Source organism: Diprion similis, chromosome 2 (genome assembly GCF_021155765.1).
Source record: "Diprion similis isolate iyDipSimi1 chromosome 2, iyDipSimi1.1, whole genome shotgun sequence".
NCBI lineage: Eukaryota > Metazoa > Arthropoda > Insecta > Hymenoptera > Diprionidae > Diprion > Diprion similis.
Window position 1 is genome coordinate 8,125,167 of NC_060106.1, and position 122,598 is coordinate 8,247,764.

General features: G+C 40.4%; 15 protein-coding genes across 16 annotated transcripts; 2 read left to right on the forward strand and 13 right to left on the reverse strand.

The window, feature by feature from the left end:
* Window positions 1-31,658: 31,658 nt before the first annotated feature.
* Window positions 31,659-38,216, reverse strand: LOC124416235. The gene is made up of 9 exons (XM_046897163.1): window positions 37,918-38,216; window positions 37,296-37,844; window positions 36,634-36,648; window positions 36,469-36,531; window positions 34,104-34,176; window positions 33,678-33,824; window positions 33,490-33,556; window positions 32,816-33,438; window positions 31,659-32,535 (listed from the first exon to the last, which is right to left on the reverse strand). Exons 1-9 carry the CDS (start codon window positions 38,119-38,121, stop codon window positions 32,285-32,287), a joined length of 1,992 nt encoding a protein of 663 aa, XP_046753119.1. The 5' UTR covers window positions 38,122-38,216; the 3' UTR covers window positions 31,659-32,284.
* Window positions 38,217-40,680: 2,464 nt separating this feature from the next.
* On the reverse strand, window positions 40,681-41,844 carry LOC124412649. The gene is made up of 3 exons (XM_046892705.1): window positions 41,698-41,844; window positions 41,240-41,598; window positions 40,681-41,113 (listed from the first exon to the last, which is right to left on the reverse strand). Exons 1-3 carry the CDS (start codon window positions 41,802-41,804, stop codon window positions 40,833-40,835), a joined length of 747 nt encoding a protein of 248 aa, XP_046748661.1. The 5' UTR covers window positions 41,805-41,844; the 3' UTR covers window positions 40,681-40,832.
* Window positions 41,845-45,570: 3,726 nt separating this feature from the next.
* On the reverse strand, window positions 45,571-50,349 carry LOC124416054. Its single transcript, XM_046896887.1, has 4 exons — window positions 48,960-50,349; window positions 48,619-48,848; window positions 47,297-48,438; window positions 45,571-46,310 (listed from the first exon to the last, which is right to left on the reverse strand). Exons 1-4 carry the CDS (start codon window positions 49,606-49,608, stop codon window positions 46,172-46,174), a joined length of 2,160 nt encoding a protein of 719 aa, XP_046752843.1. The 5' UTR covers window positions 49,609-50,349; the 3' UTR covers window positions 45,571-46,171.
* A 5,232-nt stretch (window positions 50,350-55,581) lies between these two features.
* Window positions 55,582-58,172, reverse strand: LOC124416025. The gene is made up of 4 exons (XM_046896845.1): window positions 57,530-58,172; window positions 57,228-57,323; window positions 56,987-57,154; window positions 55,582-56,504 (listed from the first exon to the last, which is right to left on the reverse strand). The coding sequence occupies exons 1-4, from the start codon at window positions 58,089-58,091 to the stop codon at window positions 55,768-55,770; spliced, it is 1,563 nt and encodes a 520-aa protein (XP_046752801.1). The 5' UTR covers window positions 58,092-58,172; the 3' UTR covers window positions 55,582-55,767.
* A 349-nt stretch (window positions 58,173-58,521) lies between these two features.
* LOC124416026 lies at window positions 58,522-59,753 on the reverse strand. The gene is made up of 2 exons (XM_046896846.1): window positions 59,185-59,753; window positions 58,522-59,100 (listed from the first exon to the last, which is right to left on the reverse strand). The coding sequence occupies exons 1-2, from the start codon at window positions 59,660-59,662 to the stop codon at window positions 58,724-58,726; spliced, it is 855 nt and encodes a 284-aa protein (XP_046752802.1). The 5' UTR covers window positions 59,663-59,753; the 3' UTR covers window positions 58,522-58,723.
* A 7,278-nt stretch (window positions 59,754-67,031) lies between these two features.
* LOC124416129 lies at window positions 67,032-69,508 on the reverse strand. The gene is made up of 2 exons (XM_046897021.1): window positions 69,048-69,508; window positions 67,032-67,523 (listed from the first exon to the last, which is right to left on the reverse strand). The coding sequence occupies exons 1-2, from the start codon at window positions 69,415-69,417 to the stop codon at window positions 67,180-67,182; spliced, it is 714 nt and encodes a 237-aa protein (XP_046752977.1). The 5' UTR covers window positions 69,418-69,508; the 3' UTR covers window positions 67,032-67,179.
* A 1,155-nt stretch (window positions 69,509-70,663) lies between these two features.
* Window positions 70,664-72,467, reverse strand: LOC124412546. Of its 2 annotated transcripts, none has more exons than XM_046892519.1 (3): window positions 72,178-72,467; window positions 71,749-71,931; window positions 70,664-71,080 (listed from the first exon to the last, which is right to left on the reverse strand). In XM_046892519.1, the coding sequence occupies exons 1-3, from the start codon at window positions 72,380-72,382 to the stop codon at window positions 70,713-70,715; spliced, it is 756 nt and encodes a 251-aa protein (XP_046748475.1). In that variant the 5' UTR covers window positions 72,383-72,467; the 3' UTR covers window positions 70,664-70,712. The 2 variants fall into 2 exon arrangements, with proteins under 2 accessions (XP_046748475.1, XP_046748467.1); XM_046892511.1 differs by having other exon boundaries at window positions 71,749-71,949.
* Window positions 72,468-74,295: 1,828 nt separating this feature from the next.
* Window positions 74,296-77,304, reverse strand: LOC124413106. Its single transcript, XM_046893476.1, has 2 exons — window positions 76,997-77,304; window positions 74,296-75,907 (listed from the first exon to the last, which is right to left on the reverse strand). The coding sequence occupies exons 1-2, from the start codon at window positions 77,172-77,174 to the stop codon at window positions 75,597-75,599; spliced, it is 489 nt and encodes a 162-aa protein (XP_046749432.1). The 5' UTR covers window positions 77,175-77,304; the 3' UTR covers window positions 74,296-75,596.
* A 1,882-nt stretch (window positions 77,305-79,186) lies between these two features.
* Window positions 79,187-80,888, forward strand: LOC124416045. Its single transcript, XM_046896877.1, has 2 exons — window positions 79,187-79,928; window positions 80,002-80,888. Exons 1-2 carry the CDS (start codon window positions 79,562-79,564, stop codon window positions 80,223-80,225), a joined length of 591 nt encoding a protein of 196 aa, XP_046752833.1. The 5' UTR covers window positions 79,187-79,561; the 3' UTR covers window positions 80,226-80,888.
* Window positions 80,889-81,394: 506 nt separating this feature from the next.
* Window positions 81,395-82,530, reverse strand: LOC124416044. The gene has a single exon (XM_046896876.1). It carries the CDS (start codon window positions 82,216-82,218, stop codon window positions 81,400-81,402), a length of 819 nt encoding a protein of 272 aa, XP_046752832.1. The 5' UTR covers window positions 82,219-82,530; the 3' UTR covers window positions 81,395-81,399.
* Window positions 82,531-87,373: 4,843 nt separating this feature from the next.
* Window positions 87,374-89,207, forward strand: LOC124416236. Its single transcript, XM_046897164.1, has 3 exons — window positions 87,374-87,752; window positions 87,816-87,989; window positions 88,696-89,207. Exons 1-3 carry the CDS (start codon window positions 87,374-87,376, stop codon window positions 89,205-89,207), a joined length of 1,065 nt encoding a protein of 354 aa, XP_046753120.1.
* A 4,113-nt stretch (window positions 89,208-93,320) lies between these two features.
* Window positions 93,321-94,877, reverse strand: LOC124416499. The gene is made up of 3 exons (XM_046897627.1): window positions 94,324-94,877; window positions 94,164-94,223; window positions 93,321-94,044 (listed from the first exon to the last, which is right to left on the reverse strand). The coding sequence occupies exons 1-3, from the start codon at window positions 94,679-94,681 to the stop codon at window positions 93,719-93,721; spliced, it is 744 nt and encodes a 247-aa protein (XP_046753583.1). The 5' UTR covers window positions 94,682-94,877; the 3' UTR covers window positions 93,321-93,718.
* A 1,532-nt stretch (window positions 94,878-96,409) lies between these two features.
* On the reverse strand, window positions 96,410-99,685 carry LOC124416496. Its single transcript, XM_046897623.1, has 2 exons — window positions 99,003-99,685; window positions 96,410-96,886 (listed from the first exon to the last, which is right to left on the reverse strand). The coding sequence occupies exons 1-2, from the start codon at window positions 99,472-99,474 to the stop codon at window positions 96,495-96,497; spliced, it is 864 nt and encodes a 287-aa protein (XP_046753579.1). The 5' UTR covers window positions 99,475-99,685; the 3' UTR covers window positions 96,410-96,494.
* A 1,730-nt stretch (window positions 99,686-101,415) lies between these two features.
* Window positions 101,416-109,354, reverse strand: LOC124416237. The gene is made up of 14 exons (XM_046897165.1): window positions 108,872-109,354; window positions 108,162-108,449; window positions 107,449-107,500; window positions 107,092-107,176; window positions 106,745-106,844; window positions 106,459-106,678; window positions 106,102-106,217; window positions 105,793-106,026; window positions 105,094-105,161; window positions 104,874-105,011; window positions 104,049-104,187; window positions 103,433-103,901; window positions 102,737-102,909; window positions 101,416-102,270 (listed from the first exon to the last, which is right to left on the reverse strand). The coding sequence occupies exons 1-14, from the start codon at window positions 109,332-109,334 to the stop codon at window positions 101,948-101,950; spliced, it is 2,868 nt and encodes a 955-aa protein (XP_046753121.1). The 5' UTR covers window positions 109,335-109,354; the 3' UTR covers window positions 101,416-101,947.
* Window positions 109,355-115,086: 5,732 nt separating this feature from the next.
* Window positions 115,087-118,493, reverse strand: LOC124416494. The gene is made up of 4 exons (XM_046897621.1): window positions 118,120-118,493; window positions 117,676-117,851; window positions 116,106-116,559; window positions 115,087-115,838 (listed from the first exon to the last, which is right to left on the reverse strand). Exons 1-3 carry the CDS (start codon window positions 118,491-118,493, stop codon window positions 116,144-116,146), a joined length of 966 nt encoding a protein of 321 aa, XP_046753577.1. The 3' UTR covers window positions 115,087-115,838; window positions 116,106-116,143.
* Between the last annotated feature and the right edge of the window lie 4,105 nt (window positions 118,494-122,598).

Here is a 122,598-nt window from a genome sequence, read left to right on the forward strand (position 1 = left end):
CGAATTTACTTCCAACGGCTATAATTCGTCGTGCGGACTGAGCCAAAGACTGCATAAGAGTAAGAGACCGCGTGAAATGGCTCGTCAATTGGACCCGACAGGACTCTACTGAAGAAGCTATCGCACCTTGAACGCCGCCAGTGTTGTTTTACCGAGTCACGATACTTCCTCATACTTGCGAAAGAGATCTGCCTCTGCGATTGACGAGTGTTTGTTTTTATCTTCAAGAGAGATTCTACCTTTCCCGCACAGAAACCTTACCTCACGATATGGCTCGCGGACTCGACCCGACCGGCTTGTACTAGAGGCGGTGAAAAGGTACTGTTGTCTGTTGTGCAGGAATCGATAGACCTGAACGAAGCTGTACAATTGAGAAGAAGAAGCAAACGGAGTAGGAGCAGACGGAGAACTCCAAGAGTGTAAATTCAGAGGCTTAGATAACTACTATCGAAATGGCTGGACTAGATCCTACCGGTCAGTACTAGCTGAGGAGAGTTGGACAGATCGGTCTTGACCGAGCTAGTTAAGAAGGCAGGCTGGAGAGCGATAGGCAGTCGTAACCAACGCAAGTCCCCGACTAGCAGCGATGGCTGGGCTAGATCCGACCGGACAGTATTGAGGGGAATCCCCGTAGATGGGCCGTTTGGTGGGGCGGGCGACAGTCGACTGTAAAAAATGCCCGCGACTTCGACGGAGGAGAAGCAGACCCGCGTCAGGAGGATGAGGCACGTCAGAGGACGCGAGGAGACGTCTTCCACCAACCTGAGAAGATGCAGGGGGTGGACGGTTCATATTCGCAAGGGAAGACACCCTCAGTCTGGTCACTAACGAGCCGGGAGTCCGGCTCGCTGCACTGCCATTTAATTAGGAGGTAAGTCCCGAGTGTTACTTTTAATGTCTATGGAACATGCTTCCTTCGCTCGGAGAAAGAGATAAAGAGGTTCCAATTCCGCACGCTATTATACCGATATAATTGAGCGCGCTAACGAAGACGTCGTCGTCGTGGTTCCGGAGGCGGGCAGCGGGCGTGACGCCCGCGGAAGCGTCAAGCGTCTCCGCGTCGACGTGAGAAACGGCGCCGAGTCCATTGACGACGACCTCACTGTCGAATCACTTTCCCTGCCGGTCACGGCTCTCTCTCTCTCTCTTTCTCCTTCTCTCATCTCTTTCTCTCTTCTCTCTTTCCGTCTTCGCGACCGTGACACGCACCAAAGCGTCGCACTTTCTTCAGACACAGCTCGATACCGATTCTCCCGAAAGGCGGAAAACTTTCTTCCGTTTTTTGGCCTCTTCTCGTGGACTTCCGCGTCTCCCACTCGGCGTCACACGTGGTTACGTTTCGCGTTCAAACCGATTTGTCCTTTCACCGTCTTCCTTTTTCTTTATCCCGCATCTCTTCGTACTTTCTTCTTCGCACTTCGCCTTATATTTACCCGTCTAAGGGCTACCAGAAATCCACTACTTTACTCACTGTGCTCGTAGGTCACGAGCGCGCGTGCGCGCGACGCCCGAGTAATTTGAAAAGGGAATCCGATTTCTCAAAGTTACGTCACCGCGGCACGCGGTCGCCGTTCGTTATTTTCGTTCCCTCAGCCCCCCGCCATCCTCAATCTCCTCTCATTGTCAACCTCTGCTTCGCTGCAGGTCTTTCAACTCATGCTCTTCGCACTCGTAGCTGCACGCCACGGTTTATTTTTCTTCGCAACCACGTGGTTCCGCCTTATCGATTCGCTGGCCGGTAAGAGTGGGGATAAGTACACTTGCATCGGGAGTACATTTATGTTGTGGATAAAATATCGCGGGTGCTCCGTCGAATAGGTTCGTGAACTTAAAGGGTTGGACTCCCTTGGCCTTTTCCATTAGCGCCGTTCGCGGACCTTTTCCATTTCTCGTCCATATACTTTTCTTTTTCACCTTCCACCGTGGGTCGTAAAGGAAGAAAATTGGTCTCGGTTTCATGGGAAAGACAAGACCCCGAAGGTGCCGCGGCAGAGGATCGACTCACATGGCCGAGTTCATTGACACTACCTGAGTTTTGGGCACTCTACCGTCCCTCTCGCGCCCGCGGTTGGCACGGCTGACTTCGTCTTCGTCCCACTCCCACTACCAATTGGTTGGTATATACCACCGCATGCGCTCAGCCGCCGAATGAGCCCGCGCGCACGGTGCGCCCGGTGGGGCTCTCGCTTTAACCTCACCGAAGATCTTCGAAACTCGTAGAAAAAAAGAGAACGAAAACGAATACGCGCGTATGCATGTGTGTCGAGGATGAAAAAAATACGACAAAATTAAAAGACAAAATAAAGAATAAGAAACAAAATTCAAAAGAATAAAACAAAATTAAAAAAAAAGATGAAAATAAATAATTAAAGAAAAAAAATATCGTCTCCTATCGGAGCCTCGTCTCGGGAGAGATACAACATCTACGTCGATTCGTTCCTTCGGTCACTACGGCTACGCGCGACTGCGACTAACAATATACGAGCGTGTGTCTGTCGCTTCGACGTATCATCGCCGAGCAGCGAGTCGACGACACAACTGCAGGAACGTCGATAACGAAGTAAACCGGGTACACTGATATAGCGACGGAGGAACGATACTCCCGTTCCTCTTTGCCTCGCCTCGCCTCGCCTCGCACGAATCGGTATAATAATTTAGTTAAACGAAGCGACCACGCGTGTGTATAAAAGGTATAATACCCACGAAATTCTTTTTTTTTCTCTCTCCTCTCCTCCTCCGCCTCAAGTTTATCTTTTTTCATTTTTCTTTTTTTCCTCTTTTCTTTCGTTGTCGTTTTTCCTCTCTATAAACCTTCGTCCCTGGTCTATGTGCTATACATATACACTACACATACCTTGATTCCCCATGAGCGTATATAAATACCGATTGTGAGTTGTCCTTTTTTCTTCATTTTCAAAGACAATCATTGTCTAGACCTACAAAAGTAAGTCGATTCTCTAATTAATTAGGGTTCCACGAATACGAAGGTAATGAAAGTTTGGCTATGGAAAAGTGGTGAATGGAATGGGGGGGGGGGGGGGGGGGGGCAAGTCGCGCAACTCTCCTTGGAGTGTAAGGAGCGGCAGAGGGGTGGAGGGGGGAGGGAGGCGGAGTAGAGAGGGGAAATCAACGATCCTCGCTACGTCGCCGATGTGGAGATAAAGACATACACGCGTGACCTAGGACAACCAAGCATACACACGCTAGTCGCATACCGATCTACGGCGCCGAGTCATAATATAATTACCAGATACGCTTAGTGTTACTTCGAGTATTATATGATCGTTCGCGAGCTTTCAGTCGAGTCGAGTTATGCCGCTGCACAGTGAGCTGTGTGGTTATACATACATGTACCATACCTGTTTATATATATATATATATATATATATAATACATATATGTGAAATACATGAAGCGCATGTACAGCGGAAACCCGCCGCTGTAAATGTCAAGCTTTAAACAGCTATCGGACTGTGAAGTTTTGGCCCCATCGCGACAACAGCGACGCGGCCACGACGAGTTGCTGCTGCTGCTGCTGTTGCTTCTGCTGCTTCGGGCTACTCGTCGTACTGTCGGCCCGTATTGCATACCAATAATTTTAAATCAGATTTAAATTTTGGACGTGATTCCGCGCTCGGCGATTCGCCCCGGCTATATAATATACCAACAAGTCTTGGCTACGGTTATGGCTTTGTACGGGGACCGATGGTCGAGGCACGAAAAACTAAGTCGGACTTTATTTGGCGCGCTCAGGTATACATGGATGGCATATACGTATGGAGAGGCATGGTATTGGCACCTGCAATGACGCTGATTCTGCAACGCTCACTCGAGACGCGAGAATCCTCTTTCCTTTCACCCGTCATGCGCGGAGAAATTTTCTGACGATCCTTGCGGCTGATCGCTGATCAAACTCTCGTTTAAACGCGATTTAAAATCACTATTTCCTTTTATCATTGTCACGATTTTGTGAAACTGACGTTCGTATTGGTCCGTGAATGTGGCTCAGATGATTTTCGTTTTTCGCGCATTTTGCTTTGAAGTTTCATTCCAATTTTATCATTTCTTCAATCAGAGTTGACGCATTTGAGAAATGAATTAAAACACGCGAAAAATGTTTTCACTCGTCATAGTTAACAGTTGATAACTAAATCTTACTGCATTTGAATTATTGTAATTATCTATTCCGATTACTGATTCTTTCGTGTGTTGGTAATCTTATTAACACCTTCGTTTGCATCCAAGACACCGAAGATGTGCAGGATATTCCGAATTATAGTTTCTCCAGAACTTTTGCTAATTATCCTTCGCCTAATTACTTTCTTAGTCTTCCGTTCCTAGATTAATCATTTATGAGATTTTCGAACAAGCTCACAGTAATAAGTCATATGAAATGCCGAAGTAAACGAGGAACGTAATTAAAATCGAATTTCATGAAATTCTTCGAAATTACTCGGTTACTAAATGAGCATTCAGCTCGAATACTTTTCGGTAATCAGATACGTATTTATCGTCAAAAAGACTGTCAGAATCAAGAAAAATTTTCTAACTAAATTTCAATAATCTATTTCATCATCGGATTGATCTCGTTCTACCCGTGCTGGAAATCCTGAAGGATCTCGCGCCCGACTAAAGACAAGGAGAAAAAAGATCGGAGCGGTAATAATAGAGACAAAAAAGAGAAAAACCAGATGAAGCGGTAAAAAAAGCAGAAAAGTAGGAATAAAAATGAAAAAACAAACGCGATTTGGGTGGGAGCCAAAGGTATATTCACCCACACGCCGGTAGACTACACGTTCTGGATCGCGCAACGAACCCGTGAACGACTCGTCGAGTCCTCTGTCTCTTCGAGCTGGGAATTTCTGTAATAAAAGTATCAAGTTTTCGACTAAGTAGTTGGCGTAGGCCCGCGGTGAAGCTCCTCGGAACAATTGGGCGTCTAGAGGACCTGAGTTCTCCGTGGATCTCCACCACCTCCGCCTCCTCCTTCTCCTCATCGCGTTCGCCTCCTCCTTGCCTCCTCCGTCACTTCTCTTCCTCCTCTTCGCCGCCTCCTCCTCCGCCGTCCTTTTTTTCGGCGCTTGTCTTTTTTCTCGGCTGAGAGGTGGTTCGGGGTTCGTTAACCTCCGAGAGCCTAGCCTGATCCTAGGATCGGGAGAGGTGCTATCCTGTCCTGGAGCGAGCTGGATGCGGACCAAGCTGGACCACACCGGCTGGACAGACCAGAATTTAATTTAACATTCCTAAAATTTTTCATCGGCATCTATCCTTCTTCAACATCTCCTACGGGGTAATTGATCCCCAGTTTCCACCACCGCTTACGGCTGTACGTTTATCCTTGTCTGCCGCAAATTCCCGCGCATAAAAAGCCGCGTTTCCTGTAATGTGCGTCCTCAGCGCGCCTATAAATATTTTCGTTATGTACGCTCACGCATTTGTACAACACGAGCAAACGCGCTACATGTTCGTGTCTCATATACCCACTTCGAATCGTAAAAGGAGAGTCTCTAAAAATTCTGTACGCGCGGGATAGAAGGAAGCGTCGAACCGCCGAAATTTTTATTTCATCAGGTGTAGCACTGGCCAGGTTGTCTGTCCGGGCTGCGCCCACCTGCAGAAACTCGCCCATCGCTCTCACGTTCTATCAATCATAATATTCACTTGTGTGCTTCGCATGTAGGTGGACTCAAAGTATATGCAGAGAGACAGACTCCGGCTCCCCAGCATCCTCGCTATTTTATACCTATACACCACTAATATCTTGAACCCAAACTACGCTCTCGTCTTTTTCCACGATTACGTAACACTCGCACCCACCAGAATTCGTCAGATAATTGTGTATACGCTCAGATCGCGGGGCACGTACACCACGGTGACTTGTTTGATAGCACTCATCGGCTCGGGGAAAGCCCAAAATTTTCGGGAATATCATTGGTCGGCTGAGATATACTTTTCCCTTGAATATCAACCACTCCCAGATCTCATATTATGATGGCAAGTCTTGGTGGTGACGGAAGTATTGTCGTTTCTGATCACATTCATTTGTTTGTTGACTCTGGTCAGGGAAAACCGGATTTTATTGCAGTCAGGCATGTCGGGGAATTTTCACCTAGATCACCTATACACTACTTGTTTTTCGTTCATCAGCAGTTGTGCTGCGACCCGTTTCACGGACAGCTGTTATTACTTCGATCACGTGATATCACGAATTTTCTGTTCCCACGATCAGAAGTAGAGAAAATAAATCAAATTGAGTATGAATTAAAATACTTTCATGCCTGATCATTAAAAAATTATCGATCGTATCAGTTTTATCAATTCCAACACGGCTTTTGCACTGTAGAATCACGTGTGTCTCTTGATGATTATCTTTCTTAATCAAGAATTGCTGATGTATAAAAATCTCGAATTCAAGGAACTATAATTGATGACAGGAGTAGTGAAAACATCAATATGCAAAAAATTAAATCACTATATAATCGCGACAAGATACCCTCTATGTCGCCATTAGGTCGATCGCGGCTGTTGCGAGACACTCCGTCGGCGGTTAACGAGTAAGATGTACTCGACTTGCCACCGAAGGTCTCCAGCCGCGCTAATGCCAACAAGTGGCATTTACCGCGGGACAAGCCATTTGCCTTTTCTTCAGAATCTGATGGAAATCAGCTCAGCATCTTCCTAGATCAGTTTTAGCACAATGCCTCCATTGACTATTGGATATCCAATCTACGCTCCGTTGGTTCTTAATCTGGGTAGCGGTTGGCGGGATCGAGGAGATAATTAGAAACGGATTAAGTATTTAGTAGTTAGTATGTAGTAAGAGTACTTGTGTTAGAATGAAATTTTTTTTCGGTAAACGACGGCTGCTTGAACGAAAACAATTTGAAATCTATCGAAATTTTTTTTTGTCTAAAACGGACGTCTGTGCTTAATTCATTACTCATGTATTTGCTAATCCGAATCTTTGATTTTCATGTAATATTTCTAAATTTACGAACATGTTTTAGATGTAAAAAATAGATAAACAGAAGTTAGCACGATGCGACGTCGTCTAATTAATTTAGCTTTGAAATCTCTTTTGGTTGGTGGACGTGTCGGTTCGATAACCGGTTTTCAATTTGGAATATAAATACATGAATGTTGCATCTGAGAAGCATCAAGAGCTGAAATACTCGATGGGAGAATTATTTTCACATACAACTGAAAACATCTCAACAATATATAAAGTATCAAATCTGCGTCGTAGAATTTGCAATACTCGATCAACATCTTTAACATTACAATGTAGAAGCTTTTGATAACAAGTTTTCAGACAACGATAAGAAAGAAAAAACCACTTGGTAGGTGACTTAATCAATTCTCACACATGTCGATAATTTTCGTATTGAAATCCGATGGTACTCTTGATTAGTCGGGTGAAATTTGCATCAAAATCAAAAGTGGCTAACACAACTCGTATGAATAGTTACTTCTAGTATCGATTCCGAGTACAAGCCGTGCTCTCATCGCTAGGATAAATAAGTATACGGTAAAACGGTCCTTTACCATATTTTATTCCAAATATTTTCGAAAAGACGTAATAATTTTGCCAGTAAAAATAGTGGAAAAAGAGCATAATGACTTGAATGACTGATCTTGAGTGACTTGTTACGTAGTAACAACAGTGTAAAAACGAAGGAATTGTACATCCGCAGCGAAGTTTCAAAGTTGGTTATCCTTTGACGGAGAAACTTTCAAACCCAGATGCCTAGGACACTCCATCCGAGGTGCACCATAGATATATGCGTTCTACAACGAGTGACTGGCTTGCCTTGGTTCCAGGATCACGTGGTAGCGGGAAATGACTCGTTATATAAACTAATAATTATCTAGTCGGTGTCCCGAGCGCTATGCGCGTTCTTCGTATCCATAACGACGATCGGATCGGCGCTGCGCTCCATTGTGCATTATCGCAAACGCTCGGCCATGGATCCTCGACTCGGGGTTTCCAAGCGAAGGCAGAATGTACGACGATAAGTACAATCTATAGACGTCTAAGCCGCCCCGGTATTTCCGAAGGAATTTTCAATATGCTCCTCTTCTCACGTGACTAACAAGTGCGTGACTAAGCCGGAAGGATTCCTCCTCCTCCTCCCCCTCCTCCTCCACTTGTTTGATAAAGAAAAATTCAACTGGTCCGGCTGAAAAGCTCTGGCGCGCTTCCTCGAGGCCGCCCTGCTCGCCAAGTAGGTCAACGGCAACGGGGCAACAAGACTCCGAGAGTCAAGACTTCAAGTTCAGAGGCACGACTGGCCTAACGGTCTCAGGCTGTCTATTTTTATTATACCACACCGGGGGCCCTCCTCGCTCACCGACTCGCACGCAGACGCACTAACCGTGGGCGATCTCGGATCTTGGCCTAGGCGCGGACTCGCCGCCGTCTGCTTTCGACCGGAAGAAAGTTCTTGCGTGTACCGTTTTCGGTTGAACTTGGCCCAGAAACCCGCGAGAAAAACGGGGAAAGAAAGTACAAGTGCCTCTCTCGATCGCGCTAGACTGGTCGGTTGCCCCTGGGTAACACTTTCGCGGTCGGTAACGATCGGTCAATCGATCGCTGACAGAGCCGTTGCCCTCCCTCCCCTCCTCTCCTCTCCTCTCCTCCCCCTCCTGACCACTCCCTCCTTCCCCCTCTCGCGATATCCCTTGCGTGTTATTTACGTTGCGTCACCGGAACTAATTGTAAGCTCAATCGGCTTGAGCATGTAATGAGAATATATAAATCAATCTGTCGCGACGTCCCACCCTTGACGAAATTGCACCAAGGCTGTAGACCAGTTTTGCTATTCACTGTATTGTGATAGTTTCAAATATCGATTTATATTTTCTTTGTTCAAGTATGTCGGTAAATTCTTAAGACAATGGGATATTGAAATGGAATTCTTTGATATTTGGACTCGGTATGATAAGGGCTTTTGAATCGTGTTTACTACGTCGCAATTCCTTATTCACGGTGGATAATTTGGCGCTCATCGTATAATGTGAAACAGCGATGAAGAGCTGTTGGGTGCTGAACGAATTTAGTTGCGATTAGTTGTATGGCAGTATCGGGATTTGTATCAAATTTATATGTATACCTAAGCAACGGTCCCTTTGATATCATTCCCTGAGTGTCAAATTTCACATTAACTTTCATTTTTCATATTGTAACAGTGATTCCCGAGTGAACCGAATGCTTTGGACTCTGTAACGTTATGTAACATGGCACAGAGATCATGTTAACGATTCCTGACCTAACGCAGCACAGACCGACTTAAGAATTCGAATTCATTTCAGTCAATTATTCTGTACACCGCCATTGCAGCCACGATTGAAGCGTTGTTCAAAATGCGCATGCGTTACCTGTTTACCGATTATGCGAAATTGATCGATTACCCGAAACGATAGTCAGAGATAGAAAAGAATGATCTCTTCGCGTATGACACAATCCTTTGAAAAATTTAACTATCATGTTCCGGATTTTCAACACATTGTTCAATCGGACGTAATCGAGCGATTGGAGGAAATGGCACCGCAAGGTACCTTAATGAGTTACAAACCGTCGTCGAGCAGCAATGATCGCTGGTATGGCCAAGCGGCGAGGTTGTGTCCCTGAAGCAGTATCGGCAGTACTTAACAACAACAGTAGCAGCAACAACGTCGGTAGTTGCGTTGAGCAGGCAGGGCGTGGCTTCCTAGTGCGGTTTTTTGCCCGCCTAGAATGCACCTTGGCGACCTTCGCCGAGATCAGGATACCCTACGAGGCTGATCGTCTCACCGATCAATCCAAATTCGTGAACAAATATCACCCATAATATCGGCCATCTGTTATTAGAAGATCGAGATAATAGATCCTGGATAAAATATGGATACTCGGGTTATTGTCTTAAAATAAAATATATATGTAACATGTATTTCTATGACCATTTTAAAATTATAAATATAAATAAATTCACTTGAATAGGATTTATCAAAAGTCAGTTTGTCCAACACTAAATACCATTTAACATCTCAAGAGTATCCAGTTTCGACAGATAATATCGGAATCGTTAAGTTGTTGTAAAATAATGTAGGATTAAAAAAAAATTGAGAATTCACCGTGCATTTCAGAATTTGTCGAAACTTTAGCCTCGACTCATCAAAATTCGGCACACAGTGACGTCTAACTTGTCTGAAAGTTATTCCATCTTGCGAGACAAAACAAATTACATTCTTTTTCTTTGCATTCCTCATGAATGCGACTTTTTCTGAATTCGGAATTGATGTGCGAAGGTCATAAATTTTGTCTGGATAACCTCGCATTACCATGAAATTTGTCTCATACATTCGAAACTGGATATGTCGATCATGTGCGGCTGATCTGGAGATGGGATATTAAGAAATGAGTCGGTCGGCAGTATAAGATAGTCTAACGTTTCCTTTTTATTCTTTTTTTTCCAGAACCCAATCGCCCATTCGAAGCTGCGGGCGGAATGGGAGACGTTGTCAGTCTTCGTCACCTCCGAGGATAAAGACTAAAAATTCACTGCCGAAACCTAGCCTGTACTTAAAAAGGCTGGGGACGACTCTCGGATGACGAACAACTCGAAGTCTGCGAGGAACTGATAATTAACAAACTGCCACCGATATGGGTTCACTCTACGCTGATTCGGCTCCGTCCCGGAAGCCAAAATGTTACTATTAATTTTTACTACCATACATACACCTACGACAGCTATTATTCTATCATCAAACTCGTCTCTTTGCTCTTGCTATCATATTATTTCTCATTACTTTTACTATTATTATTACTATTATTATTATTAATATTATTATTATCATCATCATCGTGATTTTGATCCTGGCTACCTTTACGGTAGTATCGCAACAAAAATTCGGATATTTTAATATTATCTATAACATATCTGCATGTAGCTAGTTCTTAAGGCAATAGTTTGAGAAACTGATTTGCCCTAACCATCGCTCATATACGTCTATATACTTGCATATTGGGATCCGATAGTATGTATTAAAAACTGCCAAGAGAGAGATATCCAATTGCTGAATTTGCATAATTTAAAATAGAAAGTTGAGGCTGCAGTACAGTTCGTAAGAACTCTTTTCTGTGCCTTGATATTCGTAATTGTTCGCCATATTCCTGGGCAATGTCGGATCCCAATATTTCCGATTTGAAATTCCGATCATGTTACACACCCACCGCTTATGTAGTGATCCCCGTATGTACTTTGTTACTCTATCCGTTTCCGCAAACATGTACCGATACCTTTATTTTATGTACGATGTACGTTTATGTGTATAGACGAGTTACCAACGTTGAATTATTACCCTATATGTGTACAGGTATAACGTTCACTTGATGTATAAGTTATTAATCGATAATATTAGAGTAATTAACTTCGTTGCATATTATAATCATTATTTTCATTACCATCATGCCTAGAAGCTCCATTTTCAAAAGCATATATATGATCGGATTTTCACGATTCGCTCTGATCTCGACATTTGACTATGTATAGAGAGATATATATTTTTTTACTTATATTTGAAATCAAAGTGAATCGCTTGGAATTCAGTAAGCAGGTTTGTTAACAACGAATGAATGAAAGAAGAAAAAAAAAACGGAAGAAAGTATAGAAGTTGACAATCGTCAACTTATCAGCAGAACTGACTTCTATGCTGTAGATATAATATTTTTTAAACATAATTCTCATCGATACATTACATTAGTTACATATGATTGGGCGAATCATTTTGACGTTACTTGAGGTCACGTTCGGAAAATTTGTGGAAGGAATATTTATTTATTTTCACTTTTTTGTAAAATTCTTGAACAAAAAAGCACTCACACATACACACAGACACACACGCATATATACAAAAATGTGCATAAGTCTGAATGTCACCCCGACTAAAGCAAAGAGATTCTCAACATTGTTTGTTTGTTTTATTACTATTATGTTTATTATCATTATTACTATAACTATTATTATTAATATTATAATTATAATTACTATAACTGTTATTATTAATAATCTTACTTTTTACTCTCTATTTGCACAATTAAATTATTCGTGAAGCCTAGGGTACATATACATAAATATAAATGAATATACGCAATAAGTATATTTGTTTGTTTTTTTTTTTTTTTTGTTTGTTTTTTTTCTTTTAATAATAGTGATTATTATCATTAAACAATAAACACAACAAGTTAAATACTGACACCGTATGTCTTTGACGCTTTCTTATATCGTCCCAACGGAGTGCGATGCCTCCTCGAGATTCCGAATCGTATGAGTTCTTCTCAGGCTGTAATGGCCCTGCAGAATGAGGGGTCGCGATACGTGGAGGTACGCTGGAGACTGCTACTGTGGTTAAGTTACGTTTATTTCCTCCGTCGCGTCGGCGCCGCTGCAGGACCCTCGCAAACCGGCGTCGTAATTCGTGCGAAAAACAAATAAGAACAATCGACGATCGGCACGTGGCACGCGCGGCTCTTTTGTTTTTGCAGATCCCCGAGCGCCTGTTATGTCCAGAGACTGGGTCACTGGGTCCCAACTCCCACTCTTTTGCCCCACCCCCTCGGACGCCGACACTCGACTTGCCTGCAGGTGTTGGGAACCACCTTTACACATAGGCCTGAGAGGCCGTCCGCCGCCCTGAAGACGACACGCATTCTACGTTACCGTTCTACGCCTGTGAATCACACTTAACTGCAACGCTGGCGACATGGTGGAGGAGAACGAAAAGAAAATTAAAAGATATTAGAGTAGGGTAGAAAATAGTTTATTCCCTTGGGACAAGTTCCTCGGGGTGAAGGATATGAATGAAGTTTTTTTTTTATTTCGAATGTATTCCGTGCTGTCTGATTTGCGAGCTGTGCGGATTGTTAACTTTTTTTTTTCCCGACACCTGCTCGGATAGTTTGATTTTCGAAGCCTGTTGAGCGTGCGCGAAATGCAACATTTCTGAACTACGCGGTGGACAGACGTTGGAGTGCTCGGTTTTACACACTGGAGACTTCTTTGGCGCATGCGCACTTCCGGATACCGTAGTTTTGCGCACTCTGTCATGGAGAGTAAATTACTTAACCCCAATTTCACGCGTTGTTTGAACTCAGGATTGCAACGCTCACCTTGGCTCATGTCGCGTTGATACTAGTACTCGAGCGATTGCAGTACTCGTATTCGCGTTAACGCAACACTTGCCTTCGGCTCACGCTACAAGTTTCTCATTCGTCGGATATTGCCCAGTCTACACTTGTAATGCGATATATCTACTATTCCACGGCTTACTCTACAACCTGATAACGTGTTAATCATGAGGTTGGTTGAATAGAAATCGATACTTTAATGATTCTCATTACGAGATATTCATGCATCGACTACTTGTAAAATTATCATATTGAGCGGGTAGTCATATATACACAAAATAAAATTCGAACATATGAAATACTGTAATATTAAACAGAAGCCCAGATGTTGATACTTCGTCTCAAAACGTTTCAAAATGGGTGGAAGTTTAATGAATATATTTATTCGATTTCAATTCACCATCGCTTATTTTATCTACCTACAAGCACATAATTGGTTTCTACGAAATGATTCTGTTTTTTCCAGTAGACAATTCAATACTTTCGTTTCTTGATCATGATCAATGTCAGCGCAATGTTGCAAAGCTACATATTCAACGATATCAACGTGACAAAAAATGTATCTCAGTTAATACGTAAAAAATATAGTCTGCTCAATGAAATGTGCCACCGTAAAGTCGAATGAATCTACAAAGATTTTTAAATATTTTGAAGCAATTTAAAAAAAATTATAGTTATTAAAGCTTTTATTTATAATGCCGGGATTCTCCATTCGTACATTTTGGAGATTTTTGTAGCTTACCAAAATGATAATTAAATAAATCTCGTAAAACGTACGCGTGCCTGCATACATATATATATATATTAATAAATCGTATGAATTTTTGACCAACCAACCTCTCTAAATATTTTTCAACTCGATTGCAACATCGTGGTGGCGCCATAATGCATGTAGCTTCTAATCGTGCGTATATCTCTCTACCGATGACAAATTCGTCCTTCAGATTTTTTTTTCGTCTGCTGCAGGTATATATTATATGGGCTACCGGTCACTCTTTATTTTTTGATCGTGTTTTGTTTCCCTCTTTTCTTTATTTTTTCGATCGTTTCGTGTTTTTTCTTTTGTGTGTGTGTTTTTTAACATTTTTCTAAAGCTTCTTTTTTGCTCGTATTTTCTTTTTTCATTTTTTATTTTTTTTCGACACTGCCAAGGCTTCGGTCTATCTTATTGCATATCCTGATCGTTATCGACGATTACATCTTCGCTGGTGGCCGGTAGGTCAGAGGTACGCTTTTCACAGACCCTGCATGGCTACACGGTTTCCGGGTCCTTCTCTGCCGCTCTCCTTTTTTATTCATCTATTGTATTGTATTTCATAAGTTGGGCTGATTTTCTTTCTGCTAAACTTCTCGGCAGATGACACGATCAGGGATGACAATTGTTTTTCAAAGCTTCGTTTTGGGCAGGTTACAATATTGACGAGACCTCCATAAATCTGAGTGTGAATATTTTCTTTCGGTGAATCATCCAGGGAAAATCATTTTTTTGAGATCACTTTCTGTACATAATTCATGAAACGCTTCATTAATATGCAGCTTCCTTGTTTTAAACAATTCGAAAGGAGGAAACGACTCTGCTCAAAGTTCCGTGACATAAGATTTCTCTCCGGAAAAAAAGAACATATTCGGATATGAACTTAGTACAGAAGTTATGTGCTCGGAAATAAAATTTCATCAGTATAGTTTGATTTTTTTCAATTTTGAATCGTTTGGTTACTACGAAAATAAAACACAATGAAATAAATCATCTGCAGATAGTTCTGTAATCTAATGAAATCATTCGACCAATGAAGTTCAATCAAATTGTGAACTTATTGTGCTAATAATAATGAAATGTATCGTTCGATGTATAATTATATATCTTCTGAAATATCATATCAATATATAAAAATGTAAAAGCCATCGAGTCCGTTGAAAAAATTAATCAAAACGAAAAAATCTTAAGCCATTGAGTAAACTGATTAACAAAGCGAATCAATCTCATCAATTAATGCAATTATACTTGTACTGCAAACGTAATTTCTGAATGCTCCTGAAAGTAATTATAGACAAATTTTCATTTACATGACGCATCTATATTCTCTAATGCATTTCAGCATTAAATTATACTTGCAATACTGGAGAGCTGAAAGTTCACCTCGACAGAATCATAGTTTCCTTCTCGCCGATTGCCTTGACATTATCAATAACTGATGGTAGATTATAAATCAAACTCTGAGGTGTAGGAATAGCAACGAATATTATTACAATAATGTTATTACTCGTCGTCACGTCGTTCATTTTGGAACACATTTCTGATTGTCATCCTTTCATTTTTTTTCTGCCATGTAAAATGACTGCCTCTAATTTTTACCACCGGCTTTTTGTCTACTTGTACAAGAACATAAAGCATACCAGTAAGCGTGGCAAAAACATTTTTATAGTGAATGGAAATAGTCTACAGAAAAAGGACGTAAAAAAAAAAAACTCTACAAAAATTTTTCGCATTTTCGTCCTTGAGTAATTGACGGTATGTCGTCTTTTTACTACATTTTTTAAGCAATACTTCCGATGTTGCTCAAAGACGAATAATCTATTCTTTGATCGCTGGCATAACGCAGAAAACATTTTAAACTAATTATATCTAGTTTGAAAAAAATTTAAGTACCTGAAAACTAATAGATCAAGCTAGACAAAACTCAGCCTTACACTTGGTTTGATTTTATGTTCAATTCGAACGTGTGTGAATGCAACCGATATTCAACTAAAATCAGATCTCTTGATAAATATTACATATCGCATTGCTGCTGGAAATTCTTATTCAAAGTTTCTGGCAGTCAGTATCGAATAAGAGCTAATCCATGCCAAGGTAATTAGCGGCGGTAAAATTCTAATTATAGTGTTTAGATCTACATTCACATGCAGTCTCAAGTCAGTGCAGCTTCAGTATAAAAATGAAAGGAACGAGCAGTGCCAACAGTCTACAGGTATGATGTACCTTATACTTGTCGAGAAAAAAAGTTTGCTAAAGAAAACTGTTGACTACGAGGCCTACAAGAAACGTTCCAATTTTCTGCTCCGTGATACGATGTGTAAAAAAAAACTAAAATTTATGACATTTGTCGGGTGCTCGAGGTGATCCATTACCAAGACGGTCGATCCCAATGCATTTTGCACTACGCGTGGGGCACCATTGTCGATCTTATATCTCCGCCACATTTCTCTAGGATGTTCATTCCCGTTTCTGTGTTCTTCAGCAGCATCACGGTACGTCGGGTCGGTCCATTTCGTCACGGCAATCCAAGCCGATCGAAGTGGACTCGGAGACGGCGGAACACATTACACGACACGACGATGTGAACGTGTGGCTGTGTGCTAGTAGATGGAACCGTGACATCGCGCCAAAAGAATGAAGAAAGAAGAGGAAGGGAAGAGAGAAAAAAAGTATCGCCAGGAGGTCGATGGACCGATTTTTGTACAGGGGGTAAACCCAACAAGAGATTGGGTTTGAAAAAGACAATGTTAGTATTTCGTGGATAAAAAAATTTGCCACTGTGTTTGAAGTGGAAAGTTCAATTGCAAGTGTGAAATGCAATTAAAAAAATTTTCTCTTGAATTTATTTATATGTATTCAGATGCACACGTGTTAAGATCTGATTCCAATAATTTGTGACACTGAACCAAGTGATATACTTACAATTATCAAGTCTATGTCAAAGTACGCCTGTCTAAAAATATTTGTTTATTAATTTAAACGCCTTTTTTTTATTTATTATTATCATTTTAATACGTCTGTATTAAAAATATTTTTATATACACATTGCTTGGGAAAATTAACGTGCCATTAGTTCTTCTCGAAAAATCGTGTTTTCTTTTTTTGCGTTTCAAAGTTCTGTTGCCGAAGAAAATAGTGGTAAGACGTAGGTTTATATTCGCTTCTCAAAGCGCGTTTTCAAAATTAGTACTACGATTTTTACTCGCCGGGATATTCAGTTTCAAAACCAACGATCGTCTGTCAAATCATCTCCTGCAGCAGCATTATCGAAGGGGCACCTAATATTGCATCAGGTTTCTTTGCGGGTTGGTATGACTGTTAAAATGAAACATAATCTGCGTGCCTCATATTTTTTAGCGTCCTAAAATCACTTTTGACCGAATTAATTCGTTTTCTTCACAAATTCGAATATTCCTACACAGGAAAACGTGAAATAAAAACTTGTAACATCATTGAAACAAATATAAGAGATAATTCTATTTTTTCGCAATGTACAATCTAATCTCAGACCTTGAAGTAAGGCGGTTTCAAGGACTTGTATGTCCGAAATGATTTTTTTTTCACTGCCTAAACTCATTATGGTAGTTTACTGTTCCTTTGAAGCATAATCAGATAAAACGTCAGGTTCATCAGTGAGACATCGCCTCTCACAGCAGGGGCTGTACTCGAGGTTAAAGTGGGTGTAGAAAAATACGGACCACCTCGTTTGTCGAAGATCTTACAGATTTGGTGGAAATATTCTCATAATAGTTATGCAATTCGGATCCAAGTGCCAACAATATTTAGACTTTGGTTACTCTTTTACCACACAAATCGAGAGTACGTTTGACTCGTGAAATTTTTTTTATCTCTAATATGAGTTTTGTTTAGGAGTGCGAAAATTTTTTTCATACATTTATTCCTTAACTTGGCAGGGAAAAAGATCACTTGTCAATATCAGTTACAGAATTTCAAAGGCTCTCAACGAACATGTACTATATGCACGTTACAACAGTTGCTCTTACCTTGAATGTACCTACGTTATTCATGAGTAGCGATGTCTCATGAATCTGGTCTTTTCATTGATTGCACTTAAGAAAAAAAACATGTATACTGTGGGCGTTTAATGGCGTTGGTAACGTATTGATTGGAGGCAAAACAGACCTTCGGGGGTACTCCATTTTAGGAAATCAGTGTACTATGAAAGCCCTTGGATTCACTTTAAGAAGAATAAAAACTTGAACACAAAGTGCCAGAGGCTCACTAGTAGTGAAAGTGAGAAACGCACAGTTGAAATCTAAACGTTTAAGCGGCGAGTTACTCGTGTACCAACATAATGAGTGTAAGGGATGATAATGAAGCAGCGCGACGGCAAAGCATCCCAACCTCTGGTCCATACTTCAGGTATTTGTGATTAATGCCACAACATCCCTGGACGTTATTTTATTAAGACAATTATTTAGCAATGGACCTCGTAGAATCAGTTCGAACTCAAAAATACGAAGCAATTCGGTTACCTCAAGTGCGATTCTGCACAGCTAACTCGACCATACAATAACCCTAGTGCGTAGCGCTATTAGAAGAGAAGCTGACTGATCTTTGTGCGAAGCAATCATCACTGTGTAACGAATTGTATCGGTAGATTCGTAGTTCATTACTTGTGTGACTTGACAAGCAGGTATTTGATCGTTGTTATGAGAGTCAGTCGTGACCATCTCTTTGGCAATTACAACCAATCTTTCACTCTTCAAACGTAAACCTCGCGAAAAGAGTAACGTGATTGAAAGACAGGAAGAATAGAGAAATCGGTGCGCGTGCAGAAATGCAGGAATGCAAATGCCTTCCGTTTCAACGTATCCTCTGATGCAGGTTTAGAGCAGGTAACACGAGGGAATCTACGGTGATGTACCGTTAGAGAGGAAGATTCGTAACAATTCGATGACCTCGAAAAGTTTTCCGGAACGGGAAGATATACAGTGTGTACCTCTATAAAGTCATAAATATATCCTACGCTTTGCGAAAAAAGGTCGCTAAAAATTGGCAAACTGTTATTACGGTTCACGACCTTGGTGGATATTTTTTGAGACCAAGCATATCAGCAAGTGCTGTGAATAAATTGGATCTACTTTTCCTGGAACTCCATGGCTCCCCGCTGATGCCTCCTCTAGCTTCTCGAGGTGACTCGTCGTGACCGTCTCTCTGTTCTCGGCATTTTACTGACGGCTCATTCCTGTCGCATCTGCTTTGTTCAACGTACGGAGATAGAGAAAAAGAACTAAGAAGGATCGCGCCGATACCATCTAGCCATGTAAATCGATGGTGCAGTTTTCCCAGTCAGTAGAATTGCCGAACGAACGGTAAAAAATTTTGAAATAAAATATGTCTGCAATTTGATCGATATTTCGATGTTGCCTGTGCATATTCAGATGATTAAGCAACGGAGTAGAAAACTTTTGAAAAGCGTAAGTAAATTGATCGATATTTCGATGTTGCCTGTGCATATTGAGATGATTAAGCAACGGAGTAGAAAATTTTTGAAAAGCGTAAGTAATTCTAGTAGAGGAATGTATGTGATGCTTTGATACCTGGAAGCGTATAGTGTGCGAAATTTGACAGTGAGTTATTAAGAACGTACTGGTATTCAATCAACAAGTATTTACTGTAAAAAATAAACTATTCGCGGGTAAAAATAAGAGATTAAATTTTCTTGACATCAAGTGCAGGTACATTTGTGAGAACGATAGAGTGTGAATTGTAAAAATTTGTCTGCATCATTCATGAAAGTGGATAAGTGGAAAGTAATTTAAATGAATTGATTCATTTGACAGGCAGGCGGAGAATTTATTCATTTGACATTTTCTTGTCCGTTACGATGGTTATAATTTGGCAATCGCAAAACCGTGACAAAAACCGACATTGCGTAATATGGATACATCAGAGTAAATCCTGTGAAATTCAAGCCACATTCCTACTTATAGCATCACTTATCAAACGGTTCGCGGTGATCATGAGAGACAAATGACACTGAGAGTTGTGAATGATTCAATAAACTATGCTGATTCTATAGCGTTACATCGAATAACATAAAATTACTGGGTATGTATTATTCATGAGTAAAGAACCAGTATTCCCTTGTATCACTGCCTACCAAGGTTTAAAAATCGGAAATCATTGACGCCGTGTTTAGCATTTCCCAAGTAGTAGTTATAGCGATATAGTACGTAGAACAGAAATTGTCTAAGTACGTAAGGAATCACTTCGATGTACTTTAGATGATGTACTAAGATTCACTCACCAGAGTAATTCCGATACACGAAACTTAGTGTAGTATAATTAGGTGTTATAGAAGGTAATTGTGTCAGAATGACCATTTGGTAGAAATGCAATACTAGCAGAAATACGTTCTTCGTGTTTACTAAAGAGCTCAATTTCGTCGATTATAAATTCAGAAGTAGTGCCTGCAAGAACATTTTCACAAAAATTTTGCTATCAAAATCTGCAGACGTAGATCCCAGGTGAGAAACTCGACCGATGAGGTAAAGCTTGCCACCTTTTTGAAGATTACTCGCTACCCGGGTGTACGCAGGTAATAAAGTTAACAATGAGCGAAAACGTCCGCGACATAATTACTTTACGACAGGCGCACATAGGGTCGAGGTCTGAGGTTCCGACGGCGTCCCTTGCACGAGTATAACTCACTAATTGTTGCCAATATTTGGGCTCACAAAGGACTCTCAATAGTCACAAGGAAAAAACCTAATTCGATTTGGCTAATATGGACGAGGATAGTCGCCCGCGTTTCTCATTATTGGCGGGCAATCGAGACGCACAACCTCAATAAAACAGAATTCGGGTTTACGATGTGCATTTTTTCAATTTTCTGAACCGTACTCCAATTCTTTGAAAATAACTATTTCCTTTTCCACCTCTCGGCTGGACTTCATCGTAAATTCACGCTCCTGGTCGACCCTTGATTGCAGATGACTTGTTGAGTCGATGCCAAAGAGCGCGCTCGATTTTCGAAACCGCACCTGCCGACTGTTCGACGGAAGCTTTCAGCAGTGAAAAGTAATTCAGGATCTTCCAAATCATAATTACTGCGACCAACAATTTTGCAGATTCAAAAATAGAATATAACCATGAGAAGAAAAATTATGGCTTATTTGAATTACATTGTTTAAAAAAAAATTCTACAGGTTATCAATTTCAACAACCAGAATTTTATTTATATTTACATCACAGCTTTAGTTTCAAAAGACAAATTCTTGAGCCAATTTTAAAATTGATCTTTCGAGGTGAAGAAAAATTTAAAAATTAAATGATTATGAATGATCATCAGACCAAGTAGAGTATACATTATACAGGAGTATTTACACAAGTTTTGCGCTGTTAGTAATAACTGAAAATAACTAATTCATCTTTCCACGAACTTGTTAAATCTAGAACACAGAAAAAAAAGAAAAATTCAAATGACGTGAATTAAACTATCGCTGAAAATTTCAACTCGTTGACAAGTGGTCAAAATAAAAAAATTAAGATGCGAATTAATAAAAGAAACTAAGGTCTTTGATTAAAAGTAGAAGACAGACATATTGATTTTACTGAAGAATAGAACTTGATAACGCGTAATCATTTAATAATGATAACCGCATGCATTTCTATTCAGTTTTCCCCTTTTCTTCTCGGATTTGATCACCGACAGCCAAGTATAATTCAAAACCGCAGGTTGCCCAGGGAACCTCGCTAATGGGTTTTCCCTTTCGGGTTACGAGGTGAGGCTAATGAAAATAAAAATTGAGTATCTTAGATCGGGCCGATCTCAAACGCGGAAGTTGTTGGCTCAGCTATATGGGGGCCACAGTTAGAAAGGGGGCTGAAAAAATTCGTGTACACAAGAAAAAAAACGTCGGAAAAAAGGAAGATGAAGAAGAAGAAGACAAAAGAAAAGCAGCTTGCCGATGCGCGCGGAGCCGGTCCTAACGGGACCTTAAAAACCACCACCACCAGTGCCCCTGCATCAGCAGGGTATAAAAAATGGGATGAAAAAAACTATACCGAAAAAAGAAAAGCGCCAAGAATACCTTCAACCCTTCCGCATGCCAGCGATGGCCATTTGGAGAAAGGCCACCTCTAATTCAACCCGTCTGTTGCCACTCCCGCTAGAGATCCTTGGACCCGAGGATCCAGGTTCCCAGGCCTTCCCGGGAGACTGAAAATCAGAATTCGCCTTCCCACCCGACTACTCGCTTCCTGTATCCCCCTCTGAACCCGCTCTCCCTCTCATTTCTCGCCACGTCACACGCCTCGTCCCGCCCGTCGATCCTTGAAAAATGTTAAAAATTTCCTGCACACAAGCAGAGAGGGGAGACGAGATAAGAGCGAGTTCCAGCCTCGTTATCGGGGCGGTGGATTCGTGTTTGGAAAACCCGCGTCTACACTGGTTTGTAACGTCTTTTGAATACTGGAAGGTTGCACCGTGCCGTTGGAATGACTCCTGGAAGCGTAACGACCCATCAATCTTTCCACAGGACATCATTTCCTGCTTTCAAAAGAGCCAGGACACAACTTTGCGGGGCTAATTCTTATACGATTTAATATTATCAAATTATAACATTATCATACTTCATTCATAACATCAGTTTGGCAAGATCTTTACCTACGACCAATCACAAAAACTGATACAGTCACGCTAATATTCCATTTGTACATGGATTTGTTGTACCTGACACAATCGAATTTCTCACATCATTTTAGTCTCTGGTATAACAATTCCTTAGTAATACTAACGATGTTAGTCTACCTGTCAAAACAGTCACCAGTAATCATAGTAGACGATAATACCATTAGAATTTCTTTGACCAGAATAATTTTGTCTCTGTAGACCATTATTATGTACGATCCGTCACGTTATCTATTCACGGAATCCATGGACCATGTTTATAGCCCTATTTTTCCTCTCTTTATCTGCATAGAAATTGTCCCATCGCGTCACGGCCCGTCGATGACTCTGGTTACTCAGAGAAACTGTTGAAAGCCGCTCGTTTGACCATCCGACGATCGGTTCTTGAAACAATGTATCTACGGTTTACACGCGACAAAGGAAACCAAGGGTCAGAAATGACCGGGGGGAATGCGGGACGGAAACCTTGCGAGGCAAAGTGCTTTTCCCAAACCATCAATCAATGTCATTTGAGCGGTTGAACCTGTCACAGGCAGCGCTAACACGTCCTGACCGATCGACGGATATCACCGCGCTATTGGTGGTCCAAGAGCTTCATTTCACTAATACGCAACCCATTAATTATTAACGTTCCTGCTAATCGTGCGTATGGCATAAAGTGCTGTGTCTAGACGTCCCCAATGGATACACTCGAAGACCTTGTCGGATTCGTTCATCATTCGTCCCCGCAGATCCACACACCTCCACTGCAAACAAATGGTTGCAACTTTCAAAATAAAGATCTGATGAAAAAACTACAAGGATGTGCACCTTGTGATCGACCGTAGTAACGTATCCTGGAAAAAGCTGGAACTGGAATTGTCGCATTTCAATTGCGGCTATTAACTATTTCAACAGGCTGTTATCGCGACTCGATTTATTTTCACGCAGTTATTATGATAAGAGACGGAACGATATTCTTGAGCACGTGAAGGTGCGTTTTGCACGGGGCTTTAGGTTTGCCAATAAATCGAATGGCCTGCGGCGCAGTGGCTGGGAAGCCGGGCGACAGAGTCGGCGATGATAATCGCGAGAGAAAGGTCGAGGCGGTCCCAGAACAATACGCTACTTGTTAAATGCTACAACAAATTCCTTCGGAGATGCTGTAGATACACGACGTGATAACATTCAGAGAAATGGTCTCCATTTCTCTTTCATCCCTGCTTCGGGCGGCGTGGCGGCCTGGACATCTCAATAATTCCTTTTCGCTTGCGCTAGTTTATTGTCGGTCTTGATTTTTCGTAACGCGAAACGTGGTGCTTTACGAGGAACCCTTCGACGAAGGGCCGCGTGTAGCTTTCTTCGGACCTTTCTCAGTTTCTCCCCATTCAATGTGCCACTCATGCTTTACGTCTTGGTGTGAAAGAATTTCCTTTACCGTAAAGTTTATACTGAATATACAACTTTTTTAATATCTCTAAACAGTCCTTTCCAACAATGCTTACAAATTCAAAGACTTAGAGATTCGAATTATTCTTCAAGTCATCATGATATTGTTTTTTTTTTTTAATTAGGATATCATTCTCTTTCACATCTAGACTATCGGCTATTCTGTTTCCTACTTTGTATGACCTGTTCACCTCACCCCAAAACACCGAGCCTTAGATCGTGGCGCACCAAATTCCTTACGCACGATTTATCCCCTGACTCGGGATATTATACGATAAATATATGAGGAAAAGGTGGCAGGTCCTGGACAGTGGTATGCTACCAAACATTAGGATTAAAAATACATAAAGTTCAATGGTCCGTGTACGATTGCTGCATAGTAGGTGAATGCCTCGATCACAAATATACCGACAATGCTTTCTTCAGATTTTATGCGTTCCTAATCTCTACTGTTTGTTACATACCGCTGTTCAGTATTTAAAATGCCAGTTATTTCTGATTCCTCAGATTTTTCGTAGCTGCGGCACTTGCTAAAAACAAAAAGATAAGAGCGTCGTGTACATAAAAAGTATAGTCAAGGATTGTCGACGATAAGAATAAAATTTTTTCTTTCAAATCATGTCTAACAAGTTAACATTTCGAAATAAAGTCCCGCATTGCAGACGTACGTTTTATTCATTTGCATGATATCCTTCGGCTGAACTGTTGCGCGTATAATATACTTCACGTTCTCGGTCATGCTAGTTTTTACGGATCCGAAATTCCTACCTGCGAAGCTTTCTTCTATGCGGGACAGTGCACCAGGCGATTATATAAAAGATCGAGACAATGTGAACCGCGGACTGCTCCGATTCTTCCTGGCTTCTCTGTGTGTATACACGAGCGTTTTTATACGTATATACGCTTTTTTCACTATGGGACTTTTCTTTTCCTCGTACACGTATAATATATAATATCCTCCTAGTTCCATGCAGCTTTCAATCCACCTCCTCCTTCTCCTCCTCCTCGTCCTCTCTTTCCCTATCCTTGCACTCTGCAGCAGCAGCACCATTTCAACGTTTCTTCGCTATATACATTTTTTCACGCACGAAACCGGATCATATGTTAGAATTAAATTGCATTCAGTCGAGCAGAGCTTAGAGCTTGGGGTGCAAGAAGAGGAGAGAAGGAGATAGAAGAGCGCTGAAAAAATATTTACTTGGGACCATCTGCAGCACTATTCGCCGTCCGAATTTCTCCCGGATCTCTTCACCGCCTTCCATCTCGTCACCCGCGTTTTCATACATACAAGCCCGGCTATATCTCTGAGACTCGAGTCGGCGATCTTCGACCAAATCTTGATTCGATCATCGGATCGAAGGTCCGTCAAAAACGCAGAGGAAAACCTCGGACCTTGAGAGTATATATTTTTAAATCAAATTTTTCGATTCATCACGCAAACGGTGATTGATCAAACATGAAACGGCACACAAAACGCAGGCGATACGTTGCTGAAAAACTGATCCTGCGGTTTTTTTCCTCTTATTCTGTTTTTATTTTCTTTTTTTTCCTACGATCCTTTTCTCCGCGTTGTCATACTTCTCTCTCCTTCTTTTTTTACGCGAGCAAAGATCTGCACTATACACGGAAGGGATGAAAAGACGAAAGGGAGGCAGTGAATCCGGCCTTATGTAAGTGCGATCCACCCTCTTCGAGATACCTTCGAAGATGCTGCACGTAACTGCGGAGGAAAAAAAAAAACGTAAGCCAAAAAACAGCATAAATATGTATTAGAAATAGGATCCTGGCGCACCGAGTGCGGCAGTCTATTCTTTGATATCGAAAGCATCCGTGCGACGAGGGGGGCCAAAGTGCACGGTGGAAAGAGAAGAAAGAGAAAGAAGGAAGGAAAAAAAATTCCCCATCGCAGGATCGCTTCCGGACATGTGACGGGGCAGCTCGAGCGTGCGCTTCCGGGTTTCCCTCTTTTTTTGCACCGGTTATAATTTTTTCCACCATTTTTCCCTGCACCGTATCCTTCTTTTTTGACTTATTATTAACGGGATTTCTACTTTTCCGTAAAACGCGTTTAATAGCTTTGTGCGGTCGGTAAAATAAGGATCGGGGAAAAAGAAAAAAAAAGGGAAAAGGAAAAGGAAGAAAACAAAATACGTAAAGATACTCAGCTTGTGGCTAAACAAATATCGGGATTGTTTTTGTGCAATATAAATAGACGAAGGCCAATTGCAGATGATGGGGAGTCGTGCGTGCGGCATGCTCTTAATGTTGCTGCAGTTCCACGAACATCTGAGTAAAGCGTTCGTATGCTGTTTAAAATTTCTGTACGGAATTTCCTACGCTGTGTTGGAAGTTTTTTTCGAATATGGAACAGTGGATTCATCACACAATTAGCGTTCGTTCAATTTACGAGTAAAATAAATTTATTACACAATTTAGAAAATTAACATTTTTTTTGGGCCTTTTTCCTATAATCTTTAATCGAGTCAGACATTTTCATTCGACATTCAAGACAAATACGTAGTAATTTACGTTGCTGTATCGAATTTTGTAATTTTGCAACTTCAATTCGTAAATTGACAATTCTTTTGTACGCTATATGTGTACGAAATTCAAAATCATTTTTAACAGTGATTTTTGATTTATTTATCGATCAAAAAATATCCAATTCATAAGCTGAAAGTGCTGGATCTCACACAAAGAAAAAAGTACCATACATCTATAGAATTTCGTATTAAGGAAAATTTTTTGACAAAGGAAAACAATGAAAAAAAATTTGTGTTATCAAGATGATGATTCATTGTTGACCTTTCCTTTCAAACCAAATCTTGTGTTCGTATGCTGAAGTTTATTATTGCCTGCGCGACATTTAATCTACTGAAACTACTAATTTGCTTATTGACATTCTCGATAAACGACCATAACATAACTTGCGAATTTTCAAAATTTAATTCCTCAATTAAATATCAAAGAAAACCCATAGAAGCGGGGTTGCGCACTCGGGGATGGTCTGATGCAATTAATCGTATCTTAAAAACTATTTGACGGTCCTCTCTGAAATTTTTATGAGATATTCTACGGACTATGATGAAAATTTCAATCCTTGAATTCTTAAAACGATTTTAGAGCCGTCCCTCTTTTGTGAATACTAATTGTTTCAAATAATTGCATATTTGTTGTATAAATGAATTGCCTTTCTCTGACAATTTCTTTTTTTTCTATGAAATTGTTTACGAACTAAAAGCTTTTAAAAAATTTTGATTTTTCTTTACGATTAGACAATCTGTGGAGAATTCATTGACAAATAAAATTAGCTATTGCTCAGATGAATAAAAAAAACAAAATGAATTTTTTAATAAAGAAAAGTAGTATGACGAGATTTCTATGACGTAGGTAAAATAATCAGGTGTTCACAGTTGAATTTCAGTATCTTAACGTTTTCTCCTCCATCGGAAGAACTTTTACAGTCGAATGTAACTACCTAGATTAGCTTGAGTGACACTATTCGAATCTCTGTTTCATCACGTTCTTGCTTCAACAATTTTTCAACCTGACCGTAAACTTTATGCATCCTTAAAATGCAATAATATTTTCGAAATTCGATTTCACCTTCCTGATCTGACAGCTAGGCTTGAATGCATGCGTGCGAACTGTTATGTGGTATAAGTTAATGACGGATACTCGTGGAAGGTGGGCGACTAATCTGTTCTTCTTGGTCGAAACTCGTTGGGATCGTAATAAGGTGATTTTTTGTGTCTGATTTTTCACGTAAGATCGGCAGGACCGAAGTCCGCGCCGTGAGAACGTGGTGATTATGTAAGAATAGGGGAGGAGAGGCTGCGGTGGGAGAAGATCAGGAATAAGCGGTTCCCGGGGGATGATGGGTGCCGGAGCTGGAAGGGTTGCGGAATATATTCGGGACCGCAGGTAACGTAGTTATAGAAGATCCCGACGAGAAGATATTAGGCAATAGCAGTTCCCTCGCACGAATCTGCCATGACGTCACCTCCCCTTCCGCTTCCTCCTCGCTCGGGTCCGAATCGGCTACGATCTTTCCAAACTAGACGGACGAGTCTCGATCCTCATTTTTTAGCCACGGCCACACAGTGAATTGTGGATCGTGGATTTTCACTTGTTGCGTGAAAGGGTTCCGAGAGGAGGAAGAAAGATATTCTCATTTCTGCTTTATAGAGTTGGGGATGAATATTTTCTGTAAATATGCATTATGTTAGCAACTTTTTATGCGGATAGATTCCACACGATGTTTTATGCATGCGACTCAGGCACTGCAATTTGTTTCGTTTAGTGAAGAATTGTTTCACTAGTGCCAATAAAAATAGTACTCACTTGGGCTCTTGAAAAATTGATACGTTTCTGAGAAAAATAAGGTTAGATGTATGTGTAATGAATAAACCGTCAAGGTTGTATGCAAATTTAATGAATAATTTATTGACAGTATATTATAAAGTGCAGTTTGTTCTCACCTTGACGAAAATTCGATTGTGGAGAATGGTTGTATGATGATACTTTGATGAGATTATATCTTGACTTGACTTGATAGATCATTTAAATGGCCAAGTGAATTAATTAGTTCTTCGGATATGCTATTCTAATCAAACGAGAGTATAAAATAATGAGAGAAGTTAACCTGATCTGCTTTTGATTGAATTGTTTCAACTGAGTCTTTAAATTTTTTCGACATTTGGACAGATGTTTAAACCTTGGGCGAAACAAAAGCTTCCATTTCGTATAAGAGAATATCGTATTTTTATTGATCTTACTCAATTACTGGCAATTTTTATTAAAATTTGCATTGTAATTTTTATTATTTGTAAATGGTATTTTTTTCAAATTTTCACAAATTGTATTGACTCACTCACAATTTTCCACTTGTATTTATTTATAATTTAAGAACTGTAGGAATCAAACTACAAACATATCGAAGTAGTTATTCTATGTGATTAGAAAAGTATCACGAAATTTCGGAACCGAATATTTCCCCACTTTTCAAATTTTTTCAGCGTTCTCAATATTCAAAACCCTAGAATTGGAGAGTGAAGATCTCAAAATACCTGAATGTGTAACATTTTGAGCTGGCCAAATTCCAACTAAAAATCAGGTATCCAAAATTTCTAAATTCAAAGGTTGACTAAATATATTCTACCGAAGTATATCATACTAATTTTCTCTTTATACATATCAATTAAACAATAAAATTTGAATAATTATTCACCGAAAATCGAGATTCAACTGACACGATTGAATCGTTATAGAAACATGATTGAAAAGACATCGATTACTCGTATACTTGGGTGTGTGAAAGTTGGAAAACTCGTTGCAGGATTTCATGCTTGAAAACCTTTAAAATTTAAGGTAAACAACTTCTCTGCATTCCCGCAACGTGAACAAAGCGATGTATTTTTGTTCTCCTCGCTAATTACAATTGCAGAGGCACGTACATTACAACAGTAATTAGGTGCATCGACTTAGCTTGGCGCCAGTAATTACCATATTAATTATCGACGTGATTATCAATAATTGTGGAATTCACTGCAGTGGAACTGTCCAACTATTCCTCGTTGCCTGCGTCGCAGGTTAACGGAAATTTTTTGGCTCCTGTATGATCACTGCAAACCTAAAAGACCATAAGCGCATTCCTCGGATAATTTATAAGCGTAGTATTTCTGCATTCGTCGATGACCTCGGCTTTTCTCTCCCTTCCATCTCCCCTCTCTCTCTCTCTCTCTCTTTTCCTTTCTCTCTTGTTCCTCATTCCCTCTCAATATCAAGGCGAGACAACAGTAATCGACACACGTCCTCACGCAATATTTTGGCAAAACATCAACCGCGTCACATGTTCGCTCCTGCATTGTAGCTAGTTGTCCGAGAAATTCGTAATTTTTTTTTTCTCCAATCTTCTTTGAAATCGTCGAATATCCGGTTGCGTGGAAAATTTTCCCCTCGAGACTATCAAGTTTGTTGCAAATGTGGCAAAGCGTCGCAAGACAGACAGCAGATGATCTAGTCGGCAATCGAATTCGTGCGAGCTGCAATAAACAGCATTGCAAGTCTTTACGCCCTAGGGGCGTAAAACAACTATCTGCGAAAGGTGCGGAGAGTCGACGACAAAGCAATAGGCTTTATCCTAAGCGGCTTACGTCAGGTCGCCGGGTCTTACGTGGCGTTGACCATAGACCAACCGACAGCTTAACCCTTTCCGCGCGATCTGCCTGTGCGGCAGTATAACGCAGTGTATACATCCGAATATTATGCACAATTTCCCAATTGTCTACGGGTCGTAAAGTTTTACTTACCGCTTTCTACGCTGCGGTTTTTTGCCGCCTTTCAAACGAAGAAAGGTGAAATTGCGAGCAGTAAATAGAAAGGGTTAAAGTTTTCTCAAATATAGCTGGGTCGTAGCCATATAACATTTCCGGCTCTCCATTGGGAATGGTGGATTTTGTATGGGGGAGGGGATTACTTTGGGTTGGAAAATGCGCGTACCGCGATGGTTCACTGACCAAAAAACGGACTGGCACCTCGCCAAGGCTGCGGAGTTGCGGGGGCCGAGTTAAGGACGTTTATTTTAGAAAATACCATAAAGCGTACTCACCTTATATAAACGCCGGTCACCGACGTAAATAACACGACTTATTTTGTTATAAAGTCTCGAGCAACGCGTAAGCTTGCAATCCCGATGCAGTTACATCCGCTGCAGGTGCAGTTGCCCAAAACTCCATACGACGCTGAATACAAGTTGCCGGTTAATAAGACCTGATTAAACTTTTACTGCCGCCTTATCTGCGCCTGTTCCAATCACGTTTTTTGTAGGGAGAATATCTCGCGTGTGCAATTTTTTTTTATCGGAAACAAGTTTTACTTTTTTGCCTAATTCAGGCGGTGGAATCGAGCGGCAGGAATCCTGGCGAGCATTAACGATTTTCAACGTGAGTCGCTATCGTGCCTTGATCCCCGAACGTTGATCCCTGACATCGTTTATTTGGAACAAAGTTTCATCTCGATATCGGCCAATAGCGCTGACCGTGACGTTGTGATAGTAGCGTAGGTAAGTGTACTTATCGCGTGATGACAGCGCTTTTACTTTGGGGCCCAGCGGAGCGTCGTGAGCGCCCTATACTAAGCCAGGAGTGGTTAGCCTAGGAATTTCATAGTGAAGTATAAAAATGGAATAAGACTTCTCGAACCCGTACTCTGATTGGTCCCCTTTTTCAAACGCGTGGGTCGTTACCCTCAGCTACGAGAGTACCTTGGATAACTTCTATTTGCTTAACAGTCTGTAAGGTGGATATATGTAATTAAGGATCACACAGAGCTATTATACCCATCCACGCGGGCCGCACAGTCTCGTCACATAAGGCCCACATACTTCTAGTCAAACTTAGTGCAAGCAGCCGAAAGAACGGTGAGACCCAGACATAATAAGCTTTGGAAGGAATAATTCATCCGTTTTGATCAACGATCCTTTAAACAATCAAATAAATATATATTTTTTTAAAAAAGAATAAATACACGTATATAACTTACACACAAGATCAGAGGGAGAACAGTGATAGATCGCTGAATATTTACAATTTGTTGCTAGTTTTCCTATGTTTTTTACTTTCTTATTCTTCTTTATTTCTCTTTTTTTGGTGCGACTCTTCATTACGAACCAGTTATTTCAATGACCGCAGGATACCGACGCCGATTGTGTCCCACTGATCCTCATCGGTACCCTAACTCATTGGATAATAAATCTCTGCAAGGTCTACCGCCGCTCTGTGTTCTTTCTTATCGATGGTCAAGGTCCTCGCTAGGCCCCTTTCTACAGGTCACCGGCAGCCGTCGGTACAACAGTGAGCGATCTGATACCGATCTACCTGCAGAACGAATAGGCCCCTCAATGCCTTGGTCGGTAAGGGAATCGGCATCTCTACTTGTCGCGGTTGATAGAAATATTTCGTACGAAAAGTCCGACCTTTCGAATAGTTTTGACTTGATATTTTTTGGTTCGAATGAAAATCGGGATCGTGCCTAGCGTGTCTCTAAGAGTAAATATTTTTGGTAACTTTTTATGTGAGAAAATCAATTGACCTGAACCCTCTGCAATGTGTGACCGGTATCTTTGGTGATATCCGCGTTTCTCAGCGGCTATCCTATTCTTTTGAAGGATTTCGTTTGAGCAATAATTGTATAATCGGAGGAATCGTTTGTCGATAATAATCAATTTTCAAGACACCGTTTACCGGTTCGAAACAAACGCCGATTTGCTGACAGTTCCTTAATAGTTAGTCGAGCTTGACGACGAGCTGGAGGAGCTTGACGGTGATCCGTAGGACGATTGTGCACTTGACGAACCACTTCCGGAGTAGTAGTTGTACGCCAGATTCTGTGCTTCTACTCCACTGGTTGGGGTCCACACTCGGGAATAGGGCCCGTTTCCGTCCCACGTGTTCGCGGGGTCGTAACTTGAGGTCGTTGATGGGGTAGCGGGTGCTCCATACAAGACTGAAGCTGGATCCATTGACATACCTGCAAAAGTCAATAGTAAGTTTTTTGTACAACTAACTCAGTGACGCGTCAAGTTTTAACATGCATTTAGTGATCGAATGTTTCACATGTTATGGATACCTCTTTGCTAATCTCAATTAAGTTTTTAATCTTGTAGTTTCATCGTTGGTATCAAACAGTGTACGACGTACATCGGTCAGTTAATTGTAGGTATAATAATTGTGCTTTAGATGAGGCGGGTTTAAATAAAGACTTTGTGGCTTCTTAGTTAGGAAATTGAGACTCATTTTTTGACACTTACCCATCGGCATAGCCATGCCTCCCTTTTTGAAGAATTGTACGGCGATGAATCCAACGACCAACAAGATGGCCAATTTCGATAGTACCAGAGCCTTGAGAGCCTTGAGACCGATGATGGCGACGAAGATTGGCATCAAAGCCTTCAGTTTCAATTTAAGAAGCAGGAGGAATGGGAAAAGAAGTTTCTTCTTGAGGAGACCACGAGCTTGGCTTGTAGCTACAGCATTGTCCTTGAATTCGATGTCAAGGTCAGCGAGGCTCCTGCTGGGTCGGTACTTGAGACTGGCATCGGCAAAGGGAATGTCGATTCCGTAGTCGAAGCTCTTAAGGTACTTGAAGGTCCTCGCCACCACAGCTTCGTCAACGGTGTCCAAGGATCTGGCCTCAGTCGTGGTGCCCAATTTTTCGTCCATGTATCCAAGGACCTCGCTTTTGAAACAAGAACTCCATGATTCCGCGTTGATGCAGTGGTTCAAGGAGGTCGATAGGAAGTCCTGCGACGCCGCGGCACTTGCCACTAAGGCTACGAATGTGAGTAAACGCATTTTTCCTGCTGTTGAAAAGTGACTTGTCGTAATCCTGAGGAGTGTATTCTTGCGGGTCACCGTGTCTTTAGCCAGAGAACTTCACAGTACGAATTATTACAAACGGTATGGTTAAGGGACGGGTGATTACGGTCGATCGATCGACCGTTGAGCACAATCGACGATTGAACTGCGACTGACGGAGGAGTGGCCCGCCCCTTTTATTTAATTTGCTCCCACAAATCTATGTTATTCGGTCGCGCATGCCGCGAATCAGTGATTGAATGAAAATTATTCAAATTTCGCCTCGCATAGAGCCGCGTCCCTCATGGCATGCACCATGGCGTACGACGGGAAGCGGAACCTCGCTCCATGTTGGTATGTCGGTGACAACCAACGCTGCGCGTTTTCCATTTGTAAAGCACGTGTCGGACCTTGCGGGCCTTCTGGGCCTCACGAACCTCTCGGCAGGCGTGGGGCTGACTCCTGCACGACTGCATTTGTAACTACTTGCAGGTATGCTTTGTCGCTCACCCTCATCTCAGCTCTTCATCGCGTAGATGGAGCGCTGTGTCTTCGCGAAAAACTGTTGGAATACCGTTTCGGTTATTGATTATTCGGAAAGGGAAATTGCTATACCTGTGTATGAATACCGGATATCGTATTTACGAGGTGTCGACTCACGCGGTGCCGGTGAAAACTTCACGCTGTTTTAATTACGAGAAGCGAATGACAATGGATTCGGACTTGAAATTGAAATTTTACTTGAGTCTCGATTATGGTAAGCAGGTACGTCTAGAGAAAACATCCCGGAGCTGGTGGTTGCGCGTTTGTCATACTTAAATCATGGGATTCTATAATTAAATGCAGGGAAGTATGTTCGATTAACGACCATTGAAGAGCTATATTGATTGCTATCCCCGAAGAAAGTTAAGACGCTGATCAAGATTTAAGAATCCTTAATAAACACTATTGCACTTTCTGTAAAAGTAATGGACCATGTACAAAATTGTTTGCTTTCATTGCTTCATACCTCGCATAGAAATGTTTGCAGTATACAAAGTTCAGAACGCAGTTCCTTAGCGATAATGACTACACGTGATGTGACTATTTAATGACTTCAACAGACATGAAAGTAAATCTATTATACCACTGAATTGTGCTTCCGCAAAGATTATATTTCAAATAATTAAACCCACCTCTAAGTCCGCGATGGCTTGAATTTCTACGAAATTTAAACGAATATTGTACGTACCAATTTTCCTGAATTGCCGATAATACAGATCCAAAACTGTAATCGTAAATGAAGATGATCTACCTACCGCCAATAATATTCCTATTTTTTGAATTAACATTTTTCTGATTGGATGACAGTCTTGAGTATCGAGTGATGCTTAATTTATTGCAATGAATTATCAGACCCGTTATTGTTTTACGACGGACTGAAATGTTTTGAATTTCATTTCAAGCCAAATCACATTCTACCTTCATTATGACATTCGGTAAGACAGTGCTACACGGAAGTATTTAGGCTAGTGGGTGAGTTTGTCATGCAAAATTCTAACAACGGTTTTGGCTCATGCTTGATTCTTTTATGCAAAGGTATGTGTATCATGAATCGTTAAGTTGATCGGTTACGGTATTATGGAATAATATCTTGATTGTCGCAAAGATTTTTAAAGTTACTATATTTTATACAACTTCGGAGGATTGTAACGCTAATAAAACTCAAAGTATGCATGACTTAGATAAGTTCACTTTTTTCAGAGATAAAATAAAATATACCCAATTTGATGAATACCTTTCCAGTTATCATTCACTCCATTTTTTAAACTTGAAAGTGAATCGAAACAAAAAAGATCACTTTGTCGTAGAGTAAAATTAAGGGATGACACAATGTCTCGATTTTTGCAATTAGGGCGCGTTCACTTCACAGAGGCTTAATTAAAAACGTATTTCAAGGAGTACATTTCTATTTTGAAAGTAATAGCATTGAATTTGCCCGAAATCGATGCGCCGTTTATTGATCAAAATCTGAGTGGTTTTAGATTTTTTCTCCACCATATTGGATTCGCAATTTTAAATTTCGCAAATCTATCCTCAGATCAGTAACTCAAAAAACCCCCCGCCAATAATTTTCATTTTAATCCGCTTATCCATTCTCAAGATATGATCAATTTCTGTTTTATTTTAAAAAATTTTGTTATTTCAGTAATTCAAAAAGTGTTGAACCGATCTAAGCTAAAATCAAATCTGTTCTAAGTTTGACAAAGCAGCGTCGATTGAGACCAATATCACTGATATCTGAAAACCAGTTTTCAAGATATCGCGGGACAAAAATACTGATCTGATACGTTGTTGATTCTGCTGAAGAAAAGATACTTTTTGTGTATGTCAAGAGGGTCCCAAGAACGTACAATAACGTACAATGAAAAATGCAATCAAGGTGTATTTGTTGATAAGTTATCTGTACATCTTAACTGAATTTAAGGGTGCTTATCTAACCCTCAACATTGGCGATTTCATTTATTTTTATGGCGTATGCCGTAGAGTATACAACAAAATAATCTTTCACGGAGATTTAAATTTTCTCAATCACGGGTTTGATTTTTACTGCTTCCAAACCCTAATTTTCGAGTGAACAGCCCTAATCGATTGGCTTTGAATTTCGCTCGTCAATCCTTCCTAAAAAAAACGAAAATTTTGAGACCAAGATCAAAGTGGGCAAACTTTTAGTTTTCAAGCGACAGGCGGAACAAGCAATTAAGAGGTTAAAAAAATGAGATTAAAATTTATGTCGTATACGTTTTATCTCACTTTGCATTACTTTTTTCGCCTGTAGCTTCTTAACCAAAGGCGCAAAAAAATTTTTACACGTAATTAGTACAAGGTAATGATGTAAAGAATATTCGCATTCGCATTCGAAGTCACATTCGCATCAAATGTGATTGTCATAATTAGTTTATATTTTGCTTATAAACAATGTGAAAGTAATATTAATTAAGACAAAGAAACATTAATTTGATAACGAACTTTCATTATAAAAGTTTGTCTTCATGTTTGAATCACACTCTAATCTCAAAATTAATTTGTTTCTGTTATCAATTTGCAGCTAAATAATCAAACAAACAACGGGCTTAGTTTGGATCAGCTGGGCAAGTTCCGGAATATGATACAACTGGCGTGCGTGCGACTTACGTGGTCAGTCAATGAATTGTCAACTTTTAGCAGTTGAAAAATTGCGCAATATTCAAAAATGTATATTTGCATTCGCATTCGCATTAGTATTACAAACCCTTATGTCACTGCCCTAATATGTAAATTATTGCAGACTAGAAGTATAATTAAAGCATTTCCTTTCGAAATACTGCAAATTTTCATTTTTAAACGGAGAATCTATGTCATTTTCTATAAAATGTGTAAACATGACTATAAACTATTCATCAATACTAGAATTTTTCAATTCTTTGGCATCTCGAATACTTGTTAATCGCGTATAGTCACCAATTTATGTATCAGGGCTTCAAATAGATCAAAAAATATTGAAAATACTAAATTGGTAATAGCTATGAGCGAAGCTAGATATGAAATAAAAATACAGAAGTCTCGAAGGAAAAAGTTTCAAAGCAAAAAACGTGGTTACGCTGGATTATACATATATCTTGATATTCAGAAAGTTTGTCACGAGCTTCATCAATTTCGCATTGTAGTAACAGCCGCTTGTGTCGGAAACAAATGAACAATATACTCCAAATCATATAAAATGGGATACGAAGGTATTGTATGATATAACAGTGAAGGGTGAATACAATGATATTTGCAAGAATAATTTATTAAATAAAAGTATCATAAATAGAAAGATATTTTACAAAAGCTTTTTGGTCTTTGGGTACTAGTACGTTTGTTTGGTACAAAATGGAGAGCATTGTGGTGATTTTGTTCGATGAGATCGATTTAATTCTGGACGTATCCAGCATAAGCGAGGTCCTGAGCGGTCTCCTGGGGGACGGCCTGGGTCTCGTCGAAGGCACGGTACTGGGCAGCCTGGTACTCCCAGGGTCCATGAGCAGCGAGAGGAGCGGCGTGACTGTCAGCAGCGATCTTTTTGCACAGCTGGAAGATAGCCAAGCCAACAGAAACGACGAAGCTGAAGAACGAGAGCTGAAGTGCGTTCCAGGCTTTCAGTCCGAGGACACCGATGGCCAAAGGAATGAGGGTCATCGCCTTCAACAGGACGAATACGAGAATGGGGATAATGACTTTCTTCAGTTTCGATTTACGGGCTTCCTGGACGGCGCGACCTTCGCCGAACTTGACGTTGAATGAAAGCTCGTCATCGTCAATGTTGCGGGGGCTGACTTTAACTGAAGACTCGAAGGGAAGCTTGAAAGTAACGTCGTGGGAAGCCAAGTAGGACTGGATGGTCTCGAGGAATGAGCCTTCACTGCGGGCAGACACTTCCTCGACGGGGTAGGAGTTGCGTGTCACCTCGACGGTCTCTGATACCTGGAAGATCATAAATTCTAGAGTTATCAACAGTGATATGTGACGAGGCTCGAATGCCGGAGAAATATTTCACCTTAAAGCTGTCCTTGCGAAAGATCTGATCCAAAAGATTGAGGACCTTGAACTTCATGCAAGAAATCTCGTCGTTTTTCTGGGCACAGTCACTTTTCATCTGGTCCACCATCGTATCCATGCTGGTGCCTTTCCAAAAGTCGGTTTTGGCTGGCTGGGCTGAGGCGAAGGCCACAAGGGCGCACAGAACGTAGAACTTCATCATGATGAAGTTGGTAAAGAGACACCTCAAAGGTTGAGACTAAACGAAGGAAGATTCGAGGATTTAATCAAGCGCCGACGACTGCACTTGACCAGAGACGGTTGTATCACTGATGCTTTTGGGCTGGGCCAGTGCCTCTTTATACGTTGCCACCAACCCCTGTCCCCACTGTTGAAATTTTCTTTTCGTTCAGTATGGTATTCGATTATCGGGGTCTCGGACATGGTACGACTGACTAATGAACCCTGCGACTCCATCCTAGCTTAAACTCCACGCCGTGGCCAACTTCAGTTATACTCGAAGGTGCGATTGGCCGCGGAATATTATGTGGAGTACATCAATGGTCAGTTAGACCGTTCTGATTAGGATACGCGAATACGTGTCGGAAATACGGTGAGCTTACCGAAAAAACTGGTCCAATTAAAGCCCGACGTGATTTGTACCAAAGATATTAGATATACTTTGTCGCCATATGATTATCCCCTATTTCAGAATAATTTATCCAATTGTAAAACATGTTTAATTACAAAAAATTACGCTCTGCTGTCTGATGTGTTTCATTGGAAGTTTTATTATTGAAAGAACTTGTGGGAGCCAACGAATTCCGTTTCTGACCTTTCACGACAAAGTCCAGCTTTGCCAATAGTATGCAGATTCCACGTATTGAGGCTACATTCCTGGTGCTCTCATTCATGAAATTTCTTCAAGATAAACATTCCTGCAGAATTGCCACGTTCTGCACGTGCAGCGCAGTGCATCACGTGCTCTGCGAACACGTCTACGTGAATCTCATTCACCTTCTAACTGATATCCGTGGCGAAAAGCACAACGAAAATCAGATGAACTGTGGAAATTGAGTCTACACGAAATAACTAATTGACTGAGAAGTCTAGGTGAGTTTTAAATATCTTCGTCACCAACGGACCGTTAGTCATTGCTCATGGAACCATCGTTCACACTGCACGTGGCTCCATGGACGAATCATTCAACCAAGTAGGTACACTTAGCGTCAATGGTCATCGATCTCTCACTTAGGTATGAACAAACAAATTATTTTCTGGGGAGATGCTAGTTCGACTAAACCCCGATCATGACTAAATCTGTGGATTGAAAATCTATGTTTCAAGCGAGCAGCTACTCGCATGTACAGAAATCAGTTTCCTGGAAAGTTCTAAATGGTCGTATTCGTTATAAAAATCTCTGCATCATGGTGGTTATAAGCTTTATACCCTCCTCGTGCCTATCAATTCGATTTTGCCACATTTCACTTTCCACGTATTCAGTCTTGCCTGATTAAAATTTCTGATCACGTTCCTCCAGAGACTGAGTAAATCAAACTTGTCTGGGGATCGGTTTGATCGTGTGGTGAAGAACTCGCGTTACCCTTAGCGAAGAGAATATGGTGTAGAATCTAATCGTTCATTCACAACACGCTTGTTTTGCACACTTTCCATGCGGATAGATGGCTGTGACCCACAAGACCTTCTTCTGGGTTAATTTCTCCCCTGGTCAATAATAATTAGCGCCGTTGATAGCGACGCCTCTCTATTTGAGACGCATGTCACCCGGATCTTTCTTGTAGTTTGGCTCAGTCGTTTAGTCGTTTAGTATGCGCTTCTTGTATTACATGTGAGAATATGTAGGGTGACACCTTTCAACGTGGTGCACATGACTTTTCGAGACAATAGCTGCTGGTAATTGGGCTTTTAGGTCAATATTTTCATAAATATTTGGGCCAATAAAAAATAACGAGTGCATGAATTATCAACCACCTCCTCCGTCTTGTCGGCAGTTCTTATCCGGGAACCGAAGTGATATTTCTTTCGAGCACTGCAGCCGGTTGTTTCATCGTGAGGTTGAGTACATGCTCGGTCAATAGCAAATAAGCCAAAGCGAATTAGCATTTTCGACTAAAATAATTTTAAGATATTGGTCTCTACCCAATCATTCGAAGACTTTTTTCGTAACAATCGTAGCATGAAATTATATTGATTACGGCAAACAGAATCTAGAATCGTGTTTATTGACTCTTATGAGTATACACTGCGCTGTTTATTCATTCACTTGGTAAAAAAGTACTTTCACGGGCGCTTTTTCTCATTCCGATTTCGTCGTGGTGTTGATGAAAGAAGTGAGTGATCTTATCTCACGTTGCTGTAATTTATCCAACACCAGTTCGTTGATATTCTGAATGAATAGAAATAACTTGACGGCTTTCAAGATCAAATTGAACACCTTGCCATTGGCTTGTGTATCTGGATATGATGCACAGAGGTAATAGCCAGTTATTTTTTACAGTTACGCAGCCACGTACAGCAGACGTTTTCTTCGAACCAAATACTCTCCATGCATGTAGAGGTATGAGTGTCGGGGCCCAAATTATTGCGATCATTTCAAATTTATTGGCGATTTTTATTCCAAAGTTGCGTTCTACATCTCATTGATGTGGATCTATGAAGCACGATAAAACTTCATCTTGAGATAAAAATTCTTGAGCTCTTAAATCTTAAGCACGGGATTCTGGGAAAATGCGGTAATTGGAACTTAAGAGGCATTGTCAGGTTTATAGTAAAAATAGAAGTTTTTATTTTACATAAATAGTGAAAGTACATATATATGTATGAGAGAGCGTCTCAAAAAGGCGCTAATAAATATCTTAAATAAAGTATCTATAGTCGTTGGTTCTAGGCATGTTGGACTGACGGGCTCCGGATTTACTTCCGGTAAGCACGGTAGGGTCCGTGCGCTCCAGCGTCCCAATGAGGAGCGTGTTCCACGGGTGGGTGTCCGTAGTGGACAACCTCGTAGGCGACCTTGGGCTTTGTGAGCTTGAAGATAAGCATGGCGCCGCTGAGCACAAGAGAAAGGAGTCCTAAGGTGAGGGCTTTCCAGGTCTTCAGCGCAATCAGAGCAAGTGCCAGAGGCACCAAAGCGGTAGCCTTGAACTTCAGTCCCAAAAGAAAGGGAATCATCACCTTCTTCACGAACCCACGACCTGTGAAAATGGAACAATAACAGTTTTAAACAAATTTCAGCCACCACCATTTCGCTATTCCACAATATTATTAACACTTTGAACGGTATGAATTCAGCGCTCTTCGAATAAAAGTTAGATTCTCACCCTGTCCTGCCTCAGTGTCAGCTAGGGGCACAGACAGGCTCGACGGCACAGATTCAACCAAAGCTCTGGGGACGATGTTGGATCCGGAAATGGCCTCAGGCAGCTTAGCCTCTAGCTGATGACTGGATAAGTAGGCATCCAGTTTCTCGAGCATCATGGAACGCAGGAGTTCCCTCCTGGCTGGGTCAGCGGCATCGTATTGCTGGTAGTATTCTTCGGCGTTATCCTCAGGCGCGTCGCGTGACTTAACTATGACCAGATCTTCCGTGATCCTTATCTTGTCTTGTTTAACAGCCTCGCTCACGTAAGCCAGCAGCTTCGGCTTAACGCAAGATAGCAGAGATTCACTATCCATGCACCTGAAACGTAAGTAGTTATGGGCGATGAAAAGTAAATATCTGATCTGAAGAGTTTAAGTTATTCTTCGCTCGAATGAATGCCTTAAATTAACAACTAACCTGTAGTAAATGTTTCTTAGAGCCTCCGTCGTCGTGGAGGCATCCGGGACTTGGGCTGTGGCCAGAGAGCCCAGAAGGGACAACGAAATGATAAGGAAAACCTGCATGGCGTTTCCAGACGACGGTCGATTCCTGAGGCTTAACACCGAATGACTTCCTGAACGTCGCCACGCGGTTTTATACTCGCTGGACGCGCTGGACGACTGCTGAATTTTTATGAGAACGTGCTGTCAAACGCAAGAAGAAAGCCATGGTGTAGGGTGCTGTGATTGGTTTTGGTGCTTCGGCCACTTGCTCTACTGTGGCAAATTCAAGCTGGCTCTAGGTCAAAAAGTGAGAATTGAATCAGCTGAAGACGATGATTAGTGCACTATCCGTGCCTAGTAAAGGCATAGCTTCGTACATTGAACCAATTATTTTTTGTTGAAAACGAGAATCAAGATTTTTCCTCGAATGCATTTTTAATATACACAAAATGTCACTTCAGTGTCGAGCCTGAGATTTGTTACTCCTAAAATCGATTCAGTTTTTTCTCACCCTTTGGAACAGTGTTTTAAGTTTCACGCTATTGCATTTCATACGTGAATAAAATATGTCTTAACGTGGATTCGTCAAACGTTTGATAAATTAAAACAGGACAGTGAATATGATAAACTGTTTCGAATTAGAGCGGCGTTTTTTCTGCAGTCATAAAGTCCAAACATTAGTTTCTGGAGAAATAAAAATGATCTTGAAGGTAAAGGATTTTATGCCATAGTCTGTAAGAGACGCCGTAGACTTTTTAACTTCTTGCCATTTGAATGATCTATGAATACTGCAATATGATCAATAAATGTATATAAGAATATAAGTTTATTCAGAGCAGTTTCTTCGCGGCATTTTCCTAATAAGTAAACGTATAATATGGTTTGACCGTTAAACATCATTTTAATGAAAATAATAACATATTTGATTTTTCAGATATTGAAATCTTTGCTTTTAGTGAGCCATTTTGATCAAAGTATATAGAAAGTTTTTATTCTGCTAATATTTGGTTTCTGGTCGCTCCAAAGTGAAAAAAGCGAGTATCAGTATCAAAGATAATTGAATTATCTCCACTATTTTGTTGATTTAAGATCATTTTCACGATCATTTCAGAAAAGTCGCCGAAGAAATAGGAATAGGTATATTTTTTAGACCTTATTCAAACGTGAAAGGTCACATGCTGTAAGGTTTTTTTGAGACTTGAGCTGAAAATCTTATTCAATTCATTAGAATTTTCTGGACAAAAATACTAATGTTTGAAAACTGTTTTCCCAATTTAAAATTCAAGTGCAATTAACATCGGACCATATTCAGCTGTGTTTCGTGTGATGTACTCTAATGTTTGTCGAATCAATTTTGAAATGCCTCATTATCTGACACTAATGATGAACAGGATTGCATTAGATTGAATCCGAAAGGAATCACAGTTGACACTGCATTCTCAATAGTCAAAATACCTAGACATGTCCCACACATATTAGCATGCTCTGTAATGTCGATAATCAATAATCAATCGTATATATAATGCGAGTTGCTACGGTGAAAATTACTATATAGCCCCGTTAAACTCCTAGCTGTCGTGAGTATGAATTGAGGTAGTACATAGCTACTGAACCTTTCATGGAAGGCAAATCGATGTAGACTTTCGAACACTTCTTTTCATTCTGGACTTTGATACTCTTTGAAATCTTATATTTTCCTGCTAAAAGCTTTTTCGTATTATAAAAAATTCCCTCCTTATTTGCAATAAAATATGTTCAAAAATCGTACCTATTTCTGCCATCACAAAAATCGGCATTTTCCCGAATAATTTCTAACGAGATTTCAGAAACTTGACCAACATAAACAATATTCACTGCGGAGTCATAATAAAAACTTTGTGCCTGATTGACACGCTGGTCTTCTATTAACAGAAAAATAAGTTGCATTTTATACTTAATATATATATAATATTTCCCAGACCTTCCCTTTCCGGCCTCCCAGAGGGGAACATGTTTTGAAAAAAATGCTTATACATAAAAAAATTAATACGCAAATAGTCTTTATTATTTTAAGACATCCGAAACGACATATGGTCATCATTATTAACAGAAAAAGAATTCTTCTCAGGTTTTTCGTAATAATCAAGCTGAATCTCAAGTTTACGTATAACAAAAGCACGTCATTGAAACTCGTAACTGCAAAAGAGTAATATTGCGCGCTGAAAAATGAATTAGAAAGCATCAATCATAAAATAACGTACCACAGATAGAGGACCCCCCCTCGATACAGCCGAGCATACCAAACTCCCCCCCCCCCCCCCCTCTCATGACCTCTAACCATATACGCGGCTTATGTACAGCCCTTAATGGAATGATATTTAACATAATTTGACAGATATATCAATTTTAAGTAGGTTTACTACTAGGAATATCCAGCTACAAGTCCTCATATTTTGTTAAAAATTTAATCACTGGAAGGAAATTTGAATATCATTTCGCCACGATAATAAATACCACTTTAGTAAAACGTTGCAATTATTGTTTTTCAAAGTTCAAATACGCTAACCTTACGCTCATTACAACGAATGGTCAACGAGACAATACAATCCGAAGTTCACGAAATCCCCGCGAGAGCAGGCCAGTCGGAAATTTGGAGAAGAATCCAAAACCGAGGGGTAGTACCAATCGAAACTCGGTGGGAACAACACGTGGATCCTGTCGAAAGTAGTTCGTTATGTGTGCGAGAGTGATACAGTGAACTATGTAAGCATGAGGCTATCAACTCGACGAATCGAGGCTCATAACGATTGATTTGATTATTAAATGATGCTCGGGTCGTGTTTCAAATGTACTTGACATAACGCGAGAGCAGAACTGATGCAGATTCTCGTGCTGAGACCTGTAGCTAATTCTCAAGGCAATTTGACTACTTGGTCACGAGGTTTGTCACTAACAGGTCTGTAAATGATAACAATAATAATCACTGTATATTGATTGACAGTTATATTCCTATTTAATCTTGTAAAACGATATTATTAATATAATATCTTAATGACAATGAGTGCGAACCATTTGTCCACGTAGAAAAAAACAAGAGCCATTTTGCCTCTCCTAGAAATCTGATGATAAAATTTCCAATCATGTTGAGCAGATTAATACGACTCGTTAAACACTGCAATCGTAGTAGTTTACTTATGAGGCTAATGTGTAATGACGGCATACCTTGATGTTGGATTTATATAGCTTGGTAGTAAACCCTGTTAATTCAGGAGCTGTGGGTTATGTTAGAAATACGACATACTTACGTGCATCGTTGCGTATCGGATCTCAACCTGCTATTAAACATATACCAAACCCGTAATCCAACAATGGAAAGTGCTGAATGATCGTTATATCTAACGAATTAAAAACGAGAAACGCTTTTGCTGATTGACAGATGACTTGTAGAGTATTTATGTAAATAACCTGTACAGGAGGATGAATTACACAACCTACTGACCGTGCTTATGACATGACTAATTCTAACTAACGAGTGAATCTTGATTGAATGCTCTTACGTTATTTTTCTTAGATATTATTAGAACGAGACGAGCTCATCGAACTCACTGCTTATGGAACTGGCTCTTCAGGTAGGATGATAAAATCAGCTTTATCTAATTTCACGATTATATATTACCACGATAATTTGATTATGGTAATCTTGATTCGAAATTCCGTCATTTTTGGGTTGCATAACGTAAGATATTAAGGATTCTCATAAACGAGTATCGTAGAAGCTGATACGCGAGATTTCTAGCACAGTTAAGACTGCAAAAAGATTTAATATTTGGGATAGTGAGTTAATTGCATCAAAGTAAGAATTCTTCTTTTGAAATTGATTTATTATACATAATTTACAAATTATATTCTATTGAGCACACACAATATAGACAATTTCACAAATAAATACAAACATTACACGAATGATTGTTAACGGTTCTCTACAATCTAAGTGGCATGAAATGAATCCATACCAGTGGATGGCAATGGCACCCTGTTTAATGAGAATGAATTTGACTATGACTACGAACTATATAATTCAAGATAATAGTTCTTAGATGAAATAAATAAAACACAACGCCAGTGTTAAAGCAGTCCAGATATGCGAATTATATCTCAGGAACAAACGGAGAGTCGGGCTTAAATTTTCACTTCTGAGGTTTCTGGTTAGCAATGCAATTAGACTAAATTTACCATACGTCCGGAATTAAAATCCATGCACTAATGACGCCGTGAGTTATGGCCCGTAAATCTCAGTGCAATCTGAACGCACGTTGTTCAGTAATTCTAATTTCGTATTTTTCGTATTTCTACATGAAAATAAATATAAATATACTTATAGGATAAGACTATACAAAGATTGCAACTACATTTTGAGTCTACGATGCAACAGACTCTCGAAGTTCTACCTCGGAACTTCTGGTACTTTTTTATTCCGTGCTTATGTGACAGGAATACAACCGGTGGCAATCACCGCGGTCTTGTCCAGCCCTTGCAGCATTCATGTAACGTTGAAATCGTCGCCCTGATGCACTTTCGCGGTTACCTTGTCGAAGTTCATCAGCTTCCCTGGAATGAGATAAAACAAAGTTAAATACATCGCGATCTAGTTCTCAGCTTTTGTTTTGAACGTACTTTCACCATGCAATTATATTAAGGGTACAGATGTAATTAAATTCGCAAGGCAATGATCTTAGATATCGAATGATGATATTCAATATATTCAATGTCATTCCAACAAATCTGCCATAGTTAGTGAAATGAAAATAACCGTACTTATCAAGTACAAATAAAAAAATTACATGTCACATAAAAAATGGGACGTAAGGATTAGATTCAGATCAATTTTTGCTCAAATTTCGCTGTTCAAAAAAAAAAAAAAAACTACTTAGGAAATGAAGTGTAAGAAGGCTTGCTTCCGAAAGTTGAAAAAATCGGTCATTCACGTGGCGCCTGCTTCACGGCCTTGCCGATTTCAGCTCACCAGTGTACTTCCGGCTTCCATTGAATAGTATAATTATTCGTACCACGTGTTTCTGAGTAAACTTCATCGACCACCGCCTTTAGTTATTTCCGCAGCGTGGCAGACCGTGGCTACTATGTAGGCGTGACCGTAATTCGACAAGGATCCTCGGTTCTTTCACCGGTTTGATCTACAACGACCTAGTTGTGCTGGTTGCTATCTGTCTAAACGCGAACGCGGGGAAAGGCGTGGAAATGCGGCGAAATATTACAAATATTTTATCCCGCCCATGTTTACCAAAGGTGCGTGTTATCACGTGGCGCATCATCGATATGCATGCTCAGGTGTACCGTCAACATTTCACAATCGTGACCCAAAAACCTTAAAAAATATAACCCAGTGGACGGTGCCCGGTAAAAGGCCACTGTCAGTGACCCGATTGGCTCAATTTGACTCGTCTTATTAGCGCGCCTTTCGCCCGACGTTAATTGATTCAAAGTTCTTCGTTGACAATTCCGGACCATAATGCATAAACTCTACACCAATGAGCACAGTCAGTGTGTGTGTTTCCGCTGACAATGACTTCACATACCTCGACAACTCGTTCGATACAAGATTGCTGTGGGGTGTATACACCGTGGGATTTTTATACATGCTGCAAATCAACCGCTCGCGACAATCCTCTTCCAGAAACCTGAGCTGTTTGAAGATTTCGTCTAATCTCCCAACAATGGGACCGTAAAATTCGTCGTCATATGTTCTGAGTTGATTCCTGGATGCATCGGATTGAGTATTCTTTGCATTGTCTTGCTGAGCAATTCTCTGCTGGGACGACTGCAGATTATAGGTTGACTTTTGTGCCGTTGTCACAGGATTCAAGGCGAGGGCATGTTGAAAATTCTGCGGGACTTGCGAGAGCTGCTGGTAAGGCTTGGCCACGTTTTGGGCTGGTTGATTTCCCAGCTGACTACTTTGCGTGTAAATTGGAGACTTTACCGTCGGCTGCACGGAGTGAGGAATACGCTTAACGATGTCAACAGCCGGCGAACTGTTCAACCAGGCATCAGCGCCATCCGACTTTGAGGTGAATCCAGAATTCTTCGAAAATGTTGTTCCGGGTCTTATCTGCGAGCTGAACAAGTGGTTTTGCTGCTGGTGTTGCTGCTGCGGATGGTAAGGGACCTTTCCCATACTCGGTTCAGTCACGGGTGCGGCTGCCCGAGTAAATCTGACGTCATCAAAGTACCCGTTGTAGGCCAAACCTTGAGCGTGATTCCCGATTGGGCCTAAGTTTGAAACGGGCCCCTTTGGTCCAACATTTTTGTTGAACTGGGTCATGCCTAGGTTGCTCAAAGTGTGACGTATGTTTGGATGGGGATTCTCATAGGGCCCAACCGGCTTGTCGTACTTGATCTGAGGCGTGTACTTCTCGTATAAACCTGGCTGATTGGGAACCACCGTAACCGGTCTGGCGTTAGCCGCATATTGAGGCACCCCGTATGGGCCGAGTGCCGGCTGTACGCCGACGTAAGGTTCTGGAGTCAAGACACCTGGATCCTCGTAAGAAGCGATTCCCCATTCCCTCAATTCTTCCATGTCTTTTCTGTACTGAATGTGTGGCTGCGTGTAGTCGTAGCCATCAAACTCCTCCTCTTCGTGATGGTGTGGATGGTGCTCGTGGTGGAAGGTCGGAACTGGTACCGGAACCGGCACGTGATGATGGTGGTGGGCAATCTAGAAAATATTGAGAACGAGGTGTTTAATTGGCCGGGAAATTTTTTGGCTAGTTTACAAAACAGGCGTAATATGCCAAAACGAATGCGCAATTTTATGCGTACGATTTGAAGAAATTAACAACACGTCTGCTGTGATATCCAAATACCATTTCGGGTTGTAATCGACACTAAATTCTACCTGATGGTGATGATGATGATATTTGGTTCCGCCACTGTAATAGCTCGAACATAATTTGAAGACGTGGGCAAACGCCGGTACCAGGAAGAGCAGGACTTTAAGGAACAATTTCTTTGCAGTTCCCACACCAAATAAGAATGGAATAATGAAGAAGAACTTGATTTTGATGAGCTTGATGATCAGAAGTAGGGCCAGGAAGCTTGTGAGCAATTTGTTCTTGATGAATTTCTCTGAAAAATTAATAATATCGTAAGACCAAGTAAGAACACATTATAAGAAGGACTCTAATAAAATCCTTTTGATAAACATGAGATAAGATAAGAAAAGGTATCTATGCTCACTTATTTTATGAAAGAGTCGTCCTTGCTCAGATATTGCTCTTTGGTTGAAGTCTACTCTTATTAGAGCTCCATCCTCATCGACCTCTTTAGGGCTGATCTTTATTGATGTACCCTCGAAAAAGAAGTTCGGAAGTTGAAGCTCATAATCCTTCGTTGCTAAGAACTTGATTGTTTTGTCGTGGAGGGCGTTGGTGACTTCTTCGAGTGGAGACACAGGTTCAGTGTAATAATTTTCACTTGACTTTCTGGAACTCTGTTTGTCAGTGAATGACTTCCCATCAGCCTCGTCAACATTATTGTGTTCTTCGTCAGGGTTTTTTTCGTTGTATTCGGCTGAATATTTATGATAATCCAAGTTATTTTTTGTCAAAGTAAAACCATCGAACACCGTGATATTGTCCTGGTCTGCAAATGTATTGTCCAGATAGGTATAGACATTTTTTTGAATGCAAGAAAATGACGCTTTTTTAGAGCAGTCTTTGAGGAGCCCTTGCCACAGGATATTTCCTGTTTCATTGGGGTATAACCCCTTGATGTTGAATATATTCACGTACGATTTCAATTTGGTGAAGTTGAATAACTGGCAGTAAGTCGAAGACACGAGAAGTAGTAACAAGATCGTTCTTTGGCACATTTTAAACCCGTACATTTTGGCAACGTTTTATAGTTTTCTTTTATTCAGTCTCGAAGTGTACAATGCTGCAAACAAGTTTCAATAACCGCGGCAACAATCCTACATTTTAAATATCTAAAGCCGAAAAGTTACCAATTATAGTGTTTAAACGATCGCACTTACAGTTTAATTCATACTTTGTAACTCAAGTATATTTTACGCTTTAAACATTCACATAGCCTCAATCGAAGAAGGAGAAAGTTGAAGAACGGTATTATTGACTAATAAACACCAGTAAATAGATCCTAAGCGGTAACGTGGTTTGAGATTACTGTCATCACTAGTTTGCACACTCGAGTCGTGCATTAATGGTGTCAGAAATGAAAACGAACGAAAATCGTAAGCACACACGTTTCTAACCAACACTCCTTTTCAATCGAGATGCACGTGGGCTCGCGTGATCGGTGTACCGATTGCAGCTCCCGTCTCTCACCGGTGGAGAGATGTGCATCGAGCAATCTCTCGTATCGAACTAAGCTCGGACTTCTGCCGTCTGTGGTTACTATTCACCTCTTCGTCAAGTGTGTCAGAAGCCCTCCTACTCCTCCAGACACCGGGGAAGGTCATTATCTTCGTCAGCGTTGTGTATGCTCGGCCGATGTCGAGATTCCGTCTTCATTGGAATAGTGTAATCGAGACTTTGTTTCTCGCTTTGACCTACGTGGGCCTTGAAGGTGGCTACTCCACTTTTCGATTACGTTTGCGCAGCACAGCATCAGTTCAAATCGATTCGTGATAATTGGTCCAGCTTGGGGCTATTGAAATATGCTCCAAATACTTTTTTAAATATAGCCAGCAATCCAATTAGGCTGCAAACAGTTCCTTGGGTTGAGTCGAGAAGTTTGGTGTTGAAGTTTTAATCCGTCATACCAGATGCTGCTTGGAGGCCATTTCTTTTCGAATACATCGGTGAAAAAAATATACCACGCGTCACCTGGCTATGAACACATTCTCGGCGATTCAGATGCGTGGCACGTGATGTTAAGAGGATTTATATCTTCACGCTCTTTCATTTATCCTCGTTGTTTCACGAACGATGAGAACAGTAATAAGCATATAATTCCGGTGAGAATTGTACAAGCTTGTGTTTAGACGTGCATTGTTTAACGTAGCTACAATTTTTATGAAACATATTTAAGATGCTAACCGATTACTTCTTTTGAAACACTTATTACTGCATTCAGTTTCCAAATGCAGTTGAAGAACTGACTGTTCACAAATGCAACCGTCGCTCCGGTATTCACAATGTGGTGCGAGGAATTGCACGGCACTCGAGAACTTGACTATAGAACATTTACACGCGTGACACAGCAGGTGCAAACGGTATTAGCAGTTGACACTGTATCACGAAACGTCTGACCATACCGGATGCGTAGCCATGGTCAAGAAATGAGTAATCGTTCCTCGAGGAAATAGCTGTAGAGATGAAATGGGATTGGAGTAAATGGAATTTGGAGAAATTAAATGCAAAAAAAAATTGCAATATTGACCATGAAGTGCATTTCCAGCAGTCCATTAGACTCGTGAAAACGAAGCTCAAAGCACAAAGCACAAAGCTAATCGATTCGGACTCAGAGTCGCTTTACAGCGTGACCGCGATTGTCGAAAACCGTGGCCAATATTTCCGTTTCATATGTAAATTTTGAACCGGTTTTGCTCACATGTACATCACATACAGGTAGGTAAGTATCCGCAGCCTTACGTGGCATAGATCCCGTCCGACGCAACTGTTGCAAACGCAAACATATTGTTCCCCTCCTGCAGAAAATGTCTACTCGCTAAACGGTGCGTGAATTATTCATGCGTTAATTCAATTTCTATTTGACCTACCCTCAATCAGCGAGGACTTATACAAATTTATCATGTCATATTACTTATCTTTATACATAAACCGCGCAATTTATCAAACGCGACACTTAAATTAGGGATTCCTAATGTCAATATACATTCGTGACGGATCAACGTGACACGACTGAGCGAATGTCATTGGCCCACAATCCACTGCATGTGACCCCAGAGCAGAGATCCTCACTCGTTAATTCCGGAGATACCATCAGCGAAAGAGTCACACGAAAACTTCCGGTGGGATCGCGGTTCGCCCGGACCACTTAAGAACCCAGCTCACATTGCCCGGCCGAAAGTAATATGCTGACAAGCTAATTACGTTAATTTTCAAGAATATCCATGTACCGACTAATCCAGTCTAACTAGTCCTAGAACTAGACTCGACGACGATGCGCACGTATCTTCGTGTCTATTCCCTGAGCGACGTGATGCATGCAATGATTATTCGTCCAACTGCCGAAGAAAGTGATCCAATTAAACTTCGCGTTTCTGGACCACCGTGGTTCTCAACCTCGAGTCGGGTGTGGTGCAAAACCGTTTTCTGATTTTGACTGGACAACGCGACGACCTGAGAAACGAGTAACTTTCTCCAATTTTCCGTGAGGAGTTGTTCTTACCAGGGAATCTGCACCTCGCGCCTCTCGATCACTGGGTTAGCTAACGGTGGAATCACAAGGCAAGACTGTCTCCGACTGTGATCGCACGTAAAAACGTAATCGCGATCTGCGGCTGAGTAGACATAGGCGCTATATTGTGGTATAGATATAGCTGTACCATCCGCTGCTCGTCTAACGAGTGCTCATAGAAAATTGTTACAATTATTCGAATTTTATGTCAGTTACGAATCGCGGGCATCCGGGTCAAGGAGTGCGACTGGTTTAAGGACCAGCTAGTGTGCTTCCTTGTGACGCGGTCAAGGTTGCGGGCGGCTGCGTATTAAGTAATTTTCTTCCACAGATTTTGACTACCGGTATAAACGGATCACGGAAGGGCCACGTATGTATTCTTTGGTCACAGTGGAAGTGTCTCTTGTATTATTCGAGGATAATCTTAAAATCAGAACGACGTTTCCGTTTTCATTATGCGAGAAATCTTCTTTTCGGCTACTTAATGTAAAGACTAACGGGATGCGACAAGAGTGACGCGATTAATATGAATATGCACTTAGTTTGAGAGCTTTCTATCTTGCACAATCGCTTGTGTTTAGATATCTCGTCAAATTTCATGATTTTAAACCAAAAAAGAACGCTCGACCGTTCTAAATGCGTATTGGCCTGAGTGAAAAGTGACGGCAAATAACTGGAGTTATACCAATTTAAAAAAGAGTAAAGACGTTTAAAAAATTTGTAACAGAAAGCGTGCGTTAATGAAAATTTCAGAAAAAATGTTCATTCGCCCCGTAGTTTAAATTAAAATTGTAGTTCTCCAGTTTAAACCGTCGTATTTACATTTATTGTGAGAGATAAGGTGCAGGTATTATGATATGAACTTCTTATAACTATAATTTATTCCTGACGAACAAATTTTATTCATGAAAATTAAACGCTCTCTTGACGTGACGGTGAATGGTCGATTCAATTCTACTGAAAGCTATGTTCACGGTCAGTTTTTTTCATTGCGTAAAATGTATCTTATCATTTGCGATACATGAAAATTGATGAAATTTGTCGGAAAATTGATGCAATCAGAATCCGAATAGATTCGTTGTTTCGGTGAAATTGGACTTGTATTTTTGGGTCAAAATCACCACACGTGAAACAGTGCGGACGTCCGTACCAAGATGTTTGGGTAAACTTTATTTTATATGAACGTTTTGCTGTGCGTACGCATTTGCGCACGTTAATTCGTTGGTCATTTTCCAGGTTAACGACCGTCACCATCATGAACAAACTACCTCCGGTCACGTGTACTCGTAAAGGTTGTAAACAGAAAATTTGGTGCACAAGCCGTGTACTCTGCAATGCCTTTTGCATTTCCCGCGGTGAGTGAACCGGTTTTCAGTTAAAAATTCAAACCAGCCTAGTCGAGGATCGGACTCGATAATACCAATAATCTTTTCGTAGTTGCTCCGTTCAATTTAAACTTCAGCCGCCCGATACTCCTTTCTATTCTGTGAATAGTAATGGTGGTCTTCGCATGTTGAACGATTCTTAACATGTGTGTGGGGAACCGGAATATCTTTTCTTTTCTCTTGCTTTACATCACGTAGCTATCAGTTTTTGCGCACCTTTTGGTGAAGCAAAAGGTTTCACTTCGATATTGGGGATTTCCTAACACGAATTAAGCGTCCCGTGGATCAGCTATCTCGCGATCGAATTGAATTCTCATAATAAGTTCCAGGTCCTTCTGAAACAGGGTCATACCGACATACTCACATGGTCAAATCTTATAGCCCTTATTCATCGCATTATTCGTACTCTGGTATTTGACATGGATTCCTGTTTTCTTTTTTTCTTTCATCAGAATCATCTTTGAACTGTTTATCGAAAAGTCTTCGCCCCACTTTTCAGATAGAAGTTTCTGACTCCCTAGCATTTTCAAACTTCATTCATACAATTTGTTTGTGTTGAAAGAACGAGAAGTTTTGTTAAGTTGATTGAGTTGAGTAATATAAGGATGCAGAAAATGTTTCCAAAAATACAATCGGCAATGTTTGTCGAATGCAAATACAACTAAATAATAAACAACTTTTCCATTACACGGAATAATTGTAGTTTAAATTTTTTTTAAATTAAGCGAATTGAACATACGAATATATTTCATCGGGATATTTTCTCGGTCTCTTCATTTTCGATTGTTCGGTAACGTACCGTCACTTCTTGTTCATTTCCACTCGGGTTCAGTCCATCGCCACCAACGTCTCTGCCTTACGTTCGATATACCAAGAGCTCTCACCGTGTTTCAGAAGGTTCAGCCAAAGACCGAGAGATCGCGTCGTAAATGTTCCAATTTTACACGCGGGACTGATGAATAACAACTGCTTTCAATTAAACAGGCTTGCGATCAAAAATTTTTCTAATACTTGCACACGATGCAATAGGTTTTGGTCCGCTGATTAAGAATATTAAATCCGTTTTTACCCATCATATAATGATTTTTTTATTTTCAGATAAATTATTAAGAACTGAACAGATGAAGTCTTTTCATATACTTAATCCATATCCACCCATCCATCTACCCGTAAGTCCATTCATCTATAATTAAAAAGTAGATTAAGATTCACCGTTTTTCAAGAAGCGTTGCTAATCATCTACCGACTTTGTGCTTGACATTTTAATCTGATCTTGATTGGACCGCAGACGGGAAGACGTGAAAAAAAAGGCGTATGAAAAATTCTCCCACTAATTCTTAGGTTATAGTGTTAGGAGTATTGAAAAACTGTTTTGGCATCCTGCGATGAAAATGTGTGTACAAGAAACCTTTCGGAAGAGATTTTGTCCACTGCTGCGAAAAATTCCTTATGCACACACCTTCATCGCAGAAGGTTGAAACAAAGTTTCAATGCATATAATATCATAATCTTGAAATTGGTGAAAGGATTTTCTTGTATAACTTCTAGTACGTAACAATTTAAACAGCGCGTCTACTGCGTAAATCAAAATAAGAAACGTAGCCAAATACAAGTAGTGTGCGTGGACGAATGAGTTTCACCCGTTTGGTCTGGTCCCATTTTGTCTAAGGTCATTAATAAGAACATAACGGTTTTAATAAGTATTTAAAATTATCAAATTTATATAACAAAAACGTGGTATGACGAGCTGACGTAAATATTACCGGAAAGTCAGCTTATTTTGTCACTAACGAACTCCGGAACCTCTTTGGACAATAACAACGAAAAATATGAGTCTTTTAATCATGTGAACGATGCTCTTAAAAATAATTAATATTCACAATATTTTCTTTACAAATATAAAGAAATTACGAGACACTTAGAAATAGAATTTTTGTCTTTTTTAATTAATACGTTTGTTACGTTCGAATATTTTGAAAAAAGAGAATGACGTTCACATAGATTATAAAATTAATAAAAAAATAAATTTAAACATTCTTTTTGCTTGCAGCGTACTTGAAAAAAAAAACAGAATTTCGGAAACAAAGTAGGCTATAATATATAGGCTTATAATGCGTGTATTAGATACTAAGACGATTTATTCCACAAAGTTGAATAATATGCGCACATAAATAAGTAAATAAATAAACAAATAAATAAATAAATGAATGAATAATCAAGTAAATAAATAGGTGACACATGAACACATAATGAATTACAGCCATCAAAAACTGGGAATCTCATAAACCATAGGGTACAATATTTCCATTCTTCATGAGCCTTCTGTAAGGCTGGTGATTCTGTGGATACTCGTAGTTGATGTCGAACGAATCTTGACCAGGGCGTTCCGCTTGACCCCTTCCGACAGAATATTGCTGACTAGCCGTCCATCGTTTAGCAAGTTCAAAGTTCTTCCAATCATCAGCGTTCACAGGATTCGAAACGCTGTCATCGACCAAGGCATTGCGGGTGTCCTTGATGGGAGCAACGCGATAGCTGGACCGCATCGTGATAAATTTGCTCTGCTGCAATGGTTCCGTCATGGTTTTGTTCTTCTCTATTGCGCGAGGCGTCGACTGACTTTCCACTGACATCTCTGCTGAACCGTTAACAATGTTGGGCCTGTAAATGGGACTGACGATTTGATATACAGGAACTTGCACGTCGGTTCGTCGCGTCTCCTGGTGACTCGTGTTATCAGAATCCGGCTTATCGACGGTCGCTGCAGGTACGTCCCTCGCTTTGGTGAGTCCTGGAAGCTCTATTCGCGAATTGGAATTTGAGATAGATTCATAGGCGTTAAGACTGCGACCCCACCCCCCTGCTCCACCGCTGCCTCCACTATCCCAGCCTCCAGCTGGTGCTCCATAACCACTCGACGGAGGAGGGGCACCATAACTGTCCATCGGAGCTGCGGTGCCGCCGCCGCCGCCGCCCGTGGATTTTGTTAACAGAACGATCTCCTTCAACGGGGCGCCTCCTAGGGGAAAGTAAACAATAAATTAGAGAGAACTGTTTGAACGAATGTCGGTAAGGTGGTTGTTCTTGGTGCCGTGAAAGGTGATTCAAGGATGGTATCTATGCACAGACATCACGGAGGAAGGGGGGAATGCGGTGAGAATTGATAATGTCGAGGGACAGCGGACAGTTGCACCGATAAAAAACTATAATTATATAGCTCGGTAACTGAATATCGAGGGACAGTAGGTCACTGGGTTAACAAAGATTTAATTATGCGACATTGCTGAAGGAGTCAAATCGCTTAACAGTTATTCATATTTTATTTATGCGCATAATGGGCGTTAGGATTATCTTGAATTTCGTTGCAGGTAATACGTTTGATGAAGATGACAAACCGGGTTTTCTAGGGCAGTGAATTATTGCCTGGTCACGTGACATGACGTTTGCAGGAAGTGAAAACCACTTGACATTAAATTTTTGTTCTTATACTAATCTTACCGCCTCCACCTCCTCCTCCTCCTCCTCCTTGCCATGGACCACCACCGCTTCCCCCACCACCACCGCCTTTCTTCAAGTCCATCAACTTCTGAATCAGCATCCATTTTGAAATCATCAATGACATTCCAGCCATCATCATACTTTTCATTGCCGTCATACCCATCATCCCTGTACGATACGAATCGTTATAGTTTGGTTCAAATTGAAGATTGATAATATTATTTAAGAGCAAAATTCATACCCATCATTTTCATTTTCATCATCATCAGCATCATCATCATCATCTTCTTGCATTTACCACCACCACCCTTACCCCCCTTGCCGGCTTTTCCTCGACCTGATCGCATGCAAAAAATAATACTTTTGATTATTAGAAATGCGTAGACAACACCCAGCACGTGACAGTATACATTTAAAAAAAGTGATCGTACAATAAGTTATACACGTCTCTGATCATTCGTATGCAGTTTTTCAGTTAGTAAAACCTAATTAATTTCCTTTATGAATAGTATGTACTGTATGTGTTACCTAAAGTTTACGTACCTTCGACCAACCCAGTCTCATCGAACATCACATCTATTTGGTTTTTCTTTTTATTTCCCTGTATGCTTGGTAGATTGATCCGTAAGGCAAAGACGTCAAAAAAAGAATCGATATCCCGGCTGATAACGTCATTCATCTCGTGCTTGAAATCCAACGATCTGCTCTCTCCAATTTCCTTTGCTGGCTCCTTAGTTCGAACAAGTTTTACCCAATTCCCGAACAACGTGATCTCCTTCAGACGTCGAATTTGGTCCAAGAAGTTGTGAAATCTTTGCTGAACACAAGTCAAAGATAGGTCCAAAACGCAGATACCGATATCCTTGGCAGGAAAGCTGGGAAAATCGTCCTCTCCATCGGTATCATTGCGAAATGGGACGATTTTCAGGTCCAGCTTGATGCCGTTCTTCTGGTATTTAAATATCGGTCTTTCCGTGGGTACCGGTGAATCATAGGGCTCAATATCTGGCTCATAATCCAACGATTGTATTTCATTCCCCGTATTTCGTCCGAACACAACACCGTCAACGAAGAAAAGATACGCGATAAAAAAGAGAATTTTCATGTTATTTTCCGGTGACTTGCGGGCGATTCGAGCTGCTTCAATGTCACGGTGTCACTAGCGATCTTTGCGTATTTCATGACCATTTATATACAATGGGATTTATGTCATTCGGGCATCCTCCCTGATTTTTTCCCTCGTTATTGTCACGATTGTCATTTGTTTCCTCTAAGTGAGCCGTTCTTCGTCCAAACGGGCAAAGGTTTCGTGCGCAGTTAGCGTTGGCGGTTACTAAATTATACGACCTTGCAAAAACATTGCGTACAACGGCGCCGCTATGGTTAATATATTATTAAACGTCATTCGCCGAGAACGATTCGCGCACAATAGCAGGCTAGCATGTCATCAGTCCATGATACCGCATTGTACTTGTAATTCCGTGAGAGTATTCTCGTAAGTTCGCCAAGTAGGAAATAATAAATGAGAATTTTATTAGTAAAATGTTGTACAAAAATGAATTAACGTAACAAAATTATTCATATATATTTATAACATGGTGATAACGCGATCACACATCTATACAACAATTATTATTACCGTAGGCAGAGAATCCTCTGTAATAAATAATACTACAATTACACATAAATAACGGAGTATCTTATACTATTTTTGGTCATTGAGCATTCCTTTCGCAATTAGTTCTGAATCGATCGACGATCCCTGACATTTCCGTACTTCAACACGGCGTCCTGCAGGGAGTCATGAACGGTATCCAGGGAGCGTCCGTATCCAGAGTGGCCATAACCATGGCCATGGTGTTCCTCAGAGCTGTGAGTATGTGCCGACGAATATACGGGCTTGCTAACGATTTCGTATGTCGTCTTCTTCTCTCCACCGCCGGCAAGCGATTTGAGACCAACGATTGCTGACAGCATAAGTGCCATGAGACCCGTCATCAGGGCCTTACCAGCGAGCAGAGCCAAAGCGCCGAATCCAACCGCACCAAGGGTTCCCTTCATCATCATGAGACCGGCCATCAGACCTCCCATACCACCCTTGTCCTTTTTACGACCTACGATAAAATAATGTCAAGGTTAACATCAGTTGTCAACAGTGGAAAGCGATCCATGACCATGGTTATATTTGAAACTCATACCTGTTTCAACGTTCTGATTTCCGCCGAAGCCCAGCTGATTAAGGGTCTCTTCGTTAAAGCTGCGTGCAGCTTCGAAGGTCCTGGGGTCGAATAATTTGATCGAGATCGCATGACTGTTGAGATAACTTCCGACCTTGTGAAGCAAAAACGCGTCAAGTCTCTTGTCGACGTCATTGGGGAAGTCTCTTGCAAGATTTGCGACTACTTCTGAGGCCGGAACATCCTTGGAGTCGGTCTCCTTGACCAGAGAGACCCCTGGAAGTATTCCAAGGTCCTTGGTCTCCGATAACTTGTCCACGAAAGATACCACGTCCAGTTTCAAGCACGTTGCACTGTAAGATTTGTTGCAGTCCTTGTTCAGTGAGGACGATGGGGTTTCCGGAGATTCCTCGACCGATTGTCTGGCCGTACGCTGCTCGATTTCCGCGTACGAAGCACCAAGCAGTGCCAGAAGCGAAAACACAATTAACCACTTCATCGTGAAAACTCGTTATATTTACTATTAATGATATCACCGGACTCGGATCGGTATTGAATGATGAATGGTTATGATCGGATGAGATGCGTAGAGTGCACTGAATATACAGCCGAGTACTTGCCAGTATATATAGCAAGACTGTCTGTCTTTTTTCTCGCTTTTGTCCGTTCATACATTCTCTAGAGCAGAGCACCACTCTTGCAACTCTCTTCTTAGCCACGCCGTACCGAGGCGTAGAACGCGATAGTGGGGCGTCAAATAGAGCGGAGAATTCAAATCTGAGTCAAAATTACAAAAAACGTGACGCGTAAAAAGAAAATGAAAACAAACGAAACAAAGAGAACTCTTTCAAGTGCTCGGACAAGAATTGTCTGATTCAAAGCCGGCACTTCAGCCTTCTACAAGCGGGATCCCTTCAATTGAGCCTTTGACAATACCAGGTAAGCCAAGTCCGCGATGCCAAGTGAAAGATGAAACCATGGCCCGTTGACCATGTACCTCGAGACGCGTTGACGATGTAACGCATTCCATAGATAATTACTGCGAACGCAATGTCAGCATTTCTGCGAGGCAAAAGCATCATTTTATTGCTTTCTTGCTTTTTCCTTCCTGTGAATCTTAACTGGATATCAGGCCGAGAATTTTCTTTTGGACTTTCTTGAATTATGACTGACGAAACGGGGCAGTTAAAATAATAGCTTGGCTTCGGAAAGTGTCGAATAAAAAAGTAGGAATAGCGACAAAACTTTTGACGGGTGACTTGCTGTACGAATAACATAGCGTGCTGCTAACTAACAGCAAACTGTAGTGATACTCTCATTGTCAAGGTTTAGTGAAATCGGTAACAATAAGGTGACTGTTCCCATTCTCTCTCAATTCCTCATTTTTCCGCTGACCGAAATACTGTTTCATCTGCGTCCAATCCTTTGGCCCACAATTCACTTTCTTACAACTTCGGAAAAGGATAACAATGATCCGGTCCACGCATGTCTGCACGGTTGTAACCAGTGATACTACCGTACGGACAAATCTATCGTACAATGAGAAGAGTACAGTAGAAGAAGGAATAAGATCACGAGGAGAAAGACATTCCTAAATTATCTTACTTTCTGTCACGGCTTCACATGTGTTTAACGGTGATCGAGTTTTTGCGCGAATTACTGCACAAGACAAGCGTCAATTTATTTCTCAATCATAGTTTATTTGCTATCGCGAAACGTGCTGGAATCTGTGAAGCACGGTAATAGCGGGAAAGTGTGATAAATTGCAAAATATATTGTCTAGGTTGGAAAAGTGTTCATGGGAGACAGATGAGGGGAGTATATGACCCTAATGATACTTGAAATTAACCCAGTTTCTGTGGAAGTCCTCTCTTGTGTATTTCGGCTGATCATCGAACCGTTGCGGGCGAGAAAGTGTACGATTTCCACGCAAACAGAGAAGTGCAAAAGTTGTGCAGCTTGGCAGTCTTCCGCCTCCCTCGGTCGTGTTTCCCTGACCACCTATTTCCGCTCTCTGTGTTCTTTTTGCGATCATTCTTATTTCGTCAATAAACGCAACGGGGTACTTACACCACTTACAATCGATCTAGTTGCACATAGATATGTATATCAAGGCTTGGCCTTCACCGTCTCGCATGGTCAGTGACAGTAGCTGCAAAGGCAGCCAGCCACTGGCTCGCCGGCCCCTTCAAGTGAAGGGTAACGCAACCGACTCATCGGACTCTCTTTGCGCTCATATTTCCAGCAGCAACTGGGCCGATCTGTCTTTCGATTCACGAGATTCAGTCCTTCTCATGGCCCTGTTGTTCGCCGTAAACCTAACTTTCAGATAAAACCTAATTGAGAACTGCTACGACTCCGATCACTTTAGTTTCTCTGTTCACTCGGAACGCTTTGGGGCGTCTCTGTAGTCAGTCAATTTTACAGATCCACTATTGTCTCGATACGCGACCAGTGAGAAGGTATATTCACAAATTTGGACTTGAGTTCATCAACGGGATTAGCATGAGCAAACTCCAATCAATTTGGAACAAACATATGGATACTTTGGTCCAGAAAAACGATGACGGTAAAACAGATGGATATTTAAGTATTCCGAAACATGCTTTTATTCATTGATCAATACCGACTGAAGATTGTTATTCAGTACAAAAACTCATGGACAGCGAAACGTTGCAACTATTATTTCTTTGACACCTACCCTCTGGCGGTTAATTACATTTCATTACTTTTGGACAGTACAGCCACTAGCTGACTATAGTGATGTCAGTGCGGCATCCTTGCACCTATTTGATAGACTCACACTATTTAGGGACGACATGACGCAACGCGTGCAGTGTCAAGATCAATTATAAGCGCCTAATGAACACCTGCATGTCGGTGAGAGCAGCTCTCCATCATCAACGGAAGTCCGGCCTACCCTTTCCAAGTGAATTAAACGCGCAGAAGCGTGAAGTTATAGTTTTCGAACGAAGCACACGCGAGCCATGCAATAACCGCTCTATTTAGCGGTAATTCTGCTTTTCCTACTAATTAATCAGCGATTCGAATTGTTGGCACGAGTCCGCGTGCTAAATTTCCAACGCTGACAATCTGATTCTATCGTCAGAGGGACTGTTTCTCCGGCAGAGATTCGTTCTAGAGATTCGGTGGTGCAGAAACTAGTGTCGTTTCTTCGGCGATCAGTAATCTCATTTTTCAACCGCTAATTCCGCCGAACCGAGACGCGCGAGCATAGAAGATCGGAAGCACGCGAGCCCACATTTCTAGGATACTTATCGAGTGCATCTCAATTCCAAGGTCAATCTGAGAGATGAGACCGACACCACAACGGGTCGTGTAATCAACCGCATACAATAAAATTGTAGTCCTGTAATACGAAATTGAGACTGGACAAGTTATTTCAAATTCCAACCCTGTTAGAAACAGTGTCACGTAAGATTGCGAACAATATTGACTTCTACTTGTTTTAGAAAGTAAATTGCTATTTGAATCCGTGATGATAGATAATAATTTGAAGAGAGAATGTAACCGCCGGTGCACCTTGCTTATTTAAAGATGGACATTTATGGCTAAGACGCCATTAATAGATGAAGAGTGACCAATCATTAAAACTCGAATGAATTGACTATATTAGTTAGATAATTTATACGTTTCAGTCCGTCAATACCGGAATGACATGGAGGCTTTTAATCAGTCTCAAGAAAAATCTTGCAATGTGCAACGGTACACACATGGTGATGCATCGCAAATGGTCGCTGGTTGATTACGCTAATTCTTGGTAGTTACGGAAATATGTAATATGATGAATTTAGGTTCAGGCTTTCTAAAAATTGCCGAGTTTATCGATCATCTTTAATGACACTTCAAAGGCGTGTTTCGATAAAAAGTATTTTCGCATAACCGAAGTGAATTCAAGTTCACAAACTTACGATTATTTGGCTTCGAATAAGTGCAGGACACAATGGGAATTGGAACAGTTACAAAACTGAAGTATAAAATGACACTGAGTTTTTTGGGAGTTAAGTCTCTTCGCAAGACATTAATTCGAAATAATACCCAATAAGTCGTAATTTACGGACCATATACATATATACAATGAGAATGAGTTCGAGTGTCTGGTGAAAAATTATAAAGAAGAATAGAAACTCATTAGAAATTGTTTTCTACGAATGAACTTTAATTCAAATCCCTGAAAAATTAGCTACAGTAACCAAAACGGTCGTTAGAATTCTTCAAAAGTCTCTTTTTATAGTATGATACTGACAAGTAGGTAGGCGTACTTAGTCGACCGTGAGACAAGCAGATATCTCGTGCTCACATTGAGAAAGCTGAAGTTACTGGATATAAAATGCAGGATTTTTGATGAAAAAAATATGGAAATGTTCCTAATTTTTTTTATGAATTCAAATAAATGCGTTCGAAAAATATCTTTTCAGAGAGGTTGGTAAGGTCCAAAAACAATATTTAGAGTACCTGCTCAAGTATTTCAATCCACCTTTCGAATCAAATTTTTGTTTTTTATTTCTTCGACTGTATGATGCATATAACCAGACATATGGAATTGGTATGTCATAGAATTCATCAGATAGCAGGTAAAATTCATATCGCACTCTCAGAAGCTAGAATAAGTTGGACATAAATACATAATTTGTGCGGAGGCTGGCGGATTAAAAACTGACAGTATATTGGGAATAAGCAAAAACCGTTTAAGACTCACGAGCTCTACGTTTTGATAAATCGTTACAAAGAACTATTAGAAAGTTTATAAATTTGCTAAATATCTTACGAATAAAAGCAGTCAGGCACATGTTCAGTGAATCAAAAAATGGAAAAATGTAGGCAAAGTATTACAAAAACTGTATGTTAGATTAATGAATTCTCAACCCCTTGACATATCGTTTTGAAAAGAATTATTGATTATGAAAGACCGCACGTCATTCCCCTGAGTACCTCATGAATCATTGGAACTATAGTAATAACTGGTATAGTCATGGATCTTCTCTGAGAAATTCGCATTTGTCCGCTACCTTCAGATCGTAAAAGAGAAACGCTTGCTGCATCGGCAAGATCTGCAGAGGATCGAGACGTTCGGTAAGTTACCGACGTCTGGTTAAAAAACGTATCACGAAAAGAATTCACCTCACCTCAGTTAGTTCTTTTCGTTCTTTCAAATTCGTTTTCAGTGACCTACGGCTTGGAGGTAAAAAAAAATGCAGTTTCAAAGTGATATGATTGCATCTACAGCCAATCTCTCGATCTAGTTCAAAATACCTATGACCGTACCGGAAAATGATCCAATCACAACGGTTATTTTTAAACCTCCATGAATACCTTGCATATTCTCATCCCACAACATAAGGCTCCGATCATAATTTCATATGTAGGTCATCGGATTATACGGCTCTTTCCAATTTATGGATGATACGGTTGAAGTGAACTTGGATTCTCACGTGTTGCAGTATGGCATTCCTAGCGTTAAAGTAACTCAAGAGTACGTAATTTGCGATGTAGACCAAGCACAAGGCCACTGAACACGAACATTTTCTCAATTCATTAAATTTTTTTCTTCCAGTAGCTCCACAGTTGAACTATTTAGGCCAGAGACTCCTCAGGTATTGAAATCGCCCTTCTCTCCAAGTTCTTAACACATTCCTTTGTATTGACGATATTTCCGTACCTGCTGATACCTACCAGGGATAGTAACCGTGATTTTGGATGTCTTACAATCATTAATGCGACATGACGATGACTGCTGGTCATACATTTACCAAAGCTGAATCTAATTGTAATACCAATAACGAAGAGGTGCAAATTTATTTGTGAATATCTTCTTTCGTTCTCTACCAAGCTAACGGCTAATAGTACCGCAATTTTACGCTACGAGTTGTAAGCATATTTTCTTACTTTCAACGACTCAATTAACACTTAGATTCACTTTCTGTAAGTGTTCCAAATTTCAAAGTTAGTGTAACATGTAACTAGCTGTGTATCTTTCTTTGCTAGCTGACAAGTTTCTTTTTCATTATAGTGACAGCGTCAAATCCGACAAGTGTATTTTTTAAACCCTAATTTGCATATTATCACATCGTCACGTACACGTGTTTTTAAAGTTAGTATTTTCACTTTTGTATAATCTAACTTGTCATAACCTAAGTTTCACGGGTTGGGTACATACATTGGTGAAAGGTGTGAAAACATATAGACAACTTACAGCAAGTAGTTATTTCTGATATTCAGGCTGCAAGCATGAATGAGAATCGAGCCTTACCGCTCGAAAAGTGATTCTGGAATCGGTACTTTGATGTGTTGCTACATTGTTATCGGCATTCATCTCAATTTGAAGTTACGCTCAGTATCTTACCAGTGATACAAGATTACATTCAGCTTAATGCCTGATGGGAATCGAACGTGCTTCAGATATGTTATTCTTTTAATCACACACGAGTATCGAATTTTACATTCAGTTTCCGTATCTGTGTTTCGTCATGATGACAGCTTTCTACAAAATATGAAGACCTATCCGAATAGAAAAATTTGAAAATATAATGTGACCATGACTACTTATTCAAGTTGTATTAAGAAAAGCTAAAATGTAGAGCCTGATAGTAATGACACCCCGAATGTCATGGTAAGGTAATATTTTAAAAATGAAGTGAAAGACATAAATGCAGCGTAGGTGCTTTTGTGAACTATAGAACTATCTAAATAGTTTTGGACAGTGCTTCTCATTTGGGCATCTTAGAGTGAATAAAATGACTCACAGCTTGATAAATTGAAGATAAAACTTCAATTTTACAGAAAAATCAACAACTCGACTTTGCTTCAATTGAACCATAACAATTCGTTATTTAACAACCGTTGGCCATAGCAGAGAACAATTTGAGGCCAAAAGTTGACATTCAATACGCTGGCAGAGTAGGTATAATAAAATGGTGTGAATATCTGATGTTTGACCCTGAATCGTTGGTATAGCTAGCTGGTGCATTGATCTCGAGCGCGCGAAGTGGTGCTGGCACCTGTCGCCTCCATGGGTATTATATACCTGCGGATCTCCCACAACTACAACCAATTCCGTTAGGCGGTTGTGTGACGCAGCAGTTGCCCCACCACAGCCTGCAACCTGTTCAGAGAACAAGGTGGAGGAGTAGATGGAGTAGGAGAAGGTGAGGATGTAAAAAGAAAAGGTAGAAGCTGCTGCTCCGAGGCAACGACCCAGTGACCCTGATCAGCGAGCTGACCAAGACTAAGGAACGTGGAGGACCAATGAAAACCGAGGAAGTCGGTCGTGACTTCACTGAAATCCACTCCCACCCTGGGTTCTAGACTTATGGCGTTCCCCACCTTGGGACCAATGACCCAGTGACCCGTTTTCCGATACCTACTCCAGGACGTCGTCCGGGGCGCCAATGAGAACCAACGACCACTCATACTATCGCAATAACCCCAGCCTATTATGAATTTGTGGGTCTCAGACCCGCCTCCAGATACTGGGGGGATGTGAGTTACCCTTACTTTCACGGTGATAAACGGACACAGGACTGAGAGAAGTGGTAGTGGCGAGAAAACCAGGCTCGCGTCGATTCGCTAAAAAATTGGGACACCGATCCTTCCGGTACTTTCCAACCAATCGCGGGTGTGCTGAGATAACCTAATTAGTTGACCAACCACAAGGCGTGAGTACAAGTTCTTGACTTTTCCGACAGAGGGTGAAGTCGTCAGTACCATCTTGCTTACTTCTGAAGAATCACCGTTTCTCTGGGGAGCTGGCCACATACAAGGTCCAGGACCATAAAATCTCTGGACAGAAGCAAATATGAAAGGAAAAGAATAAAAGGAACTTTTATACAAATCTCTTTATTCTCATATTCAATAAATATATCATAACTTAGAAAATAAATAATATAAATGTAAAAGATGATCAATAGTAATAGAATGTTTTACATCGAATTGTGGCATTGAATTTTTTAACTACAGTGATGGAAGCTACAATCAAGTAACGCAAAAACGTTAGGTTCAAGGCACACCTTGGTAACCCTGATAGCCCTGGAACTGATCGACGTATTCGGGTACCCAGCCTCTGTAGGGCTCGTTTACTTCTTCCTGGGACCTGTGCCAGTGATCGTGATGTATATCATGTGGCTTTATGATACCATAGCTCACCCGCGGGGGTAGTGGCGGAGGCGTAAGGAGAGCTTTGAGGGCTAGAGCACCAGAAATGAGAAGAGCTGCGAGTCCAGTACCCAAGCCCTTAATGCCGACAAGACCGATCAGGGTGATGACGATCGGTAGAACAATCATAGCCTTTAATTTCAAAGCCAGTAGAACGGGGATCAGGATTTTCTTGAGTTTCGAACGTCCTGAAGAAAGTAGGGAAAACAGATATTGTCATAAAATGAAAAAGCGAATAATGATAATTTCGAATCACTATGCATACGGGGTACAATGTATCTGGTGTATCTCGACTAGAAAACCCATAATCTCATCCCCACCATCGCTCTCGGATATCCTGAAACCTACTTTCTTCGAAGCATGCACCAGACCTCCACTCTCTACGGCCAAGGTCAAGTCGCCAGTATTTTCTCTCTGCGTCTCTATCCTCGAGGCAGAGGTAATCGACCTAAAAACCTACCTGGAACGCGCACCTCGCGTCCCTCTACCTGGAGAACGTGGGTAAAGCATGCTTCGCCAAGAGTTTCACCCTCCTTAACTATACCGACGACGATGGTGGGAGCGCATGTGGGTCAACGTGCCGTTACCACGTGTCCGGGAGCGTCGGGGCTTACTTCGGTTTATCTTTCTCCTTTTTCTTCTTTTATGCTCTTTGCCATTTCTATCTAGTATCGATCCCTGATCACATACGCGTATGTCTCTGAGGCGTATGTCTTGGCGTCACGCTGTTTTGGCTACTTCGAACATACTTTGTCGATAAAATAAGAAAATGTGAGTTTGGATATACAGCGTTTACAGAGCAGTAGCCTGAGCCACGTGTTAGAAATCGATCGCAACCCGGTCCTAAGATTTATAGAACATATTTCATGGGACCCGATGTCCCATGATGATGATGAAGAGTAAAAAGAGAAAAGATGTTCTATATCAGCTCGCGACAAATATTAAAAAATTAATATCCTCAATCTTAGCCAACCAGAAAGGAGGATGCGGAAGGACACACTTGTCGGCGAATCGTTTCTCAGGTCGATGGCACACTTACTATTCATTGGACGATGCTTTAGAAAGGTCTAGTATTTAAGAATAAGATTTAAAGGGTTCCTTCTCATTTCGTGCTCGGCAGTCGCGGCCATAACTATGTTCGTCATGATAGAGGGTCCCTTAAACGAACATCCATAACGAGTCTGATATTAATCTATAATTCTATAAGGCGGTAGAATTTATTTAGACGATGATGCACCGATTTTTTTGATACTCCTTTTCATTTTCTCCTCGTCTCCGTCTCTTGCTCCTTCCCTTAGCTTTCTTTAATTGAAGATATAGTAATACATTTAATAGCTCACGCGTAGTTTGAAATTAAGCTACGTGCTAGTGCAAAATTTGTGCTTTCTTTTTTGCTAATTGATTATAAGTTCGAGGGTTGACGCAATTGATACACGTACAATTTCACATGCTAGCCATGCTGGGCTGGTCTATATTTCCTAAAGTTGCCGTATGCTTCAAAGTTTCATTTACTCTACGTCTGTTCTGCAGTCTTCAATGTCAGAAATTTATTTACCTAATTTTTCTATTATATCCAACTTGGACTATTCGGTTAATAGATCCGATTCGACTAATTGTACATTTGAAGCTAATGCAAACTCATACGAGCGTTATTCATACGAAGAAAACTAGGATTCTCTTTGTATACCTAGCTGGTAAATGAAAAATCTTACCCTCTGAAGCACCTTGAGTCAAGCTTCTGAGTTTGAATTGAACGTCTTTTTCCCCAAGAGCTCTTCCGAATAGATCAGCAGACGAACCGTCATTGGGAAAACTAAGATGAATCTTGCGGCTTTGCAGGAATCTGTCTACCCTGCTGAGAAGTGGGTCTGTCTCATCCTGACTGTCTTCAGAATCTTCGACTGGTATTTTTTCCAATGTGATCATATCACCGTAAATACGAATGGTATCTTCGTTATTTAGTTTGTCCATAACTCGGGTCAACTTGTCTTCGGCACATCGCATGTCGTTCTCGCATTCCTTTTTCGGCTCCGCGTTGACGAGGGCAAGGCTTACAGTCAGCAGCGCGATTTTCCACTTCATCTTTGCTTCTGTGATAATTTTCTTTACTTGTTTGTTACTGAATTAGACTAGAAAATGAACCGTTAACGCCGGTGACAATCGATGGTTCTTTTTGACTGTTCTGCCTTGAGGGCAATTTTTTCTTATATATCGAAGCCCGGACAATAGTGGGGCTATGGTGGACTATTTGGCAGACGCTACCGGTAACCGCGGTGTCAAGAATTTTAATTCCTATACGTTCTGCCCTCACCGCGATGCATCACAATGTGTCGGATTTGTAATTGATGCCAAATTAACCACATTTTCTTTTTTGTTGAACAAACGATGCTCGCAAATATTCCATGCAGTTCATACCAGTAACAAGATGGAAACATCTGATCCTTAGGGAGTTCAAAATGTATTCACACTCCGGAGCAAACTCGATGGATCTCCTCTTGACTTATCTTTATTATGCGCATTTTGCTTCTTCAAATGAACCAAGGTGTCGTATTAATGTCTGGTCATTATTCGATCGATAGATAAATAGCGTCATGCAAAGGTGTGAAGACTTTAAAATTGTATCCACTTATCGGTATTACATTTTTGTGACGGAAATTAGTTTTCTGTGACTGTCGTGACATGGTATGCAAAACGTTGGCCCGAATCTGATAGTAGGAGGCTTTCAGAGAGAGCTGTACATATCCGAATTGAATTGCTTATGAGGCAGCTGCTACGAGCTAATTAGCATAAACATATTAGCCGCTACAGATGTACGGCTGTCAATATTGTATATTAACAATACTGCGCTGTGTGGTAGATTAGGAAGCTGACATATGCGCATCTGATAATTTTAATAATTTATTAAATAGTATGTAATTACAAATCGTGCCATAAATAGATATAATATATTATGCTAGCAGTCGAGGGCGTTACCTAAATTTACAATTAAAAATTATATTCGTATATATGTGTCATATAAATATGCATGAAATGACAATGGTATTATGGCCTCTCTGTTACATGGCATGCGTCTAACGTGTGAGAGATGCGGCTGTTCTGTTTTTCCTCCGGTCTTATTGACGCCGTTACATGAATTAACAGTAACATAAATATAATTGTAACAATATTGATAGTAAAAATAATGATAAATTTTAAGGTTTAAATATTAATAATAATACACCTGCTTTCTGTACCAAACTATGTACCGATAGTGATTTCTGAGTTTCGATTTACCCTTCTATCGTTCGTTCGTTCGCTTGTCTGTCATTCCATCCGTCCATCTATTTCAACATGAAAATAGTCGAGCGGTGGTTGATTTTACCCTTGATATAACATTTTTACTCAGCGTCTTCAGGAGCTTGTCCTCTGTAGGCAAGTTGCTGAGCATCATTGGTATCAAAACTTCTATAATAACCCTGAGACTGAGAGGATGAGGGAGCAGACGACCAACTCTGAGAAGCTGGGGCCGAAGCCCAGGCAGCAATTGGCTGGACTCCCTTGCTGAAGATGTTACCAGTCGAACTGCCACTGCCAAAGAGCTTTTGGAAAAGAATGATACCGGCGAGGAGCAGAGCAATTTTACCAACAAACAGGGCCTTCGTCACAAGCAAAGCAAGTCCTCCCAACATGATTGGGATCAAAGCGAAGATCTTCACACCAGCGGCAGCCAGCAGGGGATTGATCGTTTTCTTGGTCTTAGCTCGTGCTGTAAATGAGTGAAAACGCAAGGTTATCATTTCCGTAAAAGAGTCTTTGTGCAAATGATTTATATCTAACAGTGTCGCTGTCAAGTAACTAACCGGTGACGCCATTCTACTGATAAACCTTGACTTTGACTTTAGGTGTGGGTGACGACAAATATTCGAAACTTTCTCACGTATTCAGTGAGATTTCTCCAAGCGTTTCGTATTTACCAATTTCTCAAGGTATTCAAACTCAGGGCGCTGATCTGTTTAATTGTTTGTAACGTTAATTGTGGATATTTTGTGAGATTATGGATTATGCAAGAGCCAGAAAAAGTTTTAACATCTCATTACCGTTACTCCCGTTACGTGAAATGATTCGTGAATCGATTACCACGGTCTGAAATCGTGAAGTTGATAATGGCAATTCTTCATCTTGAAATGAACAGTGATTAATTTACTGTCGCAAAAAGGAGACGTTTCTTTGCGACAATAAAAGAAAATAACCTTCATCACAGTTTACGTCTGACGCTAAGGAAAGTGAAGGCCTCGGAATGATGTGGCCATTGAGTCAAGTGGCAGTGAAAGGCCCACTCGAGACCCGTCTCCACTAACTAGTGCCCATGCCGCGGCATAAGAGGAGTTACACAACGGTGGTAACTCTCTGAGGAATCAGGAAGCTCAAATTCACCTTCTTCGAGGGTACGGGCGATCGATCCTTCGGGCAAGCTCAGCTTTAGACTGTGGCTCTTCAGGAAAGACACTACAGACTCGAACATCATACTAGCCAGCTTGAAAGTCTTGTCGACCACTTCCCGAGGTAGGTTATCCATTAGCTCCGTTTCGGTTTCCAACATCTTGCCGCCTCGCTCCACTGAAACAAGATCGTGAAGTTGGTTGGTTGGATGGTTCGGCTGATTACGGAACAGTTAGAGATAATCGTTCCGCGATTCATTGCTTAAACTTATTGTATTAAAATAAATTATGCATATAAACGATTGACGATTCGTCTCTTAACAGATTTGTGAATTTACTTCTGCTGCAGCCTCTGACATATGTAGTTGAGGTTGAATTTACTTTAGAAGTAAGAGGGTTCTTAATGGATAATGTGAAAACTCACTGGGTACATCTCGCACAAACGTCACGCCATCGACGAGCTGGATGTCACTGGACCTTGCAGCTCTTCCCAAGAAATTGATGCTCTTTACCGCGATGCACGAGAACATATCTTCATGGTTCAGACAATCCAAATTTCCACTGGATCCAGGTGTAGGTACGGCGAACGCGGAAGTGGCCAAGAGCCCAAGAACGATAAGTCTGTTCATGTTTGGTCGATTTTTGATTATTACTCGCGTTACCGGGATAGGTCTGACTGAGGCAGCACTAAACTTTTCACAGTACGTTGAAAATTTTGGAGCAAAATGTGACGCAGCCCTGTGTCGCTTGAATCTTTATAGGTGCGCTCCCCACCATTTTACCGCCTGCTCATCTCGGTGACGATGCCGCCCCTCAAGAAAACTTTCCTCGATAATTTTTTGAACAAACCACTGCCTGCCAAGAATGCGTTTACGCGGTCTTGTAGCCTGGGCGGACCCTATTGATGAGTCAAAGCGAGATTAGACTCCATCTTCCCAATCCAGACCTGGCTCAGCAGAATTTGGGTCAGCTATGGGAGCAGTGCTCTGTGGGTCTCATGGAAAAAATGTTGGAAGTCATGGAAGTCTTGGGGAATGATGTTGTATGTCCAGAATTATTGGTGGATTAGAATGCTATCCTAAGAGTTTATTTTTTTTAGTACATAAGGATGTAAGAAAGAGAATCGCTGGTCAATTTCCTGATATTTTTACATAAAAGGGTGCTGTGGGAATCAGTATGCAGAAATGTATTTATCGTTCCGGAATTCATATCCATTTCTGTCGAACAGTATGCGAAGTTGATGCCTTTGCATTCAGCAACAAATCATATGCATGGATGAGTAAACAAATAGCCACGTATGAAACTCATAAAAATTCAAAAACACATCTCTTGTGATATTTTTTTCATTGTATGTATGTCGACAAACCACACCTACCACTCAGCAGCAGGTAGACGCAAACAATATGCTAGTTTGTAACAGTTTCTACGCGAGTTTATGGGTTTGGAAATTTGCTAAGCAAAGCTACGCAGACGTGTTATAAGAGGTTTTTCTCCGTGCCGTTGGTATACAGGTAATGAGAAAGTCGGCTGTCTTTGTTCTTTGTGGATATGAACCACGATCCAAATATTTGCATACAAGCAACTTTTCCACCTGACAAATACTCAGTACCTACTCGTCGAATCGATTTATAATATAAAAATAATGGTGTATTCGATAATTTCATGCATCAGCGCAATGCTGCTCTAGGCGAGAGCAGCATATAACGTCCGCTCGAAATCATAAGGGTAAGCTGGCCAAGCTTGTCTTGATTGCCTTGACCCAGAGACGACAACCGGTATCTGGTAACGCGTGAACCTTCGAACAGCCACGACTGGTTTTCTTATGTAATCCACGCATATAATGCAGCCGCATTCTAGTATCTAAAAGTAGTTTTTGTCCGCTGTGCATCCTGCGTTGTTCTACATATTGGGTTGTCGGAAAAGTCACTGACAATGCTGTTAAAGATCCTTAAAAATAACGAACTATCGAAACTTTCTTGAACGGAACTCAGTCCACCAGTAGAAAATGCTCGAACGATACGTCACGCGGTGAATTTCGAGATTCATATATTGGCGGATCAAAATTTTCGAACCCGCTCCAAATGAGGATTCATGAAAATGGGTCGGTATTAATTTACCTACGCTTAAAATTCCGTTACCCTATTAGCAATGGTGACAATGGGAGGCATCTCATTGTGTGCCGAAAGATGGTGAGGTGTTTAAATATTTAGTATCGCTTTTGCATTACTTAACGGTAAATTGAACGACAAGAATATATCTGTACCTCTTGGCTGGAACTGGGCCCCAATTCGAGCTGTCTGACACTTTGCGCAAAGAATCGTAAGCGTGATTTTGTTTATATCATAACAAAATCGGTTGGCCGCTCAAAACTCTGCATCCACAGTCAATTAAGATCAATGGAAAGTGTCTTCGAACAAGTTTTTGTTTGTCTGAGAGAAAACGAGATTCTTTATTCAAAAATTACGGTCGCTTAATCAGTGCTAAATGGAGAAATTATTTACGTCACTTTACTGCGCCCCCCAGAACAATGTTATACGATTTTTAAGAATCAATTCGCTCTTTTGAGGAAGTGACGTCACAGGGATCATGTGACATCAACATATTTCTTTGAGGATTGATCACGAATAATGACATAATTACTCCTAGACGTAGGGCCCTCGGTATTCGAATTCCCTGCAGGACGGACCCTGTCGGTAGGTCAATGTCCTGCGGGACTAGGTCGAGGTTAGCCACGTGCAGCCAAGGTTTGAATCTGGTTGCATTTGGACTCACTCTGAACTTCCTCTATTCCCAGTATATGCATAGGTAAAGATCGACAGTAATCTGGTATTTTGAACTAATGAGCACATTTTTGAACGAATTGATTACAAAAGTTTATTGACAAGTTTATCCAGCCATTGCGACTTTTTTTCTTACAATGAAATTAAATGTAATTAAATCAATTAAACCTAGTCAAATAATAAGGTAAAATACTTACAGAATGCTTATTGAATACCTATACAATTTAATCTATCACTTATAGGAGTTTATTATTAAACTACGTGGCGCACAGGTATTGAATTCGCTAATGAAATCAGGTCAGCAGTCCGTTTGCGGAGTCTTCAGGATGTTGAATAAATTCAATACGGAAATGGCAGCTCGCAATTCTGGTGAATGAGTCAAAACGATTACGTTGAAGCCGGACACGAGAGTGATTTCATTAACTCTCGGCGTCCCGTAGAGGAGAAACTTTCTCCCTCGGCATCTGACATAACTCGTAACTTGCGTTCTTTGGAATTTATACGGATATTGTAAAAATATTTTTCACTGGTAGTTCAAGTTTGGTCAAGATCGTTTATATGATTGTTGAATGGAATTTCTAGGCACTTGATTACAGCCTAAAAAGTTCAAGGTGAATACGGTTTCGCTTTTCTATATAAGTGTCTGTTTCTATCCGCGTTGCAGAGAATTCACAACTTTCCTATGACCACTGCCACTCTCGACTTTTGCTACTCAACATTGTGTGATTGAAAACTCAACGAATTGCTATGTGAACTCATCTAAGCAACTCATTAAAGATTTTTATCAATACAGGCTGCGCAATACTATAACATGAAAGACAAGTCAACGTATTAAACCCAAACTAATGAAATAATCAACAACCTAATTAACACTTTTCGTGTATTCTTATTAAAGTATTTGCAATCTTACACTTTCCACAACGAAAATGACATTTTAAACAAAATACTCAAGAAACAGGTTACTAATTATTTTCTGATTAATTCATTTCATTTAACATTGCCTGTCTTAAATGTCAATCACTTCTGTGCAGATTCATGCGTGATAAAATTATTGCTTTTGTGTTCAATCTCGATAATATTTGTAGGGTAAATCGTCATCGTCATCGGGATCAGCTCGTCTGTAATCTTCGTTGCGCCTATACTTGCTCAATGGGACGTTTACAACTTCATAGTTGGCGCTGCCTGATCCGTGAGCAACTTTTTTAAGCCCCACAATCGCTGCAAGGATTAGACTCATCAAACTTAGTATCACCGCCTTTCCGCTCAGTACAGCTAAAGTCTTCAGTGCAATCGGAAGCAGGATTGATTTAATGAGCAAAAAACCGACCACCAAAGGCAAAATGTATTTGCTCAGTTTTGCCTTCTTTTTGCGACCTAGAAAAAAACGAGATAATATTACTTCCGGAAAAATTTAATTCACGATTGTCGGGGTTCATAATCTTTGAATCTATGAATATTTTGAATTCACCGATTGTTTGGATTGGTGCATAAATGTGTAATTCAAGAAAAATTTTCATCATTCGTTTAATTTGCAGTTAATGATTTATAGGACAAAAAATTGTAATTTCAATGTACTGTAAAACAATTTTAGCATGCGTGACTCACTTTTTGAAGTTTTAACACTTTTACACGTGCTGCACGCTATAACTAATTTTCTGAGGAATGTAACAGGGTCAAAATTTTATACGATAGTTAAATAAAAGCACTTTTTAATACTCTTCAGAGCATGGAAAACTTAATCACATGACGGAAACCACTCTCCGGACAAGGATCATTCGATTTTCTTCTCAAATATAAAAATTAAAATGTAGATTTATTGATATACAAATTGATCCATTTTTTTCATGTTTGGTCAATTTGGAATTTCACTTTGTATGGGACATTCTAAGATAAATCTAAATTGATCTTGACAAAAAAGGAAATTAATCAAAATATAACAATTGTTCCTATCCCATTTTCAAACTATGATAAAAATATTTGTTTTGAGCTCTGAATTCGGGAAAAAAATCCAGTAATCTGAAAAAGGTTACTCTCCGTGTTTTCAATTTTATGATTTCTGAACTCACGATACCCCTAAAAAATGGAAGAAAATTTTCAAAAAATTTGTGGTCATATTTTGGCCCCGAACAAAAACCTAAATTCATTCTACATCAAAATCCATGTCCCATGAGTAAGTATTAGTTTTGATCATCAACTGAAATGGGCTTTCTCGAAATGTTCAAACATTGTCATGGCTTTGTCTGTAGCGAAAAATAGCCTTTCAAGTAAAAAATCCGTGGATTACAAAAGTTTTGAATTGCTTTTTTTTGCAGATGACATGAATCAAACTTGGATCCCACACAGAAAATTTTTTTTAATCATATTTGTAAGCACCTTTGTGCAACATGTCGGGATCATATAATTCCACCCTGAAACAGATTCAAAGTAACCATCCTAGGCACAGTAAATCAAACTGTTCCTCACCTTCGACGAGATTATTTTCTGGAAGAAACAATTCGAAAAAACTCATGGCGCGGTCTTCGACCCATCCAGTGATGCCCGGAGATCCATTTTCTTCTATTGCAGTAGCCTCAATTGGAGTCTCTTGACTGATGACTTGAGACAACAGAAACGCGAAGTAGATGCAGCACAGTGATAACATTTTGTTTAGTAATAATTTTTTGCACGAGTGGTGTCCAGTTCAAATATAAAAGAGAATCTGAGCGAAGAAATCGCGAGACGTTCAATATATCGAGCTCAATATGCACAACGAGAGCCTTAAATGTAAGATTTCATCTCCCGAAACTTGTGAATCACTTTTCCTCGCGTGATACATATAAAAAAATCAGCGTCATACCGACGAAGCGAACAACCCTCAAAGAATCTGACAACTGGTTCTATTCCGAGGAAGTAAATAACCTTATATAGACTCAGTGGAAACAGTAAAAAGAGCCTTCAATCATCTGGGAACTGACGCGTGACGATAGTCCGCTTCCTCCAGTTCCTCCGGCTGCCGTTCGCGATTCTTCTTCAAGATCAAGCCTCTTGATTGGCCGTGACATTCTGCATTTGTGTGGTGATTGGCCGATCTAAAACCCGACGTTCGATGCTCACCGTGGGAGAGTTTATCATCCATTAGCGCATTATTTCACACTTGAGTTACTTCACCTGACTATTTCATCCTCGTAATCATCCCGTTTTTTTATTTTCGTCTATTTCGTTATTAATTTTTCTAACTTTATTCATGTGTAAACTGGTCAGCCATGGTATTTTTTTTCTACTTTGCATCTAGGAGAACTTTCCGAAGACAAGGTGTGCAGAAAAAGCAAGTAGTAGGACAGAATTTAAATATTAAAACGAGAATTGATACATTACTCTGGACGAGTCCTTTACGTTCCAGCATAACTCTGGCGTGAAATTGGATTCCGTGACCAAGAGTAGTATCGGTTATGTTAGTTAAGTCAACTGCGATGAAAAAGTAGAATAGTAGTGGCAACCAGTCGGATCGTAAATCCAATTGCAATTCATCGATCTTATTGTAAGCCGTTATTAATTAAAGCAAATGAAAAGTCGACGGTAAAAACAAGTATTTATCACCAAAAAACGGTACACTGAAGAAAAACCGTAATGATGACGTTAAATCTAACAATCGTGACGAATTGTTGGGTCAACCGTAAAGCACGTCCGATTACAGAGAGTCTGAATTTTAAGAATATAACAAAGAGGCGGATTGAAATATTATTATAAAATGTCATTCGTATTATGTAGACGAAGTAAGAGACGTCAGCCAAACTCTAGAACTTGAATAAAATTGCTGCAACATGTGGGTCAGTCGTTTCATACACCAGGAGCTACGGTAATTGGGCGAGGGAGATGATGGACAGAAAAATTATATCGATGTCCAGGTTATTCGTGTCATCATTCCACCTTTCAACGCCGTTGAAATAAGCTCATCTAGTTTTTTCAACGAAATCTAGCTTGATTACATGATTAAAATTCAACTTATTTTTCCGCGTTATACTTTTGTCAGTAGAGATCGTTTCGATGTCGAGCATGAAAATGGAGAGAAGTCCCCCAACCGTGGTGGTAGACCTGAATATGGAAAACGGAGTGTGCGATAAACGAGCAAAAACTTATTAACTATCAATCTATCGGTCGTTCTTTGCCATTGAATTTCGCCCTCCAACTAGAGCAGCCTAGGCAAAATAGCGCAACGCCTGGGTTCTTATTCGTATCTGGTCATTTCTTCGCGAAAAACATTGGGGCAGGAAAAAAAGACTTCCAAAGGACGATACACTGCTTTCTCGAAGATAATGTCACGTCCAGTAGAAGAAGATCATCTTGACGGAGAGAGTCGAGCAGCCATGCACATGCCTTGGAGCTGGCGATTTTCGAAACGGCACAAATCACATCGCGACCGTAACCCAAAATCCACCGCACCATTATTACGTCCAGGTGGACAAGCTGCCACCGTCTATTACGATATCCCGTCCATCGAGATTATGGTTGTTTCTTACGGACGTATACTTTTCGCAATTTTTTTTTTTTTCTCTTTTCACAGGCCGTATATTTTCCCGTCAACTGAAGCGTGCCCGTCTTCCTGTTCCCCTACTAGCACCACACAGCTTCAGGCTGGTTAGTTCGTCAGCGTCCTGCGCTCATTGCGGATCTCCCATATATCATATCATAATCTCTAACGAAACCGATCACCAAACTGGTAAACATGCATTTAAGCTGTTCGTAAGCACTGGTCAGTTCGTCCCTTGCCTTATGTAAATCGAGTTCCGGTGTTTTCAGTTCCCTAACGCGGAAGGCCTCGAAAGATATACTCGGACTTTGACTCGTGTTCTGTCAGTCGAATATGGTCTCGTGGCTGTTACAGATTCTCCGGTTACTTGATTTTGAGTTCGAAGTTTTTCAACTTAAATTATTCTTAGTTCAGTAACGCACAACCAGCGACTGCGTCGGTAGACAAAGGAGCAATGGGATACATCGTGATGAAGTAAGAGCTCAGCTGGAGTTAGCCAGAGACATTTGAAGCTAAAAAATATGAAGATAAGAGTGACCTTGATCTTTTTAATGTGCACCACCTTTGCTGCGAACGCCGATAAGTTTCCAGAGAGAAGAGATTTGGCGAAAAAGTTCGAAACAAAACACCGAGTGTACGAGTATTCAAGAAGCATCAGAGCCGTCACCGTAGATTTCGGTAATACAGATGGCGGTGGTCGAAATGAAGTTACGAAGCATATGCGCCTCTCCTACACCCCAGATGAAGAAGATCTCTCAGACAGTTTGGTGAAAAATTCTATTCACACGGGATCCGAGAGGTCATTGCAGGAGCTGACTACTGCGAGGATGAACTCTAAGCAGCTATCGAATATTCCTGACTTTGGTGACTCGGCCTCGAGCGAGAAAGGTGAATTCAATCGATCGTTCCACTTGATTCATAAATTAATTAAATAATATTTATACCGAAGTAACCAGTTAAGGGTTGTCTTGCAGTTGTGTCGAGGAGAAGAAAGGACAAGATGGAGGATTTCACGATGCCACTCTTAGTGGCTTACAAAATGAAATTTGCTGCACTGATACCAGTACTAATGGGTGGGATGTCACTGCTGGTCTCAACAACAGCTTTGGCTGGGTTCTTCTTCTCACTGTTTGCGGCCGTATTAGGACTCAAAAACGATTAAAAATGCTTTCCAAAGGGGGATAGCTCTAACGAAAAAAATAACTGCATATTTTCAACCTGGAGCACCTTCGATTGTGGAGAGGGAACAATGCATGAAATGATCGATCGTGCAGCTCAGCAAGGACTATATTTTGGCGATAACCCAAATATGCAGGTTTCATTTACGCTTATTTCTCGCGATCTTATGTTAGTTCGATGTACTTGAAATACTATAGATATATCAAGCGCAAAATGTCCGGGTAAACCGGTTTTTCCTTGATCATCATCAAGTTGCTCCAAGATAAGCACTTTATTGCTGCAAGCAAGTGCATTAACCTGAGGTATTATCTGCGAGGTCGAATCGTGTGGCGAAATAACGGGAAAATATTCGAAGCGCCCACAGGTGCACATCATTGTTCAAGAATAAAACAAGTTCAATATTGTTTTAGATGATAAATATCAATATAATTTAATTGGCTTAACATTGGTACATTTGTTTTGTCGCGTTTTACATGCTTCGGTCTGGATTAGGTTATGAATGGATATGGCTTTGATGTATCCAGTTATTATAAATCTCTTATTGGCTAATTAATTTATTTTTCTACAATACACGCTTGTTCTCCGTATTTTACGATTAAACGTGCTTGTAGTTTTGAAACGGTTTGTTTCAGGTAGGTGTTTATTACAGTTAATTAAGATCTTACCTACTTCATCCTACGGTAAATGCTAACATTAAAATTCCTTACGTTCTGTAATAAATAATTTATTATGTTCAACAAAGCTTTAATCTAATTTTCTGCTTCGCCCATCCCGCAAAGATAATACCAGCGACATAAATGCAATGTAGGGAAGTGTGGAATAGTTCTGAGCCAAGGGAATAGCACTTTCAATACTAGCAGTACCGCAATCCTATCAATGTGTATCGGGTATTAAATCTTATATAACCAATGCTTACGTAATTTCTCTTCTTTCCGATAGGCCTGAAAGAAGCAGTGAACGATCGTCGAAATAATATTGAATTGGAAAAAATATGAATAATTATAAATGAGATACTGCGATCTATAAGTAACGTTCATCATTAAAAACTCATCTTTTCATCTATCTAATCTCTCTTTAGTTTTGTTGAAAATTATGCCGCGATATCAGAATTGCCGGATGTTCATCTTTTTCAGGAAGAAGACTGTTCTCTCTATACTCGTAGTTTTCGCCCTTTGCACAATTAATGGGTTTCGCTGATTTGTCCTTTGTAGGCTAAACTGTGAGCGAAACTCTCGTCCGTCTGCTTGAAGCCTTCGGGCACAGGTACAACGGCGTCCAGACCCAGACTCCTCATGCTCCTGTCCCAGCCGCCACCGCCGCCGCCGCCGCCGCCGCTGCTCTGCCAACCCCCACCGTGGTGCATGTCTCCACCTCCACCTCCTTGCTTCTGCTGGAGCAGCTTCTTCAAGGCAATGATGAGGGAAAGGACCAGAGCTATTTTAGCAATTATGAAAGCTTTTCCCGCCAGCAGGAACAGGCCCATCATCCCTAGCGGTACCATGGCGATCATCTTCATGCCCATACCCATCATCATCATGCCCATCATCTTCTTCATTTTACCTCGACCTTCTTCGATGCTTCGTTTGAGGTCAGTGGACGTCATTTTTGGCAAACTGATTTGTACGTCAAAACCGTTCATTAGAGAGGTGACCTTGTTGAACAGGATGGTGTTCAACGTCTCTTCTCTAGAGGATCCGGCTCTGCCAAGAGATTCAAGTTCCTGTTCGGAATAACGCAGTGAATCTGCATGAGCATTTTTGATCAATTCAACGTTATCAGTGATCGGTATATTGCTGTTAATTCTGCCGACTCTATCGAGAAAAGAAATCGCCTTTTTCTTCAAACATGGCGAGAGACCGATGTTCTGCTGCTGGCATTCCTCGTACACGCGAAAGGCGGTCCGATAGCCTTTTTCGATGATATCGTCGTCCGCTGCTCTGGCAAGTCTTGACGATATCGTCAACACCAAAAGAAAACCGAAGGCTTTTGCGAAGATCATTTTTTCTCACCGTATTCAAAGACTATTTCCACAAAATAAAATCACAGTATTCCAATTTAATCGTACCACACTTAAACTAACGATGAAATGCACAATCAGTTATATTTGCTACCAGCAAAACTTGAAATCGTGAAAACTTCGTTGGCACACAGAGCGTTCGGTACCACCTGACCACAGTAGGGATAACTTCGATAACTGACTTTTTATGCACTTGATCAGGCAGAAATTCGTCGTTGAACAAGTATATGTATCCAGTATCCAGATTCGGTACAACGACGAGAACACCAGGACCCTTTACCAAACGGATCGCAACTTCGACTGAATCTAAGCAGACGTTAGGCGAAATATATACTGTCAGATCGACGGAGGGGTGGCATGTATGTCTCTCTGCCTCGAAACCATGCCGAGATAATAGTCTGTTCGCGCTCAGGATGATCGAGCGGCGGTGCGCGGGGATGTGACCCCAAAGGAGAATCTCGGGACCCTCTTGACACAGAGACCCACTGAAGTTAATTCACGTATATGTATGTTGTGCCTACAGCTCCACCATCTAGTAAACACGTAAACAAAAGAAAGCGTGCGATCGACCAGAAGGACGGTAGGTATGTACCTACATGAGTTCGCGTTTTACACCGACCCGCAAATGCGGAGAACAAAATTTTTCAGTGCCTCTTACAATATAACTCCATATGAAAAAACACCTATTCCCACGTGGCGAATGGCCATTTGGGTAAGTAGGAACAATTTCCGGGTCGAGGGGTAAAGAATTGTCATATAACGGATCGACGTATTCGAACGAATAAATGAAACCATCGATCGGTTCCATCGGTTAATACGTATCTATGTATCGCTTTGACTAATGGTTGCATGGCACGTGAGAATTGAAAAAGTTGCGGGGCGAAGATCTTGCCGTATCCAATCGTTATTAGCGATAATTGTCCGCATGCATGGGTGGCATGTCCTCTCCCAATGAGAGGAATTTCTATAGTAGCTTTTGATCGCGGGTTGCCGAATGTTCCGCATATTCAACGAGGTACACGAAAAATCTAAAGTAAAAAAAAATATGACGGATTTCACTTGAAATTTGGGCCATCGCACGCGTATGTATGGGTATTATTAGCAGGGAGCACCAGGGTATGTTAACAAACCCATTACCACAGCAGTTAATATCCTCTGTTCAAAATTAGCCACGGGAGCAAGTACGCGACGATGGAGGCAAATCGTTGCAGCCGTTTCCCACCATCGTTATAAAAGTTAACTGGCGTCGCCACTGTGCAATGCACGCAGTAATTCCAGGCCAGGTCAGGAACATATTTGCGGAAGGTCACATGTGCCATTATTACACGCCTTCGGCGGGAAAGGCACCGGATTCTGAGGGCAACGGAATCTTTTGACACCCGTTGCAATTCGACGGCACAGATCTGCGGACGTAGATGCGCCTTCTAATGCATTCTGCTGCATCAGCGCTGCAGGCACTGCGATCCGAGTGATGAAAATTTGACCAAAGATCCGAACACTGCCCGCCTCCAAATGGACAACAATTTCCCAGTCGAATATTTAGCTCGTACTACCTTCAAGGGATATATTATGGCCTGGCTTGACTGAGGATCGACTTAGTTCATTGGTCAATAGCATGTCTGCATACTATAGACGGAAGACTGCGAAGCTCGAGGGAAGCACTGCCTACCACTCGAGATTGAAATCTTTAACCTAGAAAAATTAAGATCTAATGTACCGTGCTCGATTATCGTATAAAGCGTGTTCATCGTGTCGAATGAGCTGATCTTGTTGTAAAACCGATATGCTCTAGTTTGATTGATTATGAATCATTCATATCCCTGACTTAAAAATCATCCCGAAAAGTCTCTTTCCTCAATTCCATATTGTGATAGATGATGCTCTTCGACGCTTGGGAAATACAAATATTTGCGTTGTAGTCCGAGTGGTCAAAGCAGAAAACGCTTCCGTGTGACTCGAGTGTCGTTGACCAGATGACATCCAATCGAGGCTACAGCACCATCTCTAATGCTCTCAAACGACACCAGTATTCCAGTCACAAGATGAACGCACTCCTACTTGTACGACGCGGCAAAATCTTCATTCCCACTCTTCGTTTACGAGATGAACATAGCTATGTATGAACGCGGAACTATGTCAAGTAGCTTTTAGCTTTGTATATCTATCTACATATAAAGATTCTTATATCTAATGTACATTGTACATGGATATAACAATAAGTAGTTGACAATTTCAGAGACGAAGTCTCTGCCGTACTTGCTTAGTGGGTGTTCTGATGAACGTTTCCATTTTGATATGCGATGTAGGAATCTTATAATTCAGAAAGGAAAGAATTCTAATCACGATCCAGTAACTTATCTCAATGTCACGCGAAACAGGTCTGATTTTCTAGCGTTCTTGCAGTTTGCTGAAGTAACATACAGTCCTGACTGTCTGTTTAGTACGTATCAATTATGCAATGAGCGATATTTGCACACGAAATGAGAATAACTTGAGTGAACAATATAGTAGATCAAACTGTTGGAAGATATTGTAAGTACATGTGGTAAGCATAAAAAATGAACTTAAAGTTACTTGATCTCATGTCAGAAGATGTAAAATGTACAGACAATCCTTTTCCAAAAAGATAATAATATAATTTTAATTCCAACACCTCATTACGGAACCTAGCTTCAAATATTTTTACAAAAAAAGAACTACATGAGTATGTTGAAAATAAAAAGGAAAGGTAAACCAGTTTTGTTAAAAATATTCCGCGATGCTTAGAATCTTCTAAAACCTGTGTAGCTTCTTTTCCTCTCATGTTACAGTTGAATGCATTACTCAGAAGATATGAATATGCTTGCTGAATGAAATGGAAATTACTCTGCGGTACAAGTGAAACGCATAATTCATATTTACAATCTTGAGTCTTGAATCCCATCAATGCTGCAATTATGAAAAAGATGAACGAAGAAAGAACAAAAGCGTATTTGCCGATGTATGGAAAGTGAAGAAAGTAGTCCAAATGAACCACGAAGTCAGTCGCTATTAAACCTTCAGCCAGAATTCAGCCTTCTATCCTGCAAAGTTCGATGCTGTATACTTATACGTATATATATACCGTAATAAGACAACTTCTTCTCATTGTCAGTGCATGGCAGAGTTCAACTGGTGGAAGCGAGTGGGGGTCAGGATAGGATGTGGAGGCGGCCCAGTGGCACACAAAAGGAGAAGGTGAAGCTGGCAGATGCTTCAGATCTCGAGATAATTGACATTTTTTGACCCTCTTCTCCACTTTGATCTTACTATATGAAGTCGCGCATGGTAAATACCGTAAGAATTCCTTCAATAGTATTTCAATAGTGAAATATAAAATCATTATAATATAATGTATATTAGGGTGGTCCTTAAAAAGCTTAGTTTTGAATTTTGACCAGCACACCTCCCAAATCCGCTATACATAATTAGGAAATAATTTCTCAACTTTTTCACATTCTTATCTCAACTCTAATCCGTGACCCAAAGAGGGTGGATTTCCCCCCATTCAACACCTTCAGGGGCAAATCAAGTCCATCGTACGGAATTAGATGAAATTTTGTATACAGGAGTTTTTTGGGCTGTGAATTGCGAATCTAAACTCAAAATTTGGAAATTCAAAGTGGCGGATCTAGCATGGTGGACCAAATCTCTAAAAGTCGATTGATGTTACCATATTGGATCCACCATTTTGAATTTTGAATTCAAATTCGTAATCTGCGATCCAAAAACCCCCTGAAATCCAGAATAGTTCGAATGGATTGAAAAACAACATCACGTCATGCATGTCCGTTCTGTTTTAGGTTTGACAGAGCTATTAGGTTCTAAATAGTTCAACTGAATTTACACTTACACACAGACCTGAGATAAGTTGAACGAATAATGCAGAATTTCTCACAATGATGCTCTTTTCACGAAGAGAAACGATGAAGAAGAAAACAGCGACCAATCAGGAAGGATTATACCGTTATCGAGGTTACGTGCCTGCCGTCGGTAGTCGTAGGTCATCAATGAGTCTCTGGTACCGCGCTTAATTCATGATCTTGCATGAATGATTAGGAAAATCAGTAATTGCCTTCAGAAATTACAAATTGGAACGTAAGTCATATTATATTCAGTGTATTTGAAACAGATTACAATCATAATGTGTGATTCATTCGCTGGATGCAAATATTGTTTGCGATCCAGCGAAATTAGGTTCACTAATCAATTTTCAATTCAATTTCTAACTACGTATTTTCATTCTACTGGGGAAGACACTGTGAGTAATCTAGAAACGTGAAAAAAAATATAGAAGATTCATTCGTATAATATTGCATTGAATAACATGCATTTGAATCGAATAAATGGAACACTCGTATCAGCAGATTTTTTTTTATTCGTATAATTAGTGTGAGTCCGGAAACTTAGATTAAAATCGTGTTATACATTCCATAATCACTGTTCAAACGATTTCTCGGTGCATGAATAAAAAAACGAGAGAATCGTATGCAGTAACGCTGCGCTTTACCAGATGGTGTATTATTTACGTGCGGGAAAATCGAGTGCAAAACCTTACTTGTGCAACGCTGCGCATCGATAGAACAATATACCCTAGTTTATAAAAATCAAGTACATGCACCTATCCATATATACATGTATACAATAATCTCGTTATATAACTGTGGTATGTGCGCTACTCTCGTTAAAGCGGGCATCAAAAATTCATTGCAATCACAGCTTATCACTGCAACGATTTACTGTCGTAGACTTGAAGAATCTGCCTTAGGGATACGTAAAGAGGAATCAGCTTTTAAAATTTATTTGCAAGCAGTTTCTACCTCCAATTCGTACTGTTAACTGTGCGTATCCAAGCAATTTTTATGCAGCCAACATTTGATGAATTCCAAAAGGTAATACGAGTTTTGTAAAGCAAATACTCACCGACTAATTAATAGACAGTTGTCATACACATCTAACGACCACATGCCATGTTCACGCTCTGTATGCTCCACGCTACTCTATATATCTGTTTAATTATTTTCTCAGCTATAAAACAAGTTAACTTTTTATAGACTGGTCAGTCAGTCAGCAGGTCTCGCAGCTCAGAAGACGAAGATTCCTGTAATTCATTAGGAAAATGGATAGACGAGTGTTCGTTATTCTGCTAGTCGTTTGGGCCAAGGTAGAAGCCTCGAACACGACGTCAGGATCCAGTTGGACCGTAGTATTGAGAGTGTTTGAAAATTGTATCGACAAAAACGATTCACTCAGCTGCTTGCAGCAGAAGGTACTGAACTTTGCAAACCGCATCTCAGAGACAAAGAGTCTCGAGATTTTCGAAGGAATTAAATTTGTACGAGACGAAAACGTCGCGAGAAGCACAAATCATGCAGAATCAACTGATCCTGAGACCACAGCTTGGAGTGATCAAATCTGGAATAAGTTTTGGACGTTCTTTACTACCCACAGTGTCGAAGTGAACTTACCAAAACTTTACGAGTTCAATCTACATGGAGGTGAGTTTACGATTAAAATTATTACAGCCATTGGACACAATAAAATTTTCCAATCACTTTCAGCCCGCGGGAAGAAGGATAAAGGTTACGGCGGAATGCTGATGATTGCTGCAGCTGCCAAGGGTGCCATGATTTGGATGGGAATGCAGGCGATCGCGGCTCTCGCTGGCAAAGCTTTGATAGTTGCTAAGGTAGCTCTGACCATAGCTTCGGTAATAGCTCTGAAGAAACTGCTTGGTAAGCATGAAACATAGTTTCAGAAAAATTTATCTCTTGTATCTGATTGCAGCCTTCTAATTTGATGATTTTAGATCTAATTTGATCTAATTAGATCGAGTCACATCTGAGTGGTTGAACACAACCAGATCTAAGTTTGGTCTTTTACGTCTAGAATCTAACCTGTTCTGATCCATCTGCGTGTAGTTTCGTTTTATCTAACCCAGGTGCAATTTATATCATCTCAAAATGGATAAAATATTACGTCTGACACCGTATAATTATAACATTTCAATACAGACTGTCTTTACGGTTTACTTACAACCTTTGGACGGGTTCTTGAGTAATTTGGAATTTTCAATACCATATCGAAAACATTTGGCTCGATTCCTGATACGTTTGAACCCAACGTTCTTAGGTGCAAATTTATTTTCGACATGGCGTCACTTTCGCTGAGGTAGTTTGACTAATTCAAATAGAAAAACTGTACGAGATGTGATCATAGCGAAGCGGATGAAATCATGTCTGTATACATGTAATTTTGTGTGCAGATAGACATGTTTATAGAAAATAAGATATTAATTAGGTCTGACTTAAAATGATGAAATCTAGTCACACATGATGTTAGTTCGGCCCAGATATAATTGTACCTAGTGAGATAAATAACAGGCTCAATTATATCTTCTCTTACGTAATTATTACTAATAATAGTAATTAACTTCTTCAGAAGGAAGTGGTGGGAAAACTTCGTACGAGATAATTAAGCACCCTCAACACACCTATGTGCAAACGCATAGCTCAAGCCACGAATACGGAGGTGGAGGTCACGGCGGCGGTGGCGGCGGCGGCGGAGGCGGAGGATACGAGGGTCATTACCGCAAGCGAAGCATCGCCAGAACCAAGATGAACCGAAACCAGGGAGCAGAACCGTCTGGTGAAATAACTGGGATATCAGACGCGTGGAGATTTGAATTGTCAAGCAAGCATCCTAGTGTCGGGTTGTCGAGTACTTCAAACGACCCGAATAGTGGCACCCTTAATTATGAGGGTGAAAAATATTTTTTGTACAAGCACACTGCAGATCAAAGTCAAAGCGGGGATTCCAAACCTGATCTTTACGGTTTTGGGACAAAAAGGACGAATGACATTACGGAATCAGAGAAAGAAACGTTCGATAATAACGAGAAAGAGTTTTCTCCGTCACAACTGAGAAGATCGTTATTCACAAAATTCGTTTGAACAATTAGTTTGTTGCTGATGTTTTTGCATAGCTTGCATCACGTTTCAAATTTCATGCTATCATGCTGATAAGTTTAAGGGTGAACTCATATTTATATTTATATCAATATAGGAACAATTATAGTTGAGAGAAAAAGGCTTTTTAGAAAAAATTGTACATGGATATAAAAAATTAATTTATTATTTTGTCATATGTAAGATACGAAAGCTAAGAATAATCACACTGATTATGTATACGTATATTATACAAAAAGCAAGTCACAATTACATGATTTCATCACACTTTTCATAACTTATGACTGCCACACACTAGTTACATACGTGATATCACATTTAGATTCGAATATACCTACCTTTCAAATCAATAATCTCATCCCTTTTCGAATCAGATTTATTCTCCCGTAAATAAGGAATGCAACCCCTCAAAACTCCCTTAGATAAAAGAGGTTCATAGCTGAAACCTTTCCTTAATGTATCGGTAACGCAAAATCAATCTTCGCTTATTTCGCAGTTACTTGCGACAAAGATTTTAATTTTTGCACGAATACGGATCAAAAATTTTTCGGTAGTCTCATGGTTTGGGTTTGATACGATCTTGTGACCTGTTCCATAAAGTATCGGCTAGAATGAAATTAGTGGGTCCGTTTTACTTCGTTAAAACAATCAGAGGCGGCTTTGTCACACCAATTGTCAGGATATGTTTCGATTTGATTTATGCAAGAACATTCGCTTCCATCTATTCACTACATCAAGGATAAATACTGGAACGAACCTGGAGATGTAATTTTTCGGTAAAATATTCACCTTTTTTTGTATGAAAGAAGAAGTTTAGACAAGTCCCTTCTCGTAACGAAGTTTTTTTCGAAAATCCGTTCCTCCTATTCAATACTTCAACTTGAACATCTGTGCTTATTCACTCTACGTTCTTATCAATAGAGGACACAGTAAAATTTGAGAGTGCATCATACTTACTGTACGATATCACAGTAACGTCTGAATTTAGAGAAATAATAGCGATAATGACAAAAAAGAAAAAATTCTTTTTCACCAACAGAGATAGTGAATCCGAGAACGCTCCGGAGCTTTCGGCAAAGCAGCATCCTGAAATTTCTGGCAGTCCAGTATGCGGTGCACTCACAGAAACTCATTTCACTTTTCAATCGTAACTATTTTTTTTAAACAGAATTGTAATTACATACTCCTGCACACTGTGCATTTACCAGATTATATTGTATAGGTACAGATTATTGGTCTTATAATCGATGTAAACAAACTCGCCGCTGTGATCGAGCGAAGGCGAAGCTCGGATTACTAACATTGATTACAAAAGGTCGGATTAGCTTATCTGTGTGTATGTACTGTTTCTGAGTGTTTATGTTGCTGTCTTCTCGGTGTGACTGTCCCGATAGCTCAGTTCTGCCGAAACGTGCGAGAGTGAAGATCGGGAAATTGAGTAATACGGAATGTGACGATACAGTGCTAATAACAATCCTTGAAGCAGCAAAAACTGTTTCTATAAACTTATTATTCGATTTCGATGATTAATATGACGTTTATAGTTAACTTTTTTCAATTACTAGTGGTGTGTTTTTGAGTGAGGGGGGGGGGGACCTTCGGCACCAATTATTAGTGCTTGTTTTTCTATTATTAGTGTTATTCAATACCACTTTTATCAGATCTTATCGCGAAGTTACCACAACTTGTGTCAAAAAATAGTACACATAACTCGAGCGGACAGGTAACCCTGCACTTGGCACGTAATGTACTATTACTATTCTTGTTTTGAGGAACCATATCATAGTGATTTGGCAGTGAAAATTCGTGACTTCTTTCGACGAAGAATACGCTAAGCCGACATTGGTGAGTCTGGAATTTATTATTCGCTCGTTTATTCACATCATCGTTACATTTCACGCTTCTGCTATAGCAAAATCGACGATGCGCAAATTTTTTGAACACATTGAATTATCCCATATGATCATAGATATTTTATGGAGAATGAAGTTAGCTGCAATCGCTGAATAAATTCGTGACTTGACTTCGGAAAAAGACGTTTTCATTCAAACTCTTATACAGTAAGAATTTTATTCTAGTCAGGTAATTGGGGTTCTAGAACAGTAGCAGAGCGAGATTAAAGTATTTGTATGCGAAATAAAAACTATGTGATTTTTCATAAAAGTTGAACATCTATTGGTATACTTGCGAAATTAACATTATTAGTCGTTTCTGCGTACGAAATGATTCACCAAAATTTACCTGTCCCCAAATGTTTGCACTTGAAAGGAAAAATAATTCGTTAAGACAATTACTAATGAAAGTTAATTATTTGTTGTCCAGTCGAATTTCCACTTCGTATCGTAAATTTGCAATGAGCTCATTTTGTAATAAATTGCATTTGTGCAGCATGTTGAATTACGTACGTCATTAACCCAAATTCTTAACTATTGGCTTATGCCGGATTGTTTACAGCAGGTTGGCTGAATAAAAAATCAACACATATGAGTCCCTTGTCCTGTTAGCTCTATAAGATGTTGAAGATTTCGAGATAGTTTCTGAAACGTACAAATTACGTATAATTCGAACTTTGAAGCTTTATTAAGCTTGACGGACATACCTTCAAATTGGTGTCAGAATGTGGAATGAACTTGCGCTTTACAAACTGGGAATCGTGCTGAATCATGGCAGTGATTTTCCAAAGAGGGATGAGTTGTTGATAAAGAGTATTTTTGAAAATTGTGGTTAGCAAAATGATTATTTAGTTCTTCAAATTGTGTGACCCTCTGTACAGTACTCAGGTCACTGGTTGAAAATGGTCAAAATCTATTCCAGCCACTTTTTTTCACCTTCAATTAAAAATTAGTATACACTCGTATTCGGAAAAACTTCTTAAATAACTAAGCAATTTCCCATCTTACCCAAATATTTTACTTTCTCAACGCAATCAACTTTTTAACAAGTAAACAAAGAACTAGTTTCCGTGATAAAATAATTGTGGTCAATTACTAGTTGAATGATGTGAATGGGACTAATTTTTTATACTGGTCGAACACTAGCACATAAACCCTTGAAGAAATATCTGTCCCGATGTGGAAAGAATCTCAGGACTCGTTTTGTTTGAAAGGGAAGGTTTGGTGTACCTGTTAGCTATGAGAAATACTGGTCCTAGAGGGTTACGATTTTTTCACCGGTCACGGTGTTTTGATTTTACGGTGCAAACTTTCGTTTTTGGTGGTAAAAAAAAATCTTTGTGGTTGGTGGCACCAAGCTGTGAATCTTTTTCCATAAACAATTTCGCATAAGAAAAGTACTCAAGGGATGAAAAAAATTATGCAACATTTTTGGTAAATTATTTATAATTCTTTTGCTTTTGAACATATATTTCATCGAAATCCACTGTTCAAGGGACAGCAAAAATTATCGGATTTGTCGTGAATTAAAAAAAAAACAATGAATTTTACAAAAGATATTGGGATAAGTTTTTTTTTTTTTTTTGAGAAATGGTCATACATTTTTTTTTTTTTTTTTTTTTGGCCATCATAAAGGCTCTTTCGTGAACGCAAATGAAGCTACATAAAAAGTCATGAACCCTCTAGGACTGGTATTTCTCATAACCGGGAAATGCACTGAACCTTCCCCTTAATATCGAAATTTTTGTAATTTTCTTTGGACATGAAAAATCGTTTCCGTCTGCTTTAAAGAATTAAAAGTGAACAACGTTTTGCAAAACAACCTGAAAGACGTTGGAAATGGAGTAGGCACGGAGTGCTATTCAGTATAAAAACTGAAGCTTGAAGAAATTAATGTGGTATTCAAGTGCCATACATCACATTTCGGGTGAAATTTCACAGATTTTATTGTTCAACAGCTATCAGTAACCATTAACATTTTTATATAATACATCAGTTTTGCGTGTATTGAAATGCATTGATAAGTATATACTACTCATTAATTTTTTTGATAAATCACTGCACAGTGCTTTACAGAATACGAGATCACTCAAACAAGTAGCACTCTTTGTTGTCTCACTCAGTTTCGTTAGCGGAAAAAGAACCTTAGCCTCTTATCATTAACGCTAATTATACCCAACAAACTGTTCAGCAAAATGGGAAATGACGTGATTTAAATCCATTATATTTATATGAATTAAAGTATTAGATGAATCAAAGACCGCATGTGACCTGTTGATTTAGAGGATGTGAAAATCCTCTTGATTCAAAAAAGCGAAATCTAGGAGTTCAAACGAATGATTTCCAGGTCACTCAACAGACGTGAACGTATAAACCTGACATCTAGACCAATATAAATAAATTACTAAAATTACAAAACTTAAATTAGACATAACTATTTACCACTTATAATCTACGTATATCACTTAGCAATAAAACCTTTCGTATGTAATCGAAACTAGAGCCTTGCTTTTCACTGACAGTATGCATTATCCCTGCTGTGGGTTCGTCAAAAATGTAAATGAAGAAGTATCATCGTACATACTGTACAGATTTGGAGTTACTTCAACTCTGAGACCTTTGGCCATTGTAGGCCAAATCGTGTCCGTCGTTTACCGCACCCGTGTACACCGGATACGCAGCGCTGTTTCCGGTCAAATTGGGTCCTCCAAAAGACCTTTGCCAGCCCCCGCCATAGGATCCACTACCTCCACCCCCACCTCCATGGTGTTCCGTAGCTGTTGCGTAGATAACTTCATGCCCACCGCCTCCGCCGCTGGCCAACTTTTTGAGACCAATTATGGCGCTGATTACAAGAGCAATTTTCGCCGTTAAAAGTGCAGTTCCTGCGAGAAATGCGATCTTGCCCATTGCCAGCTGCGCCATCATACCTGAAATGAAAGGATCGTTACGTTTGATAGGGAATCTAGAAAGATGCGTACTGCACGCATCTGGATAAACAACGTATTAATTTTCGGTGAAATGATTTCTATTACTCCCAACATCTTACCAGCCATTGCAAGTCCACCCATCATGAGCATGCCGCCATATTTATCCTTCTTTTTACGACCTGAAACGAGAAAGGGTGCATCGGGTTCGCGATTAGACTTGATTGAACTCGCGTATTCTTGTCATCGTGATATTAGCGGAAGAAGAGAATCTTGCATCACCTTCGATTATGTTTCCAGGAATAGTGAACTGAATGCTCCTCGAGGAAAGGTACTCGTAAAATTTCTTCTCGAGCTGGTTGTCCAGCGTGTCGTTCTCCAAGCTTCGCGAGTCATCCGATATCTCAACGAACTTTGGATCCTTCTTTATCGAGATCAAATCATTCAGGGTGTAAACTGAGTCTTCCTTCACCGCAGAATCGAGAATATTAAGTGCCTTCCGTTTGAGACAGTCAAAAGTATTCTTCTCTTTGGCACATTTGCCAAACAGCTGAGTGTATTCGTTCTGAGCAGCAAAAGAGTGACTGGCAAAACTCGCAAGCATGACAATCAGTGTAAAAATAATGGCGTGTTTCTGCATCTTTGCCAAGGGATCTTTTTTTGCCGAAGTAAATTGACACGAAAATATCTAAGTTGCAAAACCGAATCACATGTAAGACCGAATCCTCAGTTTTGTTAGTTCGGACTGAATACAGACTGCGAAGACACTGTAATAATTCACTCGAGTAAATCACTGTGATGAGATTTTTGTCCGTGGTGTTGATGTTGATGACGGTTCTGCAACGTGACTGACATGCTGGGTCTGTCGAAAGAATCTTATATACCCATTCGTTGTATTACATGCTCACACCTGATACACATGTTTTTAACGCTCTAGCAAAAATCTTCTGAACCAAAACATAGCAGTACAGTCCTTCGGGAAAATATTCTCGTGACCCGGTTGCCAAACGAGCCTTAAAAAGCCGTTCCACGGAAGGTGTGGAAGTTAAGTAAAATGAAAGGGTGACCCATTCGCGGAAACTCGTACGGCGATTAAGTACATCGAAATTTTTCAAGGAGACTGTAACGGAAGCACTCATGGAATTGTTACATTTTCGCGCCAACAACTGCGGAAGGACAACTCCTTTCAGAATACAGTTAACTAGCCGACGTGTACATGTGACCTCGTCCGAAAAATAGTAGGTGAAAGACGTTTATGCTGTAAAGCACATAAAGCACGCTGCAATGAATTGCGAAAGGAACTCAGCAGAAAATTCGGGTAGACTGTTAACTATTCTTGTAATAGCGGTTATTTTTCTCATTTTACAATAAAATGTAGCTCAAGTGACTGTTTGATCTAAATTTACCAATATTAACAATTTCACACTACATCTGATAATTGCCAACATTACAAGTAGAACGCTACAATATCATTGTTTGCTAGAGACAGTTTAAAAAAAAATTAGAATACAGTCTGTGAGAACTACACGACATGCAGTCGGTACATGAATACACATGCTAGTGAGAAACAAGCAATGACATAAATGAAGTAACTACATCCACTACATGTTAAGTAAATTATTGTTCATTAAGTGGAAAGGCTATTTTATTGTTTCAACTACATTGCTCAAAAAAATTAACGAGTCTCCCATTGTTACTTGAAAAAACGTCTAATTACAAAGCTGCTTAGCAAATTAAAAATGCACCTAATACATGTAATATTTGAAATCAGCTGTGAGGTGCTTTTTCAGGTCTGGTCTACATTGTTGAAAGTATATTTTATGAATCTTAGTTTCAACGACATATTATGTCGAATTTGTGAAATACTTTGAAGTACTGCACAGGGAAGAATAATTCTTTTCCTTCGTTGCTGAGATAGTGAATTTGGAGTGTCAAATATTTTGTCGGAGCATTTTGATTTGTTTTTTTTTTTCGTTCTTCAAGGATCAAAAGTGTTCTACCAACTTTGATTAAAGTAAAAAGGCGAAGAAAAATCTTAGATGGGTTTTGTAAATAAGTCTTGAACCGCAAATTTTTTTGACTCGGACAACAAATGAGCGTAACTTTAGCAAAAAATGATAATTTAGAATAAATCTGCAGAAAGCATATTTGTGGCTGATATTTCTGGACCTGAAACCCTTTTTCAAATAATATTTCACATGCTTCATGAGCGAAAAAAGGCAGCCTTGAAATGATACAATCTTTCGAGCAAGAATAGGGGATCTACTAATTTCTGTGAGCCATGTGTGAAATACTTTCAAGCGATAAACACTAAATAAAAATAGTGATAGAAAAAACTGCATTGATTGAAAATCGTCGATGTCTCATTCGAAAATTTTTATTAATTGATCAGTTAAATAGTTTTTTACAAAATAATAAAATGAGATGCTTTATAGAATTACTTTTATTAGCTACTATTGGTCTCTGCCCCATGCAAAGTTTCTACTCTCATCCAAATTTTGGGATGCTCTGTCCCTCTTATAAACATTCAGTGTCTCTCTGATTACGTGCTGAAACGGATTGTATTCGGGGATCGTGGTATACTCCTTGTAATTGTAATTTGGTACGTGGTTGTAATAATCCGATCCAAAACCGTATCCCCCGCCGTGTTGGGGCCCTTGTTGTCCGCTGCCATACAGGGAATTCCATCCGAAAATACCACTCAAGAAAATTGCAATTTTTGCAAGTATAAAAACTTTCTTGGAGACGAGTAGAAGGACCCCAAACAAAAGTGGTATCAAGGACACCAGGTTGAACTTGAATCCCAGAAGAAACGGCAATATGAGATTCCTCACTATCGCTTGACCTGAAAAACAATATCGGTTTGAGTTGATGAAAAAATAAAGTTCTGTCCAATTGTACTCTAAAATGGAAAACGCGTATAAGAGGAATGGCATTTCAAAAAAGTATATTTATCAAGTTCGGACGTGTAATTCATCCACAGTAGGAAAAAAAATATTTCATTTACTATAAGTCACTAAAATTTTATTTTTATTGCCCGTATAGTGTTGCAGTAAGCTCCAAGATTTTATGTAACAGTCACGTGATATTTTTAGGATAGCTTTTGAAAACGTCACTTTCATTATGTCAGATTTTTTCACCATTAAATCTAGAACAGATATAATAAACGGAATCCCGTGCGAAGAATCGTGTGATCACGAAGGTATCAATAAAGACAAACGATCTTATTCGGTATCTGACAATTTTCAATTCATCATTTTTCTAAAAAATCTTCTTTTGTTTAGCTGCAGACTTCATAAAATAACTTGTATCAAGATTAAACATCTGTTTATGTCATCAATTTAATTTAAAATCTCTGAATTTAAGAAATTGCTGTTTGTATTCGATTAAGAAAATCACATTGATTTGTGATAAACCAAATAATTCAAAACACTAACATTATTAGTCAATAACTTGAGTAGCATTAAAAGAAATACCAACTCATTTAGAATTGTTTAGAACGTGTAGAAAAAACTATTCAATGACCTACTAATACATTAAACTACTCTTTATTCGAAGATATAGTTATTACACTTTGGATGGTAACTTTTAGCGTATTCAATACATAAAAACATATGATTTTTGTGAATCATGTTTTCAACATTTTTACATTATTCTTCTTTTCAACCGGTAAAAATAATACCTGGCGCTTCTGAAGCTTTTTCACAGAGTATCTTATGTGAATGGAAAAATGGACTGAATCTTTTCAAAACCTATCATATCATATATATCAAATTAAAGGTTTAATCAGAAGTTCTCGTACAATCAAAGAAATATTTGAAAGAATCTTTTGTCGAGAAATCGTAATTCACCTGAAAGAATTTTCACAGCGTACAGGTTTCAGAATTATAATACATCGTCCTTCGTTACACCATAACAGTTGAAAAATAAAATTCATAGAAATATTATTTATGAAATTTTTGTTCGTTTACGATTTTATAAGGACATGCATGGATTATTGAACTTGGTGGAAGTGCCCGGATTACAGCGCCGCACGTAATGCACTCGAAGCTAAGTCGCGGCTTGAAAACTTTCATGGCTCTTTACCATATCTTGGTTGTTAAGGTAGAATAACGTCTGAAGTAATCGGCCGTCGGTAAACAGATACACAATGCTGTGCCTTAGTATCAGATCTCTGAAACAAGTGGCGCAACGATTTCACGATTTCAGCTCTTTGACCCACTTCCGATATTTCTACGCCCCGTGGAAAGAGCATAGAGACATGCAACTCACGTTTACGACCTCAGTTCAAACGGAATTGAATTGGACCAAATAAATCAAATTGAAAATTCTACAGCCAATTTTACATCTTATCCGATGCTGAACCAGCGCTGCTGTTCTACATGGAATTCAGTGAAATATACTTTAATTTCAACGACTGATGACGTTCAAGATTTATGTAAGTTTACTGAACCCTGCCGATAAAACTTGGGAACAAAAGAGAGGATTGGAAAAATTTCAGATAATGTTAGTTGCGCGTTTGATGGTGAAAACTAATGGAACCACATCCCTACTACATAGTAGAAAGCAATCTAAAGAAAAGCGAATATCACAAATTAAAATATGAACAATTTGCTAAAAAGATTTATAGTTCAAACCGTATAATTTAACCGATTAGAAGAATAACTCTGGTGCTATTCATACAATCATAATATTTTTACTTGTTTCGATTTCCATGGACATTTTCAAAGGTCATCTTTAAAATGAACCCAAAAATATTGGGATCGGATCAAAAACACTGAAGTTCAACCGTTTGAAAGATTTATGAAACCTTTTACTTCAATCACTGATATCTTGTAGCTCGTGTCATTTGAATTTACTCAGATTCATTTTTATTCCGTAACAGGGATATTATTATTATATAATATTGTGGAAAATTTTTTTTATCACCGTTCATTTAACTTCAATTAAGCTACTCTCACCTGTGCCAAGTCTTCTCTCGGAGTATGACTCACTCCGTTCATCCAGAACAAATTCAAGAACACCCTGACCGTTTATCATTGGTCCGACCTGCATGATTAGGCCCGGATACAAGGTTTCAAGATCCCATTTTAACCCCCGTTGTTCCATCAGCCTTGCACCCGCCTTCAGTATATTCCCAAAGTCCTTGGGGTCGTAATCCAAGTCCAGCAAGTCCCGATTCTGACCAGTGACTCGTTCCAAGTAGAAGTTGTCGACTTTTATCTCATCCTGTTCATTAATGGACTGAAGGGTGCTAAGCACGCCGCGATTGACGCATTCCATAGTCCCGATTTTGTCAGCCAGACAACTTCCCAAAGCTTCACCGAACGTTCCAGGCTCGTCGACGACCAGCTTGGACTCCGCTTTCGGCTCCATTATTACCGAAACACTTTTGGAAATTATTACACATATAAACAGCAGCGATAATTTCATGACAAAGTTACAGGATGTTTCTCTGATTTCGAATCAATGATCTTTGGAGGAATTCTAATTATCATACAGGTTGAACAGATTGAACTGCTGCATAATTTTTCGTCTGATTGTTTCGATCGTAGCAGTTCAAAGTGAGCCTCAGCTCTATACGCTTCGACCGAAATTTTTGTAGCCTAGTTTTCTCAGAGTCGCAATGAGCACTGCTCATTCTTTGAGGAAAACGAACCCTATATATGTAGAAGGACAATGGATATTCACAGACGACGGAACAATCGGTTTCACTCCAAGACTTTGCCCAAGCAAAGTATCTGCGAACCAGGGAGTATAAACGCGGTAGCGAAAGTACACCATTTCATTCCAAACACCGGATGCGATCTAAGAGAGCAAAGTTCCGGTAAGGATCCTCGCTTCGATTGGCCTGCAGAAACACGGTTCGCCGATTTTCATCTTATTCACTTTCCGCCTTCGCTCATAACGTGCAAACGTACGTACTAACCACATGCAATTATCGTTATCCTTTCTTCAACCAGCGATACAGTCAAAATAACTCTCTCGCGAGTTCACCGACGAAAAACTATGATACACTATCTTTTTACTTCGACACGATGCATGAGAGAGTATCCAAGCTTCACCTTGAATAACGGTTCTTATTCGAGGTATAATGACTGTATTTTTTCACCGCATATTTAGAGACTGACGACTAAATTACAGCATGGAGTATAAAAAAAAGTTACAACCAAAAAGGAGAGGAGAAAAAAACGTAAACGAAAGAGTTAAATAAAATGCAATTAACCAAATTCGTGCCATTGGCTTACTTCGGACGGCGCGCCAACCGTGCTAAAGGTTAATACCGATTTAATTTGTGGTGTGGTAGAAATTTCTACGGGCACCGTAAGTTTATTAACATCGCTAGCGGTACTGAGATGTCGGTTGACGCTTATGGGACGCGAAGAGATAAAGGCGATTAAATGGTAAATGTCAATCGTTGCATACTGTAATAATATGTCGATGTTACAGCGCTGGCTGTTCGTTGTTTTTCATGTGTTTATTTCATTTTATTTCCGCTCGTCAATCGCCCACCGAGCAATTATCCAACCTTGAATAAAATGGGCCGCGACGATAATCTCAAAGTTGAGTCGCACATGTCCCGCTTGGTTCGTTCGACTTTCTCTATATTTGCGCAGACGGACAACGTTTCTTTAATTATCATAAAGAAAGTGCATATTTGTAACATTACACCGGTAGAGGGTCACCATTTTTAACAGTGATGAAGGAAGAGGAACTAGGATGTTTATATAGAGAATCAGGTTCGACGATAAGACATTTTTCTTTATGTATAAAATGAGTATTTATTCATAAATAATATAAATATGGCAAATGCATGGCACCAGGTGTAACCTGGCCAATGACATGTACACGATAAAATAATTAATGATAGTATAAATTATTAAATGTAATTAAAAACAACCGGTAATGCTAACCAAAACCCTCTCAGAGTTGAGCTATTGTGCGGGCTGAGGAGGGGAGCTAACGATTAATTAGCCCATGCCAGCTGATTCTTGAAATTGATTATGCTACGGTATTTAATTATCCGTTGCCATCTATTTTGATTTGTAGCATCGTCCGGACTGGTCAAACTAGCTAAGTGCTTTTTTTCAGTAATGGGAATACTCTAATGTCTAAGCTTCGTGTACCGTCAAGAGTTTGAGAGTCGCGTGTTTGTACGTCGTTAAAAATTTGTTGTTACGTATTTACTTTTTTGGTGTAGCTTCTCCAGATCACGTGCAGGTGTAGCACATGTTATGCGTCGAATATGATTGTTTCATATCTTTATCTACACAATGCACGCTTCGCGATAGAAATATGATAATCGAGTTTACGTTGAATGTAAGTAGTCACGTTTAGAGGTATTTTCTTTTCTTTTTTTTTCTTTTTTTTCTCTACGAAGCCTGACAGCAAGTGCTGTCTACCCGTTCTAAGTATCCTCGTGATCAAAAAAATTCGTCACTTGTTTGCATATGAATGTAATATATGCACACAAGTGTGACTTTCGCGAGTTATAATCGCTAATACAACTATATATAGAAATGCCACGAAAAATATTATTCTTTTTTTGTACTTAAACATGGATACCGTGATTGAGCATCCGCAGGTATGTGTCTGTGATCATTTTGGGGTCTCTAGGTATCGTCTGAGTTTCGTGAAGGTCTCAATTACTGTCATCGTAATTGTCTCGTCTTAAGTCGTTCGGTGCGGTCGTCTTGAGTCGTCAAAATAGCGCATTAATAGTCCGATTTAGATAGTGAAACGATGCCAGTTATAATCGTTATTTGAGACATCTACGTCGTTGAACGTGGATGTGACAATTCGCGATGATTATTGATTTTTCATCGAGCCTTTCAGCTCTGTGATGATTTTTCGATTTATATTGGTGACATTTTGATGAAATTTATTTATCGACGCTTTCTTCGAATTAGTTCTCGGGCTTGTAGGCACTGTAGGCCAGGTCGGAACCTGCGGACCTGCTAGCCCAGCCGTGGTGGTCGTGGTGAGAGTCTTCGTACGAGTGGACTGGGTGAGCCACCACTTCGTAGCTGCTGGATTGTTTCTGTCCCAGCAGCTTCTTGAGAGCAATAATTCCACTGATAACCAGAGCGATCTTGCTGATGATCAAAGCCTTGAATGCCAACAGGGCAAGAGCGCCAAGAGCGATTGGGATCAAAGCAGCAGCCTTCAGTTTCAACAGCAGAAGAATTGGCAGCAGAGATTTGACGATTTTCTTCTTCTTACCACGAGCTGAAAAAAGCAGAAAATAAAATTTTCAACAGGCGGACACACTTTCGGGAGCCTTGCTAGAACGTTATCTGTAAACGTGTTTGTTAACCGGTCGATGATCTCTAACGATTATTTGGTTCTTTCTTGATAGTTGATCCGTTGGAATATTTAATCAAAAATCATAGCGTTATTCATAGACCCGACTTGTCTAGTGCCAGTATGATTAGTCGAAGTCGATATTCAATCACTAATGATCGTCTTGTTTCGCGCTCCTGACGAGAAAGTCGTGTGACGAAGAAGTGTGTCGATCTCTCTGCAAACTGAGACCTGGATGCATCACATACGGATCTGAGCGAAATTAGCTTCAGATTTGAATAATTTGCTTCCTCAAATTCCTCGTGTATTACGATCGCGATGAAAAGAGAAGCTTCGAATAAACATTGTTCACGGGAAGAGATTACTGCTGGACGACAAAGGTGGAACTTACCCTCGTCGAATGAGCGAGAAACTTCTTCGGGAACTGAGAGTTCTAGGGTATGGCTAGCGAGGAACGTCCGAGTACGGTCTACCAGGGCTTCGTCAACGGCAGCTTCTTTCTCCTCGCCTTCCTGAGGAAGAGATGCTTCGATGTCGTGCAGAGATCGGCCGGAGTTTGCGCGGCTATAAAACAGATTCGTTCGTCGTTAACGCTGATGGTTAAATCGCACGTGAACAAATAACAACACAGTAGTTCTATCAATAAGGTGAATAGATATATACTATGTAGCGTGATACATGATTATTTGGTAAAATGTTATCGAATAGATGAATGAATCACGTTTCAATGAAATTCGAACATTGATTCACACTTTCGTGATTGTCGTTTCACTTAGAACTTGATTAAATCCAAATGTGTTTTTCAAAAAGTAAAACGTAAATATCCAACGTATCTGTACAAAGTCAGTCGGTAGTTGTGATTTAACATAGAGTGGATCTTCTGATCGAAAAGTAATATTGGAAGTCGTAGTCGTGGTCGTAGTCGTGGTCATTGTCGTCGTACACTGTAATCCAAGTTTCACTTCACTTTCCGTTTAAGAGAAGAATGAAAAAGGTATTCATTTTGTTTAATTCACCACACGGAATACAAATCCGCGTTTTCACTGTCCATGTCGTGCGTGGGTCTATCAGTCGTTCGTGTCCTTACCTGTCGGCCTTAGCTTCGTCAGTCTGTACAATCCGAAGACCGTCACTGATGTAGAGGTCGGCAGACCTAGCAGCACGATCGACGAATCGCAGGGCCTTGAGCTTCAGACAGACCGTGAGGTCTTGGTCAGCACAAGAAGAGTACACTTGAAGAGCATCACTGATAAGTGACCCGGTAGTTTCGGTAACAGCTTCCTGCTGAGATGCCGGGGCTGCGAAGGCGATGGCCAAGAGGCCAGCCGAAAAGACAGTCAAGAGTTTGAACATCGCGAGTGTTTGACAAAGTCGTTTATCGAATCGGATCTGATCGAGAGGATGCTCTTTTGCTCCTGACCTTCTCGTCACAGCGTTTGTATCAATACTGCTAAAAGGGGGCCGGCAGCTTGCTTTTATCCTCCTCGCTAAAGGGGTCTCGGTACGTTTTTGAAATTTTGATGGCCCCCACCTTTGGCACAGGCTATTGGTTCTTTACGAGGTTCAGCTCTTCCTCATTCCTACATTCATGTTTGCCAACCGCGAATGTGTGTGAGTCGGCTTGGCTGTGAGAGCCACGGGCGTGGATGTGTGTCGCTTGTCTTATTTATGTGAGCAGAACTCATTTTCGTGCGTGAGTATGCCGGGCCCGCTGCAGCGTCTCTTGTCGCCGATTCCCGGGCCGGGGGCCCCGTCTTCGGTTAGCAGTACCTCACGTATACGAACCACACAGTTTTCAAGGAAGCTCACGGTAGTCCATCTATCGCCTCGTATGTGCGATAGCTGACAAGGTCATAAATATTCAAAGGTAGGTTTCATTCGCAGCTGGAGCCAGCTGGCCAATGGCTGGAGTATCTACACCATGTATGTCACGTTCAATCTCGAAAAAATCGCTCGATCGCCACGTGGTCCACTCTTCATTCTCGTTGAAGTTCAACCGTAATCGGTTCTTCTTTCCCAAGTTTCATCTCTTGGACACAGGATACCGTTTTTTCACAACTACATTTTTTTCATGCTGAAGCAATAATCAGTCACTTTTCATTTGTGAAGCGACAACTACTGTAGTACGAGAAACTACATCAGATCAATCTCGGCTAACCGTTCGATGAAATCATGAAAAAACGTTAAACTTTCTTTTAGTGTAAAAAAGCTATTTTCACAACCATAAAAGAAGCTACCCAATGTTTTGAAAAAATTCTTCTTGAATATTACTCTATCGTTGTTTCTGTAGTGAAATTCAAGATTGAAAAAAAAAAAAAAAATTTCAAAAATTACAGTGAAGTAAAACGAAGCTGAGCTCGAAATCCATAATCGACCGAGGTCTGAACTTTCAACGCAAAAATTTAATTTGAGGAAGTGTGTTGTGAATCATTCACACGGGCAAAAATAATTTTTGACCTTGAATAGTTAACGGTCAGGAATTCAGCTGCCGGCACTGAATACGTTAAAGTATAGGGAGTAGGCCGTACGCCAGGAAATGGATATTGGCGTGTGATTTTTGCTTTATTTTTGTCAAATTTGTTGGCTCTCAAATACTGAGACCTGATTATGAACGGGTAGAAGGGCTCGTTCATCAACTTCCTCGCCAAAAAGAATTTAAGTTCTTTCTAACGAGATGGGTTTTCGTCAACTTGATGGTTGGTGGTAAAACTGGTAGCCAACTGCTAATGTCAAACACGTGGCGAGTACCACAAGCACTCGGCTTTTTCTTCCATACACGAGAGCCAGATCATATTTGTCACTTTGCGTGATGCTGTCTTTAGGAATATTCGTAAATTGATAGAAATCTTATTGATTTTAACATACGAATTAGGGAAGAATTAATTTATTCCATAGACTTTCGGAAAGTTTAACGGTTTTTTTCTAACTGGAATGTGCAAGCGATTGAAGATCGTGTGTATTGGGCTCGCGCCAAACCTCCATGGTGCCACTCCTCCCGCTGACCCCGAAAACTTGCCGCCTAGAAAAGCAAGAGAGAAAAGAAGAAGAAGAAGAAGAAGAAGAAGAAGAAAGGAAAAAGATGTCGGAAAAGGCTAGTTTTATAGGATGGCTTATTCGGAGCTCGTATCAAACCATTGCCAAGGTAACAACGTGCCTCACGTATCATAGGAGAAAGACAGACAAGATCACCCGAGCCTTTTTGAACGAGCAATAGCAATCGCTGCTAAATGTCAAAGTCAAAGTCAAACCCCGGCGTTCACACACGCGGGGAAAGATCAGCCTTCGACAACTTTCACCTGGAACGCGAAAGCCATACCGGCATCGAGCGAAGAGCTCGCATACAGAGTTTTCTTATTACCGATAAATATACCGGTCGCTTCCCATCCTTTGCAAGACGGCTCGAACCCACTCCGGGTTTGCAAGAGTAATAAGGACCGACCTGCTAACCACCGAGTCTACACTCTGGTCCCAAGTCAACTCGCCGCTGCAGAGGGAACACTTTCTTCTTTTCATCGGCGGCGAGAGTGAACCCGCAGAAGATTGAGGTCAGGTCAAGGCTCCCTTGAGGCACAGGCTCCCACGCGGCAGGCCTATATTCCTTCTTCGGCTTGCTGCGCAGCTTCGGTCCTGACGTAGTCATGGGAACCTGGTCAAGCCGACGACGACTGAACGCTACCGAGTCTGGCAGCGTTCTCCAAATACTTCGAACGTGTCGACGGACTCTAGTGGTCAGTGCGTAATGATAGAATTTCTAGCCTCCTTGACTGCGTACCAAACCATCAAGGAAGTCTTGGTTTTTATCGTCTGTCAGTATCACAGGTGTATTGGATTGAAAGGAATCCTCGCAATTTCTCAACTCAGGCATCCCGGAACTTGGGGTAAATGAAAATTTTAGGTTACATATCAAGTCGGCCACCGATCGTTGGCTGCGGGGACTCGAAGTTATTCCGAACCGACTGTAGAGTATGACACGATATCTTTTTCTCTGGCGTAGAGAGTGTTAGACGCACCGCAGAAAGGATGCTGCTGCCCGGACGGCCTGGTTTACTTATTCGGGTAGCCAGCGCGTCACGCGTACAAGTGCGTGCGGTGCGTGTGTGCGGTGCGGAGAACCGGCCCAACACCGTGTGCGACGGCCGCGTCGCGGCGTCGTCGTCGGCCGATTGCCGTACGCAGGGAATAGGAAATGCGACGTTCCCGACTCTCGGCCAGAGTGAGTACACCGCGGTCAAAATTGGGATTAACCGAGGTGTTTGTGCATCCGGTTTCACATCACCATCTTTCTGCTTCGAGTTCCAGGCTTTGTGAATGTCCGCAGCCAACTCACGCGTGACTGGATACATTTAGAGATATACCTACGGCTTGAGTAAGTAGACGATGAGACCATGCTTGGGGCTACGTGGGACGAGACACTTGCTGCTAATTGTAGGATTCTTTTCTTCCATGGATGCCGAGGGTCTTCCTTCCAAAAGACATCTGAGCCACCCAACTGGCACAATCTAATCTTTTGCGGTTTCTTTTACGCTGAAATTACACCTACGGTGCAGAGCCGTGGATAACAAAAGTGGTAAGACTTGTTTGGGATGCGATACGCATATACACATATATGTGTAATACCTACGCGCTTACGTGTGTGCTGAAGATTAGAACATGTGAAAACGGAAGCCAGCTGTGTCAGTCCCTTGACTTATGACCTACTTAAAACGTAACTGACATTATCCGATCAATCTTTTAATGCGGATATACCCTGCAATGCAGATTCATGTACATGTTCAATGAGCATTGAGTTGCAGGTTCCCGATTGGCTTGTAGAAACGTCTCGATATCGCTTCTAGTTGTATATTTACTAGGTGCGCACCAATAACCCAGATCGAACGCGTTGGCGACGATTCAGCCGAGCTTGAGACGAGAATATAAATTCAAAACCTGACTTCGAGTTACGTTTACTTGTGTATATCTGTGCAGTGTAGGTTGTTTTCTTCGTTCCGTTGAACGAGGATGTCTGAGATCTACATCTTTACACGCCGCAGTGGGTATAGACCAGTTATTTCTTTAATTAGCGTTTATTTTACTTTTTTTTTCCTCTTCTTTCTATGCTTTTACTCTATTATTAGTTCAATGCATTTGTCCTGGTACAAGAACGTCAGGTACAACGCTACGAAGATACACAAGTACATTTATAAAATTTTTCAATTTATTAAGCATCTATATATTTTATATTTATATATATATATATATATATATATATATGCATATCTATATACATATCCATACACGTACAATTAGATAATATTTATAAATTAATTAATTGTAATTAAATACTGAGGGTATTTGAGCATGAAAGTAGGGTCAATAGACGAAGAAAACAACAATGATTAAAAACAAGTATAGAATATGTCAACGGACCAGGAGAAGAAAGGCGAGAGAAATTCATGAAAGTAACCGTTGAATCACATTGCTTAAAAAAGCTTAATTTACGATAACAATAAAGAATTATACACAAATATCAACAGAACATAGAAAATGCGGAAATGATGAATGAAGGCAATCTATAAAAGAATGAATGAGTAAATATTGATTGCTTTGTGCGAAAGTATGAGATAATAAAAGTGAAGGTAATGTAAGGTCTTTTTCATAACATTTAAGTATGAAAGTCTTATGACCATTTCGGTGAGAATGGTCTCTGGTGTAGTCAATAGAGTATTCCCAGAGAAGGATAATTAACCTCGCATTTTACTCTTGCGTGTCGAGAGAACAAGGAAAGTACCATCTTTTGCTTTAAGCACGTAGAATTTCGGAATCTCTATGAATGGTCTAGGCGGAATGCGGCTTATACGCTGAGTAGGCGATGTCATGGCTTGATCTAGCCCATCCACTGGAACCATGGCCTCCAGCTACCTGCACGACTTCGTGGCCACCGCTGTCACCGCCACCCGAGACTAGCTTCTTCAGACCAATAATGGCTGCGAGAACGAGGGCGAGTTTGCTGACAATTAAAGCCTTTCCGGCAAGTAAAGCCAGGGCACCTAGAGCCAATGGTATCAGTGTGCCACCGATGAGAAAGGGGATGGCCAGCAGCCCACCCATCTTCTTCTTCTTACGACCTTCATAATATGAAAAATGCATCATCAGCGAGGTTTAACATAGGAGTGATTAATTGCCTTACCCAATGGCAATCAATTATACCCAAGAGTCGAACAATCGGGGCCTCCGTATGATTATATTATATTGTGCTGTCCGTTAGTGTCTATGGTCAATGGATGATAAATGACTTCAATGGCTATCTTTTTTATCCTTTGCAGATGATCATGGTTTGGTTATGATCAGTAGCGTTCTGTGTTTCAAATACTGTGATATTATGCCGGTTTCTGGAATACAGTTACGAAAATCACTTTTACGATGTGTAAAATTCTTAAGTCCTCAAATTGGCTTGTGATCATACTTGTGAAACTATGGAGTAGAAATAATTTCGCGGATGACCCGATTGCTTAAACCTAGGCAAAGCTAATCACCCTCTCTCACTCACCCTCCTCTGTTAAGCTTCTCTGGAGCTCCTCGACGTTTGGTAACTTTAGCTTGAGAGTGTGACTTCGGAAGAAGCTTACAACCTTGTCGAAGATTATCGAGTTGAGGGCATCTTCTTTTTCCTCAAGAGCTCTGGGAAGTTCCGCTTCAATTTCTCGTTCGGATTTTGTTACCGGCTCCTCGTCCAATCCTTTGTCTTTAGTCAAAGTGATACCGTCTGACAGAGTGAGTTCCAAGCTCCTGGAGATTCTATCCATTGCACTGATCAGCTTCAGTTTGAGGCAGGAGCTGAGGTCAGCCGAGGAGCACTCCTTGTATATTTGGTACACATGTTGAATGTCACCGAACACGCCGTTTGAAGACCTCCCTGAATCTTCGATCGAGTTGCCGTCGAGTTCTGGTGATCGTGCCGATGCTATCGCGATGAAGAGAGCGAGGACGACGTAGCGCGGAAAGTGTCCCATGCTTGACGATGAATGATAACCTGAGGAATAAGAAATTCGATGGTATATTATCGTTACATTCAGATGACTGTCACGTCAGCGAGGGATCAATATAACAAATGGTCACTGTGGTCTTGAGAATTGAAGAAATAGGTAATATCGATTTCACTAATTCACTATGGAGCAAATCAGATCTCCCTTAATTTCAAACGAAATTTTGGTTGTACCTTTTGTGTAGTAGCCGGGGTGCTTCGGAAATGTGATAAAAAAAACTACCAACTCTGATTAAGTTGAAATAGCCTCAAATTTGGAAAGACGACACTAGCAAGATGCGTTCTTCGGAGCACTAGTAAGACTGTACGTAACACGAGCCCAGCCCTAGCTCTATATATCTGTCCGAGTGTACCACCGTGGCAGTACCTGGAATGCCTCCCACTCCAGATCCTGTCTCAGAGATGCCTGTGGAGTATTTTCAGAGAGCGAGCAATGAGTTTACATTTCAACAACAACCACCGGAGCGAGGCAAGACGGGTGTCGATCTGTCCCTACCATTATGTATCCCCCGTCGCCTCCTGGACCTGCGTGAGCCACGCAGGTGAGTCGTTACCAGGATCATGGCGGACCGGCCAAGCAGCCAGGCAGCCAGGCAGCCAGACCAGATTTTATTCCAGTGTTCTTTTTACCGAGTACCTTTTTTCCTGCAATGCCTTTCTTCGTGGTACCCCCAGCCTGCCGGCCGGTCATCCAGCAAGCGTAGCAACCCGCTGTCCGCATCCACGAGGACCTCTAGATGATGGTAAAACAACTGGGTCACACCAAGTGAAAACCGCAAAGCTAAACGTGGCGCGATGCGTCTCGTATATAAAATTGCTGCGGAATCGGTCAGCCAGCTCGGAATACCCGTGCGTGGTCATGCAGCGCCGATTCGTGGTGATTAATGTTTGTTCTAACAGCATTGCAGCAAACAGCAAGTCCACATGTGCGTTACAGGCATAGTATCGAGGTGGTGGTCAGTCATACAGGTAGGCATTTCGACATAATCACAAAAGCGGAAAGGATGGTTGGATAGACCAATGCTTGGTCGCGTCTTATATGATATCGGTCAATCGTCGTTCGAATGAAAGAACGAACAAACTAACGAACGAAGAGGGGAAAGAAATGGAAGTATAATTGAGCGGAACACGTTACGTTGAGCTTCGCGTCCTTAATTCCACCTTATCGTCAGTGGTTTTACTCCTTAAAAGAACGCTGATTGTTCTTAACACGTATCGCGTGCCGTTCTTGCTATTTCCACGGTTATATTATTCGCACTTCGGTGGGTACGTCGATGACCGGCGTACTTGAACTACTTAACCAATCGCTGATTACCACGAGTTCCGGATCTTTTTATTTTCTTCTCTGTTCGTCTTCCTGCCTCCTCTGTACCCCTCCGAGCAAAAAATCGTCGGCTATCCTCTTCTTACCCTTAACCGGTATCACAGCTATACATCCACTCGTCTCTCAGCCCTCGAATACCAGTGGCGAGTCCTATCTCTATACAGCCTCCGGCACTCTCGGTCCAGGTTACACCGTGGAATGTACGTTATCCGGTCACAGTCTGGGACCAGCCGGAACGTAAACGCTCCCATCGGCTACCTTGGCCTTGTCGCCTTCCTCGCACCTTCTTCTTCTTTCTTGTTGACTCTCCGGTTCTCAGGCCTCTGCCTCCTTCTGATGCTCTCATCTATTCATGCGTAACTCGATAGACCGAGCACCCAATACATGAGACGAGTCTTTGGGGCAGGAGGTTACGGTAAAAAAAAGTCTCGTGTCTTATGGGTAGAGAGAAAATTTTCTCGATGGTAAAAAACTATTTCTGGACATAATATTCTCGAATACTCTTCGGTTTGATATTTTTTAACTCTGACAGACAACGAAAGTTACGAAATGTTAAGTACGATGCATGTGACCTTTTCTGGGAGTTGGAAAACTCGGAGATGCCGTAAGCGTCGCTGCTGCTTTTGCCGTCCATTTTACCGTTGTGCAATTCGGATCAAACGTGACAAAAATTGCAATAGAGCCTGCTCTATTCGGCACTGGTCTGTGAACTAAGATCATAATTCAGAAATTTAGATAAACGGTTGTTTAGTATTGAGCGCGTTGTGCTTATGGCTAAAATTCATCTTCTTTGAAGATAACGAGACTGCGTGCTGGAAAGGAAAAATACAACACCGAAAAAGCAGCATGGCAATGCTTAATTGAGGCACTGGTAAGAGATGAGCGTAAAAACCTGTGTCGAAAATTCGAATGTCATTACTGGTATGTATAAAGCACGTGGAGTTATGCAACTTTCTTTCTATATCTACCAGATTAATAATTACCTGCGTACTATATGCTATATTGTAGCAGCGTTCATCATTCGAAAATGCGGAAAGGTCTAGGTGAGAAAACGCAAATCTCGCAGGACAGATAAACAAGCAGCTTCTTCATCTTGATAACCGAATATTATTGCAGAGGTCACTCGGAGTCTAATGGTCAAGCGTTTCGTATTGTGGTTAATCTGATAAAACAACATTTCTCTAACAATTTCCCGTTGCAAATTATTAGATTTCTGTACATAGTTACAAGACGCCTGGTAGACTCAGCAACCTTGAATGAGACCAAGGCCGTTCGGCCAGAAAAAACCGCGAAAATGCCTGCAATATCCCTCTGGGTTTAATGTTTCTTTGTCATAAAGTTTACAACTGCGTGACCCCCAGACACAGAGAGGAACTTACGTGCATCAATAAGAATCATAATAGCTTTATTACCCTTTTGCGTGATTCGAAAGACATTTAAATATTTCGTTCTTATTAGTCTGCCGCTATAGTTGTACTCATACGTAATTTCTCGGTTTGGTGCGAATGGGGAATTGTTGTAAGATACATCCTTTCTGGTGTTGAATCTGTCGCTATTACATCTCTGGCCCACTTTTGCATAAGACCTGCGCTACTTGTGCGTCTACGGTGTGAGCACATGCTTACAATGGTTACGTCACTACGGATATTGCGATTATCTAACAATTTTCATGGAAAAATCATCTGAATCCAGACATTGTTCAGACAATTTGATTCTAATACTCTGTGGTACCACCGCATCGCATCGTGTAACAAAACTCGGAAGATGCATTTTTGAATCATCACAACAACTCCAGTTAATTGACCTGCGTTATACTATTACTTGAGACGTTTCAGTTACCTACCATATGCACGCATCCATGATCAATGCGTGATTCGTCAATATGGAGGGGGGTTTCAGCAGTAAGATACCGTTATCTGGGAAACCTCAAATGTGGACCTTAGGACCGGTAAAGAAATGAATGATGGTTCTCATCTTTTACCGATTATCGTCCGCACCATCTGCACCACATTAAACGCACGCGTATTGTCATCACATTTCGCCGCAATGGATCTGCAATCAATGCATTTTAATCAATAGAACTTGAAGACCATTGTTTTCATCGAAAATAAAAAATATTAAAAATTTTCATAGGTTTGAACAATAGATATTTATCAAATGAGTAGAAGGTTATTGACGCCTTTATATAAACACAGGCTAAAGATAAACTGATTGAATAAAATGAATAAAAAATCATATACATGCATAACTCGCGCGATTAAAAATGATCTGACAATGATTTCTGGAAGTGAAAAGAATTCGTATAAATACCCGCTGCTCTGCTTTACCCGGTTTTCCTTTAATGCTGATTCCGGATCCACTCGGATTCAATATAATCGTATGCAAGGAATTGCTGAGATACGTGCTATTTGGATGGATGGCGGTTGGGGTACTAACAATATTCTGAAGTGACTTCGCGTAGATATTCAAAAGATGTGCCCAAGTATGTCTATGTCAAGGCCATAAGATGATGATTTTGAAGTCCATGGGGTACAAACCCTGGCCGAAAATTTCCGAGCAATGATCTATGTGGATGGTTCCTGACTTATAACTATTGTTGACTAGGTACGTTTTGTATTCACGATGTTTATTATAAATACATAAATGTACAGGATGGAACGGAAATTCCAGTCGAAGTCGTAAGTTAAAAGGAGAGAAAGAGCCGTCTGAAAATCCCAGTAGGTCAAATTTTTTGTTAACAAAAGTTGTGTAAAAAAAACTTTGATGTCGATTTTCCGTAAAATAAATATAAAAAAAAATTATTACCCTTAAAAGCATTCATCCCTAAAATTTCGAATTATTTTTGATCGCAACTTTTTCATTATACAAGTTACAACAAAAAAATACTAACAAAAGTTGTTGTTAACGTCACTATCTACAAAAAATCTTTGTGTAAAATTTTTGTAGGAGCTACAGTTTTCATGATAAATCCAGAAAACTAATTATGCCCTTATTTTCAAGATACAAGTGTTAAAAAAATGAAACGCACGTAATGCACGGTTTGATCTCGGACTTACTGTAGTAACAGTTTGTGAAAATACTGAGTTTCTTTTCCAGTTCATAAACGGAAACGAATTACAACTTAGCATATCAATTCGGTCAATACAGTCTCAATTTTACAGTTCTTGCGTGGAGATCGGATCTACGTGATGCAAAGGAATTCACAAATGAAGAACGAATTGTTAGCACATTCATGAGCGTGTGATTCAGGTTGTTAAAGCACCATGAATCATGAATGAAATCCGTGTATCCATCGTCGAGGTAACAATAGGATTCGAAATTTAAAAAAATTAATCAAAGAAAATGATCAGAAAATTCATCTGAAAGTAAATTAGGGAACTAAAAATTTACCAAGTCGATATGAGAAACTTGTTCACTTTGACCTTATTAAAACGCATTTTCTGCAGCTAACGGGATGTAATACCATGCGTGCACGCTTACCAAACTTGCCTCACCACGTTTCGCTTCACTTTTTCATTAAAAAGCTTAAACTATTTCTTTTGAATATTACTCATCAGTTTTTTGGATAACTTTCTACTTCATTTCCGTAAATCGTAGCTCGTTAAACTACGGATGTCGAAAATTAAGAATGATTGATTGCAAATTATGAATGCAGACTGTATTGACAATGAGCCCATTTTCCAATTTTGACAAATTTGGACTTTTTCATGTCTAATTCTAACGATCTAAAATAAATGATCCGAGTGATTTCTTACATTTGAATACTCTTCATTATGATGGCAACACATTCTCATAAGACGAATTTACCTCGCTCTTCCCCACTATTCTTTGCCACTAGTAAAACTTTCACGCAATCCTACTAATAATTTAGTGGCAACGATAAACGAGATTATTCGAGATACCAAGTACCGCATGGTATTTGATGCGATGTGAATAACATATCACTGCTACACATATCACACGAAAAATATGTGACGGGAGGAACGGGTAGAGGGAAATAGAATTGAAAGTAGCTGTAGGTTATTTAACGGTAAACGATATCTTCGTCTCTAGGCTGGATTCCATAGGCCGGAACAAGTAAGCAAAATAACATTGCCGGTAGTATGATTACATATGTATATTGCAATGACTCCCTACGAAATGACATGATGTATTTCATTTTTTTGTTTTTATTTATCTATTTCTTTATTTTTTCTTATTTTTTTTTTTTTAATATTTATTACGCTTTTTTGTATAAAAATATTACGCTAGTGTACTTAGCAACGTGAAACACATATATGGTGACACTGGTCAGGCGTAAAGTCTTCAAGGATCGTCTGTCTGTTTCGTAGAAGAGTCTCATAGGCGAGCTCAGAGAATGTAACAAGAGAAGAGAGGAAAAAAAATTCGGTAAGGATGTAGTCAACGTATCTGTCTGTTCTGTAGAAAGAGAGGATTATGTACAGTTTTTGTCAAGTGAATTCATTCTTGCCGTATAGTTCAACGCGTGTATCCGAACATATCAATGGAGATGAGTGAATGTAAGGCTTGCAAAGTACTTATTGTTAAAGTTGAAGTCAAGTCCAGTGTTGAATAGTCAACGTAACTTGGTGTGTTTGATTTGAAGTCAGAAGTTTTTAAGCTACAAGTCTGTTGAGTGTCGCATAAATTGTACCTGTATAGTTCATCAGACATTGTCCGATATCGTCGAGTACAGTAAAAAAAAAAAACCCAAAAAGTTTGTCAGGTCAGTTTCATTATACTAACTCTATAAGATTAAATAAGAACCTAGTACAGTTCCTTATCCTATGAACACGTGAAACACGTTGTTCGTTTGTTGCAATTTAAAGAATAAATAGTGTTCATTTGATTAAATAATAAATAACCATTTATAATATTATTAACGAGTATTCGAGTGGTACCGGTGATCGTGACCATCTTAGAACTTGCTCAGTTTTCGGTGTTCAACACCTAAAGTAAGTGAAAATTAAGATGTTGGTCAAGAGAAAACATTCATCCAGCAAACGGGAAATAGGATGATGGTTTCAAGACGAAAGGTGATTTACACGCGATCAGTGCTAAACGCCACGTCGCGTCGTGTGAGACTATCCCGAAAACTACGTTCTTGATGACGGTGCTTTGATGCTTCGGATGAGCTCGCTAGATGACCTGAAACAAAAAAGAAAAGGTTTAATCTCTTGCATCAGAATCCCGCTTTCTTTGAATGCGGAGTGGAGAGGCGAGGGGGGGGGGGGTGTAGCATGTAATTTCTGATTGCTACTTAATACTTTAATAGTTATTCTTATTCGCTTGAGTGTCGATTTGAAATTTGTGAAATCAACTTTCTCCGCAGAATAAACGTTGATCCGAAAAAATGTCTCATTCCCCACACAAAAATATAAAGAAGACCTGCGTTCAAAAATGAAGTATACTTACTGGAAAAAATAGAATCCCTAGGTAGTAATGGCGCGCCCTTATTGCGCAGGCTGAGGGACGTACGCGCGGTAAGCGAGGTCTTGCGCAGTCTCAGCATCCTGAGGAAGACTTCTGGCCCATCCGTGCCCACTGCTGCCACCACCACCTCCGCCGTATCCTCCAAAGTCGGGACCACTGCTATATCCACCGCCGCCGCCGCCGCCGTGAGGATCGTCGTGACTTACGTGCGAGCTGCTGTGGTGAGGATGAGAAACTACCTCGTACGTGACCGTCTTCTGCTGACCTCCCAAGAGCTTCTTCAAGCCAATGATGGCCGATATGAGAAGAGCGATCTTTCCGATAAGGAGAGCTTTACCAGCGATCAGAGCAATTGCGCCCATCGCCAGTGGGATTAGAGCCGCCATTTTCATGGCCATGATCATGAGAAGTGGTCCAAGAATTTTAGCAGCCTTCTCTAAAAGTTTGAAAATTGGACATACATAAGTGTGGGATTTGGTTCAAGCATCGCGTGATGATATATCGTATCCTAAAATTTTTGTAAAAATAAAAACACTTGAGCTACGATTGGCGGTGGTTCAGTGTACGGAAGCTGAGCACGTACCCAGACATGATCGTAAGTGTGTCAAAAATCGTATGGAGGTAGGCTCCGTACAGCTCGAAAGGGTCAAGGGGAAGCGGAACCAGTTCCTCAGTGGGTCAGCATCTCTGGCAGCGTAACGACTAACTCTAAATATGCTACAGTCTGGTCAACTTGAGATTGTAGCACAATATACCTGTGCACGTCTTTTCGTGGGAACCCTATGGGCGCCACAGTAAGAGAGGGCGAAGGCCAATGACTTTGAATTCATTATCCCTTCTTTCTAAGAACGCTATGTACCAAGGTTTGAGAAAGATTGGAAGACAGATAACACGCTGCTTTTGACCTGTTTAACTGAGTCGGTAGTCCGTTTCGTTTTTCGCGTATTGTATAGACCCAACATACTCTCAAACTAAATGGTTTTTATCCATTTGCCACTGAACTCTATTGCGAAATTTGTACTGGATAAACATATGCTCGGAAGCTAAGTACTAACATAACCGGTCGAGCAGAGTAGTGTCTAGCGAAGATCAAGTTAGTATTTGTTGAACTCCGTTATTTGCTGGTGCTCAGCACGCAAGGAAATTTTTATATCTTCATTCTCGCATATTCTCGAAGGTACGATCAATCTCACAGAAGTTGATCTAGTCACGGTATTTTTCATATGATAGTTTTATTTCATCGGCCCAATTCACAGACTAAGAATATGCTCTTCTTGCATAGGTGAAACACTGACTACTATAGAAAAAATCTCTAGGTGCATTATTCTTTTCGAACGTACGGTAAGCCGTGTGCATGTTCTGTTTGTTCATCGCTCGAACTTCCGGCATTTTATCTGAGAACGGTCTTTACTGGGTGGTACTTTGGTCGCTAACTCTATCTCTGGGAAACTAGCCCAAACTTCCGGCATTGCTCTCCCTTCATTTCGCGGACACGGATTCATCAGCCCGTAACGAATGTAAACAACAGTTTTTATAAACTTTATATACTAACTCTTTTTTCCACGGGCATCACCAACGCTGTCGCTGATGTCTTCCAGACTGCGGCCGGCTGACTCAACGACCCCGAGGATATCACGGCCCTTCAGGTCAACTTTAACGGTATGCGTTCTCAAAAATCTTCCCAGGCGGTCAAAGAGCAAAGTATCCACGTCAGTTGCCTCGATGGACCTGAAAGTTGAGAGAACAGTTGTAAAGACAACGTTGGACGGTGTTTTACCTTAACGTTATTCATAATTAATTTCCATCTACGGTACTCCAACGAGTTGAGAGTATACTACCGTATGTTTGCACGGTGAAAACAAGTTTCTAGGGTCAACGTACGACAAACCATAGATACAAATTCCTCATGATTGGCAGCAAAAAGATATTGGTAATTCTGATTGTGAAACCCAGTTTGATTAATGTTACGAAACTACGATGATAAAATGAAACTGACCTTGGAGGATCCTCTTTGGCATTCGAAGTTTTGACTATGGTGATCCCATCGCTTAAATAGATGTCATCCTTGTCGGTTAGCATCTTGTCAATAGCGCTGACGACCTTGGACTTCACGCAGTTGACCGATTCCTTGTTGAGACAATCGGAGTACATGGATGATATCGGATCATCTTCGTTTCCGGTTTTTTCATTACTTGCTGGCAGAGCCGTGACGGCCACAACCGCAAAAACTAGCACTAAGACTTTGTACATGGTGTTCCAACCCGAAGCCGACAGAATCGGTAAAAGTGAATTGCTTTTTACGTAGTAAAAAAAATATGGCAAGGCCCGAGCAGACCTTCGCCTATGACACGTGTCGACTTGTATGTGCATCTAAAAGAGCGAAGATTGCTTTTATACCGACGAGGGTACGCGCCAGCCAGTCTCCCCCACCTGTATTTTGGCAAGGTAAAAAAGCTGCACAACAACGAACCGAGAAAAAAGACACACACACGAAAGGCCTTAGCTCTGGCCACTACCATAGTCCTACTTCGGGACCCATTAAGGAAGGGGGCTCCAGCACCGTTCAGCGAGAGGGGATCACTCCATTCTTGGGTGATACATATACATACAGTAATACCGGACGTCTTGGGAACGGATGGCAATAAAATTGATCGCCAAACGGGGAGCTGAGGTGCCGGGTGAAATATTTAATTTAGAAACTTTTTCACAGTGAGTATAGATGTTCCTTTCCCCGGCGTGACACTCCTGAAGATCTCGATTCAGTAATGAAATTCCAACGTCGAAGATTTGGCACATGCAAATTGAACGCCATTATTCCCAAGGGAATAATGCGCCACCCGGAAAGTAATCAACCAAATTTCTCAAACGTCTTCTTCGATTCACGGTCGTGGGAAATGGGCCGTGAGCTCGCGTCGACCCTCGCACAGGTGTCCATTGTATGCTGAGTGGATGCGTGCCTATTGCTTAAATAATCATATCATAGAGCAATAACGTCACGTCTCTTTCAGCAATAAGAATCGACGGGACTAATGGCTTTCTTATACCGAACCGAGGCTTCTAACCAATCATCTACTGACCGGCACTGACGGCCACCAAAAAACCAAAACGACCAATGTCCGTTCAAATGTATACTCGGTATTCTAAATCACGAAGTTAGTCGGTTTGTGGGTTAAGCGACCACGAGACAGCATTGCGGTTCAACGTTTAGCTAATACGTACACTAAAGAATAAAAATACCAATTAAACTAATCCGTAAAATTATTTTATGGCCTTAACCAGCTTCCAGCGATTGGTGCATTTTTCTCAATTAGAATCTGTAAACAAATTTCAACCATCCACCACGGCCCGTCACACGTGTCACGTACCTGCAGTAGGTAATGCCGTACGATCAGTTGGCACCGTTTAGTCCGATCGACGTTGCTTTTTAATTTTAGGGTTCGGTCTGCCTCACCACCTCAGTTCATGTTCCATTTTTTCAACTATCATAAAAAGTGGAATTTCTAAGACATTATAATGTTGGATTCATAATTATGAAGTATTCTGTCTTGTTTTATCGAAGTTCAGTGGCTGTAAGGGTCCACTCACGCGCATATGTGTGTAATTTTCTGCCGCTCCAATGCTTCTAAGTCGGGATGTTGAACGACATTTTAATACAGCTTAGCACAATGTTATGCCATTTTATTTCAAAGACAGGATTTAGCCACTGCAATGCATGCCTCTTAAACCAACTAATGCAAATCGTTCCGCTAAATTTACTCTTCCGGTAAAGAAACTCCGTATAGCCATGACCTTAGTCTGGAATCCTGTGTACCTTGATTAACCAGTCATTCAAATTTTGCGTAAGCAGATGCTTGTGTCAATTGATACTCTGCAGAGAAATCGCGTGATGAAATTTTTAAGCTATTTTTTAATTAAAACTCTGATCGGATTAGCATTTTTTTCAAAGATATTTTTATGGAACATTCTAGTTATTTCTAAATATTCTTGTTCTACTTTGCAACGTTTCAAATTTCCTCGAAGGATTTCTTTTATTCCATAGTAATTTAACTAAAAGAAAATTATCCATTCGACCTACTCCAGTTGTTTTCCCTAATAGAAGAGAAAACTTAGTCGAGTATATTAGAAATATATCAGTCTGTGTAGAAACAATAGTTTCAACTGAAACTTATTTTAGCCACGTGAATGGAATAACTTGATTCTAGTCTTTTGCTTCGAACTGCACTGCGTGGAGGATTCACGAACGAAGAGTAATTTCTTTGTCCTTGGATCGAAATTGTTGGTTTCTGACATGTATAATACGAATTGATAGCATATCCTCTTCGCTACGTTGAATTTTCCATACAGACTCAGAAAACTTTTACACAGAAACACTGGTCAAAGGTCCTGGAAAAATTAGATGCATCTCGAAAAACGTGACCAATATTACAACAAAAAACCTCGCTGATAATTGTGAAAATTTCAAAAATTACCATTCATCTAAACAAAACTATGGAAAAATCTGATTCAGACAACTGGAAAAACTCCCGTAAAAGAACGTTAAAAATTTATTACAAAACTGAGAGCTGATCCATGCAACAACATTTTATTTAAGAAAATTACGTACAGAGCATTCCATCTGAATTCCATCAATTTTTGACCTCATGATTTTGAGTATTGTTGAAATTTTTTCATACGTCTACTTTTTTATAGAATACTTTTGGAATTACATCAGCCATTTGTATAACTGTATGATATTTTAACATGGGTATCATGTGCATCCAGAATTAATTAAGATATTTTCAATCTGTCAAATATTTAAACCTTGATCTCCGATTTTCAGAGTACCACAAAAAATATAAATAGATTCTGTCACAAAACCGATCTTCAAATAACTGAAAAAGCAAACAAGAATCCAAGTATTTTTTGTAATTTTGAACTCTTATATTATAGATTTCGGTCACGCATCATTGGAATTCTAAATTCTCAAATAGCTACAACCCCGGTAAAGTAAAAGATTCTTTAGTTGCAAAATATGTTCTGGAATAAAGTATTCTGAGAAATCGATTGTAACATCAAAATTCATGAGTAACAATGGTCTTTTATAGAGAAAAGTATCTATAAAAATTTCTATTTCGCCACTCGCATTGAAGAAAAACGATTTTTTCTGGAATGAGTTCACACCAGTTTGAAGTTTAAGAGTTAAAAAAACATGAAACTATAAAAATGTTTGAATATTCATAACTGAAAAATTAGTGTGCAGAAAAATAGAGAGTCCAAAAATTGTACGTTTCACAAACGCTTCTCTGACCTGAAAAAGTTTCAACAAAATTGAAAATAATGGGATTAAAACCCAATCGAATCAACATGGAATGTCAAACATGAATAACTTATAACTAATCCTAGCCATCTTTACAAAATTGACAAAAACCTAACGAAGATTGTCAAAAAGAATGCTCGCAGTGGTTCACGAATATCATTCCCGATTTAATTTTCTTTATGTTCCGAGATAGTACAGGAATCGTGTCATTTGCAGCTGCACGTTAAATGGAATCAGACGCGTAACTAGAAAACACTTTTGGAGGGGTCCGAGACGATATACTACAGAGAGATGGAAAATGGACAGAAAATTAGTTTGAATACCTTTCTCTCTCTCTCTCTCTCTCTATCTCTGATCTCATAAATATACTTCCTTTTAAGGACTTTACGTTACCTGCCACTAGCATGCAAAAATATATTTGTGTGATGATGAAAACGGTAAAAGAAAAGAAAAAATATTTATGGTTGGCGGGGCAGGGGCCCAAGCCCCCTGGTTACGCGCCTGTACGGAATTCGACGTATTCGGTGAAACTGATCGACACGGACTACCTCGGGCCTCTCGGTTATTATAATTACTCGCCCGAGTATCGACGGGTTTCGAAATTCATCGGAAGATGATGGATGTGTGCACGCGCCACGAGAATTGGGCTGTGGCCCTATTTTTACTGGGTCAGTGTCCGTTGAGACGTTCGGGGTCCAGCGTTGCGGGGATCCGACTGAGATCACGTGGGGACAAGGACCCCTGACCGATCGTAAATCGCTCCGGGCGATCCCCGTCTTAACGGCACATCGGTAGCCGCATCCGCCCGCACCTACTTGTTGATGCAGATTGACAGGAATTTGAATCCTTTTGATCGCGTCTCGCTTGCGCTTTTCACGACAGGTTGTACACGGTGTGTCGTTACATGGTCAAACCGCAACTTTGAGCATAAATTTCAACGATACATATATCTTAATCTAGCTCGCATCAACATGTCTGTTTCTATACGCTGAATAGGAAGCAGAGAAAAACATCAAGAATTTAAATCTCGTTGTTAATTTGCTTCGTAATGAATGGGTCTTCTAATTTCATTATCAGAATCTATATTCCTGATGTGATGCAATCGATGTTCATATTTATATACTTAAATTTGAATGTCACACATTTGACATTTGATTACGTATTCCCCCCCCCCCCCAC

Bases quoted from the DNA above. Each gene is read 5' to 3' on its own strand.
- LOC124416494 (XM_046897621.1), bottom strand. From the start codon at position 118,493: ATGCACATACAAGTCGACACGTGTCATAGGCGAAGGTCTGCTCGGGCC. The intron at 117,852-118,119 runs GTCAGTTTCATT...CTCAACTTTCAG, and splicing joins GCCAAAGAGGATCCTCCAAG to GTCCATCGAGGCAACTGACG. The intron at 116,560-117,675 runs GTTAGTATATAA...TCAAACTTTTAG, and splicing joins TGATGCCCGTGGAAAAAAGA to AGAAGGCTGCTAAAATTCTT.
- LOC124416045 (XM_046896877.1), top strand. From the start codon at position 79,562: ATGAAGATAAGAGTGACCTTGATCTTTTTAATGTGCACCACCTTTGCT. The intron at 79,929-80,001 runs GTGAATTCAATC...TAACCAGTTAAG, and splicing joins CTCGGCCTCGAGCGAGAAAG to GGTTGTCTTGCAGTTGTGTC.
- LOC124416044 (XM_046896876.1), bottom strand. From the start codon at position 82,218: ATGATCTTCGCAAAAGCCTTCGGTTTTCTTTTGGTGTTGACGATATCG.
- LOC124416496 (XM_046897623.1), bottom strand. From the start codon at position 99,474: ATGAAATTATCGCTGCTGTTTATATGTGTAATAATTTCCAAAAGTGTT. The intron at 96,887-99,002 runs GTGAGAGTAGCT...ATTGTTTTTCAG, and splicing joins CGAGAGAAGACTTGGCACAG to GTCAAGCGATAGTGAGGAAT.
- LOC124416026 (XM_046896846.1), bottom strand. From the start codon at position 59,662: ATGAAGTGGTTAATTGTGTTTTCGCTTCTGGCACTGCTTGGTGCTTCG. The intron at 59,101-59,184 runs GTATGAGTTTCA...ATTTTATCGTAG, and splicing joins AAATCAGAACGTTGAAACAG to GTCGTAAAAAGGACAAGGGT.
- LOC124416235 (XM_046897163.1), bottom strand. From the start codon at position 38,121: ATGATGAAGTTCTACGTTCTGTGCGCCCTTGTGGCCTTCGCCTCAGCC. The intron at 37,845-37,917 runs GTGAAATATTTC...ATGATCTTCCAG, and splicing joins TTCGCAAGGACAGCTTTAAG to GTATCAGAGACCGTCGAGGT. The intron at 33,557-33,677 runs GTGCATGCCATG...ATTAAATAAAAG, and splicing joins GCTTCCCGTCGTACGCCATG to GGGCGGGCCACTCCTCCGTC.
- LOC124413106 (XM_046893476.1), bottom strand. From the start codon at position 77,174: ATGTTATCACTGTGCTGCATCTACTTCGCGTTTCTGTTGTCTCAAGTC. The intron at 75,908-76,996 runs GTGAGGAACAGT...GTTTTTTTCTAG, and splicing joins AGAAAATAATCTCGTCGAAG to GTCGCAAAAAGAAGGCAAAA.
- LOC124412546 (XM_046892511.1), bottom strand. From the start codon at position 72,382: ATGAACAGACTTATCGTTCTTGGGCTCTTGGCCACTTCCGCGTTCGCC. The intron at 71,950-72,177 runs GTGAGTTTTCAC...CAACCAACCAAC, and splicing joins GTTTGTGCGAGATGTACCCA to TTCACGATCTTGTTTCAGTG. The intron at 71,081-71,748 runs GTGAATTTGAGC...ACTCATTTACAG, and splicing joins CGCCCGTACCCTCGAAGAAG to CACGAGCTAAGACCAAGAAA.
- LOC124416236 (XM_046897164.1), top strand. From the start codon at position 87,374: ATGGATAGACGAGTGTTCGTTATTCTGCTAGTCGTTTGGGCCAAGGTA. The intron at 87,753-87,815 runs GTGAGTTTACGA...AATCACTTTCAG, and splicing joins CGAGTTCAATCTACATGGAG to CCCGCGGGAAGAAGGATAAA. The intron at 87,990-88,695 runs GTAAGCATGAAA...TAACTTCTTCAG, and splicing joins AGCTCTGAAGAAACTGCTTG to AAGGAAGTGGTGGGAAAACT.
- LOC124416129 (XM_046897021.1), bottom strand. From the start codon at position 69,417: ATGAAGTGGAAAATCGCGCTGCTGACTGTAAGCCTTGCCCTCGTCAAC. The intron at 67,524-69,047 runs GTAAGATTTTTC...TACTTTCTTCAG, and splicing joins GACTCAAGGTGCTTCAGAGG to GACGTTCGAAACTCAAGAAA.
- LOC124416054 (XM_046896887.1), bottom strand. From the start codon at position 49,608: ATGTACGGGTTTAAAATGTGCCAAAGAACGATCTTGTTACTACTTCTC. The intron at 48,439-48,618 runs GTAGAATTTAGT...AATATTTTCTAG, and splicing joins ATCATCATCATCACCATCAG to ATTGCCCACCACCATCATCA. The intron at 46,311-47,296 runs GTATGTGAAGTC...ATCTCATTCCAG, and splicing joins GTATCGAACGAGTTGTCGAG to GGAAGCTGATGAACTTCGAC.
- LOC124416025 (XM_046896845.1), bottom strand. From the start codon at position 58,091: ATGAAAATTCTCTTTTTTATCGCGTATCTTTTCTTCGTTGACGGTGTT. The intron at 57,324-57,529 runs GTACGTAAACTT...GCATGCGATCAG, and splicing joins TGAGACTGGGTTGGTCGAAG to GTCGAGGAAAAGCCGGCAAG. The intron at 57,155-57,227 runs GTATGAATTTTG...CGTATCGTACAG, and splicing joins GATGAAAATGAAAATGATGG to GGATGATGGGTATGACGGCA.
- LOC124412649 (XM_046892705.1), bottom strand. From the start codon at position 41,804: ATGCAGGTTTTCCTTATCATTTCGTTGTCCCTTCTGGGCTCTCTGGCC. The intron at 41,599-41,697 runs GTTAGTTGTTAA...CTTACGTTTCAG, and splicing joins CTAAGAAACATTTACTACAG to GTGCATGGATAGTGAATCTC. The intron at 41,114-41,239 runs GTGAGAATCTAA...CCATTTTCACAG, and splicing joins TGACACTGAGGCAGGACAGG to GTCGTGGGTTCGTGAAGAAG.
- LOC124416499 (XM_046897627.1), bottom strand. From the start codon at position 94,681: ATGCAGAAACACGCCATTATTTTTACACTGATTGTCATGCTTGCGAGT. The intron at 94,224-94,323 runs GTGATGCAAGAT...TTCTCGTTTCAG, and splicing joins TCCTGGAAACATAATCGAAG to GTCGTAAAAAGAAGGATAAA. The intron at 94,045-94,163 runs GTAAGATGTTGG...CTTTCATTTCAG, and splicing joins GGGTGGACTTGCAATGGCTG to GTATGATGGCGCAGCTGGCA.
- LOC124416237 (XM_046897165.1), bottom strand. From the start codon at position 109,334: ATGGGACACTTTCCGCGCTACGTCGTCCTCGCTCTCTTCATCGCGATA. The intron at 107,501-108,161 runs AGACCATTCATA...GTATCTTCGTAG, and splicing joins GTATAAGCCGCATTCCGCCT to CGTTGTACCTGACGTTCTTG. The intron at 102,271-102,736 runs GTAAGTTCCACC...TGCTTTTTTCAG, and splicing joins TTCTCGCTCATTCGACGAGG to CTCGTGGTAAGAAGAAGAAA.